At 31.1% G+C, this 144179-nt stretch overlaps 7 protein-coding genes and 1 pseudogene across 14 annotated transcripts; 6 read left to right on the top strand and 2 right to left on the bottom strand.

Annotated features, from left to right (window-relative positions):
• The first annotated feature begins 30049 nt into the window (after positions 1 to 30049).
• Positions 30050 to 31613, top strand: LOC130946429 (transcription factor MYB74). The gene is made up of 3 exons (XM_057875182.1): positions 30050 to 30250; positions 30390 to 30519; positions 30794 to 31613. The coding sequence occupies exons 1-3, from the start codon at positions 30109 to 30111 to the stop codon at positions 31611 to 31613; spliced, it is 1092 nt and encodes a 363-aa protein (XP_057731165.1). The 5' UTR covers positions 30050 to 30108.
• A 1971-nt stretch (positions 31614 to 33584) lies between these two features.
• Positions 33585 to 40109, bottom strand: LOC130944793 (ubiquitin carboxyl-terminal hydrolase 14). Its single transcript, XM_057873329.1, has 20 exons — positions 39827 to 40109; positions 39357 to 39528; positions 39088 to 39200; positions 38668 to 39004; positions 38310 to 38404; positions 37902 to 38035; positions 37762 to 37818; positions 37579 to 37656; positions 37219 to 37273; positions 37098 to 37139; positions 36726 to 36806; positions 36148 to 36346; positions 36005 to 36062; positions 35805 to 35927; positions 35462 to 35550; positions 35282 to 35371; positions 34836 to 35003; positions 34600 to 34718; positions 34375 to 34504; positions 33585 to 34209 (listed from the first exon to the last, which is right to left on the bottom strand). Exons 1-20 carry the CDS (start codon positions 39938 to 39940, stop codon positions 34031 to 34033), a joined length of 2433 nt encoding a protein of 810 aa, XP_057729312.1. The 5' UTR covers positions 39941 to 40109; the 3' UTR covers positions 33585 to 34030.
• Positions 40110 to 77114: 37005 nt separating this feature from the next.
• LOC130944913 (tRNA (guanine(37)-N1)-methyltransferase 1-like) lies at positions 77115 to 84619 on the top strand. 7 transcript variants are annotated; one of them, XM_057873505.1, is made up of 13 exons: positions 77115 to 77384; positions 78623 to 78687; positions 78793 to 78848; positions 79383 to 80311; positions 81136 to 81234; positions 81594 to 81713; positions 81812 to 81978; positions 82120 to 82190; positions 83019 to 83161; positions 83311 to 83391; positions 83527 to 83638; positions 83823 to 83935; positions 84146 to 84619. In XM_057873505.1, the coding sequence occupies exons 4-13, from the start codon at positions 79487 to 79489 to the stop codon at positions 84287 to 84289; spliced, it is 1875 nt and encodes a 624-aa protein (XP_057729488.1). In that variant the 5' UTR covers positions 77115 to 77384; positions 78623 to 78687; positions 78793 to 78848; positions 79383 to 79486; the 3' UTR covers positions 84290 to 84619. The 7 variants fall into 7 exon arrangements, 5 of the variants coding, with proteins under 5 accessions (XP_057729488.1, XP_057729490.1, XP_057729487.1 ...); XM_057873507.1 differs by lacking the exon at positions 78793 to 78848 and having other exon boundaries at positions 83314 to 83391; XM_057873504.1 differs by lacking the exon at positions 78793 to 78848.
• Positions 84620 to 91078: 6459 nt separating this feature from the next.
• LOC130945970 (uncharacterized) lies at positions 91079 to 92566 on the top strand. The gene is made up of 4 exons (XM_057874654.1): positions 91079 to 91331; positions 91479 to 91825; positions 92029 to 92199; positions 92300 to 92566. The coding sequence occupies exons 1-4, from the start codon at positions 91079 to 91081 to the stop codon at positions 92564 to 92566; spliced, it is 1038 nt and encodes a 345-aa protein (XP_057730637.1).
• A 4326-nt stretch (positions 92567 to 96892) lies between these two features.
• Positions 96893 to 99970, top strand: LOC130943877 (universal stress protein PHOS32-like). Its single transcript, XM_057871950.1, has 3 exons — positions 96893 to 97763; positions 99298 to 99341; positions 99659 to 99970. The coding sequence occupies exons 1-2, from the start codon at positions 97013 to 97015 to the stop codon at positions 99303 to 99305; spliced, it is 759 nt and encodes a 252-aa protein (XP_057727933.1). The 5' UTR covers positions 96893 to 97012; the 3' UTR covers positions 99306 to 99341; positions 99659 to 99970.
• A 6277-nt stretch (positions 99971 to 106247) lies between these two features.
• LOC130945967 (purple acid phosphatase 3-like) lies at positions 106248 to 125785 on the top strand (annotated as a pseudogene).
• Positions 106780 to 110011, top strand: LOC130943876 (universal stress protein PHOS34-like). 2 transcript variants are annotated; one of them, XM_057871949.1, is made up of 3 exons: positions 106780 to 107587; positions 109334 to 109377; positions 109700 to 110011. In XM_057871949.1, exons 1-2 carry the CDS (start codon positions 106846 to 106848, stop codon positions 109339 to 109341), a joined length of 750 nt encoding a protein of 249 aa, XP_057727932.1. In that variant the 5' UTR covers positions 106780 to 106845; the 3' UTR covers positions 109342 to 109377; positions 109700 to 110011. The 2 variants fall into 2 exon arrangements, with proteins under 2 accessions (XP_057727932.1, XP_057727931.1); XM_057871948.1 differs by having other exon boundaries at positions 109320 to 109377.
• A 3647-nt stretch (positions 125786 to 129432) lies between the features above and the next one.
• LOC130944101 (NAD-dependent protein deacetylase HST1-like) lies at positions 129433 to 130854 on the bottom strand. The gene is made up of 2 exons (XM_057872254.1): positions 130279 to 130854; positions 129433 to 130168 (listed from the first exon to the last, which is right to left on the bottom strand). Exons 1-2 carry the CDS (start codon positions 130810 to 130812, stop codon positions 130034 to 130036), a joined length of 669 nt encoding a protein of 222 aa, XP_057728237.1. The 5' UTR covers positions 130813 to 130854; the 3' UTR covers positions 129433 to 130033.
• Between the last annotated feature and the right edge of the window lie 13325 nt (positions 130855 to 144179).

Raw genomic sequence — 144179 nt, 5'->3', positions numbered from 1 at the left:
TGCGACAGTTTTCAAATCGCCGAAAATAGTCATGAATTTGAAAAAATGGTCCAAAATTGTGGTGGTTTGTAACTGCCGATAAACTTGCGCGAAACCCTGACACTTGCATCTTGCGGCGGCGTTGAACTGCTGCTTAATTTGATGCCGCAAAATGCTGATTTAGTAACAGTTATACCAGTGGTTACTGAAAATCGCTGCGAAATCAACTCTCCACACGCCAATAACGAGGACGGTCTGTTCAACCGCCAGTATTTAATTTTGCGGTGGTACTAACCGCCGCTAATAAGCAAAAAAACTGCCGCAATATTTCATACTCTCTTATAGTGTTAATGTACAAATAATATTTTTAAAAATAATTTTTTATATATATATATATATATATATATATATATCCCATTATTTGTTGAAACAGTAGAATTCAATTAAATTTAGTATGTAAAATACGATTGCATAGTCCTCTAAAAGAGCCTACATATTGTCTTTGGTGTGATGGGAATCACATAACTAGTTGAATAATATTAAAAAATTGATATTAATTCTTATTCAAATATTTGTAAAAGTTGACACTAGGCATCAGTAATCAAAAAATAAAATGTCACCATTTACAAAACCACCAATATATTAACTTTTTTATTATACTATCTCAACAATAAATTTATTAAGAAGATATATCAAGAAGAACGTACATAAAAATTATAATTTTATATAATTATTAGTCCATTTCTTTTAGTTAGATTATAATGAGAATAATTACTTATATATATATAAAATAATAATTTTATATAATTATTAGTCAATTTTTTTTAGTTAGATTATAATAAGAATAATTTTTTATATATATAGGCCAATTTTATGATGCTTATAAATTTTTGTCTAAATTTATCTAACTTATTTTTTATAATAAATTTTAATTTTTTAAAAATTATTTATTTTTATATTTTTTAAATTAAATAATCACTTTAATCCTTTTTAATAAATAAGTATCATTTTTAAGCACCATAACATTCAGCTATATATATATATATAGGTGCTGTTGCCTGTTTGTGATAGTTAGATGTAATCAGTGGCTACTGTGACTATAAGTGTTTGACCTGTAATAATGTAACACGTAACAGGTTGACTACTAAGTTAAATCACATGATTCCAAATTTGAAGGACAATAACTTTTTTTCATTGATAAACCGACCGTAACTCTTCTAATCAAGATGGTAATTATAAGTGTGTGCACTTAATTTTTTTGTTGTTTTTTATTTTTGTTTTGGACTATGCATTTGAACCCTACCCAAAACCCACTAAAACCTGCCCGCCCCGAACCCATTCCTACCAGATACTACGCTGCTACTAGGTCCCCCTGACCAGCGAAGAACTGTTAACAAACTCCATGGCTGTCACAAAGACATCCACACCATTCCAAAACATTTCCAATGTTCTGCTTTCTTCACTTTGAACCTACTGCATCGATGGAGGTTAAGTCCGGACGTCGCCCATCGCCGACCGGCACAAAACCCACCCAATCTCCCCCCAAACTGATTGCACCAATTGACATTCATATCCCTAACATATCATGTATTTCCAACATTTCCAACACAACTGCTGCAGTAAACGAAAAATAATTTACCACGTTTAATGTGTTAGTCACACTTTAATGCTATAAATGCACAATCCACGTGTCATAATACCATTGTAGGATCAGCGCATAGCCATTTGTAGCCACCAGAGATGTATTTCTTAACTGAGAAAACAGTAAGAAAAAAATGATGTATATTTCTTTTGAATAATTTAAATAACTGAGTATAAGAAATATAAACTATAAATTAATGGGATGAATGACATGTGAGAGTCGAAGATGGTACCATGATAAAAATATATCTTTTATTTTTTAATTATTTTATAAAATATAATCTTTTATCATTTAATATTTTTTTTCATATATTTTCTCTTAGAATCATTTAAAAAGTGTATAATAAAAAATTACACTTTACAAAATAAGTAAAAAAAATGAAGAGAATCATTTCTTACCAGAACAATATTTATTTTTATTAGCTTTAATTGTTGAAAAAAATACAAAAAATATTAAACTAAAACTTTTTTTCGTGGAAATAGATATTTTCTTTTAAATAAATTCTAATTGTCTTATTGATAAAACATTGTTTACAATGACATGAAAACCCAAAATGGAAGGGCAGCATGGCCTAATAGCATGGTCTCCAAAACAGCAGTTGACTACCCATGTTAATCATGGTAGCATGAGACAAAGTTCTGCTTGTATCAGTCTTCGAATAGCATCAACTGAAGCTGCTATAAAGTTTCTCCCACCACGCGTTACATAAGGAAACGTAACACCTAAGATCTATAGGTGTGGATGTTTTTTATAATTCACAATTTCACACCATAGACGTTCCTAAGAAAGAAAGCTTTGTTAGACATATCAGTAGAAGAACATACATTAGTTCGTCACTATTTTTGACTAATTTCACTTGAGATCCAAAACGATAAAAGAAAACTAGAAATAAGAAATTCAATATTGGTAAACAATTGTTTAAATAAAATGAAACAACAACCATACTTGATAGCTACACCAAAAGTAAGAGAGAGATATATATTTTAAATTTTATGCAGGGTTCTAAGTCTAACTCACATTTCTCTTACTTTTATATAATTGTCAAAATCAGTGAAGTGGCATCTTTGCAAATGAAAAGATAATGGCTAATTGCATTATTGGATATTGAGCATAGAGAAGTCTTTTTCTCGTATATGGGAGTAGAAATGGCAAAATTTTTAGAAGTACGAAAATTTTTGTGGAGATCGTTTTAAATGAGAATTTGAAGATCGAAATTTTTTTCTGTAAAAATAGAAATGAAAGACAAAATTTCTCCAAAATAAGTGTGGAAACTTGAATGGGATCTCCGATCATTTTCAATAATTCTCAAATTATTAAATTTATTTAAATATCTTTAATAATTTATTTTAATATAGACTTTTTCAGTCATTTTAAATAAAAAAAATAGATAGATCTCTGATTTTTTAAATTTTTGACAAATACATCCCTGACAAAATTTAAATACCAAAAAGTCCTTAACTCTAACAAACAGAGGACAATTTAATCCTTCCGTCTATTTGCCTCTCATACACCAAACGGAACTGGCTGACGTGGATGAAACGGTGTCCAAGTGTCCGTTACGGTGCCATGCTGGAAGGAGAATAAAGTTCGAAAGACAAATAAGTCCTTGACGTCATTTTGCAAATAAAGTTCAAATGACAAATAGGTCCTTGAGAATTTAGTTCATTATACTTCTATTATGAGAATTTAGTTTATAAAATTATGCTTGTATTTTGAAATTTAGTTAACTTATTGTATTCTGCAATTTAGATTATTTGTATTAAAATTGCAGAAATTGGACTTGTTCTGTTTCTACTTTTTTTCTTAAATTGCATTAGTTCAGTTTTCTCACATTAGTTAGCATTAGTTAGAATTAGTGCATTTGTGTATTATATTAGAATTTGTTAAATTACATTATTAGTTCAGTTTTCATCATACCAGTGGTATTAGTTAGCATCAATTCATTTATGCATCAAGTTAGCATTAGTTTACTTGTGCATCATTCATGTATTAAGTTAGCATTAGTACATTTGTGTATTATATTAGAACTAGTATTTTTATCCGTAATAACATTACGGAAATAAATTTTTTTTTAAAATTATAGTTCACTTTGTTCTGATAGTATAAAATATACATGGTACAAAAGATTTATAAAATCAAACTTCTTTTACAAAAGAGTCGTAAATTGACAAAAGTCTCTAATTAAGAAGACCAAGATATCTGTAGATAAAAAATTAAATAACAAAATTTTTAGTTATTATTTTTATATAAAAAAGTATAATTTTTTATTAATAATTAATTTTAACATTCGTTATTCAAAATTTAAAATAATTTAACCATTATACTTTTATATTTAAAATATTTTAATTGTAAAAAAATATCGAATGACATATTTTGATTTGTCAAATTACTAATATAAAATATAAATTATATATAGAGTAAAAATAGTAGAGAGAAATAGAAAAATGGAGAGATAGATGAGAAAATTTAGGAAGAGAGTTTATTAATTTTGAAAAAAAATATTTTCTCTCAATTTTAATAAGAGTGTCATGTGACACATTTGATTATTAAATTAGATAGTAATATATGATACATAATATAGATATATTTCAATTAGATAGTAATATATGATACAAATAGAAGCATAATGAACTAAATTCTCAAGGACCTATTTGTCTTTCGAACTTTATTTACAAAATGACATCAAGCATTTATTTGTTCTTCGAACTTTGTTCTCCTTCCAGCGTGGCACCATAACGGACACCTGAACACTGTTTCATCCACGTCAGCCAATTTCGTTTGGTGTATGAGAGACAAATAGACGGAAGGATTAAATTGTCCTCCGTTTGTTAAAGTTAGAGACTTCTATGTATTTAAATTTTGTCAGGGATGTATTTGTTAAAAATTTTAAAAGTCAGAAATTTATCTGTCTTTTTCCTTTTAAATAATATATATTAAAAAATCTAATCCTAATTTAAAGTTTTTTTTTTCTCCACAACACTAATATTGTATTGTTCTACTTTTCAATCCCTTCCTTTCATAACTATGGTGTGTTATCTTATAGTCAATTTTTTTTAGTTATGGCTAATTGCATTATTGGATATAGAACATACTGAAGTCTTTCTCGGCTATGTGGGATAGAGATGACAAAATTTTTTGAAGTACAAAATTTTTTGCAAAAATCGTTTTAAATGAAAATTTGAAGATGGAGAATTTTTTTTTGTAGAAATAGAGATGAGGGATAAAATTCTCCAAAACAAGTACAAAAACTCAAATAGAATCTTCGTCCGTCTTCGCTAATTCTTAAATTATTAAATTTATTTAAATTTTTTTAATAATTTATTTTTAAAATATAGATTTTTTTAGTCATTTCACACGCACAAATATATATATTGAAAAATCTAATCCTAATTTAAAGTGTCTTTTTTTATTATTATTTTTTCTGCAACACTAACATTATGCCGTTCTACTTTTTAGTCCCTTCTTTCTATGATTATGATATGTTATTTTATAATTCTAAACTTGTAATCTTAAACAATATTCTATTTATATGTTATAATAATATTTGTAATGGTAGTTTGTAGTTTTTTTATTTTTTTAAATTTTTTTTAGAATTTTTATATAAATTATCAATATATATAGATAAAAAGAAAATAAGATCCCCACAAAAAATGAAGTCTTACAAAAAATAAAAATGGAGAACAATATTCTTCTACAATAAAAATTAGGGCGAAAATTGAGTGCAGGGATAAGGAGCAAAGAGGTATTCCTGCCCCGTTGCCATCCCTATGTGGGAGACGGGCATTTGAGAAAACTTCAATTGGAAAGTCCAAATAACTAACAAAACATTTTTTTAGTTTGGATTATTATTTTATATAAATAAAATAAATATTTATAAATATTTTATTTACAAATATATATAATTTTAAAAATATTTATATATTAAGATTTGACTGTGTTTCTGTTTCTACTTTTTATTTTTTGCATCGCCGCAACTTACTTTTACTTTTGTTCATGTTGCCATTAAGATCTGTTCACTCGATCAATAATAATGTTGTTATTGTCTTAAGTGTCACTGCATCAGTGCACCTGTTCGGCTCACTAAATTCTGACTTTGTTGTTGTTGTATATTTGTTTTTTTTTTTTTTGTTAGCTGATTAGTAATTTATGCTACTAATATTAAATTAGGATTTTTTTTAATAGAAATTAGGGTTTAAACTAGGTTTTTATTTTTAAATTTTGGTCATTTTCAATTTATATCATTTTATGGGAATAAAATCAAATTGGAAAAGGGAGACAAACAAATCCAAAGTTTTGATTCAATCCAATTTGGTTCGGATCGACTTCCAAGATTAAAAGTGCCAATACCGCATCGGATGCAAAATTTTGAATGCACAACTTGCCAAAATCTAATCCAATCTTATTCGAATACACCCGTTAAACCAATTTATATATATATATATAATTTAACAAAATGAGATTTATTATTTTTTATTCAATAAAGTTTATATATATATTTATTAAATTTTTTAAATTATTAATATCTTTTTTAATAATCTTATAACAAAAAATAATTTAAATTAAATTATAAAATATTTATTTCTTAATATTATGATTATTATCATAATAATAAATTCTTAATTTAATCAAAAAATTTTATTATATTAATATTTTAATATAATAATAATAATAATAATTAAATTATTTGGCACAACATTAATTGAATTATGGTCTTGTTACTTATTCTCAACATTGACATGCATTATATTGTGACACTTATTATGCTTCAAAGTGCGTGCTGTCTCGATCCTTTCCTGAGGGTTTCTAAAACAGGTAGGTGCCACTTCGACACATACAGCATATATATATATATATATAAATTTAAATTAGTTAGATGGTCAATTTATTTATTTATTTAAATAAATATTAAAAATTTAAATATGTAACAAAATGACAGAATTATAAATAACATTTAGATTTATAATAAATTAATCGCATACTAAAATATATTATAAAAAAATACGCAATAAAAAAATCTTATGCCGGTTGATTTAAAAAGAAAATATTAACTCCATCAACACTACAGCTCTAATTAATTTAAACAGAAAATTTGCAAAGCTATTGGATAATTGTGTGATGCAGGGATATTAAATTTTTTCAGGAGGTGGGATCTCTGCGTGGACCGCCTCAAATGAGAATCCGATGATAAATTTTTTGTTTACGAAAAAAAAGAAGGAACAAAATTCTTCCGAGATAGGTACAAGAGCTCGAGCAGAAATCTCTGTTCTTATCTCCACATTTTTCGAATATATTAAATTACTTAAACATTTTTAGTAATTTATTTCTCACTTTTATTTTTTAGTCATTTCACCAACTAAATACATAGAAAAAGTGAGAACCCTAATCACTTTTTTCTCTCACCACTCACCTAGTAACCCTCACCCCGCACTTAGCGACACCCCGTTCTGTGTTCTCTCCATCTTTTTTGCGCCCAGCCAGCCATCTCTGAACACTTTCCTCGTCACTATCCGTCTCACCTCGCTATCCCACTCACCACGCCATCACCTGACACCGTAGCGTTCTCTTTTTCGACGATTTTCTCTATCCCGTACAGCGCCATCACCGCACCGCACCGTTCCCCTTCGTCGTGGCATCCCTGCAACTTGTGAAAAGAAGCCACTAAAGTGTCCCCAATTCGTGGAAAGAACTCATCGTCATGTCCCCCAACTTCTCCAACGAAGTCGCCGTCGCATTCCCCCACCGCAATCGCCAGTTATCCGTCCTTCTTCTCCTCCTCCACTTTCACCTGATTTCAGGTTTGATGTTCTTTTTTTCTATGTTTTTGTTTTTTCTCCTTTTTTGACACATAGAGTTTATAATTAATTAATTATGAAACAGTTATGATTTGATACTCCTCTTTTGTATAATTTTTGTTATGTGTTCTCTGAATAATCTGCTCTATTATGTATTTTTTTTGTTGATTTATTGCAGTTTATAATTTATCCATTTCTGTATTTTGTTGCCGTTTTTGCTAATTTATTGCAGTTTATAGTTTATCCTTTTATGTTTTTTGCTATTTTTTCTGATTTATTATGTATTCTTTTGTATTTGATTTAATTTTTTTTATTTTCTGAATTTTTTTTGTATCTGAAATTGAGCTAGAATCTAATTTAGTGTTTCTGTATTAAATATTTAATTTAGTGTATCTGTATTAAATCTTGCTGTTTATGTACATGACGGAAGGTTTTAGCTCGACCCCTAAGAAAAATAATAATGAGGCCAGAACTAACATAAAGTGATGATGGTCAAGCAATTGAAACAAATCTCTAAGAAACATAAGAGGGGTGACAAGAAGAAACACAAGAGGAAGGATAAGAAATTAGCCAAAGCGTGAGTCTTAACAAAAAAAGATTAACTTCCGAAGCTTGAAAGCATTTTAGAAGGGAGCAAATTTAACACTTTTTAGGTGAAAGTACTAATAACTCAAGTTTTATTTGGTATTAAAATTCAATTTCATATCAAATTTAACTCTCGTGAATTGTTAATTAATATAATATAGGTAAATCAGGATCGAAAATTCTAATTCTTTGGGACTATAAGATGGATATGGGGGATTTAAGATTTTAGGTAATTATTTTTTACTGTGTCAAATTTTTATTTAATACATGGTATTCTTGTTTATGATGTACGTTAACATATTTATGTTTGTGTTGTTTTAAAGAGAACATGAAATTATTTGTTGAAAAATATATTCTGATAATGAAAAAATATTTGATGTTGAAGACTTTATTTTATGATTTTTCTTAGAATAAAAGTTGTATTTAAAATTTTGTTTTATGAACTATAATTTGTTATTTTGTATTTTTGGATTTATAAGTTATAATTTTAGATAAAAATATGTTTGTGTGTTGTAATAATATTTTGTGATTTTTTTTATTTTTTGCTATAATTTCTATATAAATGTTCAATATAAAGGGATAAGGAATTGAGTTCCGAAAAACACGTAAAATGCGAGAAACAAAATGGAGGCAATTATTCTTTCATGACAAGAATTTGGACGGAGACAAAAATAAAATCTATCTACTTAATATATTAAAACTAGGTTTTCCCCTAACTAATGGAAGCGAGGTGTCAATTTTTCATGAATCCATTTTTCCGTCAAAATGAATGCATTATTTTCTCTTCTAAATTTATTTTATAAAAATATCTTTGTTATAATTATACTATAATTAGCATTTAAGTAATAATGCATAATTATACTAATTTAAGAAAATATCTTTATTATAGTTATATAAAATCAATATTTAATGCACTATTAAACTACTTATCAACTATCAATAATAATAATAATAATAATAAAATAATAATAATAATAATAATAATAATAATAATAATAATAATAATAATATATGATATGATAATTATATGATAATGGCACCAGTTATTAATAACCAATTTATATTTTTTTAATTAAATTTATTTTAGAAAAATATTTTTATTATAATTATATTACTATATTACAATTAGTATTTAATGAATAATGCATAATTATACTAATTTAAAAAAAATATCTTTATTATAATTATATAAAATTAATATTTAATACATTATTAAACTAATTACCACTCGAAAATATTTTTAATCATTTTAGTTATATTGATTTTAATTATATTGATACAATTCTAATTCTTATTCATTATCTAATAATTTTATTAATGGCAAGTTATTACCTTAATAGAGATCCATTTATAATAATAATAATAATAATAATAATAATAATAATAATAATAATATAGTATGATAATGATATGAAGTTAACCCCGATTACTCTAATCATGATAAAAAAAATAATGATTCTAATCATGATATTATATGATAAAATCATATAATTTTAACAAAACAAATATATGATGTATAACTAACGTAAATAATAAAAAATTATCTTAATAATAACTAATTTACATATTTATTTTTTTGTTAATAAAGTCTATATATAGAGTTTTTTTTGTGGTACATTAGCCTAGATCTGAAAGTCAACTCATTTTCTTTAAATTTATTATTCTTCTTTTACTACTTCATAAAATGTATTCTTCGTTTTTCATCAAAGTTGATTCTTTTAAAGTAAAATTTATAATTTTGTACAGTATTTTTTATATATTCATTTTATTATATTATTCTTTTGATAATTTAATGATTGTTGTTACTTCAACTTATTTTTTTCGTCTAATGTAAGGTCCCACATCGGTTGGGGAGGGGAACGAAGCATGCCTTATAAGGGTGTGGATACCTCTCCCTAGTATGATGCATTTTGACGAGTGAGTGTGGGGCTTCGGCCATCATCCCTATCGTCAAAGACAAAATCGTGAGGCCTTTTGTGCTAAAGCGGACAATATCGTGTTAGCGGGTGGTCTGGGCTGTTACAGTCAGAGCCAGAACCCGGATCGATGTACCAGCAAGGGCATTGGACTCCCTTAGGGGGTGGATTGTAAGGTCTCACATCGGTTGGGGAGAGAAACGAAGCATGCCTTGGTCTGGGCTGTTACATCTAATGTTCCAATGCGATTGTCTCTTGCTGCAATCGTTTACAATGCATCACATCCATGAAATCTCTCATCGAGTTGTATTCACTGATTCAGGTTCTAACTACATGGATGTAAGCGTCTAAAGAAGAGGCAGTAAACTCTATTTTACCAAATAATGGTTGGATCTACTCACATATTATGATCAACCTAATGGAATGTGGATAAAATTAGTTTTCTTAGGAGGAGCTCGATTTTTTATGGAGGAATTGTTTCCACGGAGTTTTGTAGGCCAAGTTCAAGTTCTATTCCCTCCATGCTTTCTACGTCTGCCCAAGATCTTCGAAGGGGAGCACATAATGAGATTGAATTCCCTCAATTTAAGTTCAGTTTTGCTGAATTCGTGTCAAACTTGGATATGTAATTTCAACGATTGGTAATATATTTAAATTTTTTGTTATTAAAATAATTTTATAGCATATTGTGATTTTTTTCAGAAATTACCGGCCTTCTTTTACATTAATGCAATGCAATGCCATTGAGGGGAATAAGAGTCAGTTTAGTTTCTCAATATGGCAATTCTATATCTTGCCGTATTGCACGGATAGTAGATGATGAAGCTTATTTAACAAGAGGATGATCTAAATTTGTACGAATTATAAATGTCCAAACTTGTGATGTTTCAGTTGGTTGTCGTTACTAGAATGACTTTAATCTATACATGTCTAAAGACTAGAATAGATTAAATATTATTTAAGTAATTTAGTTTTAATATTGGTATTTGATTAAATTCATTTTACATTAATTTAAATTTAAATTGTTGCCTTAATTTATATATTACGACTATTATTTTTATTGGATATGTTATTTTTAAATATTTTAATATAAATTTTTTTCTCATATTTAAGTTTTTTTTTCTCTTGGGTATATGTATCACGTTTTTTTCTTTTTTTGTATTTTAGATTAGTAATGCAATTCTTAATAAAAGTGTACTTAAAACAAAAAAAAATTAAAATTTCAATATTTAAAGAAAAAAATATACGTCAAAGAAAATAAAACGTAAAATTAAAATTGCTCTATTAAAAAAAATTATATATAATTTACGGATGAATGGAGTTGGAATTGGAGGCTATATATGGATATTAAACATAAAAGCTTATTGCACATATTGTGGAATAATAAATATATTTAAAAGAAAATAATTATAACAAAAAAATATTTAATATATATGATTTAAATATTTTTATGTATAATTAATATATATGTATGCATAAATAAAGAAATATTTAGAATTATTTAACAAAATTAATATATACATATACATAAATATAAAAAACTACTGTAATTTATAAAGATTACACATAATTTTTTTTCTTTCAAATAAATTTATTCTAATTATATTACAATTAGCTCATGAATAATGTATACTTATATTATTTTAAAGAAATATCTTTATTATAATTATATCAAATCAATATTCAATGCATTATTAAACTAATTATCAATCATCAATATTTTTATTCATTCTAATTATATTAATTGATATAGTTCTAATTCTCATTCATGTGCAATAATTTTATTAGTAGATAGTTGTATCTACAATAATTAATTCTATCCACAATTTTATTAGTAGATTGTATTCACAATAATTCATGCTATAATTCTCACCCATCCTAATAATGGTTCGTTAATTATATGGTTCTTTATCTTCTACTTTATTGTATGGACACAATTATTTAGTTAACAAATTAAATTTTAAATATTATGTTTTATTTTCTATTCATATTTTTATTCATTAGTTATTTTATTTTTTATATTTACAGTAAATATTGAATGTAAAAAAAATATTAACTATATTGTTATCTATTTTATTTATTTAGATTTATAATCAAATTTGATATAATTGTAGCAAGTATTTATAATTAATAGTAACATGATATTATAACTTTAAGTTGTATAATATAATAGAAAAGAATGTAGTAATTTATATTTGCTTCCTATATAGCAATAATATTATATATATTTATACTCTTCTTTTAGCTTTTTCTTAAAAATATTGACTCATAATTAATGTAGATAAATAACATATATACTGAGCAATTATCTCCATTGAATTAATCATAAAGATTAATAAAAGGTAATAACATAATTTTTACTTAATTGTAACTAGCAAGTATCTCTATTAAAAATTAGAATTGTTCTATTAAAAAAAATTGTATACAGTTTGTGTATGAATGGGGATGTGATTGGAGATTATATATCGATATCAAACATAAAAGTTTATTGCACGCATTGTGGAATAAAATATATATATGTGTGTGTAAAAGAAAATAATTATAACAAAAAATATTTAATATAGGATTTTTTACTTAAATAAAATAAACCTATACCAAAATTACTGGATTCTCCTAAATCAAATTTTGAAATATAAATATCCACTTTTTACTATTATATAAATCGTTCTGGGGCATGGGAATTATATAATAAGTTAACCATGCCACCCAAAAATGATTTATACATAAATTTAAGTTAACAAATTAAATTTTAATTATTATGTTTTATTTTTTACTCATATTTTTATTTATTAGTTATTTTATTTTTTATATTTACAGTAAATATTGAATATAAAAAAATAATATTGATTGTTATCTAGTTTATTTATTTAGAGTCATAATTAAATTTGATATAATTGTAGCAAGTATCTATAATTAATAATAACATGATACGATAACTTTAAGTTGTATAATATAATAAAAAAAAACGTAACAATTTATATCTGCTTTAATTCCTATAGAGCAACAATATTTTATATTATATATATATATATTATAATATATATATATATATATATATATATATCTTCTTTTAGTTCTTTCCTAAAAATATTAGCACATAGTAATGTATGTAGATAAAATATATATATATATATATATATATATATATATATATATATATATATATATATATATATATATCTTCTTTTAGTTCTTTCCTAAAAATATTAGCACATAGTTAATGTATGTAGATAAAATATATATTGAGTAAGTATCTCTATTGAATTAATCATAAAGTTTAATAAAAGATAATGTCATAATTTTTATTTAATTGTAGCAAGTATCTCCATTAAAAATATTGGCTAATTATTACCGTGTACAATAAATGTGTGTGTATATATATATATGTATATATGTATATAAGGAGTAATAGTGAATTGTAACAATTATTTATCATCTAGAAAATTTGTACCTCAGATATAGTTTTTTTTCTATTTATTATTTTTCATACCTAATGGCCTATGATTCTATCAACAGTATTACTTATGGTAGATTATGTAATAAAAAAATTTGAAAAATAAAGGCAAGAGTAACGAATAAAGATGGTCTACAAATGCTGTTGCAAGATCACAGACACTTGAAAGATAACTGCACGGTGAATAATGTGGTATATAGAAAAGTTTTTGAGAACTTATAATGAAAAGATAATAACAAATCTCTTAATTAAATTTATTAATTTCTTAAAATTTATTACTATCAATTTAAAAAATTGACAAATTCTAGGTGCTAATGGGTAATGCATTTTTATTGTACATTTATAATTTGAGAATATCAGAATTATCATAAAAATTTGTATTATTGTATTCTCCCGATGAACAATTTTATAATTACGTTAATCATATAATTTTGTATACTAATATTGATATAGTATTATTTCAGGTATATATTTTGCAGGCATCAAAGAATAATGTTGAGTTGTTATTTAGTGGGTTTAAATTATTTATTATTTATTGAAAAACTTTCTGCATTAGAATTTTTTAATAATTTGTTATTTATTTTCAGTTAATTTTAATATATTTTTACACATATAATAATTTATTAGTAAATATAAATATTACTAAATTATTTATGATCACATTTAGTATATATGTCTGATTTATTAAAAAAATAAATTACTAAAACTGATTAATAATTATTTTAAAATTAATATAATTAATATTAAATTAAAAAAACAAATAATACATAATTTATTATTTTTTATTAATTAAATTATTATAATTTAAATTAATTTTAATAAAATAATTTAAAATTATAATTTTAATTTTATCATGTACATAACGCGAATAATTATATTTGTTTGGAGACGAAAACGAAGAATAGGGAGGCATTTTTCGAAAATGAATTCATCCCCGATCCCCCATTGACATATCTAGTGTGATGACGACTAATAAATACGACACAGTAAATACACTTAATTAATTATTTTATTTTATGATATTTTATTTTCTTATTAAAAATATGACATAATTGGTGAAATATATTGAGTACGATACCCTCGAATTGCTTCTTGGCCACAACATCTTGAATAAGCATGCAATTATTTCGCAAGTACACGTTAAGCTACCTGTTTGTATTTGCACCATTCATTGCCAGACAAAATTGTTGTTTCTAAAATATTTAGAAACATAATTATTATTTATGTTATTTTTTTATTGGTTTAATTTAAAAAAATAATATTATAATATATTATTAGAATTTTATATTTAAAAATTTTATTTTTAGTAAATTTTAAAAGAAAAAGATAACATAAAATAAATAAAAGAAAAAACTATATAAAATTTAAATAAATTTAAAAAAATTATTATTTGAGGAGAAATATAAAAATATAATTAGTTTAAATTTTTGAAAAAAAAATAGTATTATGATAAAATATTTTTTTTTCAAATTATTCAACAATTATTTGGATTTTTAATGATAAGTATTGACATGACCATGCATGATCCAAATATTTGACAAATTGAATTACTTTACCAGCACACAATGCAATATCTGGAGATAATTAATGTATATGTGGCTCTTCCCCTAAACACACACTGACACTTACGTGTTTGATTTTCTACTTAACCCACGCTTTAATTTAATTTATGCTATCATATCACTTGAAAAGGATCAGTTGCTTGTTACATTCCAGGTTCTATATATACATTTATTTGCATGTTCAAGATTTTTAATAACCTAATGTTGTACATACATGTTTGCAACAGTTTTTATGTATATCTCATACACTTTCTTTTATGATATAAAAGATAAATTATTTATTTTTTCACATTTTTTATCAATTTTTTAATACAAAAATAAAAAATTAATAAAAAGATGTATATAAAGATTATATATATTTATCTCGTAAAATAAGGCTTGTATAGTTTGTATTGATGCTGAAGCTGGAAGGCCTATATCAATTATCATAGCGATGGTATCATCGTCAATGGTTACGTAGCATACATATGAAGGTTCTGGAATCGTAGTCAACAGCTGTCCTACTTTTATTTTGTTTGTGTATTTGAATATTGAAACAAAGATTATGTGATGTAATGATGCTTTTTCATGGATATGCTAATTAATTCTTGGCTAAAGTATGTATTTGTTTAAAGTTTTGAAATTTTTTTAAATTAAAATTAATATTTAATTTAATTCTCAATTTAAAATGAATTTTAATTTTATCTAGTTTTTTTTTTGTTAATTCTTAGTCAATTTTTTTTACCGTTAAATATAAATAACCATTATCCTTAATTCTAATCTTAATATTTTCTCCAATATGAACCTGGACTTTTTTTTGAACAGAGGACAAAGAAAATTCAACATATTAAAGTGGGGTGACTTAAAAAAAAAAAAAACATATACAACAAAAATAATACAAATACAAATACGATTAATCTATTATCATATTCGGTATTATTATCAACAACTAAATAGTTTAGGAAAAGTCTAGGGGGCCAGCAGTTTTATTGAATTTTGGCCAGCATGTAACCAGCAGAGGAAGGTGAACCATTGGATGAAATTTCACACCAATCTCACACCATCAAATCATCATTGATGGCTAGTTGATGGCTAACAATCACAAAAATTGCTAGCCCCCTAGCATTGCTCAATAGTTTAATATTATACCACTCTTTATAATTTAACAACGATATCATTTTAATGTCTTTAATGCTATTCTCTTTATTCTTAAATATTTTCGTATTTCGTGTCAATTAGATATTTTAAATTACTACAAAGAATCTAATGAACCTTTTTTTCTGCTCATATTTTTTGTTAGACACTCTTGTCTGACTCTCAAACAATTTTTTTATCGTACTTGAAATAGTCCAAACTCTATTAAAGTATGTCAACCATGTACACTACATCTGCTAAGTAAACTCATAGCAAAGAGACAAATTAAATGATGAACAAATTCTACATCTTTTTTATACATAACATATATATTATCATTTTGATGAATGACTCCTAATCTACTTAATCATTTTTTAGTATTCACCATTCCCACTAAAATAAATCATGCAAAAAGTTCAATTTTTGGCAGGACCAAGCTTCTCCAAATTGAACTAGTGAAGTTATAACTTGTGACTTCCTCCGAAATAGTCTCTGTCTGCAATACGTGCACAAAAGAGTTAGCAAAAAAAAATACTTTTTTTTATCAAATTTTCATATCACTCTACCCTCCCTATCAGGTGATAATTTAACTGACTTTAACTTTTTATGGAGTTGGTTGACAAGTGCCAATTTCCGTTGGAATAACTCTTTCCTTCAATGGAAATTTCATATCCATTCTAACCCATTTTAAAACCCACAGTCTCCTATAATAGATCCTTATTGGTTTAAAATAGAGAAAATTTTCAAAAAAATCCCTTTCAAGGACCCACCTTGTAACCAATTATCTTCCCAAAATCAAGTTCTTCTCCCATCCTCTATTTTCATAGAAAACCTACTAATCATCTTGTCTTTTTCCTATTGTTCCTTGAAATTTAACTTACAGATATCTTTTCACAGATCACCTCTTGAAGTTTGATAATATTATATTGGGATATAAATATTACAAGAACATACAATGCAATCTTCTTTCACAATAGACTTACAATCCTACTTTAAAAAATGCCAACACTACTTAAACAGAAGCGTTGTATTCCTAATCACCGCATCTTCCACTCCAATTCACCTAACTTTTTCGGTGCCTCCACTACTTTCCATTTTACAAGAGACATATCATTGTTTTCATTCTCTTTAATCCATAAAAAATTTTTTTACAATGCAATAAACTTCTCTACAACTTCTTTTGCCATCTTATATAAGTTAAGATAGTAGACTGACAAGCTATTAAACACATACTTGATAAGAACTAACTTCTCAGTTTTGTTGAGTACCTTCATTTTTTTCTCAGAGACTGAACTTCTCTTCCACCTTATCTATAATCGATTTTCAGGTCTTCACCATCCGAGGATTTGCTCCTAAGAAAACTTCAAGGTATCTCACAGGTAGAACAACTTTTGTACATTCTAGTAATCCACACATATTTGACACCCACTCTAACTCACAATTAACCAAGATCAAATTTGACTTGTCAAAGTTATTACTCATCAAGCCAGACATGAATTCAAAACATTGTAGGAGCCTCTTATAGTTCAAAATTGTCTCTGTCTTTGGTGGGCAAAACAAAATAGTGTCATCCGTAAACTGAAAATGTGACAGTTCTATATTATCTCTCCCAACCAATAGTGGGATATGCACTCATTCTTGAATACCTCTCTCACCATCCTATGCAATACATCATCAACAAGAACAAACAGGAATAGAGATAGCAAATCTCCTTATCTTAGACCTCTTTCCATCTTGAACGGCTTGGACTGTGACCCATTAATTAGAACTGACATAGAGGCTGTACTTAAATATTCCATTACCTGTGCCCTCCATCTATAACCAAAGCCCGTATTTTGTAGCACAATATTTACAAACCTTTTGAACATCTAACTTTATAATTGCCACATTCTTCTTGTGCATTCTCAACCAGTGAACCATTTCACATGCAATGAGAATACCGTCGTGTATTTTTCGTCCCTTCACAAATGAACTCTCTGTCTCTCCTACTAATCTTGGGATCATTAAACCCATCCTTCTCACCAATACCTTTACATCACCATGTACACATATCCAATTATACTAATTGGCCGAATGTCTTTGATCTCCTTGGCACCCACAAATTTTACAGCTAACGCCACCCAAGTTACATTCACGTTCGTTGATAATTTGCCGCTTTGAAAAAAATCCTAATACAGCTGCAGTGAATTAATGACCAATCTCATTCCAACACTTTTTGATAAAGTTCATGTTATACGTGTCATTACCTGAAACTTTAGTCGACTCACAATCCCAAACAGCCTCTTTAATTTTCACAACAGAGGACATTACTTCCAATGCTGTAGCCTCTTCTCCATCAATCTTCTTCGCTATCTCTTCCCGAAAATCAATCATTAGAACATATTTCTGCCAATACAAATCTTTATAGAACCCTCTAATCACAACATTTATTCTAAACTGATTCCGTACTAACCTTCCATGAAGTAACAATGGATCAATTCTATTGTTCCACCTTCTAGCGAGGCTACTTAAAGAAAGCACCTAGTATTCTTATTCATATTCCTTGCATGCCAAGACCGAGACATCTGTTTTCAATGAATTTCCTTTCGAATATATCATTTCTCACAACATCTCACCAGGGCCTTGCGTCTAGCTTCCACTATACCGTCATATGCGCCATTACTTACCATATCATCAATTTCCTTCGATGCATTTAAGTCAGTTACCTTTTTTTCTTGAACAATTTTAATTGCTCCTGATTCCAATTATTCAAAATTATTTCATGAATTACTATTCTACCCTTCTATTCACTGTGATTCCTTGACTTTGCCACCACCAATTCAGTTGTCAGATCAAATAATGCTGCCAACCTTTTCATTCCTTTGTCACCTAAATCATGGTTTGCCTTCATCCTTCGTGAATTTTCACCTACTAGAATACTCTTCGCTCCATATATCTCACATCCCACCTCCTTTACAAAAACATCAAACCCACTAGTACCGACCATTATGTGAATCCATTCACTAATAACATCAAACATACATGTATCGATTTGAACTCTTCTAGAGCTGAATGATAAGCCTGATTCCGTCACTTCATCACACCATACTACTTCCCCCAATAACTACCTATCATTTTGAATGTTTCTGTGGACCATACATGCAACGACACTCCAACATATTCTAACCAAACTCTTCTAGTCTCACTTTGTTCTGATTCTTCCCATCTTTAAACACTATGAAAAAATTGTAGAAGACTATTTATTTTGAAGGTAAAAGACTCCGCTGCATGCTTCACGGAGTCAAAAGTTAATAGTGCCTTATATGCTCCTAGCTTTTGGACTTGAACAACTTGAGGCAAATTCTTACTAACTACCGTCTTTAATGCGTTGAAATCTATGGCCGTAGTCGTCCCCTCGACTAAAGTCCTTGCTAGCCAACCCATATTCTCTTGTGCAACTGTCACTTCAACCTTCTTTGTCTATCTATTTCCGTTTGGGTTCTTAACCGTCGTATTCTTCATCGCCACTTTTTCACCTGCATGAGTAATCATATTGTCTCCACGTTGAGTCTGCATATTCCCAGCAACATTCTTTACTCTTTATTTGCACTCTTTTTTCCTTCTCCCCATTTTCCTTTTATACTTAGCATCTTTTACTGAGATTGTTTTACCTCGTAATCTCATGCGTCCATATCTGCTATAGCCTTCAGGGTCCCTTTCGTCGTGTACCGTTGATGCAGGCTAAATATCGATTTAGAATTTTTCACAAGTTATGAAACTCAATTTCATCAATAATATAGTTTAAATCGGTAAACAATCCGAATCAGAGTTTAAAAAAAAGATTATCACAAATCAAAATAAATAATCGAATGTTAATTTTTGGTCATTTTTTTTGGACTTGCAATTATATGTATTAAAGTTGGTTGTGAAATCGGGAGTTTTCAAACACAATTACGGATATTTAAGAGATTCAAAAATTAATGGAGCAAATAACAAATAAATTGCAAGAGAATAAAAATCAATAAGCAAATGAACAATTAACTAAGCAATCATGAAACTAAGATAGCCACAATTATAAGACAACTATATATTAGAAAATAATTAAATTGAACTAGGAGTAATCAAAGGAATGAGCTAAAGAAAGAGATATCAATCAAATGATTAAAGGATTTTGGCTAGGATTGAGATGCTAGATTTTTCATCATTGTTATCAACCCCAAATATGATAATTGTGAAAAGTTAATCCTACTTTATTGACCTCTAATTAATGTAAAAAATCAAGTAAGTATAATTAATCTCAATTCATAAATCCTAATTAACTTATCAATTAAATTTGATAAAAGATTAGCATTAGTGAAAACTAAATCAACTAACAATTCTAAATTACCAATTAATATTGGACACTGATAGCTCAAGAGTACCTAATTACTCAATCTCAAACTAAGAATTGAAAGTTCTACTCCATACTCAAATAAAATATTTCATTAAATACTTAGTGTGCAATGAAATAAAACGTTATGAAATTGCTAAAATTAACCAAAACTATATCTAATCACTATAAGATATCACTAATAACAATCAATTAAACATATATAAAATATAAAACATCAATTCATTAATAGAAATTTAAGATTCACAAGGTTCATGAACTAAGAAAATAGCAAAGTAACTCAAAGGTAATTTAATGAAAATTCTAAGAAAAATTAAAATAAGAGAACAACAAAATTAAAGCAAAACTATAACTAAACAAGATTAAAATTTAAAATTGAATGCAAAATTGAAAAGAATCCTAAAAAAACCTAGAGAGTTTCTCTTATTAGAAAACTATGAGCAAAACTATAAAAACTATGTAGAATGATTATTCCCTCGGTGTGTATCTCCCATTGAATCTAGGCTCCAATACTTCAGAAAGAAGCTGAATTCGGCTTAAAATTAGTATTAAAATTGCGGTCACGTGCCTTTTTAAGTTAGGCGGGCACTATTCATTTTGTGTATACACGCATCGTGCGTACACACGAATTGGTGATGATATGTACGCATGATATCCAGATTTTTAAATATTTATTTCTTCAAAACTTTTTCATTTTTGCATGCTTTCACTCCATTTTTCCAAGTCAATTTTATCTTTTAAACTTGAGATTACTCAACAAACACATCAAGACATCGAACACTACCACAAAAACGGTGTTTAGCCAACAAATTTTAACTACGAACACTAAATCGTGATAAAAATAAATGAGTGTGTCTTCTATTTATCACGAAACATTACGACAGTGGTTAAAATTTAATCTTTTGCTACAAACAATATTTTTCGTAGCTGTATTTCTTGCTTACATTAACGTATCATGGCTATTCTGTCTTGAATAAATTAATTTTTTAAATAAATTTATTAATGTATAGTATCATTTTTTTAATATTATAACATTAACACATATTTATGAAATTAAATCTAAAAATATAAAAAAATGAATTTAGATAAAATAAAAAATTATAAAAATAAAGATAATATTCTAATATTTGAGTTAATTATAAAGATAAAATTTATTTAACTAAAATAATATAATTTGAATAGATAATAAAAAGTTCAATAATTTGTAAGTATAAAAAATTTTTTGGTTTTTATTAAAAATAAATTATTTATCATTTTTTGAATTAAAAAAATGAGAATAAGTTAAAAAAAATTAGTCTTTATTTATATGGTTTAGTACATACTATATATTTTTGTGAGTACTGTATTCTTATTATATGTATAATTATCTTTTTAAAAATTATTTTGTGAAATTATGAATTAAATTTTTTATTTTTACTATTATTTAATTGGTATATTCCATTAATTAATTATTTTACAATTATTTTCAGTTATAAAAAAATTAATACTAATTAATTTATGAGTCACTTGTATAAAAGTTTGAAATTGTATTAAGTAACAAAGAAATTAATTTATAAAATTTCTTATAACAATTTTATCTGATAATCTAATGTAATAAAATGTTAGTAACTAATTTAGTAATTAAAATTTATTAAACATTAAAATTTTTAGGTAAAAGTATTTAAAAAATTTACTTAATGTATAACTCTTGTTATATTGTTTCATGTATAATAGGTAAATAATTAAATAATAGTATATTGTTTAAATCATCAACTATCAACTGTATGAAATGAGAGATTGTGAGGGTCATATATTTATTAAAGTAGTCTTTTGGTTATTTATTGTTATTGTAATAAAAATTAAAGATAAAAATATTACAAAATCAAAATTTAAATTTAAATTTTTTATTATATTTGACCATAAAAAAAATAACTATTGTATTAAAAATAAAATAATTTAAGGTATATTTAGTAGATAATAAACAGTAGGATGAAATAAATATTCTTAAGATTAAAGAAAGTTAAAAGACAATTTAAACAACATTGGTCAAGCTGAATTTTTAAAATTTAAAATTTTAATGTGCGCTTAACTTCTGAAGTAGTTTTTGGCGGAAAGTTAAAATAATCACGGACAAATTTTAATATAACTTCCCATCATTCACGTTGTCTTTTAACTCCTACTTTTCTGCAGCACCTTAAAAGTACTCTCTTTAACCACACTATAGGGTATCCTCCAAATTCAAAATACCAATTTTTTCTTTGTTATTTGTTAGTTTTTTTAGTTGATTTTTTCGTGAAACAAAAACATAATAATTCAGAAGAGACCCTTTTAGCAGAATTACGATAACACAGAATATCAACAACAATGAAGAATTTGCAGAAGATTTGGATGAAATAAGTCTCAACCAGTACCTACCAGAAAAGATTATAATGACCCTTTAGTTATGAATGTCAAAGGTATATGAAATTTCAATTTTTTTTACGTGATTTTTTGAATTCTAATATTTAATTTATTTTTTTTATTCAATTTTATATTCATTGCAGACACTTCTATGGGAGAAATTACAATTGGCAAAAGGACGACAATTCAAGTTTGGCATTTGAAAATGGATGAAAAAGACATTATGGAACTTGATGGGCATGGACAAAGTCGAGATAATGACGTAAATTTATTGATACGATTTCTGGGTGTAATGGCTTGTAGAGCAATGCTGTAAATTGGAAAGGTCTTTGGTGTTGAAAATGTATGATGTGTGATAAATTTAGAGAAACTGGATGAAACTTTAGAGAAAAAGCTATGAATATGGCAGCTCTGTACAAATTTTTGTTATCAAAATACAGTGATAAAGTGCCTAGTTTATCCAGTGATATGTTAGACATTTAATTGATATATTTAATAAGTAATAGTTGAAATTTTAAATATATTTAATCTAGAAGGGATTAGAATTTATTTTATTTATGTTAAATTTTTTTTATTTCTTATTATATATAAGTTTAGACTTGTATTATTATTATTATTATTATTATTATTATTATTATTATTATTATTATTATTATTATTATACTGAATTCTTATTAGTATTTTTTTATGGAAAAATGTTAGATATTATATATTTAAAAAGTTTGATTTTTGTTATTAATGTAATATATATAAATATAATTTTAATTTAATAAAATTGTTCAATTAGAGCAAATTAGCACAAATTAGTCCTGAATTGTATGTGAAAAATATAGTGAGTTAGCCACAAAAATAGTGTGATTAAATAATCCAACATTAGCCACAAAAAAAATGTAGCTGAAAAACCCGGCCTGCACAAATTAACTACGGATGAAGTGTAGTAGAATTATACTTTTTTATTTAATTATTCTTATTTAGCCACGGCATTATGCGTGGACAATGATATACAAATCGTGGCTCTTTGAAGGTCTCCACGATGTTTAAAATTGTGGCTAATAACGCTAAAATCGTGGCAAATTGAAAATGCAACCCCCCGATTAGCCACAAATATTCTTTCGTGGCCAATGTATAGTTGCTACAGTTATCTTAGAGTTTAGCCACAATTTTTTTCGTGACTAAACCCCTTATTTCTTGTAGTGGAATGAAATAGAAATGAATTAAATATTTGATAATTCAATGGTTCCAAAAAACAATTTTAACACTAAAGCACAATTAGAAGAATTTCTTGAAAGTATGCATCTTTGATAGATAAGTGCAAGATAAGTTGATAAAATCTACTATTTTTAACCCTAAATTTATTACAAAATATGAGTTTATCAACCGTATAAAAGCAAAAAGATATAGCATACCATTTTTCCGTTTTTAAAAAAGATATGTCATTAATTCTTTCTGTCCAATTAAATAATTGAAATAACTTCCTATTCGAAATATCTTCAAGTAAATTATCGAAAAAAATGAAAAAAAAAATTCATTTTCCAAGCAATGATACCTTTTTTGATTCCAAACCTTAAAATCCTTACTGCTGATGTGATTTTCTAGTCCTACCCCACTGAGTTTTTCCCCTCTCTCTCATCTCTCTATCTAAACCTGAACTTTATCGTCCCACCCAACACCTATCCCCCGCCACTCTTTAATTTGTTGCGCCTCCCTTCCATGGTTCGTGCCTCTATCTCGATGTCCTCTCTTGCCACCGTACCCCTACCTCCACCATTTACTCTCGCTATATCCATGCCTTCCTCTTTTTCACTCTGTCATTTGGCTTAAAAAATTAACTAAGAGTTTAATAATGTATAAGAATAAAATTAAAATTATTTTAAATATTAAAAATAAAATAAAATAAAACATAACGTTAAAAATAATTTTTAAAAAATTAAAAATATTAAAGATAAAAAGAATCAAACAAAAGAGTAAACTAGTGATGTTCACATATTAAGGCATTTCAATTTAAAAATAAATCTTGTTTTTAACTTTTCTTTTTAATAAATACACTATTTTTTCGTTTAAAAGAAAAATAACACAACTAACAAATAATATATATTTTATTTTTAAATCGGATAGAATCTCCGGATCACATCGAATAATATCCTTAGCCTAGTCGATTGGATATTATCTATAAAAATCGGATCGGATCTTCAAGTTATATCAGCTCTCATTTTATTCACCTTTAGAGTCAACTATTTTTTAGCCAATATCAACTAAGTTTTTTAAATTATCCTTTTATCCATCTTTATTCACATTTTTTCTTCCTCCTCACATTACTTTACCTTTTATTATTGATCATCACTACCAACCACCTTAAACCTTAAGTGTATGTTTGGGTGTCATTATTTTATTAAAAAAAATTTTTTTTAATGAAAAAAGATCTTTTTTATTTTTTAACGTGTTTGACAAATTTTTAGTAGTAAAAGTAAAAGCACTAGTAAAATAAAAAAAAAAGATCTTTTTTGAGAAGCTGTAATTTACATTTTTTTTAAAAGATCTTTTTTCTTTAAAAAAATATTTTTTCATGTAATAAATAAACAAAAAAGTACTTTTATATTATTATGCCCAAACATAATTGATAGATAAAAAGACCTTTTTACATAAGATATCCAAACATAAAATTACTTTTACTTCTCTATAAGATCTTTTAAAAAAAGATAACTTAAAAAAAAATCTTTTTTAAAAGCTCACCCAAACAAACCCTTTCCGTCTTAAATCTTAAATTCTAAATCGGTCAAAAAATAAAAGTTAAAAAAAGTAACTTTAATTTACATTAAAAAAAGAAATTGGTTAATATTATTAACTAATAAAAATTAATTTTTCACTGTAACAAAATAGAATTTTTGCAACGATGTTTTTTTAACTACTTAACAATAATCATAAAATTATATTGTCGTCCATTTGCGCATTGTCATCGCTAGTACATTGCGAAGATTTAGACAGCAGTTGATAAAGCTGTAGCTAGTTTACAACATTTAATGTGGTCTTTTTTCTGCTACAAGGAGCAATAATTTTAAATCAATAAAAATTATAAAAGTAAAGTAATTGAGATTTTTCTCTAATTAAAGTAGTAAAATTGTAAACCAACATAATTTTTTTTAATTTATATATATATAAAAATTTAATTTTAATGCATTAATAATATATATAAAATATTATATATATTTATGTAATCACAATCGATTTTTAAAATAATTATTTTTATTAATATAATATTATATAATTTGATACATTTATAAATGTATATATATCTTTTTTATTATATCATGAATGTTGAATAAATGACCAAATGTATCTATGAAAGATGAAAACGCTGACAATTGTATTTATAGTAGACCAAAACTAACTTTGTACCTATTGAAGATGCGGTCCGTGTGATAGAAATATCCTGTCTTGGTTTGAGACCAATTTCGTGCTTATACGAGCCTACGTGGCACTCCAAACCCCCCAAATTCGTAAGCACAAAGCTGGTGTCAAACCAACGCAGAATATTTCTATCACACAGACCGCATCTTCAATGGATATAAAGTTAGTTTCGATATATTATGAATATAATTGTCAGCATTTTCATTTTTAATGGGTATTTGGTCATTTATTCCATGAATGTTAAGTTTGTTAGGAAAACTATATGATGTATGTGAAAGCCCATCAATGATATTCAAGCTTTGAAATTATCAGTTGACTACGTAGTACTCATTAATAAATTGCAACTCTTACTTTGTCGTTTTCAATTATTCCAAGTAATAATGCCTTCATGATTGGTCCACGTAAAATTTATGTTTTATGAGTTTCATGATGTTTTCCAATTGTAACTTTTATTTTAATATATCTAATGCATGCAACTAAGACATTTTTCACGTATATATTTTCAACCCTTTCCTCGAACTTTAGTTCCTAATTGGGTTATCAAAAGCTGTGAAATTTGAAATTAAGGTCTCAAATTAAATAGTTTATCGCAGCATTTTCCGTTTCATTTTCAACCATTACAGGCAAGTCTAGTATGCTATTAATTCAACGAAATGGACTATATATATATGGAGATGGCTTTTCAAAAATAGAGTTAGTTCTTCGGTCAAAGAGAGATTATGTTACGCTAATTCGGGTTAAGTACTTCAATCCTGCTAGGGGTGATTATTAAAACATAAATAATCTGCCAAAATATATGATTAAAAGGGTTGCGACTTGTACAAAATTAAATATTATTCTTCAAATATGTAATTATCTAAGTTTAAAGGCTAATCCTTAAACATTCTTTGTCAAATAAAGAGTGTTGTATTATTTGTTAATTAAATAATTTTTAATCTTTAATTTATTATATTTTATATCAATAATTGAAATTTAAAATTTAGAAGATAGAATTTATAGTTAAGACTTTTAGAATTTAAAGAGCAATGCACTTTTTTAATTTTTCAGAGAATATTAATATTCGCCAAATTTAAAGTCATCATTAGTTTATTTGAAAAGATTATTAAATAACAACTATTTTTCAACTCAAGACTTTGATAGCAATAATTTCTGAAATAAGAAAAAAGAGGTAACATATGTATATGTTTTAAAAAGAAAAAAAGAGAGGACTTTAAAGTCATTGATCATCATGAGATCATTTCCGTTGATACTAAAAGAAATCATGCTTAAAATTGAACATTGTTTAATAAAAATCAAAACCCTTTTTCAACAACTTTCATGTGTTCTTCATGGGTTGAAGTGAAAGTTAATTTTCAATTGTGGTCTCTTAATTAGCCCAGAGTACCATCACAAACACCACTCATTTTCTTGTTCTCTGAAATTCAATGAGGCAGCATGAACAAGTTTTCCACACGAAAGAACATGTATGGCAAAACAGGTAAATTTACTATAAATAATTAGGGTTTAGGATATACTAGTATAACTATGAAGAAGAAGGTCAAATAACAGCGATGGAAAAGAATCAAATTTTGTCTTTCTTGTAATTTTCACCTATCACTTAGACCCTTGTTATATGGTTTGTCATAACCAAAATTCAAAATTATGTGTAAAAAAATTGATATGAAAGCTACTTAATTATACACATCATTTCCCATATTTTCCATATTAATCATCATTAGTCTACATTTGATGGAAATATATTCATATTATATATTAGTTATTATTAGTAGCTTTTGAATTGTGTGTATAAATAATTATTATAGACCTTTATCTAACACCAATAATATTTTTAAATAAGAATCATGTACTTGTTAAAACAAAAACATATTATTGAATCCTTGCGTGAAACTAACGGAACATGTAATAGTAATATTAAAGTCTATACAGATATATGATAAGATAATTTTACCGTATAATGTTGAAGTGAGACCAATGGTCTATTTGGTCACATGTGAGAATAAAAAATATTGAAGTCAAAACATTTATAATTGGAAGCAATTTTCACTGTTTTAGTTCGTTTAGAAATAGTATCTCTCAACATTTGTTTTGCCGTGTGACACTGTTGGCTATTGATGAACATAGTAAGAACCTTCCATAACAGCTAAGGCCAGTTATTTTACATACTATATATGCTACATACTTTGTAAACAAATTAAATGAAAAAATGAAGATATATATATATGTTGACTTTTGACCAGAACAGATCAGAGGCGATCACTGTAGCGCCGTCTGTATCTGCGTCAGTTGTGGAATAACGTCGCAATATGTCTTGCATGTCTATGGTGCCACATGTCATGTGTTTATTTATCAAACTTTATTTTCATTATTGGTAGAATTATTGGATATGTATGTGTTTCTTTTAATTTTAATCCATTATTCATGTAGAAAAATTTTATACTAATTGATACATAACCTATACCTCGATTACTCGAAAAACTCGGAACGGAACAATAAATCTGGACCCGACTATTTAAAAAGAGAGACATAATCAACAAAATCTGATCATTTAAATCAGAATACGATAGCTGACTCAGAATTACGGATCTATCTGTAACTGACGAACAAAACATCATTTATAAAGTTAAATACACAACCTCGACTAAAGATCATATTCTATTCTTAATTTTATATTCGCTTAATATATTCACTAAAACTCCTTATTGACTTAATGAGTATTGGAATATCTTTTGTAAGTATTTCTGTCGCGGTGTTCAATCCTGACCAATATATAGCTCTCCCTCCCTTTTTTGACGATACCCTAATCGAAATTGCTATAGCTTGACCACCCCAATACGAACGAATCACTAATATTTTTAATTTAGTATAATTTATGAAAATATAAAACTTATTAATAATGTGTAAAATTTATAACAAATACAATATATATATATTGTATGATAAAAATTTACATAAGTTATCTTCATATAAAATTAATACTTAACAACTATGAATATTATCTAATGATTTTTAATTTCCAGCTTCACATGAAGACAATGTACACAAGTCTTCAGCATATTGTATACGTTGAACTCTTTTCAAAGTTTTTTGTGTACTAAACTGTTGATGTGGATAACTGTAGTGTTTGTGATATGGAAGCACATGCATGCTTTCAAGAGTTGAGACAAAAGCCAGCAAATAATTTTTAAATCATTGGTCCAAATTAGTCATTTTGATGTTAATCACTTAAGAAAATCAAATTACTTACCGGAATTACAGGTTTGCCCTTTGAACATTTTATTTTTATTATTATTACTATTACTTACTAATAGAGAATCATGAAAATGATTAAATATATAATATTGAGGGGGTTAACAACGAGTTAACATAATTGACATTCAAAAAGTTTTATTGAAAAACATGGAATAATGTACACATATATAGTTTTATTATTTTTTATATATATAATAAATATGACGATAATATTATTTATTTACGTATACGTAGCAATAATATTATTGAGCTAGCATGGTAGCTAGCTAGCTAGGGTTACATTAATTTTGTGGTGAGATGGTGTTAGAGAAAAGAGTTACATGACAGGGTGACACATACATATATATATATACAGTGAATATAAGGCTATAAGATGCTTTAATTTAATTTCTCATAAAATGTATTTTTTATTCTTTACAGTAAGACACGTCTCCTAAGTAATGAACAAAGGACGGTACCGAATCCCATTGACTTAGATTATGTTCCTTACATTGCTTTCTCATCCTTCTTCTTCTCCCTTTCTCTAACTATTTATATATATATTCTATGCTTTCTTATTTATTTCCTACTCCTTATTATTGCTTGTAAGTAGTAGATCCTTTATCTCCTTACAACAAGTGTTCATAATATTTGTTTTTTAACTTAATTAAGTAATTAATCATCATGGCCAAGTCTTGTTCTAGTGAAAAGAACAATAATAGTGGATTGAAGAAGGGTCCATGGACTCCGGAGGAAGATCAAAAACTCATTGATTACATTCAGAAACATGGACATGGCAAGTGGCGAACCCTTCCTAAGAATGCAGGTACTTTAATTTAATTAATAATCATCTTAGTTATATAAGTGTAGGTGTGTTAGATAATAAGGTATTATACATTTATGTATATACTTAACATGAATATATTTGTAATGATTTAACAATGTTGAACATGTTTAATATATAGGATTAAAGAGATGTGGAAAGAGTTGCCGGCTAAGGTGGGCTAATTACTTGAGGCCTGATATAAAAAGAGGAAGATTCTCATTTGAAGAAGAAGAAATTATCATCCAGTTACACACTGTTTTGGGAAACAAGTAAGATTATTAAATCAAACCTAGCATCACCTAAATAATGTTATCCTTCATTTTTAATAAGTCTATGTATAAATTATATTAAAGAAGAACCTTTTTGAATTTGCACATGTAATGTACAGAATTATTGCCAACTAATTCATAGACTTTTCAATTGTGTAAAGAATTAAAATTCATTTCATATACAGTACTCTTCAAAGTCAATTATACATGCTTAACTTAATTTGAACAGCATTATTTATAATTAAACTAAACTTTTTTGTGTAATGCTTATTAGGTGGTCTACAATTGCTGCTAATTTACCTGGAAGAACAGATAATGAGATTAAGAATTATTGGAACACTCACATCAAGAAGAAATTGTTGAAGATGGGGATTGATCCAATTACTCATACACCACGCCTTGATGTTCTTCAACTCTCTTCAATTCTAAGCTCAACCTTATACAATAACAATAATAATTCACCCCAAATTAATAATAATTATTACCCTATTAGCCTCTTTGGTATTGGATCATCAAGTGTTGCAAATAATCCAAGCCAAGTCCTAAGTTTGCTTGCATCTCTTCTATCGTATCAAAGCAGAAACAATGACAACATTTTAAATCAACAAAACCAACTTGGTACTATTAGCCCTCTATTATTGCAAAATCAAATGCACCTTAACCCTAGCCAAGCCTTCCAACCAAACCAACCTTGTGCTAATAATTTTCATGTGGAAACCCAAAACATGAAATCAAAATTAGAGCCTCAAATCCCTTCAATTTCTACCCCTTTTAGCCATCAAAATACATTACCAAATTTGTGGCACTATAATGGTGGCGGTTACATGGCTAATCAACAAGGTTTTCCTTCCTTGCTGGAAAATAATCAGATTTTGTGTAGTGAAGGGATTATGGCTAATTTCAATTTGATGAACTCAATGTTATCCTCTTCTACAGCTTCATCTTCTAGCCCCAGTAATTTGAATTCATCATCTTCAACAACATTTGTCAATGGGACAACAACCACCGAAGATGAAAGGGACAGTTATGGAAGCAACATGTTGATGTATAAATATAATATATCAAACGGATTGAATAACTCTGGACTTTTGTGATTGCATTGAACTCAGTTTTATCATTGCAAGTTGTGCTGTAATATGCTGATTATTATTATTATTATTAGTTTTGTCAATACTTTACATTTGTTTAGTTCAGTTTTAAGACTTTTTGAAGGTTCTTTTTTATAACACTCATGAATTTATTATTTACTAGATGATTTATTATTATTATTATCTTGCAAGATTCGTAACTAACTATATAAAATATAATATCACATTTACTTAATTTTAATAACCCAAAAAATTTAAACCCAAAATGGCACGCTGTGTCACAGGGGAGTGGATCCTCTCCAGTGAGAAAAAAACTGGATGGTATCCAGTGTTCAATCTAACCATTCATTGCGCTCTCTCTCTTATTTATTTCTGGTCCCACTCATAGAATCAAAGGTGATAGATCACACTGGATTCTATCAATTGTTAAAAAAACTAGAGAGGATCTTTTTCCGTGTCACAGAACTCATGTTAGATTATTACTCCTTTGGTATCTAATTAAAGAAATATATATATATATATATATATATATATATATATATATATATATATATAATTACATCTACCAAGTGTTTTGTTACATGAAACAAGCTCTATATTATCTTTTGTGTCCACCAATCACAATGTTTTCTAGTCAGATACATAATATAGATACACATGCATAATTGAACATAGGTAAAAAATTATACTTTATTAAAATAAAAAATGTAAGGCAACTATAGAAATAAATAAACATACATTTCAATTGGCAACTGGCAGAACATAATTGATGGGACAGAAGATTTTCATCCTTTGAGGATTTGAGATTTCGTCCACACAACAAAGCATATATATATGGATAGCTTGATTAATTAGTTTATAATTCAAATTGTTCAAAAGTTAGGCAAGTCCTAGTGAGCATGTACCATGCATTAATTAACTAATCAAACAATGTGTGAACATTGCTCCATCCCTTAGAGATAGCTAATCAAGAGAATCATAACTTTATTTAGATTATTTTTTTTAAAAAAAAATACTAGGTGAATAAATTATTTTTGTATCTACATTTAATCAAGTATATTTTTTTGTTTTTCTTATGTTTCTTCTATTTTGTTCTTCTTCAATTAAAATTTTTTATTATCAATTCTTAAATTATTTAACCAACTTAATTAAACTTGGTTACTAAAATCAATGATTTGGTCATATAGTATTACCGATTTTTAAAAGTATATGACATTATTGGCCTATTGTGGATAATAAGTCATCGATGAACACGGTTAATTAATTAAGCTTACCATAGTGTGGTCACATCCAACTCTAGGTTTCTTGCATGTTGCAAATATGTAATGAACAATAATCTCGTAAATAGTTTAGATTTATGAATTCGTGTATAGATTTTTGCGAGTCTTGTATGGAAAGAAATTGGGGTATAAATAATTGGTGAAGAAGGAACTCTAAAGACTAGTTATTCTGGATGCATTTCCATATTTGGGAGGGACCACATAATTGGAATTTGAAAGTGAAGAGAAAAAGCGAATTGTGGAACATAGAAACACATACACTCATAAATCATCATCACAACAGTCTACAACTTCTTCCGTCTACGCATCTACTAAACTGTTTCAAAGCTTTGACTCCCCCTCCTTTTTTCTCTGTTAAAGTTCCCAATAAAATCCACTTCATGTTTCACGTGTCTTAAATTAAAACATAACATGAATAAGAAATAAAGTATATCATTTATCTCTCAAATGTTTTATTTTAATTTTATTCTAATGTTTCAATTATACTTTGAAAGTTAACACACTTGACAGAGATATTGACGTTGCAACTATATGCTACCATATCACTAACATATAACAACTCTCAGCTGACACATCAACGTAAAATTGCCACATCACTCGTATTCACCTGAAAGCCGAGTCCTACGATATGTTCCTCGTAACACTATATTTAAAGTTCTCTGAAATTTAAAAATAGTGTCGTCCCATCTTTAAATATATTAGATGCAGTGTGGTCTATCTTTATCCTAAAAGCATTCTCTTAAACTTCCATTCAACTTCTACACTAAGAAGTACTTGCCGGGATATAATGTGAAACACAATCTAGCCGTTAAGAGAAACATTCTCATGCATAAACTCATCAAATAACACTTTGCTATTCAATTTCTAAACAGTCCATTTCCATAATCTGAGAAAGGTATGAACGTTCGGTCTAGTTCTCACAGAATGGAAGCACAACTGGCAGACCCAAAAAATAATGGTACAGCCAAAGATGAGTGTTTACCATGCCACCAAGAAAGGTACAGCCAAAGATGAGTGTTTACCATGCCACCAAGAAAGGTATGTAGTGTAGGTAGCTGGTTTGTGCCATTCTATCATCCTCTTTACAGATGAAATGTTCATCATCACAAGTTCAAACATGTGATCAAAAAAACAGTATCTAATTCAACCATCAATCCTCTCGAAAAAATATAGATAGCCCATGTCCTTGGGAGGATTGACCGAAACCGCAACCTTGGCGTCATTGAAAATAACCCATCTACCTTCTTTCAAAATGTGAGCTACATAGTGACCACAATGTGTCGAGGTTCCCATGTGGCTGACAATTCCTATAAGTCGATATTCTGTGAAAAGCCAAAGGTACCCAAAAATTGATTAAAACCAACATGAACACTTAAATGAAAAATAATGGAATATGAGCAGAGAAGTAGGATGAAGTATCACACCATAGGGCAATGACAATTACAGCATATACCAAAACAAAGTAATTGAAAAAGGTAATAACTTACTTCCTCCTCCATCTGACAAGCCAACATCATTTGAAGCAGAGGTTGTGTTTGATGCACTAGCATCCATACTAGAAACTGATGCATCGGGATTGCTGAATATCCACTCTGTTGCCTTCTCAATGTCTTCACCCTACAAGGCAGGTGTTACCAGTTCAAAGACTGTCTGGACGAACTCACCCAACAAAATCCAACAACGGGGAGAGGAAAACATCATAGAATAATTACCGATGCCTTCAATGCTTTTCGAGCAACATGATCTTCAAATCCAAAAGAAATGAGTATGTCCACTTTTGATTGATCAACGTTGTCAGAGCTGTTCCCTTTTGAAATAGGGCTGTCAATATCTAATTAATAGAAAAAAATTACCATTATCCCCTGAATATTAGGTTTACAACGAAAAGCAACCACAAGATCAGCTAAAAGTAATTGATTCGCATGACAAAGGAAAGCAAAATAGAAACCTGGATCATCCATGTGAGATAGTAACCAATTCATTGCCTCCTCTACTCCAGCATTTAAGGTGTTAATAGCTGCCTTCTGACAATGAAGCTGGTTAAAACCCATAGAAACCAGCTGTGCCACAATGTCTTCATTGGCGGAAGGTTGGTTTGAATCCTCGTCAATGGGTTCTGTGCAACATGATGCAGATGTGGTTAGTTAACTTAAATACCATCTTCGAATACCAAGTAACCAACACGGAATTCTAATAGAGAACATATTACACAATACAAGCAACTCATTCAAAAATGAAAACTTGACATGGTAAACAACCCATTGATGCGACAGAATGGATAAATAACCATATATAGAATACATATCCAGACTGATTAATCCCAACATAGTTTAGTTGACACAAGCATGTTTCTCTGAAATCAAATATCTATTATCTACTTAAAAAGTCACATACCCGCATCTGGTAACAGTTCTTCCCCTGGGTGATGACCTTTGCTACGCATATGATTAATATCTATGATATCAGGAACATCTATGTACACATCTGAAAGAAAACAAGTTATTAGTAATATGAAATTCTTTGAAAAATAATACTAAGCAAAGTGCATTAATGACATCTTGATAGAAGAATTACCAAGCTTTTTGGGCACCCATCCCTCCTCCATGACAAATTTCCTCATATGTAACACAAGGTAATCAGGGAATGATGTGAAACCAGCTGTCCTGCAGATCAAGAGTTTCAGAAGCAAAATTACTTCCAATGTACTATTAATAATAACACCACCACTACTTAGGACAGCAACAAAATATACCAACCAATGCATATTTTTAGCTACCCAGCACAAATGAGGATAACAGATTAAATTTCTCATGAAGCCAAGGAGCCATGAAATACCATATGTAACTTCTATGTTCTATCCTATATGAACCAACATGCATGTCATTGTAATATAAGCTAAATTTTATTGAATGCTCACTTCAATGCTGTTGTCTTTGCTTTTAAGGCAGTGCTGTAAAAATCATGTATCTCCTCTGGAGCTGAGAAGTTTCTAAGGCAAGCTTCTAAAGGAACTCTTGGACGTACAATCTCTTCGGCCGACCTATTGGAAAAAATATCATTAGAAAAACCTATATAAGCAAATAGGAAATAGCAAGATTCCTGAGAATCTGGACTTACACATCCTTCCCTTCAGAAAGCTTCTCTGCTTTCAATTTGCGAAATAATTCCATTTCTTCTGCAATTCTCGAAGAAACAAAAGCACTAGATATTAGATCTAAATAATTCCCCTTTAAGTCCAGGCTTATGATTTGAAAAACCACCTTTATTAGTTGCTTCGTGCAATGGGATATTAAGAGATAGAATGTAGTCTTGTCTTTTATTATATGCAACTTTTCCAGATGAACACAAGATTCGATCTTCAATACCAAACTTGAAACACTTTGCAGGATCTAGTTCAGCTTTCCCAGCATTAGATCTTTCAACTTGATCGAGAAAATGAAGGAAAAATTCTAAAGCATCCTAACAATATGTTGGAAACAAACTGTAAGAAGATAGCATAATAAATGTCCCTAGATGGAAAAAATTTAGTATATCGAAAATAGAAGGAACAAATTATTTTCAAACAGAAGTCCTTAAGTTGTCAGTTTTAGCGCTAGTAATAGGCCAAAATTAATTATAAGACGCAAAATTCATCATAACAATTGCAAGTAAAACATATCTACTTCCCATCTTCTAGTGCCTTGTGATGAGAGGAAGATACATTCTAAGGTTCATATATATATAGCATAAAATACTAAAATTAGATTTCAATGCAAGTTCATAAATAACTATGGACATCTCCAACAACATAATAACACACTTTTTATACTATTGATTCATGTTAAGGGAATAAAAATACCTGTTGCCGCATAGATGAAAATTCAGGATGACTGGCAGCAATCACAGACTTGAACATTCGTGGAGGTATCCCTTCCTGTTTCTAATGTTTTAGTATATTGCAGAGGGGAAACCAGAGACAACAGGAAAGAAAAAACTAATCAAAATTAAAAACAATAAGATGAAACAAATAAAAAATTCTGATTAATGCGCATTAAAAAAGAAAGACACAGGGGGGGGGGGAGGATGGATCCCATTGACAAAAACTAGTAGTGAAAATAATCCTAGAAAAATACACTGCCCGCAGAGGAAACTGATCAATTAAAAATTTTAAGTATTCATGATGACGAAAGCTGACTAGAAATCGTAGTCATCAAAGAGATAGAGAAATTACTGGAGTCTTAGTTGTGGCATCAATGCTTGAATTGTCATCATTCTGGAGGAAAGAAGGTGATATTAAGAACAAGAACATATCTGAACATATCTTCAACAGAAATGTATTGATGGTTACGCACCTCATAGACTGGCATAGAATATTTGCCAGATAGTAGACCATGGGCCAGTTTTGTCCTGGAGTAAGACAAGAACCATTATTATACTTTTCTTTTGAAGATTTTTGTATGGGAAGATAACTCTGTTTTGAAGAAGCTATTCATTATTTATAACCTTTTGCTTTATTAAGAAGAGAGAATGACATGTGTAATTAATACCCAAATCCATGTTTACCATCCGAGAAGTATAATAGTATATTATAAACAAAAGATCCCCAGATGCAGTGCCAAAGTTGTTCCAAGAATTAAGACACAAAGCACATACTGATTTAGAAAAGAGATTGCAACAGATTTCTAATAAATTACAACAATCTAGTTACTTACAGTTGCATATTCAAGTCGACGGTTGGATCAGCAGGAGCCGTCTCAAATGCCTTTTTCAGACTTTGGTTTATATAGTACCTGCCACACAATCATACCAGATATAAGATATTGAAGCAACTGCGAAATTGCAAATACGGTTCAAACAATTTGAAGGCGGCAAAAATATACAAGACACGAACCGACCTTGAACAGAATGATCTTGTTGTGAACACAACTTGCATAGTTGCTGCCAAGTAACAACTGAAAGAAATAAAAATGAGTAAAGTAGAAAGCAGATAAAGTAGTACACTGTAGCAACCAAGAGTCAAACAGGCCTACTCTACCTGTTGCCAAGATTGACCAATCCCGTGTATCCAGGTCCAAAAATTGGTTCCTTTTCCTCTCCGCTTTCTTGGATCCGATTCCAATCGAAATTGGTATTGTGATCAAGTTCTCTTTCGGCGGTCGTCATTTCAGTCTGAATATAATAAATTGGCAATTAGATAACATGTAACATTCAAACTCTTATGTGACATCATGTCCAATGCATAAACATCCAACAATACTCACATTAACCTAATGCTTAGAAGGGGAAGAAGCTTGACAAGCAATCGGCATATATTTGCACAATGAAACATTTTCTTTTAAAAGATGGTCAAAGGGCACAGTCATAAGTTCGGGTGAAAAAATGCCACGGAATTCAAGTACCATCAGGAATATATCAAGTTATCAACACAAGAGAAAGAATTAACCTTTTGTAGTGATGAGAAGTCAATGCCAAAAAAGGCCAGATGCTGTGCTAGATGTGGGTCTAAGACGCTGTTGTCCTCTGGATATGAGTAAACGTCTGAGCTGCCAAAATACATTATCCATAATTAGCACCGAATGTGAAAACAAAAAAAATAAAGAAAAAAAAAAACAACTAGCCTCTCCTTCACATTACTTATTTAAAACCAACATTACAGCAAAACAATGAAGTTTGTCAACATAATGATCATGTGGGCAATGGTAACCCTTCATGATTGCAAAGTGAATCAGGCAATACAAGTAAATCATTGAAACTACTAGGACTATAAGAATGTCAAAGCACAATATGCTGTAGGGCATCACCTGCTGCTTCCAAATCAGCAGTGATAGTCCCGAGCTTTACAGCAAGAGGGTAGCCTGTCTCATTGTAATGCTCAACAGCATGGTTGTTTCCACCACTTCCATCCCAATTTCGCCTCCCACAAAGAATCATCCCATCAGTCAGATTTAGCCAAAGATTATCCGTCTTGTCACACTTGGCACATTTCCAACCAGACGGAGGGATGACAACACCATTGTCAAGTTGCTGTAAATTCATTGCATAAGTACTAACTGTTTTCTTATCAGCAGTCCAAGCTGCAACCTGCTCCTTCCGTTCAGCACCCTCAGCTAGTACTATAGCATCTGCAGCCAACCTTACCTGGAGTATTTTTAACGAAATAAGAAAAATACAAAAGAAATACACCACCATAACAAAAGACAGAAAGAACCATAAACAAGTACCTTCTCTGGCAATTCAACAGATGGGAATGGAAGAGATATATAGTTTGGTAAAATGACTATACTATGAGTTTCTTCATATTCGGGTTCATTGTTGTCGAATCCCCCTTCAACCCCTACAAATTAACAAGATATATAAAAGATGATACATCCACAAAAAGAACAGCAAATTTGTCAAACTGGTAGAAAGCCCCCTTATTCATCACAGAAAACAGCAGAAGAAACGGCAGAACACTGAATATCAGAGCAAGCTTAATTTTCATTTCACGAACCTATCGCCAAGCGGGTTGGTTTCTTGGTAGGCCTGTCTTCTGGAACCAGTTTCTTAGTCTTCTTTACATGCAAATAAACAGGGTTACCAGTCTTCTCGAAATTCCAACCCACACAGTCCTTCCCAAAGGCAAGGAAAGTGAACATGTCGATGTACAACCCACCCTCTGACTTCTGAAAAATAGAATTCAAAAAGAAAATAATAATTCAGCACCAATCAACATGCATCAAATTCAACTCACAGTGCTGCCCAACATTCAACAACAACAACAATATCTATATATAACCTATCATTTGAATAAACAAAATCCATCAAAGAACTAATTTTGATTCCATTTCCAGCTAAAATGAGCCAAGACAGTAGGAATCCAAAGAAGAAGAAAATTTGCTCAGTGAAGCTCTGGTATTCAGGGGTGGGGGGGGGAAAGAAAAGAAAAACCCTAATAGTAATTTGATTTGGAATTTAGCTTACGGGGGTATCGAAGGAGAGGCAGCATTCATGCTTGAAGATGCGATTGGTGGGTTCGGGGATGCGAACGCGGGAAAGATTTGATCGAAGCAAATCCATAGGCTCCACTTCCATCATCGATTATTCTTTACCAAACACACCACTCGCCACACTGTACCCTAGAAAGAAATCTTTTCTGGTCTCCGAGAGAGAGATAGAGAGAGTTAAAGAGTTTTTTGAGTAGCAGAAGAAATGAAGAAGAGGGGTTTGGTCTGGGGTTAAGAAAAAGGAAGAGAATCCGTATTTGCCCTAAAACACTATGCCAAGTTAAGTATATCCTTTGTGCCTACCTGCTTCTGCAAAACCCAATTGGGCTTCTCTGTCTTTTTCTTTTTTTTTTTTAAGTCTGTTGTGCCCAATTTTTGGCACAAACGGTTAACATTGGAAAGAATTCAACAGTTAAAGTCAAAGATCATATATGTATAAAATACATCATAGTTATAGTTAGAAAAAATATAAATGGGTTAAGTTTAGTGGTCAAGTTACTTTATTTGTAAGATTATTTGTAGTTCAAATTTGCTTGAGATTCAAGACTACTTGAAATTCAAGACTATTTGAAGTCCAAATCTATTTGAAGTTTAAGACTATTTGAAGTATAAGTTTACTTGAAATCCAAAGTTATACCAATTAGTTGAGAATTTTTTCTCTATAAATACGATTAGTTTCAATAAATTAGGGAAACTTCTATTCATTCATACACTCACTCACTCTAAGAATTCCTAGTCACACTAACCTACGGAAATAAGAGTCACGAGTCCATGTAAATATTGGGAGACTCCATTTTGCTTTTCAAATATTCTCCACATACAACTCATTTACACATACAAGTTCATACAAGTCTCTTTAACCTAATTCACCTCACGCGCCACTAGCTAACCAATTTTTCAATCAACGCGCGAGTATATAACTGCCTTTTTCGAAAGCATTTTGTTTTCTTTTTCGAATTTTTCAGCGTTTTCGATTTACGTTCTCTTTCGTTATCGTCGTCACCAACACCACATCCTCCTCCTCTTCCTCCTTCTTTTCTCATTGAAATTTCTTTTCCTCCTTCTATTTTCTCCTTCTCCTCCATCATCTTCATCATCATAATCATTATCGTTATAGTCATCATCGTCTTCTTTCTATACTATCGTCATTATTATTATCGTTATCGTAGGATTTTTGTTATATTGATGACGTTGCCTAATCCAAAATTGATTTAGATGTGTTTTTGTTGATAATTCAGTCATTTTTGTGTGTTGTTTTCAAACTGAGTTTGTGTGTCGCTATCATTAAGTAATTTTGGTGCATTTCTGAGTTAATTGAGGTTTGTAGCAAAATTTTGGTGTAAAAACTAAGAAATTTATGTGTTATTGTTAAGAAATTTCAGTATATTTTTATTCTGATAAGTTCTGCATAATTCAAAACTCTTTCTCTTTCTCTTCTTCCTCCTCATCTTTTGCTGCTTCTTCTTCTTTTTCATCATCATCATAATATTCTTCTTCTTTTTTTCTGATTCATTTTTTTTCTTATTTTACCTTCTTAAATTTCTTATTGTTTTACTCTCTTAACAAGAATAAAAAGCAAACAAACAAAGAAGAAGAAGAAACACATAATGCTGCAAAATTACTAAGAAGATGATGAACCTACATTCATTCAATTAAAAAGAAAGAAAGAAATAAGAAAAAGAAGAAGAAGAAAAATTGCAACATTAAAGAAAATATTTTTATGTATTTGTAGCAAAATTTCGATGTAAAAACTAAGACATTTATTTATATGTTATTATTAAAACATTCGGTGTATTTGTATTCTAATAAGTTCTGTATAATTCAAAACTCTTCCTCCTCCTCCTCATCCTCCTCATCTTTTGCTGCTTCTTCCTATTTTTCATCATCATCATCATCATTATCTTTTTTTTATTCATCTTTTTCTTCTTATGTTACTTTTTCAAATTTTTTCTTATTTTACTCTTTTAACAAGAATAAAAAAATCAAACAAAGAAGATGAAAAAATATATAATACTACAAAATTACTTGGAAGATAATGGACATACATTCATTCAACGAAAAGAAAGAAAGAAATAAGAAAAAAAGAAGAAAAAATTTTATACATGTTTCATTGAGTTGCATGTCTTTTTGAACTCACATTGTATGATGCAATCAAAAAATAATAGCGGTATATTTTAGTGTGTGTTTCAGTGTACTTTGTTGATGTTATCCTCTTTATGCTATAACTAGACAATAAAATATTGTTATTGTGCTTCTGATATTATTTTGTACATATTTGAGTGATTTGCAACTGATTTTGTTCATTTATCAAGAATTTTGTTCATCAATTTATTGTAACAAATCATAAAATTTTGTTTTAGTGCTTCTGGTATTATTTTATGCATGTTTTATTGAGTTGCATGTCGTTTTGAACTTACATTGTATGATGTAATAAAAAAATAGCCACGTATTTTGGTTTGTGTTTTAGTGTATTTTATTTGTCTTTCGGTGTATTTTGTGTGAATTGAGGTGTACTTGCATTGTTACTGTTGTCCTCTTTAAACTGTAACTAGACAATAAAATATTGTTATTGTGCTTCGTTCTGATGTTATTTTGTACATATTTGAGTGATTTGGAATTGTTTTTGTCCATTTATCAAAAATTTTATTCATTGATTTGTTGTAACAAACCATCAAATTTTGTTCTAGTGCTTCTGGTATTATTTTATGCATGTTTTATTGAGTTGCATGTCATTTTGAACTCGCATTATATGATGTAATCAAAAAATAATAGCCGTATATTTTGGTTTGTTTTTTTTGTGAGTTTGAGCAGAAAATCAAATTATTGATAACAAATGAGTTTTGTATATCATTCAATTCTGCTCATAAATCAAGCATTCAACATTTCAAAATTAATATGTTGAATAACATTGTTACTTCAAGCTTGATTTCAAAATTGTTACAAGTTAGTGCTTCTCTTGGTAAAATAAGCATACATTAAGGGGGAGCCATGTGACATTTAGAAAGGGAGAGAAATTCAAATTCAAAGGGAGTATTCTTTACTCAATCTCTAAATTTCTTTCCATTTCAATTTTAATAATGTTTGTCATCAAGGGGGAGATTGATGAGTTTGGAAAACTCTAATTTAATTTTGATGATGAACAAACATTATTAAAATAATTAATTACAAAATTATTAATTTGATTTTCATTTAACATATGTTAATTAATAATTTTGTGATGCAGGTTTTTAATTTGGGCCGAAAATTAAATAGGATGCAAGCCCAAGTGTGAATTTATTCAGCATTAATATAAAAATTAAGTTGATCCTATGGCTGAATATTTGTTTCGGTATTTGGGTCAATTTTTATAAAACAAGCCCAACTTAAATACTTGTTACTAGACCATTGAAGATTGGTCTGAAATCAAGAGAAAATTGGGCCAAATTAAATGATTGTTGTAACTAAGCCCAATTTTATATGTGATACTAGTTCCTCATGCATGATCCGAAAACAAAGAAGAGGAAAGCAAGATTGCTTTCAACGGATCCAAAAGTTTAAACATGTGTTGGATTTCAAATTACACTAAACTATCATTTATTGCATGGGAACTATGAGAGAGAAATTGACAAATTGATTTGATTGCAAGCACCAAAGCTACACGCTTGTCAGCAAAGAGAAAGGGAAATTAATTCACTTTTATTCTTTATCTTTTGGTTCATTAACCACTATTCATAATTTCTCTTTCCTCTCTCTCATCCATCTCTTTCTCTTCTTCGGTCATTAACCAGAAAAACCATGAAAGCAAAATGGAGCTACCGAGGTGGAGGAAGAACACTCTACAGGACCATCACAATGATGGCACAAAAAAGAAAAATAAAAGTATGTAGTAGCTGAGATTTTCACCAAATATGGTTAGATTTGGTGAGGTAATCTTGAGCTCCTCTTACTCAAAAAGAAGAAGAAGATTCGGCCAGCAAGGGGGATTCTTGAAGCATGGCTTGTCTTTGATTCTGCTCAACCACCACAGGAAGTAGCTAGAGTGGCGAAGTGATGGTTGAGGCAGAGATTGAAGCAGATGAAGTCATCATCATCATGAAGCATCAAGGGCCAGAAATCCATCTTGGAGGGAAGCCAAGGATGGAGCGCTCGGATTGATGAAGAGTGATGATCAAGAAAGAACCAGAGGTAATTGCATGTTGGATTTTGCAAGGTTATCTCTTCTCTCTCTATGTGGCCGAACCGGTTCTGTTTCTTGAAGGAGGAAGAAGTTGGTTTGGGTGTTGGCTTCAAGTGTGGAGGCTTCCCTCTTCTTTAAAAAGAGAGAACAGCCACTGTTTGGAGCAAGGAGTAAGATTTGAGAGTGCAAGGCACAGAAGTCTCAGAGCTACCTAAGCTAGCAGTTTTTCTTCTCTTTCAATGTATTCTGTTTTGTAATTTTTCTGTTTAATTTTGTCATGTCTTGAGTCTCATGGAAAAAGGCAAACAGTGAAGTTTGTATGAAAAAGCCATAGAGCGGAAAAAGGCAGAGAGTGCAAAATTAAAAGAAAAAGCCATAGATGTCTTAGAGTTCTTTTGTTCATCTATGTTGTGTTTCATGATTATGTGGGAATCCCCTTGTAAGTTGGGTTAGCACTTTACAGTTTGTAATCAAGTTGATTATAGTGAAATTCCATCATTGTTGTGATGGAGACTGGATGTAGGCTGCATTGCACTTAGCAGCTGAACCAGGATATATCTGGGTGTAATCTTCTTTCTCTCCTACTTCATTTCTGTTTCTACTGTTCAGGAGCAAAATCCAAAAATGTCTCGTGCCAAGTGACGAGACAAAATGAAAATGTCTCGTGGATAGGAACGAGATAAAAACAGAAAAGTCTCATCTAAGTCCAGCAAGTGTATTCAAGCAAAAAGGGGCTAAGATTCAACCCCCCTTCTCTTAGCCACTGAAACCATCAATTGGTATCAGAGCTTGGTCTCAAAGAGATCAAGCTTTGCAGCTTGGAGAAAAGATCCTCATGGCAGAAAGCAGTGGCTCAAATCTAGTATCATACAATCTCACAGAAGGGCAATCAAGCAACAGGTCGCCTCTTTTCAATGGGGAAAACTATACCTATTGGAAGGAGAGAATGAAGATCTTTGTGCAAGCAGTAGACTACAGGCTTTGGAAGATCATCCTAGAAGGACCACAATTTTCTACTAACACAAGTGCTGAAGGAGTAGTCACTCTTAAACCAGAAGCAAGCTGGACCGAAGAAGATAGGAAGAAAGTGGAGCTAAATGCCAAGGCCATAAATCTACTCAACTGTACTATCAACTTCGAGGAGTACCGACGGGTATCACGATGCACAACGACAAAGAAAATCTGGGATAAATTACAAATCACTCATAAAGGAACCACCATTGTAAAGAAGACTCGGATAGACATGTTAAACAGGGAATATTAAATGTTTACAATAAAGGAAGGAGAATCCATTGATGAACTGTTTGAACGGTTCAACACCATCACTGTTGGCTTGGATGCTATGGGAGTAACACATTCTGATTCTGTGCTTGTGAGAAGAGTGCTGAGATGTCTCACTAAAGAGTGGGAAACAAAAGCTTTAATTATTTCTGAGAGCAGTAATCTTGATTCCATGACACTTGATGATTTGAGAGGAAACCTTCTTGCTTTTGAAAACACTTATTTGAAAAAAGAGTCAAAAAAGAAAGGAATTGCATTTTCTCCTGTAACTAACCCTCTGGATGATGAATCCAGTGATAACTCCTCTGAAAATGAATTTGTGTTGTTTGCCAAAAAATTCAGGAAAATGATGAAGTTCAAAGGCAAAGGCAGCAGCTCAAGGAAAATGAAGAAAGACCTTAGCAAAGTGACTTGTTTCAATTGCAAGGAAATGGGGCATTACAAATCTGATTGTCCCAAGTTAAAAAGGGAGGAGAAGAAAAAAAGAGGAAAGAAGAAGGGTCTGATGGCATCATGGGAAGACTTAGAAAATGACTCGGACAGCGATGAAGAATCTGAAACTAAGTCACAGCCTTGTCTCATGGCAAATCATGTAGATCAGGTATTTTTTCAAAACCCTGACACTGAAGACCTTCATCTCATGATAGATCACCTTTCTGAAAAAATAAGATGTTTTCTGACTGAAAATCAAGATCTTGAACAACAAATTTTCATTCTTAAAGCTGAAAATGATTTTCTCAAAGAAAAGCTAAGGGAGGCCGAAACTGCTTGTGATCTTGTGGAAGAAAATAAGCAGTTAAAAGCCCAACTTAGAAGCTGTGAAAGTGATCACTCGGTAGTTGCATATGTAAATTGTTTTAAGAAAAATGAAGAGTTGCTGGAAAAGGTTAAAAATCTTGAAAATGACTTAGCCAAATTTACTCTCAGTTCTGAAAATCTAAATCAAATCTTGGCTAGTCAAAAACCACTTTTTGATAAAGCTGGATTGGGATTTTATAAATCTGATGAGAAACCTTCTTTTAAAGATAAACCTTCTTCATCCAATGACACAAGGTTTCAAGATCCCAACTATTTTAACAAAACAACAACTCCAAGGTTTTGTAGGTTGTGTAACCGAAGTGGTCATTTTCCAGTTCAATGTTTCTTTGGTGAAAGAATGATTGGTGATAAAGTTTACAAGGTTGTTTTTTATTACAATGATTTGGGACATAGGAGATGGTTTAACGTGAAAGGATCCAAAAAAATTTGGATACCTAAGGTCACTTGAGCTTATTTTGTAGGTATGCCTAGCATCCAAGAAGAAAGAAAATATGTGGTACATGGATAGCGGATGCTCTAGGCATATGACCGGAAAGACAACCTTCTTCATAAAGCTTGATGAATATGATGGAGGAGTTGTCACTTTCGGTGATGATGCAAAAGGAAAAATAGTGGCTGTTGGAAAAGTGGGTAAAAATTTATCATCTTGTATAAATGATGTCCTTCTTGTACATGGCTTGAAACATAATTTACTTAGTGTTAGTCAATTATGTGATTTGGGTTTTGAAGTTATTTTTAAGAATTTTGTTTGCTTAGTTGTTTGTGAGAAAACTGGGGATGTTCTATTTGAAGCTAAAAGATACAACAATGTGTATGGATTAACTCTTGAGGATTTAAAGAAACAAAATGTAACATGCTTTACCTCTCTTGAATCTAAAAAATGGCTTTGGCATAGAAAGTTGGGTCATGCTAGCATGTACCAAATTTCTAAGCTAGTCAAAAAGAATTTGATTAGAGGAATTCCAAACATCAAGTTTGATAAGGATCTTACTTGTGATGCTTGCCAATTGGGCAAACAAGTAAAATCCTCTTTTAAATCAAAAGATGGAATCTCAACCAAGAGGCCATTGGAGATGTGACATATTGATCTTTTTGGTCCTACTATAACTCAAAGTTTAGGAGGTAAACACTATGGTCTTGTGGTGGTAGATGATTATTCTATATTTGGTTGGGTACTTTTTCTTGCTCATAAGAATGATGCATTTTATGCCTTCTCCACCCTTTGCAAGAAAATTCAAAATGAAAAGGATTTGAAAATTGCCCATTTGAGAAGTGATCACGGAAGAGAATTTGAAAATCAAGACTTTGAAAAATTCTGTGATGACTTAGGGATTTCTCATAATTTTTCATGCCCTAGAACCCCCCAACAAAATGGGGTGGTTGAAAGAAGGAATCGAAGCCTTCAAGAAATGACTAGGGCTATGCTATGTGAAAATGAGATTCCTAAATTTTTATGGGCTGAAGCTGTGAACACAACATGTTATGTTTTGAATAGAACAATCATTAGAAAAGGGTTAAAGAAAACCCCTTATGAGCTATGGAAAGGAACCCCTCCAAATCTTAAGTACTTTCATGTTTTTGGATGCAAATGCTTTGTTCTTAACAATAAGGAAAACCTTGGAAAATTTGATCCAAAATTCTATGAAGGAATGTTTGTTGGATATTCCACCACAAGCAAGGCATATAGAGTTTATCTCAAAGAATATAGAACCATAGAGAAATCCATACATGTTACTTTTTGTGATTCTAACTTAATTCCCAGTACTGTAAAGGATAATGATTCAGATTGTGAAGAAGATGGAACAAGTAAAGAAAATCCCAAATCTGTGCAAAATGAAGAATCTGTCAACCCAGTTTTGTCTCGTCAGATTGGAGGAGACATTTCCATTTTGTCTCCTGAGCATGCACGAGCAACTGAAATAGTGAGACCACCAGAAGTTCATCAAAGCTCTACACCTGTCCGAAAGCCTAGAGAATGGAAGTCTATGAGGGGTTATCCTCATGACTTCATCATTGGTGATCCCTCTCAAGGTATAACAACAAGATCATCCACCAAAAGGCAAATTGAACCTAGCAACTTTGCTCTCTTGTCACAAATGGAGCCCAACAATGTCAAACAAGCTCTTGAAGATCCATCATGGGTCAAGGCCATGCAAGAGGAGCTTGCTTAATTTGACAAGAATGAGGTTTGGACATTAGTACCTCATCCGGATGGTAAGAAAGTAACGGGTACTAAGTGGGTATTCAAAAATAAACTTGGTGAGGATGGACAAGTTGTTCGTAACAAGGCTAGATTAGTGGCCCAAGGTTACGATCAAGAAGAGGGAATAGATTTTGATGAGTCTTTTGCTCCGGTAGCTAGAATGGAAGTAATTAGGTTGCTTCTTACCTATGCTGCCCATAAAGGTTTCAAATGGATGTCAAATGTGCTTTCCTTAATGACTTTATTGATAGAGAAATGTATGTGACTCAACCCCCCGGTTTTGAACATAAAGATTTTTCAAATCATGTTTTTAAACTCTCAAAGGCCCTTTATGGCCTTAGGCAAGCTCCAAAAGCTTGGTATGAAAGGCTTAGTGCCTTTCTATTAGAAAATCAATTTCAAAGGGGTACCACGGACACTACTTTATTTATTAAAGCATCTAATGATGATATTCTTCTTGTTCAAGTTTATGTGGATGATATTGTGTTTGGATCGGCCAATGAGTCCTTGTGTGAAGAGTTTGGAAAACTCATGACTAGTGAGTTTGAAATGAGTTTAATGGGAGAGCTAACTTTCTTTCTTGGCCTCCAAATTAAACAAACTCCTAGTGGTACTTTTATTCACCAAGGAAAGTATGCAAAAGAACTTATCAAAAAGTTTGGCCTAGAAAATTCTAAACCAATGGGAACACCAATGCATCCAAACAATAAATTTGAAAAAGATGATGATGGCAAAGATGTGGATGAAACACGGTATAGGGGAATGATTGGTTCATTAATGTATCTTACCTCATCTAAACCGGATATTGTTCAAAGTGTGGGTGTATGTTGAAGATTTCAATCTCACCCAAAAGAATCCCATCTATCGGCTGTTAAACGCATCATTAGATATATTAAGGGAACATGTGATTATGGCTTGTGGTATCCAAAATCTGATGATTTTTGTGCAGTAGGGTTTTGTGATGCAGATTATGCGGGTGATAGAGTGGATAGAAGAAGCACCTCCGGCATGTGTTGTTTCCTTGGAAGCTCACTCAACATGTGGTCAAGCAAGAAACAAGTCATAGTTGCTTTATCCACAGCTGAAGCTGAATACATATCCGTATCTGCTTGTTGTTCACAATTAGTATGGTTAAAAACGCAGTTGGAAGATTACAAATTAAAGATCAATAGTATACCACTATTTTGTGATAACATGAATGCAATAAATATTTCAAAAAATCCTGTTTTGCACTCAAGAACAAAGCACATTGAAATCAAATATCATTTTATTAGAGAACATGTGCAAAAGGGTACTAGACCAACTTGCTGACATTTTTACAAAACCCTTCTGTGAAGACAGATTTTGTTCACTAAGAAAAAGCTTGGAAATGTTTGATTTAAGTTTTGTTGATAATTTGTGAATCCTTTTGATTCTGTTTGGTTTTGTCTCGTAGGAAAGTAAGAGACAAATTTCAGGATGTGTTGAACGGGCCATCATATAGGGGGAGACTGAACTGAAGTTAATTATTTTGGGCCCCACCAAATCTCTTTGACCTCAATCTGACCCGTTCCTCATTTTTTTTAAATTATACTTTTGGGAAGTTGTCAAATCAAATCATTATTCTTCCCTTATTCCTTGATTCTAGGAACCATTTTCACTTGTCCTGAATTAGTATGGACTGCATTACTTTTTCTTCATTTTTTGCAGGGTCCCTCCTTGATTAAAAAAAATGGCTGAATTGAAACTGTTATGTTTCATTGATTATTGCACTATTTTGCATACCTGCTTTGCTCTGTTTTATGCTTTGATCTGGTTCTGTTTTGAGCACTTTGTGTTAGTAGATTAATTTCGAGTTCAGCTTTGATTGTCATGTGCTCAAATGCATGTGTGCTGATTAGACCATTATGTTTTGGTGAAAAACAAATATTCTGCCTTTTGTATGTGTTTTCATTTATTTTGCAGTGCCCCTTGATGCCAAAAGGGGGAGAAATGGTGCTAAAAATTGAAATTGAGAAAGAAAGTGCTGAAAAGTGAAATTAACAAAATAGGGATGAAATCCTTGTTTGGAAGGATTTATGATCTCCCTCGTTTTAAGTTTCAATATTTTGTTATAATTATGTGTTTGATGTTAATAATGCATCTGATTGATGCTTGCTATTTTGGATTGATGCTTGCTGTTTGGAGTTGATACTTGATGCTTTAATTTTATCTTGGTAAAATGTTTACTGTGTTGATGATATAATTTACTTACCTTGATAAAATGATTGCTGAATTTTCTTTGGCAGTTCCTTTAAACTGTGATTTGGAAATTGTTATGGTTTGAAAGGATCAAGCTTGATTAGAAATATTTTCCTTACCATAATTACTTTGCTCTGATTTGTTGATTGGAAAATGTTTTTAAAACAGATTGAACAGCAATTTATTTTTCAAAAATATTTTGGTTGATTGTTTTTTTTGTGAGTTTGAACAGAAAATCAAATTATTGATAACAAATGAGTTTTGTATATCATTCAATTCTGCTCATAAATCAAGCATTCAACATTTCAAAATTAATATGTTGAATAACATTGTTACTTCAAGCTTGATTTCAAAATTGTTACAAGTTAGTGCTTCCCTTGGTAAAATAAGCATACATTAAGGGGGAGCCATGTGACATTTAGAAAGGGGGAGAAATTCAAATTCAAAGGAAGTATTCTTTACTCAATCTCTAAATTTCTTTCCATTTCAATTTTAATAATGTTTGTCATCAAGGGGGAGATTGATGAGTTTGGAAAACTCTAATTTAATTTTGATGATGAACAAACATTATTAAAATAATTAATTACAAAATTATTAATTTGATTTTCATTTAACATATGTTAATTAATAATTTTGTGATGCAGGTTTTTAATTTGGGCCGAAAATTAAATAGGATGCAAGCCCAAGTGTGAATTTATTCAGCATTAATATAAAAATTAAGTTGATCCTATGGCTGAATATTTGTTTCGGTATTTGGGTTAATTTTTATAAAACAAGCCCAACTTAAATACTTGTTACTAGACCATTGAAGATTGGTCTGAAATCAAGAGAAAATTGGGCCAAATTAAATGATTGTTGTAACTAAGCCCAATTTTATATGTGATACTAGTTCCTCATGCATGATCCGAAAACAAAGAAGAGGAAAGCAAGATTGCTTTCAACGGATCCAAAAGTTTAAACATGTGTTGGATTTCAAATTACACTAAACTATCATTTATTGCATAGGAACTATGAGAGAGAAATTGACAAATTGATTTGATTGCAAGCACCAAAGCTACACGCTTGTCAGCAAAGAGAAAGGGAAATTAATTCACTTTTATTCTTTATCTTTTGGTTCATTAACCACTATTCATAATTTCTCTTTCCTCTCTCTCATCCATCTCTTTCTCTTCTTCGGTCATTAACCAGAAAAACCATGAAAGCAAAATGGAGCTACCGAGGTGGAGGAAGAACACTCTACAGGACCATCACAATGATGGCACAAAAAAGAAAAATAAAAGTATATAGTAGCTGAGATTTTCACCAAATATGGTTAGATTTTGTGAGGTAATCTTGAGCTCCTCTTACTCAAAAAGAAGAAGAAGATTCGGCCAGCAAGGGGGATTCTTGAAGCATGGCTTGTCTTTGATTCTGCTCAACCACCACAGGAAGTAGCTAGAGTGGCGAAGTGATGGTTGAGGCAGAGATTGAAGCAGATGAAGTCATCATCATCATGAAGCATCAAGGGCCAGAAATCCATCTTGGAGGGAAGCCAAGGATGGAGCGCTCGGATTGATGAAGAGTGATGATCAAGAAAGAACCAGAGGTAATTGCATGTTGGATTTTGCAAGGTTATCTCTTCTCTCTCTATGTGGCCGAACCGGTTCTGTTTCTTGAAGGAGGAAGAAGTTGGTTTGGGTGTTGGCTTCAAGTGTGGAGGCTTCCCTCTTCTTTAAAAAGAGAGAACAGCCACTGTTTGGAGCAAGGAGTAAGATTTGAGAGTGCAAGGCACAGAAGTCTCAGAGCTACCTAAGCTAGTAGTTTTTCTTCTCTTTCAATGTATTCTGTTTTGTAATTTTTCTGTTTAATTTTGTCATGTCTTGAGTCTCATGGAAAAAGGCAAACAGTGAAGTTCGTATGAAAAAGCCATAGAGCGGAAAAAGGCAGAGAGTGCAAAATTAAAAGAAAAAGCCATAGATGTCTTAGAGTTCTTTTGTTCATCTATGTTGTGTTTCATGATTATGTGGAAATCCCCTTGTAAGTTGGGTTAGCACTTTACAGTTTGTAATCAAGTTGATTATAGTGAAATTTCATCATTGTTGTGATGGAGACTGGATGTAGGCTGCATTGCACTTAGCAGCTGAACCAGGATATATCTGGGTGTAATCTTCTTTCTCTCCTACTTCATTTCTGTTTCTACTGTTCAGGAGCAAAATCCAAAAATGTCTCGTGCCAAGTGACGAGACAAAATGAAAATGTCTCGTGGATAGGAACGAGATAAAAACAGAAAAGTCTCATCTAAGTCCAGCAAGTGTATTCAAGCAAAAAGGGGCTAAGATTCAACCCCCCTTCTCTTAGCCACTGAAACCATCAATGTTGTAACTAGACAACAGAATATTGTTATTATGCTTCTGATGTTATTTTGTACATATTTGAGTGATTTACAACTGTTTTTATCAATTTTTCAGGAATTTTGTTCATCGATTTTTTGTAACAAACCATAAAATTTTGTTCTAGTGCTTATGGTATCATTTTATGCATGTCTTTTTGAGCTCACATTGTTTTACTCTTTTAACAATAATAAAAACAAAAAATCTAATAAAAAAGAAGAAAATATACATAATGCTGCAAAATTACTTGGAAGATGATGAACCTACATTCATTCAACTAAAAGAAATAAGAAAAAGAAGAAGAAAAAATGTATTAAAGAAAATATTTTTGTGCATTTGTAGCAAAATTTCGGTGTAAAAAACTAAGAAATTTATGTGTTATTATTGAGAAATTTCGGTATATTTTTATTCTGATAAGTTTCGCATAATTCAAAACTCTTTTTCTTCCTCCTCCTCATCTTCTTATTCTTCTTCTTCTTCTTCTTTATTTTCTTATTTCATTTTCTCATAATTCTTTTTGGGAGAAAAATCAAACAAAAAAATACATAATGTTACAAAATTAATAGAAAGGGAATGAGAGAAAAAATGCAGTAACAACATCAACAATAAAAAGAACGACGAAGACGCGAAGAAGAAGAAAAATGAACGTAAGAAAAAATAGGAGAAACACAAAGAAAAAGGAGAAGAAAAAGGAGGAGGAGGAATGCGGGATACAAACATTGGAGGAGAAACACGAAGAAGAAGAAGAAGAAGAAGAAGAAGAAGAAATAAAAAGAATGACGAAGACACAAAGAAGAAGAAGAATGAACGTAAGAAAAAGGAGGAGGAATACAAAGAAGAATGGGAAAAAAAGGAGGAGGAGGAGGAACGCGGGATACAAATATTAGAGGAGAAACGCGAAGAAGAATAAAAGGAAGAAGAAACACAAAAAAGAACGGCGTGATTTCACGAACACAAAAAAGAACGGCGTGATTTCACGAGTGTGTTATGTAAGTGGGTTTTGTTGGATTAGGATTAACTTGTTTGGACTTGTTTGCCAAAAAAGTTTGTATGTGTAATAGGATTGAATAAATTAATAGACATATTAATACTTATTATTCACTCGTCTAATATAAAATCAATTTTCTTACCAAAAAGTTAACGAGTTATAAGCCTCAAAGGGATTCATGAAGTTATACTCGAGTCTTAAAATGGTCCTCCAAATTAATAGTTATCTAATTTTGTCCTCGAAGTTGTACTCCGAGACTCATAATAGTCCTTAAGACATTTTCTGTCCATCGTTGCCATCAAAAAGTTGAGCTGGACTAATTCTTCCCATGTTGACATACACTGTAATGACTAGCTGATATAGCGAAAGAAACCCTATTTTTGCAATTTGGTTCTCTTAGACACCAACACCAACACTTCACACTTCTATTTCATTGCATTATATGAAAATCTCAACTTTTAGAGACCCACAATTCCTCTTAACATTCCTCCATTCCACACTCCTTCAAATGAACTACCACGACTGCTAACCCACCGCCAGAAAATGTCGCCACATCAACGCCGCCTAAGAAGAAGAAGATTGTGACGCAAATAACAACAAGAAGGAGAAGAATAGGAATAACAATAAGACGAAGAAATTTAATGGCGGTATCTTTACTTCGTTCGTAGTCCTCGACGTGCAAGAACATCACAACTCCACCGCAATACTCTGCCACCATTCCAACCACGACAACTTCTACTCCCGCAACGAAGAAGAATCCCATGAAGTAAGGAAAAAAAAAGTCACATGCCACGCCGTAGCTCTATCGCGGCGGCTGTGGGTGAAGAACCATTCGGGAGCCTAATAGGACGAATGCAAGAAGCCTGAATTTTCCAAAGAAGAGTTTAGAAAAGCATTCAGAATGGGAAAAACAACATTTAATTCAATTTGCGACGACCTCAATTCGGTGATCGCGAAGGAAGACACCACCTTGAGGAATGCGATTTCAATACGGCAGCGTGTGGCCTACGTGGAATTAAACTTGTTAATAAAAGGGGAATTAAAGTTGTTTTATGATTATATGAAAAGAGTAGAACAATTCGGAGATTAGGTTTTAATTAGGAGGAAAGGGACCAAATTGCAAAAAAAAAAAAAATCTTTTGCCATATCAACTAGTCATTAAAGTGTTAGCGGGTAAAGAATCAGTACAGCTCAATTTTTCAATGGCAAGCAATGAACAGAAAATATTTTATGGACAACTATGAGTCCTGAAGTATAGCTTTAAAGACAAAATTAAGTAACTATTAACTTAAAATATCATTTTGAGACTTAAATATAACTTCAGAAATTATTTTGTGACTTAATTTAAAGTTAACAAGTTATTTTTTGATTTTGTTAAGTCAGAAAATGAGTTATAAATTTGTGCATATACAATAAGAAAATCCTGTGGCGTAGGTTATGGTTAATTTATTTTGTTTAAAAATAAGTCTAATAAATAACAAAATATTAAAAAATATATTTAATTTTAATGTATTATTAATATAAAATAATTTTACACATATATTCAATTATGTAATATTATATCAATAAAAATACTTATATTTTACATTAATTGTGTAAATGATCATAAAAAACAAATATACTGTATATATAATAAAACGTTTTAAACGGACTATTTATCAAAATTAAACTCTTACAAAATTATTATTATTTAATTATTATAACAAAAAGTTGATGTTAACTGCTCTGTAAACAGCAACTCGCTGGGTAGACGATAAATAGAATAAAATAGAACATCCACCCTGAACTAATCAAATAATCATTATTATATTTACATTCCAACTAATAACTCGTGGTCACTTCCACAACAATTATCCTGGCTTTCTCATTTTTAAACCACAACATGATGTGGCGTTAAAATAAGCGTTAGTTGTTAACGGATTTGATATGATAATAATAGAGTAATTTTTAATTTGTTAATGTTACACTTTATTTCATTCAATTTGACTCTTAATTTTATTTCTTCAGTTACATGACTTACATCTCGTAATTTATTTAAAGACATTAAACCTACGTCTTATCCATAATAACTACTTAATATTACTTTAATTAAAAGATTTTATTAGATGCCAAGCACTTCTTCGTTGTAGCGACATCAAATCAAATAACTGTAATAACTAACAGAACCCATGGAATCTCAAACGCCACCACGCTTCTCTATTTTTCTCCTTTAATAGTTGTTTAATTAACCGCTTTCTCCAACAGTATATATATAATTATCTATAACAATAACAAATTAACAACGTTCTTATTTTTCTTTTTCTTCATAGGCAATTCAGCATCAACAACATAAGAATTATTCTACTTCTCTTCATATTTTCATCTTCCATTTCCTTCAAAGTAATTAGGCCTATTTCTTAATTCGTTTTGTGAGATATATTGATGGACTCCATGGAATTCATAAATAATCATGGCATGCAAAGGAGCAATAGCAATAGCAGCAGCAACAGCAGCAATAGCAGCGACATGAGCAGTACGAGCAGAAGGAGCAGGTTGCTAACGTGTTTCAAGCCCACTGCCACCCTCGATGACGACGACATGCTGCTGTCTCCCGGAGGAGAGACTCGCCGGAGAAAGAGCAAGTGGCAGGCCCTCAGAAAGGCCATTAAAGAAACATCATTGGTTTGTTTTTGTTTTTGTTTTTTTTTTCTCTACGCATCCTAATATATATTAATTTCTCTACGCATCATTATTAATTTTAATGTATAAACAATATTTTTGTATATTTATTTCAGAATATGCAAATATGATAGACGTATAATTAATCTAATTCTGTAACTAAAGATTTTTTTATTTTACTGATTAATGGTTTTTTTTAATTTCATTTAAGAATTTAATTCACTCACTAAATATAAAAAAGTTATTAAAAAAATTTTATTTTTTTATATTTTTTTTCAAACTATATTATTAGAAAAATGTAACATTTTGTCCCCAATAATGATGGTTTTAACAGGTAAGAACACTTTCTAACAAAAGAAAAGAAAGGAAGGAAAGAAAATTAAGATCAAATAGCAGCAGCAGCAGCATGAGCAGCATGAGCAGCCTGAGCAACATGAGCAGCAACGATAACAGCAGCAGCAGCAGCAGCATTAGCACTAGCAGCAGCTCCAGCCCCAGCCTGAACTCCTTTAGCCCCATCCAAGATAACAATAACAGTAAAGTCTTAACCCCAACACTCACAATAAAAAACATGCGTTTGCATAATCTCCGAACCACCTCATTACCATCAAATCCTTCCAACAATTCCTCCCCTCTATTAACCACCTCGGCTTCTATAAGCTCAACAAGTTCATTTTCCTCTCGTCTTGGTTCAATATTTTCCCCTCATCATCATACAACCTCACCCAAATCACCCTTCTCGCCACAAAGTGTTTCAAATAGGACCCCCTTTTCGCCACAAAGTATTAATGGACCTAGAACACCCTTCTCACAAAATCATCCTAGGACCCCAAAACAGGGCCAAATTTATATCAATTATAAGAGGGAAGGTTGCTCCTATGATGCTTACACAGCTACATACATGCTTTTGGTCAGTCTTTTGTTCTTGGTCATGTGGGGTAAAACTTTGGCTATATTTTACACTTCAATTTGGTTCTATGTGGTGCGTCCTGCAAGAAGAAGGCCAGAAATTAATAATTGTCAATATGGGCGTAATAAGAGTGGAGATTACAACCAGTTAATTGGGTTAATGCAATATAGGAGGAAGATGCTTAAGCAGGGGTCCCTTGTTCAAAGGAGTGATACTAATTTGTTGTCTATGTCATCTTCTTGTTCTATGCCTACCCATTTGTCTTCAACTTTTAACTCCATGCGAAGAAATTCTTTCAGTGGAAGAATCAGTAGTTGTTGACGGATTGGAGGAGGACAGCCTTTTATTCTAAATTTTGTAGTTTTCTTATGTTTCTTTTAATTTACTTGCTAATTATTAATTAGGATTTTTCTCATGATTCTCATTATGCCAAAGTGTTATATATGCAGGACGAAAAATATAATGATATAGGATAAGATTATGTTGTTGCATTTGGAAAAATCTTATTGGTCAATATTTTAGTTAGAGAAATGAAAAGTTGACTAATATTGACTCATATGAAAATGCAAATATAAAAAAATATTAGTCAATATTATTTCTCTTAAATATTTAGAGTCAATTTAAATTGGTTTTTAAAATAAAAATATTAATTTTTTTATTTAAAAAAATTATTTTGCATTTAGAAAATTTTTTTTTTTAATTTAAAGATTGAAAATTTCTTTTGTTTCTACTTTATTAAAAAATAAACTATTTTTGGTTTAAAAAAATTGTTTTTTTAATAAAAATATTTTTAAAAAAATGTATTTGAACATATTTAAAATTTAATAATTTTTTTTAAAAGTATTTTCTTCGTTCAAAGAATCTAATCCAAACAAACACTTAGTGCTACAGTTGATCTTCGATATTTATTTACTTTTGCTATATATACATGCGCTTATTATTTATTTTAGATTGAAGTAATATTTTAATCATGAAGCAATTAAAGGTTTTTAATTTGTACGTTGGAAACCAAATCTGTCAATAGTTAGTGGGTGTGAAGAGACTGCAATAACGACATTTTCAATCCAAGTGTTCCGTGATCTTTCAAAAAGGTAATGATTCTTAGGGCTTGTTTGGGTGAGCTTCTAGAAAAGATCTTTTTTCGAGTTATCTTTTTTTAAAAGATCTTATAGAGAAGTAAAAGTAATTTTATGTTTGGATATCTCATGTAAAAAGGTCTTTTTATCTATCAATTATGTTTGGGTGTAACAATATAAAAGTACTTTTTTTGTTTATTTATTACATAAAAAATATCTTTTTTTAAGGAAAAAAGATCTTTTAAAAAAAGATGTAAATTACAGCTTCTCAAAAAAGATATTTTTTTGATTTTACTAGTGCTTTTATTTTTACTACTAGAAATTTGCCAAACACGTTAAAAAATAAAAAAAGATCTTTTTTTATTGAAAAAAGATCTTTTTTTAACAAAATAATGGCGTCCAAACATGCACTTAGTCGAAATACTGCTAAAAAATTAGATTGAGTCTACTCTTTTCATGTAACTATTATATCTTCCTTTTTATTGAATGATTGGTTGCCCACTTCTGTTCATTTAGTTAAGGTAATTAAACCGTGACACTAATATTTTTATTGTTGATCAATCTTCTTATTTTAGGTGTATTATTCAAGATGCTAGTGGAAATTAGACGAAGGTGAAGACTCGACGATCACATGCATGTGACTAAATAATTATTAGATGATTTGAGAAATTTGACTAAATAATCATCTAATAACTTTTAACTGTTAATTTTATACGAAGACAAGCATGTGAGTTTCTACGTCAGACGAAATGTTGTACATGGATTCTTGCATATGCTTTTGTTTTGCATCACGAGCATCACGAGTTTTTTTCGCATTGGAAAAGGCTTATTTTAGTTTAGAAGTGTGGTTTTGGACAAGTGACTTGTAAAACAAATAATAATCTAAATGTTTGTGTTGCAGTCCAAGAAGTAAAGCCCTGCTCGCACTAGTGTAGACAATGATATATATATAGTGAATAGAATTCATGAGATTATTATGCATTGGAATTAGGTTGTTAAAGTGAAGCTAGTGCAAAACAACATGTTGAATGGTTAGAACCATGAATAATCTTTGTACCATCCTTCTTAGGGACTTCCAGCCTCCCTTCTTTAAGGTTGTTTCTCCCTGTTTTGTTTCTTTTTCCTTTCTTTTGTCACAAAAGTATTTTAATTATTTTAATACATACTTCCTACGGGCTATTACAAGGAGCGTGAAAAGATCATAAAGATAGAGGTTCAAAGTTCATAAAAACTAGTTTCCAAAAAAAAATCATAAAAACTAACATTTTATATTGCTAAAAAAAAGAAAAAAACTAAAAACGTCTCTTTTATCGAGTAGTATACGAGCATAACCATTGTGTTCGACAAATTAATTGGCCTATATGTTATTTTATTCTAAAGTATATAATAATATTGAGTAAAAAATAGTCTTCGTACATGGTACTAATTATTACACTTGTAAAAATAAAAAAAGTTAACTACAAGAATGCTCTCGAATTATAAATTTATTAACAGAAATATCTAAAAAAAATTTAATTATAAAATATTCTTAAAATGCCTTTAAATGTTACAAAAATAATAAAAAAATTACTTTTTTTTATAAATAACAAATAATTTTTGTATTTGATTATCTAGTTGCTTGTGCATTTGATATGAAATTTTATAAAGATATTCCGATAACTATTTGAAAAATATACACATAAAAAAAATCGATCTCTATATTTATTTTTTAAAAATATTTTTGGTCATTTCACTTAACAAAAAATATCAAATTTTAATAATAAAAATAAATTTAAGGTGACCAATATTTTTTTATTTTTTTCTAACTTTTAAATCAACATTAGCAAAAACTCTCTTATTTTTAACACTAAAATATATATGCTCGAGAAACTGCATATAATCTCTTTAAAACCCTTTTTTTATAGTATATATTTAATAATTTGATATTTGAGTAATTACCCAACTCAGTCGCAAAAAATTTTAGAATTGAACATTCTAGTCCCTAAGAAAAATTAATACACAGATCAATCTCCAAGGTTTTACTCCGGTAGACAAATCAGTCTCCAGTTCATTTTCAGGCAGAGTAATTACTCATATCAGTCTCTAAAAATTTTAAAAACGGACATTTTAGTCTCCAAAAAAACTAATGTACAAATCAATCTCCAACGTTTCTCTCTGTTAGACATAATAGTCCTCCGTCTAAAAATAAAATAAAATAATATTATTATTATTATTAATTACACAATAATATTGTGGGCAAAACACTAAAATAAGCCAAGGGGAAGAAATTTTTACGTAAATCCGCCAAACCAAAATTTAGTTCATGAATCAACCAATGCATGTTTATATGTAGTTCGAATCAATTAGATTCGAACTCAATCTACACATAATTCGAATCATATTGCTTCGAATTATACACAAAACTCACACACACACACTAATTCGAATCAACTTGATTCGAATTACACACATACAATAATTCGAATCAAGTTGATTCGAATTACACCCTGATTTATTAAAAAAATTAATAATTTATTAAAAAATTTATTAAAAAATAATAATTTAAAATTAAAAAAATATATTTTATTTCATGTATTAAAAAATCTAACAAAATATTTAATTACGAGACTTTTTTAAATATTAATGAGCTATCAATTCAAATTCCATACAATACTCTTTTGTCCATTTTTAATAGCTCATGAATATTTTTTAATAAATTTTTTTAAATTATATGGTGAGATATTACATGATTCGAATTACGCATGGAAAGTTTAATCACTCTGATTCGAATTATATGGTGAGCAATTCGAATTCTATACAACACTCTTCTGTCCATTCTTGATAGCTCATGAATACTTTTTAATAAATTTATTTTAATTATACCACAAAAAATATTTTATTCTATGCAAAATAATTTAAAAATGGCTTAAAAGATGTTAGGAGTACTATAAAAATTTGCAATGACTTAGGACATTAATAATTTAGAAATTAAAGAAAATATATTTTTATCATGTATTTACCTAAATCACTAGAATATTACAAACTTTTATAGTACTCGTAACATTTTTAAGCCATTTTTTAAAATTATTTTGTATAGAATAAAATATATTTTTTAATTATTTTGGATGGAATAAAATATTTTCTTTAATTTTTAAATTATTATTGACTATCTAGAGTATTTTATTTAAAATTTGTGTACATGCATGTATTTACCTAAATCATTAGAACATTACAAATTTTTATAGTATTCCTAATATTTTTTAAGTCATTTTTTAAATTATTTTGCATTATTTTTTTGTGGTTTATATAATTAAAATAAATTTATTAAAAAATATTCATGAGCTATCAAGAATGGGCAGAAGAATATTGTATAGAATTCGAATTGCTCACCGTATAATTCGAATCAGAGTGATTGAACTTCTCATGCGTAATTCGAATCATATAATATCTCACCATATAATTTAAAAAAATTTATTAAAAAATATTCATGAGCTATTAAAAATGGACAAAAGAGTATTTTATGAAATTTGAATTGATAGCTCATTAATATTTAAAAAAAGTCTCGTAATTAAATATTTTGTTAGATTTTTTTTAATGCATGAAATAAAATATATATTTTTTAATTTTAAATTATTATTTTTTAATAAATTTTTTAATAAATTATTAATTTTTTTAATAAATCAGGGTGTAATTCGAATCAACTTGATTCGAATTATTTTATGTGTGTAATTCGAATCAAGTTGATTCGAATTAGTGTGTGTGAGTTTTGTGTATAATTCGAATCAATATGATTCGAATTATGTGTAGATTGAGTTCGAATCTAATTGATTCGAACTACATATAAACATGCATTGGTTGATTCATGAACTAAATTTTGGTTTGGCGGATTTACGTAAAAATTTCTTCCCATTGGCTTATTTTAGTGTTTTGCCCTAATATTGTACTATATTTTTTGTATTCTTTGGATAAAAATAATGATAAATTTATTCATTAAATTCTTATATATATATATATATATATATATATATATATATATATATATATATATATAGTCACTTATTAATAATAATATTAATAATAATAATAATAATAATAATAATAATAATAATAAATTATTAGAAATTATTTTACAAGAAATTCAAGGTTAAAACTATTTGATATTTTTATATTTAATATAATTAAAAGATGTTCTATATAAAAAAATATATGTTTGTATTAAAAAATATGTATTAAAAGAAAATATTTTAATTTGGATTTATATTAAATACATATTTTTTTAATACAAACATGTTTTTTAAAATAGTATATCTACTTTTGATTATATTAAATACAAAATATCAAATGGTTTTAACTTTGAATTTTTTGTAAAATAATCTCTAATAATTTTATTAATTATTATTATTATTATTATTATTATTATTATTATTATTATTATTATTATTAATTACATAATAATATTGTACCATAATTTTTTGTATTTTTTAGATAAAAATAATGATAAATTTATTTATTAGATTCTTATATATGTATTTATATATACAGTCACTCAATAATAATAATAATAATAATAATAATAATAATAATAATAATTAGAGATTATTTTACAAGAAATTCAAGGTTAAAACTATTTGATATTTTTGTATTTAAGATAATCAAAAAATGTACTATTTTAAAAAATATGTTTGTATTAAAAAAATATGTATTGAATTTTTCGTAGAATAATCTCTAATAATTTTATTATTATTATTATTATTATTATTATTATTATTATTATTATTATTATTATTATTGAGTGACTATATATATATATAAAAGAATCTAATAAATAAATTTATCATTATTTTTGTCCAAAAAATACAAAAAAATATAATACATTATTATTGTACAAATAATAATAATAATAATAATTATTTTATTTTTGGATGCAGGACTGTTATGTCTAAGAAAAAGAAACGTTGAAAATTAATTTGTGCATTAATTTTTTTTGGGACTAAAATATCTATTTTTAAAATCTTTGAGAACTGATATGAGTAATTATTTTGTCGAAAAATAAATTAAAGACTAATTTGTCTATCAAAATAAAACCTTAAAAATTGATTTGTATATATATATTTTTTTTGAAAACTAAAATATCCAAATTTAAAATTCTTAAAAATTGATTTGGGTAATTATTTTTGATATTTTTGTTGCGTATACTTTGTTATTATGAATTGACCCAACGCACCGGTCCTTAGCCTCCCCACAACTTGACCCCACACACGCACAAGTGATCTCGGAGCATTTGGATCATGGTCCTCACAGCAATGTCGACGAGACTCCCAAGGGGGAACATATTTGATCTTCTTTAAAGAGAAGCTCCCTTTCCCATCAACTTATGTGTTTACTAGTCACTACATAAGAGGGAGCCCCACAATTCTGTTAGCGATAAATTTTAAATTTATGGTTTATGTAGTGTTGAATTTAAGAAATTTTAACAATTTATCTTACATTTATTTAATGAAATAGTATCTTTTTGTAATTTTTTTTAATTTGTGCTTAAGAGTAAAAATATGTTTTTTAGGCCTTTAAATTACTAAATTTAATTTATTTTAATTCCATTCGATGCCTTGATATATTTGTTGAGTGATTTCAGGTTTATAAGACAATGATTGGATGGAAGAAGTGAAGAAAAAAAGCATGCAAAGTGAAGAATTCATAAAGAAATGAGCATTTGGAGGATTCAAGGCCACGCGTACGCGTGAGTAGGCAATTTGCTAGGTGATGCGCACGCGTCAGCCACGCGCACGCGTGACGTTGGTTACGTGACATCATTAAAGGCAACATGCTGGAGGCGATTTCTGAGCCTTCCAGATCCAAATCCAACTCATTTTTTGAAGCTATTTGATGCAGAATAAAAGAGGAAACAAGGGAGGAGCAATTAGGTAGTGTAGGAATCATGCTTTAGGTAGTTTCTAGAGAAAGAATCTCCCTCTTCTCTCTAGAATTAGGGTAGAACTAGGTCAAATTCTCTTAAATTTAGATTTTAATTCTTGTTTTCATCTAGTTTTCTTTGCAATTTCTTGTTCCTACATCCTTATTTTCTTAATTCTTTTTGTTAATTTCTCTTTTATGTCATTTTTATGTTATAAACACTCTTGTCAATTTCAATTTTTTTTAATGCAATTTAAGATATTTCATGTTTAATGTTGCTTTCTTTAGTTGTTATTGTTGATTCCTTGCATTGGATAGTTGTAGATTTTATTATTATTGCAATTTTATGATGCTTCCCTTTTATGCCTTCCAAGTATTTGACAAAATATTTGGTTGGACTTTAGAGTAGCTTTTTGATCATTCTTGACTTGAAAAGAGAAATTAGGCAATCTTGAGTCATTAATACCTAACTTATGTTGGTGATCTAGAGTTGTTAGTTAATATTATTTCTATTGATTCTAATTTCTTTCTAATTCAATTAGTAAGTTGATTAGGACTTATGGATTGAGATTAACTAGTCTTATTTGACTTTCTCTTAATGTGAAGATAACATTGTACCTTCTTCTGATGTTAGGGATGACGAAATAGGATTGGCTCTTGTTAATTGTTGTATTATGATTAATGAGTAGGATAGAAAGCCTTGATTCTCAATCCTTACCATGAATGTCTCTCTTTAGAATTTGTTATCTTTAGTGTTTGATTTACTTTATTGTCATTTAAATTCTTGCCTTTTTAATTTCTTGCACTTTTATCAACCCAACCCGTGAAACTCATAACCAATAATTGAGCACTCGATTGTAATTCTTAGGGAGAATGACCCGAGACTAATACTCTCAGTTATTTTTATTGGGTTGAACTTGTGACAACCAAAACTAAACTTTGATTTGAGGATTGTTTGTTGGTTTGGACTATACTTCGACGAGATTATTTGTGTGAAATTCCTAACCAACGAAAATCCTTCCATCAGTTAGATATGATATCTTAACCATAAATCTAATATATATTTGATTTTTTTGACTTAGCAAAGTGTCCTTGTAGGTATCACTCCCTCTTTTTTACGTCGAAGAGCCTGCTAATTATTCGTGTCGAATATTCGGTTCTACCACTCTTTAATCACCCACTCAGATACCTTTAGTACAAGTGTTTTGTAACGACTCAACTTTTAACACGTCATGGCCAATATCAATTGTTTAGGTGTTACTTGTCGTACGAGTCTACTTAACTCTAGACTCGGAATTTCTTTATCAAACATTCTAGAAGACTTTGTCGGATTAGCATGATTAAATAAAACTGTTTCTGTTTTGGTGTGGTAAAAACACAACCACATAATAATAATCGCAGTAATATTACAGGATATATATATACAACATGAGTCGAAAAGTACATGCTAAATACAGAGTAACTACATCAAATATATACATATTCAAAATATGAAAAACCAGTCTCAACCCTCACACGGGTCTCCTAAACTATAATTGACCTACTGGAAGATGATATCCCTCTAAAATACTACAAAAGCATAGATGCAGGTAAGACTTGTATGGCATGTCTGGATCAAAATACGGACTATGTACAGAGAATCTAAAATCACGATTGCGCAAAACATAGATGCAGGTTCTTGGCGTGCCCTACATGAAGACTCCACCCCGCTCTAGGTTTTCATAGCTCAAGACAAAAGGAACCTCAAAGAAGATCACTGTTGATCCTATCTGCGGACGTGGAAAGAAAGAGGGTGAGAACCTAAGGTTCCTAGTAGGGTAATTGGGAAAAATGGATCCTAGGGTCTAGGTTTCTAAGTTCTTGCTAAACAGAAAATCGCAACAGAGTACAATTATATAGCAGATAAATAGAAATAATCACAGACAAGTAGAAAGCTACAACAAACAATCAAAAGTAATTCACATGTGTAGACAATATGGTGCATGCCTTTCTTAGTGCAGGCCATGAGATCACGTGTCGGTTGGTTATCTGCACCCGACAACATTCCTGAAATAGGCGTTACGTATCGCCGTCCCTATCTCAGAAAACATTTCTTCTATGAGTGTTATGTATCGTTGTTCTCATGGGAATCATTCTTCCGGTCTCAAGTGAGTATTACGTATCGCGGTCCTCACTAGGTCATACTCATAGTCTCAAGTGAGCGTTACATATCGCCGTTCCCACTGAACTATATATAGTAGGCGTCCCTACGGCTGCGTTTGTTTACAGAGACATGACACTAAGACAGGGACATAGAGACACAAAATCGTATTTAACAAATGAGACATGGACATAGACAATGTGTCCAAAGACACTGAATTAGTGTATTTTGTGTCTATCCTACAGAAAAGACATGAAAATACTAACAAGAGACATAACTTATTTTTTATTTTTTCTTTTATTATTCTTGTTATTTTTTATAATTATATTTTTTATTATTATATTTTTTGTCTCAAATTTTTTGAATGAATTGAATTTTCATAATTTTCTCTAGTTTATCACCAAACAGAATACAAGAACACAAAATTTTGTGTCTCTATCCTTTATGTCTTGTTCTCAGTATCTTATCTTGTCTTGTTCTCAGAAACAAACGTAGCCAGTAACAGATTCCCATGGCATCTTGGGCTTTAATTTAATCATCACTCAATACTTTTAACTCTTTCTTTTAGCAGATTAACGTCTTCTTAGCGACTGTTTTTCTATTTAATAATTAATATAACAAATAGACTCGGAATCACGTAAATTTTATATTCACACGTTCATAACGAATTCAAGTTTCTAATGATATAAATCATATATTTTTATGGGTTTTGGAACTAATCTGATAATAAGAAAACCATGACTGCTTTATAACCCAGTACATTCTTTTCTTAAGAGTGGATATACGTCGCTAAAGGTTGGTGTATGAGACTTTTTCTTTATTGAAGATGCTACAAAGATCCTATACCTATCAGTGTATATAATTCGAAATGGTTGATATTAATGGGTATATTGAGTTGAGACTGTGCACCGTCATCTAAATTGGCCATTAGAAACCAATGACATCTCTCGTCATTTGGGGGATACCCAGCTCGAACAATGATACTCATGTGCTTATTCTTGTTTGCCTAAAAATTTTGCTTGATGAACAATGGCGTTGAGAGTCGGTGGCACCATATCTTGCTCAAAGTTCTGCACTTGCCAACTGTTTTGGGGTCTGGCTTGACAAAAAAAAATTAGAGAATGTCATCATTGAGGTGTGGGAGAGGAATTCTTTTGGGAGATATGTCACTCATTTTTTACAGGCAACACACAACAGCTTCCCTTAAGTGTTTGAGAAATGAAGGATTGTGTTTTGGGTTTAATGCTTGCATAGTATACTTTGATAAAATTTTTTACATGTTTTGACAATGGTCTCTACCTTTATAAAATTAGTTTGTCGATAACTTGCACAATACCAAATAATATAATTATTATTTATTATACAGTAAAAGAACTATGATGTGTATTTGACTATTGAATAATTAAAAATATTTGTATTGTCTATCACAACTAACTATTGAATTAGCTGTAAGTTAAAGGCCTATTTTGCCATTGGTTACCGTGCATGTTTATTTTGGTTGTTCCTATCTTGATCGTCATGCATATTTTTAAAATTGTAGTATGATATTGGTAATACTCTGCCATTTTATGATAAATGTATGCTCTTATATTAGTGAAATATTGCTACTTTTTCTGACATGACACAAAACTTATTGAAGCAATAGTTTTAGGACACTGATATCTCTCATTGGCATTTCTATCTTACATGTCAATTTTATTAGAGTTGTAGTAGGCTTATTATATTTCTATATATGCATCCCTTTTAAAACCATTAGTGGTAAAGTCTCTACTATAGTATTTTTCTCTGTAATCAAAAGATTAGCTTTGTTCTTGCACAACTATCCACATTTTATATTATGATATATATGATTCTTTTGTTTTAATCATCAATAGGAAAAACTACCAAAAATACCCATGAAGTTAAGTACCCATAAACTAAGGAAATTAATGATGTACCCATGGAAGATGAGTTCCGTATGACAAAAGTATCCAAATCCTAATTTTTTGTTTATTTTTTTAATAAAATTTCCAAACTATCCCCACCCTCAATCTCAACTCACTTTTTTAATCTTCCATAACTCAACATGCACCTTTAAAACTTGCCATGGAGTCCAAAACTACTCCTACAACAGATGAAATGAACCTTTTATGGTAGAAAATTTGGATAATAACGCAATAGATGATTACAGCGCCGAGATTAACAAAAAAAATCAATCAATACCGATGAAGAATCAGATAAAGAATCATAAAGCTAAGAAGTTTAATAGAACAGTTTTTAATCGTTTCATTTGTTTTTCCTTTTTTTTTTCTTAATTTGAGGGCTTTCTTTGTGTGAAGGGATTGGCGAAAAAAATGGAAAAGAGCTCACCATACTAAATTTATCTGCTAGGAATCGGTCGAAGTCCTCTACCACTACCACCACCATTGATTTTGGCCTGATCTATTATAGGAGTAGTTTTAGACTCCATGACAAAGGTTTTAAAGGTACAAATTGGGTTATGGAAGGTTGAAAAAGTGAGTTGAGGTTGAGAGTGAGGGTAGTTTGGGAATTTTATTAAAAAATTAACAAAAAAATTAAGGTTTAGATACTTTTGTCATACAAAACCTATCTTCCATGGAAACATCATTAATTTCCTTAGTTTATAGGTACTTTTGTCAGCGTTTGTAAACTTCATAGGTACTTTTGGTAGTTTTTCCCTCTTTCCTCATCAATATAAAGTTCTGTCAATATAATACCATTCATACTTTTGCAGAGTTTCACGCTTGATGGACAATATATTAAAAAATCGTGTATATCTCCCATTAATATATATGATATAAATATCACTTGAAAAAATAATGTTTTGATCGTGTGGAATTCTTTTGTCTTATTAATTCTGATATATTTCAAATAAGAAATACACTTAACTTACTAATCAAATGTTTGTTTAAACTAACCATGTTCTAAAGAATACAAACTATTGTATAACATGAAGTTAATAGATTTAAATAGGTTCTTAAATGATGGACAATTATAAAATTGTTAACATTACGTTTTTTATATGGTAAAACTTATCTTGGAGAAGTATACCTAAGTATATATTGAATATCTTTGAAAAACCTATCATTTTGTTAGATGCTGAATTTCAGTCACTCAGCGTAACTATTCTATTCAAAGTTTTATTTACGAATGGTAAGATATACTTAGATAGTCACTTAAAATATAACATTTGGTATGGTGGAATTGTCTTAATTAATTTTTTATTTTTGCCAATATTCGATATATGTAAATCTTATCTATGTCATAATATGGACTTAATTCTATTTCTTTGAGATATATAAAATTTTCTACATATATATCGGCTATATATAACATTTTTAAAGGAATTTAAAATGACAATGGTCATTATAACCAATTTATAGTTGTACTACACTAACTTCTATTTTTGTATTCTTATCGTCTTATTAAGTTTCAGCTACTAAACTCCCATAATGCGATCCTTCCTATTTCTTAGAAGTATCCTGCCCAACTTTATTATCAGCCTTTTTATTTATCACTTGTATCTAAAATTTATTCAATCTTTATTCAACTTAATCCTTGAGTTTATTAACATATTTAATTGGACACAAATTCATACTTATAACCATTAAAATAATTCCAATAATTCTAATGAAAAACACTAACTTTTTCTTTTTGTTCGTCAGTTACCATTGTAAGCTAATATCCTATAGGCCTATACAATAACTCCAAATATGTATCTATAATCATGTAAACTCTTGTGCCTGTCCTCAAACCATTATGATATAACAAATTCGACAGGATCTTCCTAACTCATCTTGTCTTCAGTTGCGATATCTTTTCTATTATAGTTCAACTTTGAATTAAACAAAACTTATAGAGTAACCATAATATAATAGTACTTAAGTTCACCTTTTGATGGCAAAAAAGTTTTTTAATATTTTTTAATTATTTGACATAAAATTCAATTGAAATAAAATTTTAAGTATTTTTAAATTATTTTGATGGTATGAAGAATTATACAGTAACTATAAAATGAAAGTAGTTAAGTATATCTTTAGTTAATTATAGATATTTTCAATAATTTTTTCATAGTTATTTAAATTTTTTAAGCATTTGCCTGTACACTCACAAATATATTGACATCATATAATGTCAATGTTTCATATTCAAACTTCTAATTTTATATATCACCTAATTTTCAAAAACATATTTATTTGGTTTGATTTTAGACTTTTCCATTTCTTATCTATTAAGTTTTTAAATTAGTTTAAAAAAATATTGATTTTAATATAGTCTTTTATTGCTGGTCATCAAACAATCTACATACTTCTATTAGGACACACATTATACGTCTTTATGTAATTATACAGTTTCTATTATTATAGGCCATCGAAAAAAATTTATGTACAATAACCCAAAATGTACACCTTCACTCATATAAACTTTGTTCAAAATTTGTCAATTTTTCTCTTACGATAATATAACGTGTTTTCACAATGGCATTGTCAAGTTCAATCTTTTCCATTCAGAGTTGTCCAGTTTATAATATAAGCTTTTTTTACCCTTCTATTGACTTTAGGGTTTATATCTCCTATAATTTAAATTAAAAAAATTCAAAATCATATTTAGAGGATCAACTTGCTAATAATATTTTGACCAAATCTATTTGAATCGTTTTTTAGTTTCTCAACACGTTCGGTGTTTTTTTCTAATGTCCAGACGTTCATTCTTCCTTTGTTTTTAATTTGCCAATAATGGCAAAAGTACCCCTATAGTCTAGTCCAGTCTATGTTATCACATTTGACTCTATATTAATAACTAAAGATGACCATGATCTTTTTTAAAAGACAGACAATCCATCCTTTTGCACATTAGGCACAACAAAATTACTTTTTTAACTGGTCATTTGACAGTTTCTATTGCACTCTGATTAAGTATTTTCATATAAAATAACTCCAAATATACACCTTTAATCATCTATACTTGCTACTTTTATTTTGCAAGTAATCTCTGCTCCAATACAATACTATTATAGTATAACAAATTCTATAGCCTCCTTAAGACTCATCTTTATTTCAACCTTTATCTTTCTGAGGTTGAATACTTCTTATTTATACTAAATAAAAAAATTGTCTTGCATCTATAATGACATTGTCAACTTTAACATTTTTGAACTAAAAAATGTCTAGATTTTAAAATAAGCTTTCTCTCTTGTACCTTCTATTGCACTCAGCGATTATCTCTCCTATGATTCAAAATATTATATAATTCAAATGCATCTATAGAGATTCGATCATGATCCATATTTTTTCAATAACTAAATTATTTCTTACCTCTCCGCATTTTGTCTTGCACATTCTTGTTTGCTTTTTTTTTATCACTTTTTCTTATCTGCACAGACATCTATGTGAGAGTAGACTCTCATTCTTTTTTTTTTTTTTTACAAAAGAAACTCCATATTTAGACCCTAATTCTTCCATTGTTTTTCAATTTGTCAATAATGACAAAAGTATCCCTTTAATCTAACTCAATCTATGTTATCACATTTGGCTCGATATTAATAACCAAACGTGGTAATGATATTTTTTAAAGATAGACAATCTATCTTTTCACATTAGACAACACAATAAGTTTTTTAATTGGTCATTTGATAGTTTTCACTGCAATCTAGTTAAATATTTTTCATATAAACAACCCCAAATGTACACATTTAATCATCTATAATATCTACTCGTATTTTGGAAGTAATTATTGTTCCAATAATATTATTGTATAACCAATCTTATAGCCTTCTTAGGACTCATCCTTGCTTAAGGCTTTATCTTTCCCAAATTGAATACTTCTTGCTTATACTAAATAAAAAAATTTGTCCTGTGTACATAATGACATTGTCAACTTCAACCTTTTCAAACTCTGAAATTTTAAGATTTTAAAATAAACTTTCTCTGTTGCACTTAGCGATTATATCTCCTATAATTCAAATTATTATACAATTCCAATGCATTTTTAAGGGCTAGATAATGATCCAAATTTTTTCAATAACTCTCTTAAATATATATATTTCTTTCCTCTTCTGCACTATGTGTTGCAAACTCTTGTTTGCTTTTTTTTATCACTTTTGTTTATCGATACAAACATCTATTAAAAAGAAACTTTTTTTATTGTTAGCAAATAAAATCCATATTTAGACCTATAATCATATTTATTCTGTTCTCACCATTTGCAAGTAATGCCCACTCCCACACTATTATGATACACTGAATTCTCTAGTCTCTTCACGACTCATTTTGGCTATTGAAATTTTTCCTCCAACGTGACATTCCTTCATCACCAAATACAGTCACTCTCGTATCCTAGATGTCAAATTTTCTATTACATATCTCTCTTATACACTCTATTGTTTTGAGGTCTCATAAAATTTTTCCAAGACAATATTTGATTTTTTTAACTCTCTGACATATCCAATATAATTTGTCAATGCATATCATCAGAATAGTTAGGATTGACTTAAAAAAAGTTAGAGCTCCATAACGACTCAAGACATACTTTCTTCCACTCATATTTTAATTTTTTTATATAAATGCACATTAATTTTAATTTTTAGCTGATCCCATACAACTGTATATCACTCTGAGTCCATACCATAGAAAGAAGTGTACAAAATATATTTTAATATAATACAAATTGAATTCATTCCTTTCAAAATTGTTTTACCTCTTCTATGTTCGTGAATAATACCAGTTCATTACTAAATTTTTTGTCAAATTCATATTCAGACCTGTGTATATACAATATGGTATATATATGCTATTTGATTCTATATCTTGAGATTATTATTAATATCCATCTAATATATTGATATTATTATTAATGTCTTTCTAATATTATTAATATATATGCTAGTTGATTCCTTCTCTTTTTTGGGAGTATCCACTTTTTTCAGACAATTTCTACATGACTTGTAATATCAATTTTTTTTTACCAACGTTAATAGTAACAATGGTTCCAGCAATTCAAGCGGGTCCTTCCTACAAAAGATTAGTTTATGCAAAAAAAAAAAAAACTATCTTTTTTAAATCTTGAAAATAGCATCACATAGTGAAAGTATTTACCTTTTCACAGTTAAGCACTTGTTCAATAGTTTTCACTGCTATATCACCTTATGTTAGTTCATCAACAACAGACCATCCACTTTGTGATGAAATCTGGCTAATCCTGACTGAAAAAATTGCTGGTGCATCACTAAATAACCTAGAACAAATTTAAAAAATTAGTTTCCTTAATTTAATTATTTTATTATAAAAAATTGAATATTCAAGTAACTAATTATTATATGAATATGCGTATAATTTTTTATATAGATGGAACCTTTTTAATTCATTTTATCTATCTATCAATCGGTCCACATGTGTATATATAAACCCTTTTGGTACAACTCATGCTTATGAACTTGCAGATAATTTCTTTTTTTTATGAGCCTCAAGCATCACAACAAAATGCCAAGCATTAAAAATACATAATAGAATTATGGCTCTACGAACTTGCTTCTAAAAGTTTCAATTTCTTTCAGCTGTGAGTTAATGTGAATCTTTGACATCTCAAAGTGGCTCTGTAGAAAATTTTTTTCTGTATTTTGACATTATGATATATTGGTAATAAACATACTTGAACAAATATTTTTCTAACACAGATTAGTGTAAAACAATCATGCATGATATACCATTCCTGTAACACCCTAATTTTTAGTATCTCATGATCGCACTAAAAGTTTAATTTAGACCTTACTTACCTCTAAACCTTTTTATTCAATACTATCTTTATTTAATATTGAGCCTTCGTGAATACGAACTGATATTTTAATTAAGAAATTGAAAGGAGACTTTATTTTAAATCACTTAACAATAAAAGTATATATTCACATAGTTTTATATACATAGACTTATTTATATTTATATTTTCAAAATTGTGGATCGTTATAATTCCACCGTATAGCCTTGATGAATTGTAGCAGAACAATCACAGGTTCCCCTGTTCCATCCTCAAGGTGTGAAAGTATTTGATTAACCATATTTCTGAACAAAATGCAGTCAATCTTGTTGTGCCTATAAAAAACTTACCAAATCAGGTGAGAGATGTGTCCCAAGTGTTTTGCAGATGAAAAAAATCACCAAAAAAATTGTAATCAGAATATAGCAAAGTTAATGTATGTAATATATACTCAAGTCTTCCAAAATAACTACCAAACGTTTAGTCTCTTTTCCCTTAGTGGTAACCAAGTCCCTGGGATCCTCTTTACAAATCACCTCCGTAATTACATCTTCAAAAAAAAAAAAAAACAAAAGGAAAGAAACATTAAAGTGTACCCTAAACATCCCAACTGTATAAATAGAAAGATTATTTATATCGATTAGGAGTGAAACATACCAAACAAATTGTTCTGTTGATTCTTATCAGCATTGAGAATCTCAACTATGGTTCTGAATCTAAAGGCTTCAAGCTAAAAGTTTGGTTCTTGAATATGATTTACTGTTTTCCTATATGAAAATGTCAGTATCCACTGATTTAAGATTGTCTGTGCTATTCTATGTTCTTCACAACAATAAAATTGTTCATGGCATACATTTGGAAGTGAACAATCAAACCACTTCATTTTTAGACCAGCGCCTCCTATTCCCCTGGCATTTTACAAAAATACAAAAATAGTATGAATAGACACTCTAGGTAAATAAATTTTATTTTTTTAAACGCTCTACATATGTAAAATACTCACCTTACTATTTTACAAGATTATCTCAATACTTTACACTTCTTTCTCATTAAACTTGTTTGGAAGTTTTCATATGCTGATGACATAAACTTTGAAACTCCATCAAAACTTCTTTATATTAATATCACCTAGATAATCATAAAATTCCGTCATCTTAATGAGATTTATGTTTTTAGATCACCAAATGATATACTCTCTCTTACTCCGACAGAGGATCTAATTTTTTGTGAACAAATTAAAATGAATGTATGCGTGTATATATATATAAGAGCACATTTGAAAGAAAATGTTGTTGACAACTAGTAGTTTTTTACCCATAAGATTTTGTGTTAGTTGTCCTCATTTGAGATAAAAAAAAAATATTTCATACATGTGTCAACCATTGAAGTATGACACTTGTTGATTATTGGGACTACAACTGTTCTCCTTTTATATATAAAGGATATTTTTTTGTCTACTTATATCATTTTAATAGATGTGATACTAATAAATACAAAAATTGTTAAAATAAAAAATATTTTAACCTTTTAACCGCGTGCTCTTCTATCCAAAAAAATTAGATACTTTTTAAAAATGAATTTTCTTATTTAATAAAAAACCCATTTCTACTAAGAAAAATTTTAATTAAATGTAAAAAATTGTCAATAAAAATTTTCAATAATACATTTTTGATAAATTTAATTAAAATTTATTATTTAATATCATAAAATTTTGACTACTTTCTGAAAAAGCAAAAATAAAAAAAATAAATACTACATCTGTCCCAAAGAATCAAGATTAAGTATTTTAGTTCTAATAAATTTTTATTATTTTAAAAGTATTATTAATTAATCTCTTTACAAGAAAGATAAATTTATTTTATAATAAATTTTTTTAAGATTTAATTATTAAAAATTATTTATTTAATACAAATATTAAGAGTTATGAAAAATTACTCTGTATAGAAAGTTTAAAAACCGCACTACCGTAACCAAGATTTTGAAAATCAGTTCGAATCGGTTGGTCAAACCGCAAACTAATGGAAAAAACGCCTCAAACAAATGTTAAAATCGGGAATTTGAAAAACCGATATTAGATTGTCGAATTGGTCGGCGAACTAAATCGAAACCCGACCGATTTTTTGAATTTTTGGAAAAACGGCGCCGCTTGGATTGAGGAACCCTAACATTACCTAACCCTCACTCCAAAACGGCAAAACGCGCGGCACTCCCCCATCACCCTCGACCTTGAGCTGCTCCTTCCTCTCATCGTCATCAAGCTCCTCCCTCACTCCCTGACTTTCGTCTAAGCACTGGCCTGCTACCGCTGCCGTCGCAACTTCGAGCTTCGAAGTCACCGCCACAACTTCCTTTCCCTCCATCGTGCAACCATCGTTTGAGCTTCAAAACCACCGTCACTGGTCTCGCTTCCTGCCTCCGTCTCGTAGCTACTGTTCTGCCGACGCCAGCTCTGTTCCACCGGTCAGCCCTTCGGATTATATACTCTTCCTGTGTGAGACTTATTTAAAATTTTATACACAAATCTCATCTACGAAACATTCTCCCCCATCTTGATTCTCTTAACATCATTGTTTTGAAAATCGAACCGGACTGATCGGTTCAACCGAAAACTGGTGAAAAAGTCGGTTCAGTTGACCATATAAGCCTGTCTGCAAAAAACCGGTAAGAGAATTAGTCGAACCGACGGTTAACCGGTGAACCGATCGGATTTTTAAGAAATTTCCGGTTTGGCAACAACGTCAAAACGGCGCCGTTTTACATTAAAAAAAAGAACCCTAAATCGGCTACCCATTCAACGCACCGCAGCCCCCATTTGGCCATTCACACTCCCACCCCTCTCCTCTCTGAAATAGAAAGAAATCAACAACTCAAGCCCTAGCCACCCGCCGCCCGCAGCCACCGCAGCACCGCAGCCACGTCAACTGCCGCAGCCACCTCAGCCCCGCAGCCCCGTCGCGTGTGGAAGCTCGGCACCGTCGCAGGAGCTTGACGTCGTCTCCTCTGTTCGAGCGCGCTCTCTGTGTTCACCGTGCCTCCGTCACCGTCCCCTCTGTTAGTGCTTCTCTCACCGCCGTCAGGTAGGTCTTCTCCTTTTCTCCATTTTGTAGTATTTATTTATTTGTGTATTTTAGACTGAGTTTTGCGCTGTTCATTCTTGTGATTACAGGTTCTGAGATTTCTGATTTCATATTTTAGTTACTTTTGGTGTCTTCGTTACAATGTTCATCACACTTGTGATGTTATTTAATATCTTATCTTCTGTGACTAGGAATCATTTAGTTTGGTTAATTACTTAATTTTGTTCATGATTTTTGTTAGCTTGATTTTGAATTTTGTTTGCTGTGACTTGGAATCATTTTGTTTGCTTAATCTCTCTCTGTCTTCGCCGGCAGTTCCGTCTCACTCTGTCATCGCCGTTCATCTCTCGCCATTTCTCGCCATCATTTTGAATTTTTTTTTACTGTGACTTGAAACCATTTTGTTTGCTGTGATATTGAACATTTTCCTTTGTTAGATACTTTGGTAGTTGACAATTATGACATGCTAGAATTATCAGAGGGAGATAATGATCAACATTCCAATTTGAGGTAAAGGTTCAATATTTTGTATCTATGCCAAATTTGGTGACCTTGCCCTTTGGTTTCAAGGATCTATGAAGCCATTACAGTATTTGTTGGTTTCAAGATGAATCAATCTTGTAGTGCTTCTTGAGTGACTACCAACTATGGGTTCACTTTAATTTTTGTTGCTGATGTGTATTTTGATTCAGAAATCAGAATTATGGGAATTGTTGCTAGGAATTGTTGCTGATTTTCTGATTATGGTATTGAAATGATGTTGTTGCTGATTATGGGAATTGTTGCTGATTTTCTTAGTTTTGATGATTAGTACTTTTGTTAAGTTGAAAATGGTTGATTTTTTTTGTTGGTAGAACATTATGGGTGTTATTTAGGTGTGTCTTGATCTATTTTAGTTATAAATTTTGATGTTTGAAATTATTTATGAATTTTTATTGATAAATTATGTATAATTTATTATGTGAAATTGAGAAATTTTTAATTTTATTAGTTTATAAATGATTTAATTTAAATATTTAAAATTATATATTGAATTTTTAATAATTTTATTTAATATTTAATTAAACCGGTTGAACTCTGGTTGAACTCCGGTCGAACCATTGAACCAGTGAACCAGTCACCTTACCGGTTCATTGACCGGTTCGGTTCTCGCAGCCTTGGTTAACATACTCACCCTAAGTTTTATGCATGAATGCAAATTATAGCGACATAACATGTATAACTTTCGTTATAATCAGGTGAGTGCCACAGGAAGGAAGTCACATCCAGTACGTCCTGGCATGTTTCTTGAGACCGTCTCCAGGTTAATGTCAAAGTTATGCTTGTTACATTTTATTCTTTGGTATAAAGCAAATTGGACTAAGATGATATCTTTTATGCACTCTTTTATTGTTTTTGTTGTGTACAGTGAATTTGAAGTGTCGCAGGTTTTACCCATGTGATCATCTTATTAAATTAGAGCTTGTGAGTTTATGCTAATTTTGTAAAAGAGCTTATTTGGTTTATGTTTCTTTTGTTAAAAATATGTTTCTGAAGAATTTAACTTATGTATTCTTAGAACTGAGTGAACTTATATCAAGACAAATTGAAATGTTTGCTTGATTTAATGCAAGGTATGTGTTTTTTTTTTAATAATGTGTTGAATGTGTGGGTTTGAAGAGGCCTTTTAGTGCGAAAATTCCAGTTTGTATTAGCATTGTCCTATCCTTCCGTTATTCTGTGCATATGTTTTGAAATGAGGTTTTCTTGTTTGTACAATAAACCAAGTTATATAATCTGTAAGAGAATGCAAACAATGAATTTAGCTATCACTAACATTTTGTTGATATATATATATATATAAAGTAAATTATAATTATGTTTTAATGTGTTTATTTATATTTTATTTATTATCTTATTATAAAATAATTATTTTGATTGAACCACGATTGAACCGATTGAATCAATAAACCAATAAATCAGTAACTAAAGTGATTCGATGATCAATTCGATTTTCAGAACTTGACTGCAACATCATCCTCACTTGGGCTGAAACTACAACCATATTCATAGGCTCATAGAATCGGGAGTAGTAACAGAAACACAGACACAGTTGATTCTGAATGAAGACAGCAGGGAGCATATTCCTAAGGACTCACTTCCCCACTCCAACTAAGCTCCTCTTCCTTCCTCTTACAAATCCCAAACACTCCCTCTCCCTAATTCCCATTTCCATATCCTTCACCTGCTTCTCATCCACCAATCCCAAACCAATCTTATACGGACCTTCCCTCCACAAAGGAACCGCTCCTACACTTCAACGCCCCCAAAACGACACCCTTCTCACCCTCCATGAAGATGCCTTCACTCGCGTCTTCCACCTCTCCGCCCTCCGCGTCCCCTCTGCCCACTGCTCCGCCTTAGAGAGACGCCTCCGCGGCCACCTCCTCAACTGGCCTCGTGTTCGCAACATCGCTCGCGTCCCCGGTGATGACCTCGATCCTGACCTCGCTTCGCTAGTTACCTCCGGAGAATCAGGAGGAGGAGAAGGACACGTGTCGTTGCAGCGACGGATTTACGGCCAAGCCGAGGGAGACGGCGACGTTTTGAGCCCGGTTCTGTACAGAGAGAAGCTCGCAAGGACGTTCAATACGCGCGGCTTCGTGAAGTTCAGGAACCTGGCGAAGATATCGAGGCCGCCGAAGAGGAAGAAGAAGAAGAAGGAGGAGGAGGAGGAGGAGGAGAAGGTGAAAGTCGAGAGGTGCACGGGGAAGAAAGGTTTTGCTACGGTGGAGGTTGTTGAAGAGGACGATAATGGAGGGGGTATTTTGGGGAATTTGGTTGAGGAGGAGTTTGGGAGGGAGAAGTGGAGGGGCTCCACGAGGTTGCTGTTGCTGGATGAACGGTATGCCGGTCGCGGCGTCCAAGACTTGCCTGAGGCTATCAAGGTGGTGTGTGTGGGTCTTTTGTTTCTGTGAGTTCTGTGACAAACAAGCATTTTGCAACTGCTTTCTATATCTGATTTTGTTCATATTATTATTAGTATCTGCAATCTAACTAATTCGGTTTGAGCATTGCAGAAACAAAGCTCTGGCACTAGTTCTTACCCGTTTCAGAAGACTTGAATATGATTGTTGATACATTAGTTCTTACCAAGTGATGTTGGTCTTTGTAGTAGTTTATTGATGCTATGCTTTGGTATGCATTGGTTCTTAAATTGATACCAGCCGAATAGGTTAGACGAGTAACTTAATCCTATCACATATATCACACCTCGCACCAAACAAGATATAATAAAAATGAGTTATGTAGTATATACTTATACAACATAACAAACAGGGCTTTAGGCATAGCATTGTGATGCTATGGTACTAGGCATCTGAAAGCATGTATGTTAATCTCATATGATGTTTTGTGTTTGGTATGCTTTGTAAGATTGTACAAGCCATATAGTCCTTCGTGCAATTTTAGCTTCATGCTGATGTGGGGAATTTATACTGTTAATCCTTGAGGACCTTAGTGTCGATGTTATTTACGCTAGTTCAGTTTAATTGTGCTAGCATGAAAGTGAATACAAAACAGTTGAAAAATTACATTAATGTTTGAATATTTGTTACCTGATATTGGTCAAACTTTTCCATCTTGCTATTCGTAGTTTTAAATGGGATAATCATATGTAGATTCATATCTGTCTTTTGTGTATTATTATTACATTTTGTTTCTGACATTTTACCCATTCACTTTTGACATGGTTTATGTTTCCTGTCTTCAGGCTGTATTAAAGGAGTATGCCGAAAAGAGTGCAAATTTGACTTTTGAGCTAGTTAGGTGCAAGTTGACTCTGTTTTATGATTATTGGCAGATGAATGAGGTAATTAGACCAAGGATATCCAGTTATCCACTGTTGTAAATATAAATCTCTTTTAGCCTGTGCTGTGTGTATGTGTTCAGTTTTTCATATGTAAAGATTTTTCTCTTTCTCTTGTCGTGGGAGATGAAATTCTCTTTTCACCCTCATGGTTTACATAAATGATATCTGTGCTTCAAAAATAAAATAATATGTTTTGCCCTGTGTTCCATACGATGTTTACTTTTTAATTTCAAATTTGTATTATGATCTCTAGAAGATATGTTCTTTTAAAAAAGAAATTTTTGAATTTCTTTATCCAACTTCAAATTGTGAGTGAAAAAAGAAATTCTCAGTCAGTCAGTCCTTTATTATTGTTGCAGATCCTGGAGGTCTTGCTACCTGATGGTGTGGTTGTTCCTTCAGCTTTTGAGACCGTTGGTCACATTGCACACCTGAATTTGAGAGAGGAACATTTACCATACAAAACACTCATAGCAAAGGTTCTTTGTATAGAAATATCTTTGCCAATCAAGTTAAACGTGTAACCTAGAACATCATAAAATTTCTTAATCATGTTAACATATACTATCATATTCAGGTTGTTCTGGATAAAAATAAGCCAAAGATACAAACAGTTGTGAACAAGATTGATTCCATTCATAATGAATACAGGACCATGCAGCTTGAGGTTCTAGCAGGAAACCACTCTCTAGTTACCACAGTTGTTGAGAACGGAATACGCTTTCAGGTTGACTTAGCAACAGTGTATGCTCTATTTCCATCACTGACCAGTACAGAATATTTTGGAAGACTTGCTTTAATAATTGTTCAATTCATGTCAATGTAATAGCTCTCTATCTCCTAACATAGTAAACACCTGGAATTTGCTTCTTTTTGACTATGCAGATACTGGAGTTCTAGGCTTGCAACTGAAAGACAAAGGCTTCTGAGTGGTTTTACACGGAAAGATGTTGTCTGTATGTATCTATTTCTTTAGATTATATACCAGGCTACTTATGTTATATTTCAGTTTCTGTGTCATTTGATCCTATGTTTTGAACAAATTTGGCTGTTCAGCGTAATCTGATGTCAGCTACCAATGATGAAATTTGATTGTTTGTAACAAATGTTTGAATATCAAAAGTGCTTAACAGTGACACAATTAGATAGTGCTACTTGGGTCTTGGTGCAAATTTGCTAAACAGTATGGCTGTGAGAATGAGATTAGTGAGAAATGCTTGGAATTGAATTTTGTCTGAGATTTAACCTTTTCACAACTTATGGGCTCAGGTTATTTTAGTGCTACATGCTGGTTTACATAGATTTAAGCACGTGAAGAACTGATTTATTTGTTGAGTGGGTGTAGAAGTCTTGGATGGCTAGACAGCCCGTTGTTGGTAGCTGGATAGTGTGTAGTCTAGCAGCTTCTAATATTTAAGAGATCAATTAATTTTTTAAAAATGATTTATTGTTTAAATGACATTTGCTTGAATTTATGATTTCCTGGAAAATGGGAACAGTAAAATTACTTTGAAGTCCTTATGACATTGAAAGTCTCAAGGAAAATAAAAACTAAGCAACAATTAGTGGACCTGCATAAAACAGACAGCACAAAAGTGTTGCTGTTGCTTCAAAGACTTTCCTTTTCCTTTTCCTTTTCCATGCAATAACTTCTCTTTTTATCTTTAGTTGGTGACTTGTTAGAGCATTCTCTGTATGTTGACTTAATGATAGGTTTTTTTTTTGGATAAATTTCATGACTACTTAATAATAATAATAATAATGTTATAAAATCATATTGACAGGTGATGTTTTTTCTGGAGTTGGTCCCTTGGCCATATCTGCAGCAAAGATAGTTAAGCATGTTTTTGCTAATGATTTAAACCCATTTGCAGTGGAGTATCTGGAAAGAAATAGTGTTCTAAACAAACTTGAAAGGAAGATTGAGGTATGCTTGCTTGTTAAGTGGTTATCTTCTCGAATATGTTTCATGAACTTTTACACACCAAATGATAAAAAGGAAGCAGCTCCATGGAATATATAGATGCCATTTCTTGGTTAATGTAGAAGTGCTGAAAATATTTATATATGGATTAGCAGGTAAGAAGTGCGGGCATAAGCAGGAATTTTCAAAGTGTCTCTTTAGGATTTGAAGTATTATTTGTGTGCTACACAATGGTGTGACTGAGTGGTGATTAAAAACTGCACTATACCCATTATTAGTGTACTTTCACATGTTGATTAATAAACAAGGCAGAAGTTACACTTGAATCAGCGTACAGTAACAATATTTTTCTTAATCTGTTGTTCTAGGTCTTTAACATGGATGGGAGAAGGTTCATTAAGGCTATGTATGCCAGTGATAAAGCTCAATCAATCACGCAAGTGGTTATGAACTTGCCAAATGAAGCTGCAGAATTTTTAGGTTGCCTTTCATGACTGGATCACTGTGACATTTTTTTTTAAATATCTCATGTTCCTTTAATCTATCCAAATATATGTCACTCATCTAATTTGATTGACCCTACTTTGTATGTAAGTGTTATAACTTAAATCTGGTTAACTGTTTACACCTTGATAAACTTCTAGATGCTTTTCTTCTACTGCAGATGCATTTAGGGGAATATATAAAGACAGACCCAAGGACACGGAATGCAACTTGCCAACGATCCATGTTTATGGATTCTCCAAAGCGCAAGATCCGGAATTTGATTTTCACGAGGTAAGTTGCTGGTATTTTATCTGTATATATTTCTGTGCAGTCATTGGATCAGACTCAACACCAAATGACTGGGAATTTTACCATTGTGTCACTCTTGAATGCGTGTGACCTGTTTCTTCTTTTCCCTATGCTTCCTTTTGTTTATTTAGTCATACATATACCTTGCAACAAACATAAAAGCATGTTAACGAAGAAGCTCTTGTGGTGCAGAGACTAAGAATTGCCCTGCTAGAGGTCGCAGTCGACGTAGAAATGCGACGTGTACGACTTGTGGCGCCCGGAAAATGGATGTTGTGTGCATCATTCGTTCTCCCTAGAAGTGTAGCATTTGCTAATACTGCAATTGATACTTAAATATTTTTTACTGTCATTTAGCCACATTGCATGGAGAAAGTTTTGTTGCATTACATTGGTTGCCCCATGCCCAGAGCGAATAATGTACATATGTTGTAACATGTATTTTTCAAAATCCATACCAGAGCATAGCTTTGTTTATTTATTTATTTTCTTAGGATGTTTGAAATAAAAGTCCAATAACATGCATTTATTGAATTGTAAGAGCTGCCGGTGGGTTCTTTTCGAGTTGAAGTTGATTTATCTTATTCAAGAGTGGTTCCATGATCGACCCAAATGCTGATACTGCCAGTTCCTCATAAATAACATCATTTTTCCTCAGCAAAAAAAAAAATCATTTTTTTTGGTATACATCTTTTTATATGTTTTTAATGAAAATAAAATTAATAAAAGATGGGCAAAAGTACTTGTTCCTTTATTAATAATTATCCTCTTCCTTTATCTAAGCTGAATCACAAACAATCCCAATAATCAAGAGTATTTTTCAAATATTCTATTCAAATATAAAATACTGTTCCAACAAAATTGGTCATTTATTTTTTAATTCTTTTTTCTTTTGGGATCTGTTATCCAAACATACCTGTGATTTATGATTTACAGTTATAGCCTTACACATCAGACAGAAAAACAAGATCTCAAGGACCCAGTCAGGGGGCCAAAATAACATAACTACAAGAGAGTAAAATGTCTTTGCAACAAATCCAACAATGTTGATCTTTGAAGGTTCATACTTCATAGTATGAGCGAAAGATGGTTTGAACTTTGATGTCACATGTAGAAGCCCTTGAATTCTAGTACCACTGACTCCTAACTTCTTGTTGGGTTGTCTTCGACTCTTCGTGCATATCCCCACGGGGTCCACTTCATCTCTTGTATGGGCTGTGACACGTTTCAGTTTGGTATGCTTCCTCTTAATAACCAAACTGAACTTGCCTCCCAGCTCAATTTTTTCTTAGTACTATCTGGATTTCGAAATGTTCTCACAACATTAATGTGTCAATATATGTATCCACTAACATATTTATGACATTTAAATTAATGAAAGAAATTAATTTTACCTTTATTAATAAATTTGACAAATGTATTATTATTTAATTGGAGAGACATAAAAAGGGACACTACAAATATGACAAGTAATTAATCTGCTTTTGTATTTTGAATATGACTTATAAGTTCCTTGTCTGCTTGGTGTTTCTCAAATAACAAAATATATATATCCACACCATACATTCACAAAAAGGTAATAAAGATACTCTCTAAGTAATTGTGCATTATACTTACTCAATTCTAATATGAGTAATATCAATATATGATATGAGTATTCATTTATCTTTGCGTGTGTTTTTAACCATGCTTTTAGAAATCGGACCAAATTAGTTGGTTGAATTGAATTAACTGAAAATCGATCACAAGATTAAATGAGTTTAATTTTAAGTTATGAGCGAATCAGTAAATTGATTAAATGAGTTTAATTTTTAGCAATCAATTAACTTAAAATAATAAAACACAAAAAAATTATTTTTTAAAAATATATATTTTATACATAAATATATTATTTTACGAGAGATATTACATAATCAAATCTTTTTTATAATTAAATTTAATCAAGTTTGTTCAATAGTTTATTGGCACAACAAAAATTCTAAATAAATATGTATATTAACGTCCTAAATAAGATGAAAGTTAAAATATATTGAAATGTTCATTAAAAGTATAATAAGACTTGGTTGTGTACTTGATTATAAAATACTTGTTCGATGAGTAACTGAAGTGCATAATTGTAATGAGAAGATAGAATTATAGGAATAATATTATGATGATGATTTGTGAAAAATGCGATAGATAGGTGAGAGAGTTGGAGGAGAGCTGAGAGAGGTGTGTGTTTACTAAGGTGGGAGTGTGGGACATGTACGAGAAACATGTTTGCTTTTATGTCTGTTCATTTTGTTTTCTAATTGTTTTCCTTTTGGCAGGACCAACACAACTACCAGGTGATGGTGACCCTTAAACATGCCCTTTTTCTTCTCTCTCTGCAATTTAATCAATGCTCTCTATATGTATCAACAACACACCCATCCTTGAATCCCTCCCTCCACGCTCCATATAACACTCACTACCCTAAGGACTAAGCTATATATATGTTGCTTTCATCAATATCTTCTTTGATCCATGTACTTCATCTATCCTTATGGCATAAGATGGGAGAGGGGCAAAAGGGTCATTTTAGGATGGTAGGTAAGGGCAGAAGGGTAAAAGTGGAGTAGCAGAGGAAATCTCAGTTGAGATTGAGATCTAAATAATGATCTGGGGAGGTGAGTGTGGTCCTTCTTTGATTTTATTGTCTTATTGGTATGTATGTGTGAGAGAGGTATCTTTGGCTGTTTTGTATAGAAATAGTTATGCTCCTTCACTAGTTGCATAAAGTTACAACCAACAGTTACTCTAACAACACTATTCTTTTATGGCAATTCTCTCAACAAACAAAACAATTTTCTATTACTTTTTTTTTTTATGATCAGGTTCATCAGGACATGTGCTACGATGTTTTTGGTTGTGTATAATTTTTATGTTTTATTATGAATGGTCCTCCTAAAATAATGTATTAGTTGATTTAGGTCCTAACTCCTCTTCCCCACAACTTAATTGCATTGTCACACTCATTAAACCACCCCTTTTTGCTGCTACAAAACAAGAAGTGAAACCTTCGTCTTGGGCGGTGGATTCCTCCATATTTATGAAACATGAAGTGTGTTATATTTGTATGACATGCATTCATATAAAACAGCTGTTTGTGGGGTCCTGCTTTTCCTCTTCATTCACTCTTATTATTATTATTATTATTATTATTATTATTATTAATCGAACTACTAAAATTAAAAATTCAAAGATTCAATTAAAAATTAATTAAAGTTGAATTACATATAATAAATAACATTTATATATAAAATATACTTTAAAAATTAAACATATTTTTATATTTTATTATTTTAAATTCGTTAACCATTAAAAAAGAAGTGGATTCAAGTTTAGACAAATTCACTAACAACAACAGTTTCAGTTCGAATCTCATTATTATTATTCACTTGTTTATATTGTTAATTGTATAACCATTAACTGATTGTAGATTTTAATTGGTTAATGGTTATACACGAAAAATAATTTGAAACTAGCATGTGAAGATGTATAATTAGGAATGATCGAAATAGAAATATTGGGAATGTTTTGGTGTTGTTTTAATTTGTTATTTTGGCCTCCCCCTATGATCTAAGTAATAATGATGAAGTAGGTATTTGCAGAAGAAGAAAGCATGATTGCATTTTCGAAGGTTAATAATAGGTGTGTCAAGGTGGTCCCCTTCAAAGACAAATAATAATATTATTGTTACATAATAAAGTGTGGTAAAAGTGAAACATAATAACACTCAGGGTAGGTTCACTTTAAGGAGAAAATAGGGTAAAACTTTTTTAATTCAATTTCTTAAGTAGGAATACAAACAAAATTCATCCATAAAATTTTTTCCCCATCTTAAACTCCCAATCCAATCTACTCTAAAAGTAAATCAATTATGAACTATAAGAATACATTGAAAATGAATATAAAAAAGAATAAAACAAGGAAATTAATGAAAGCAGAAAAGCAAATGCATGGATGGGGATCAATTTGTGATCTTCAAGGTTGTTGGGACCAACCTAGCTATTCTTCAAGAAGCGGCGCTAGTATAATCCTGTGCTTGATGTTGTGATTGTGATTGTGGGATGGTGATTGTTACTTATACATGCCCTTTGATTTCATGATATTTGGTCCTGCTTCAACTCTTAGCTTCACCATTATTATCCTTTTACAAAATAAATGAAAATTCTTTGCAACCCTCACACACACGCTTTGCATTTTGGGGTCCCCAATTCACTAAGGTTTGCAAAAGTAGGGCATCATATATATGACTACTTGCATTCATGTTATCACAACTTACGAGTCTTCATTAATTTCACAACGTATGAATGCTAGGCGTGATTACGAGTATTGGGTATTTGATTATTCGTTTAAATTCGAACCGAATTAATTAAATTGGTTCTGAAATCAACAGGTAATTAGGTCCAATTCAAATCAAATTAATAACTCTTTTAGTAATTTGTCTGTGTAACGATTCTAGGGGTACAAAATCCGAATCAATTTGTGAATCAAACCATGTGTTAATTAAATAAAAAAAATAAAAATTTAAAATATATATACTTTTTAATATGTTTAAATTTTAATGTGTTTATTAATGTGTTTGGTGTTTAACATTTTTTAATTATTTCTATTGATTTTACATGTTTATAGTATTTGCATAATTTTTAAGATAAAAAATTTATTTTTTTATTTTTTGTATGAATTTCTGTTTCATCGAGTAGTCGGGTATCCAATTATCCGAACTGAACCAATCCGTTCTTAATCGGTTTGGTTTGGTTTGGTTTGGATACATACACAAAAAATATAAATTCGAACTAAATCGAATTAATTATAATTTAATTGGTTCAATTCTAATTTCACCTCAAATCTGAACAAATTATACCCGTAATCACCCCTAATGAATGCAACAGAAGCTAGCTTTTTTTCGGTATTCTTCAACATGATAGGCCAATGACTAATCTATCATGAATTAGAGCTAAATTTAAAAATTTATTGTTGGCTAATAAATTTTTACATGTACAAAGCGAGATTCGAATCTTTAACACTTACTTAAATAAACCAATAAACGAACTAATAGATCAACCCAAATTAGTTACAATAATAATGAGCTAATGTATGTTCGCTTGCATGTTCAAATTAACTTGTACTATATTCAGGGACGGATCCACTTTTATAGGTGTGGGGGCAAGTGCCCCCACTACAATTTGGAATTTTATTGAATAGTATATAATAATAATATTTATTTTTTTTCACTAAATTATTAAATTTGACCTTACAATAATTTTTTATTCAATTTTTGATACATGATAATTAATTTGAGAATTTCATATTAGATGTCCATTATAATGATCAATTTTTAAATTTAAATAAGATTGGTATTCTTTCTTAGAAATCGACTAAAAAAAATATTATCTATCCATTTGTATTTCTTCTTTTGAAATTAGTTTTAGTTTTTTTTCATAATAACTACACTAATTGAATGAATTTTTTCAACTATGAATTTTATGAAAGAGCTAATTGTATGAAAGTTGAGTTTTAAATGATTATTTAACGACATATAAAAAAAGACATTTTGATTATATTGTCAAGGTTTCAAAATACGAAATATAAAAAATTAAATTTTAAATTATTTGTTATTATTTAAATTACTATTTTAGTATTTTAATTTGTAATTAGATATTTTAAAACTTAATTATATTTTACAATAACAAAATATAATTATAACAATAATTATGCTACGTATATATAAAATAATCACTTGTACAGAATAAATCTTAAAATACAAATTTTGAAATATAAAATACACATTAACGTATTATGCGCACACAAAAAAAATTAACTATCTACCAATTATTTGTATAGAATATATATTTAAATATAATATATATTAAAATATGTAAAATAATATATGTATTTTTATATATAAATATATAACGATTGATTTTATAACTGATTTTTTTATGTACATAAATGTAGCAGGATAATTATTTTTCTTAAAGTATTATTTATTTTATTTTATAATGAGAAATATAAATACAATAAAGTATATAATTGGTGTATAAAATTTTGAGATTATATATGACGTTGAAGCTAAGTTGTTAAGGTCCATGGAATGATGAGAGAACCATATATGCTTCTTTACATGTGCGTGGTTCAACTTTTTCTTGTTACTCAAATATGAAAGCCATCATTGCAAGTCTATTTCTATAGGCAGAGATTCTCATAATTCATGATCAATTATATCTTCTTCCTTATGATTGCCAAAAGCCTCCATCTTTTAAATGATTTACCACTTAGAACCGACCAACATTACGTGCGTATCTTTCAATTCCATATAACTATATCATCATATATATGCCCATTGCAAAACACCATCACATGAAAAAAAATTAAAAAATTAATTTTATAATGACAAATTAACACATTAAAAATTAGTGTCACATATTGAATTTATTCTTATATTTAACACACCAAATGCAAAATAATAATGTAACTTTCTTCTGAAAAACGAACAATATGATAATGTAAAGCCTAATGATATGTTGCCATATAAATTTGTTATAAAACTGACAGAGTGAGAATGCCACAAATACAACTAAACACATATTTGGCCCACATTCCTCAAAGTTTGACACGTGTCACACGATTATCACCTCATCACAACTACTAAAAAACCCCACTCTAATGTAGAGGACCTTGCCTTTCACCACCAATCAAACTTATGCAACTAACACATGTGACGTAATCATAGGGTTATGAAAGGATCACATAATATTAATGCATTGATCTACACCAAAATACCATAATATTAATGACAAAAACTATGGAAATTTAATTTTAGGGTTTACTTATATATTATACTTATTACTAATAAAAGTTTTGTTGTTTAATAAATATCTAAGATATATTTGATAATTTCATAATTTTAAATGAAGGAGAAGAAGACGAAGGAACACACGTATGGCCATGTCATTTCACCATTTAAACACAGTCGAATTCTTTCTACTGAGTATATATATGCAAAAGATCATTTAGACCCATTTCAATTCTCTCTGAAAAGATTCCAACTTTCTGTTTCATTCCTTTTTCTCTTCAACAACCACCATTAAACCTTCACCCATGGCTACTACTACTTCATTTCTGCATCTTATGGTTACTGATAACAACAACAACAACAACCATGAAGATCAACAACCCATGATGGATAATAATCCTGTTCTCAGTGAGGAAACAACAAGAACAAGGAGTTCTAATGAACATGGAGGAAGAATCATCAGATCAGGAAGGAATAAAGGTGCTCGTGTCAAACCAAAGAAACCGCCACAAAGAGGCTTAGGTGTTGAACAGCTTGAAAGGTTAAGAATGCAAGAGTGTTGGAAGAAGATGATGATGATGAACGACTCTTCATCTTCATCTTCTTCTTCACCCTCATCTTCATCTTCTTCTGGGGTTGTTCTTCCAACAACAACTTCCACAACTGCTGACTATTATCATCATCATCACTACCCTAATATGCTAGCTACTTTTGGTGGTAACAATGGTGGTGTTACTATGAAGTATGGTGCTGCTGCAGCACCATCAGCACCAAGAAGCCATGTCCATGCTGGTGGGTTTCAATTCATCCCTCAACAAGTTTTTCATGGAAGTGCTGTTGGTCATTTCATGGGGAATAATAGGAGTGGCTTTAGTGGCGGTTCTTCTTCTTCTTCTTCTTCTTGTTCCTCGTTTGGATCTGTGGCAATGGCGCCAGTTTTTAACCCTTTGCTTGGAACCCCTTTGGTTGAGACCTCGAGATCAGAGCTCACTTCAATACCAAATCTTCACCACCATTCTCACCTTCATCAACCTCTTGATTTTTGCCTTAAGGTACTCTAATTGTTAATAACTCTTCTAACTAACTAATTAATTAATTAATCTCCATTTCAATGTGATTCTCGTTTCATGAATTATTGAATTGAACATCATTGGTATCATATGGCTTATTTAATTGTTCATTGTTTTGTGTTGATTAAATAATCTACTGCCCTAGCTTTTTGTTTATATTTACTTATTGCCATGATTTATCTCAGAAAACAAGGTTCAATAATGAGGAGAATGTGAATGGATCAAATGCAAGGAAGGAGAACCCTTTGATTATATGGAACAATGGTCCTAATTTTGTTGGATATGAAGCCCCAAACCTTGATGATAGGGAAGAAGTCACTGAGATTATTAAGAATGATGAAGCAGCTACTGATGAGGTGGATTAATTAATTAATAATTAAATTTTATGTATAGATGATAGTAGGAATTTGGTTAATAAATGATTGAATAAAGGGGCATGTTTGTGTTTTATTGTAGGGTGTGGAAGTTGTTGCTGTTCACAGGAAGGGAAACTCAGTGTGTGGCAGAGTTTTCATGGAATATGAGTTTTTCCCAGGAAAAGATGGCAGAGGCACTTCTTCCAAGGAGCTGGAATTTCCCACAATTGCTGCTGCTGAAGCTGAAGCTTCCCCTATCACTGTTCCTCCTCCTCCTACTTCTACACCCTATAGAAAACTTCCTCCTCCTTCTTCCAATTCCAACACCAACAACAACATTGATTTGTCTCTCAAGCTTTCTCGCTAGAAAAGAAACCTTCATCATAAAGGGGGTCACTACTTTTTCTTTCTTTTCTTTTTGTCTTTCTTGTTCTTTCTGCTGCATTGTTCTTTGCATTCTCCAACTACAATACTAGTCTTCTTTAATTTTTGAACTTTTATTTGGTAGCCTAATACCTAGCAAAACAGTTCTATATGTATGACCTTGTTAGGAAAATCATCATCATCACTATCTCTATCTCCATATATCCTTCACAAGATTATGTCATTTAATATAGTCTCAGGTATTTTAATTTGTCTCCTCTTTACTTGATTCATGTTATATATTTTTAATTAATTAATGTTGGTTAATTATTGATACTGCATTATAAAGTATCTCATTAATTATAACACAGATAGATTACAAATTTTCATATTTATGTGCATGATAATTACAAGTCTATATTGTTTAAGAGACTAAAACAACATATAGGCACAAAAGAATAACTCTTTATATGGACTCTGAACAAATGAACAGCTTCTATTACATGTATGTATAGATTTTGACTAAATTTTTTTTTATGTGATTCAAAACCCTAGCAACTGCTCCTTATTGTTTAGTCTTTGAACTTTAAAACACTTTGCACAATGTACAGCCACTTGCTTCTCTCTCTATTTTGTTTTACTTTATTATTATTATTATTATTATTATTATTATTATTATTATTAAAGGGTTTCTGTTATAGAGCTAAGTTTGCATCTTTTATGTGCTGAAACACATGGCTGTACATTCTGCTTTGCCCTTTAGGGAGATTGAAGTGTATATATAATGCCTTTTGATAAGACTACTGCTGCTTCTAAACACATGAAAAGGATTCATCACAATACAGGCAAAACAATACTGAACTCCTTAATGTCAAATATTAGTATTTACTTTTTCTATAAACAATTCTTTTTATAATAAAAAAAATAAATGTAAACTCAATATTGTTCCAACATTCTTTTCCATAATTTTTTTATAATATTAAAAGCAAATTTTTTATATTCTCTTACTTCTCATTAATTACTTTTAATACAAAGAATAAAGAATGTACATGAAAATTGTTCAACTATTGCTTCTCCTTAATATATAATTTCATTTAATTTGACTCTAAACACAAAATCTAAAAAAATTAATTCAAATATATAAAAGAGGAGGAATAATAGAAAATATATTTTTTAGCTAATATTAATTAATTTTTTAAAAATTATTTTATTTATTTTAAATTCTAAATCATAAATTACAAATGTTTGATTTTAAATCCTAAACTATAAACATTGTTGTTATACTTTGTGATAAAACAAATTAAAGGGAGCATCCAACAATACTATATACTAAAGAATGAGCATGTTATTATTGGGGGTTAACATTTGAAGAGGGTAGTTTCCTTTTGCCAAAGTAGTAGTAGAATGTAGTACTACATACACTACTACTACACTGTGTGCAGCAGCAGCAGGCTAATTAGGACTGATAACTCTGTGATGAGTATAAATATGTTCAGGCAATAAGGCAGGTGACACTGTCAGTAACAAATGTGTGTGTACATATATATATATAAGCTTGTGGAAATTAAACCTTTTTCTTTTTTGGACTCTGTTAGTTTGTGTGTGTGTTTTATGATATGTGCCTTTATCATCATCATCAGCATCAACATCTTGTCTTTAACCTATGCCCAGCTTTTTCTTTTCCCTTCCATCTAAACGCATATAAATATTAGAAGTTTTTGTAGGGTAGTACTTAATTATTAATTACTATAAAAAAAAGACTGCTTTTTTTTTTTTCATATTGTGATAAAACTATATAATTTAGTTATTAATATTTATTCTATCAATTGATGAGAGGATGTAGCTATTGAGCTATATAAGTGTATATCTGAATACTGAATACTCGTTATTATAACAATGTTGTATAGCATTTACAAAACCTGAGCTAGCTAGCGTTTTATTGAGAATTAATTGGAACTATTTCAAAAATGACTAACTAATGCATGGGCATATATAACATGATATCAGCAAAATATGATGAAATGGAATCAAATGTGAATTTTACTACTTGCAATATTGCATATGCAGCATTTAGATGAGAGAAAATAAAGAAAGGAGAATATAAGCATGGCATGATGTGAGTGTCTCAAAATGCTAGGTAAGGGTATCTATGACCATGAGTTCTCCAAAAGTATACATATATAGCGAAAAAACAAAAAATCAGCCACTAAAAGTTTCATTTTATATTTGTATATAAGTGTTATTTAATTTATTTTTAATATATATTTTTAATAATTAATTTTTATATATATGCAGTAAGGTTATATATATATATATTTCATTTAATAGAGAACCAAAAGTATCTATTTATTAGAAATATACTCATAACTCAAATTTAGAATTACTACTAGTTAAGAAAAAAGAACATGTATCATTCCAACTAACTATATATTGGTGGGAGAATTAATATACTTAGTAGGCATTGAATTCGAGTACATAACATTTGGACTATTAAATGGTCTAATAATAAAACATATTTTTTTAAATTTTTTAATAATTATTAAATAGTTGTTATTTAATTTAAATAGCCGTTGGTTTGCAATGGTCAATAACAAAACATTTTTTTAAAATTTTTAATAATCATTAAATAGTTGTTATTTAATTTAAATAGTCGTTGATTCGCATTGCTAAAATATTTATGAAGATCATGATTAATTAAAGATCTATTTTATTATTGTTTTTGACTTTTTATTTCTAATTATTAATAAACATAAATGAATAATGAAATAATAATTTATAAAATAAAAAATAAATTTAATAATTAAATAATATATAAAATTAAATTATAATTAAAATTAAATAAAAATTATTTAATAATTATTAAAAAATTAAAAAATATATATTTTATTATTGAACCATTTAATGATCCAAATATTCTCACACCATCAAAAATTTGGATTTTCTAAATTTTATCCTATCCCGAATGTAACTCTTATTGCTAGCAACATATTTTTATTTTTATTTGTGGGGCTTTATTTATGTGAAACGGCAATTTTATCTATACACCTATAACTATAATAAGTTCTAACCGGAAATTTTATCCTTATAGATAATATAAAGGGGAAATCATTAGAAACAGTAAAAATTGGACCAATGGTTGAATCAATATATTTTAGCAAAGTATAAAAATAATGATGTTGAAAAATTCACAATAAGAAAACTGAGTTATACTCCGATCATTATCATATATGATCGGCACATAGTTTCCATCAGACAGTTAATGGTTACGAATAAAAAAAATGGAGACTTTAATTTATAGATCACTATAATATTGCTATACTATTTATATTTGACTCTCCTTCGGCTGAGATATATGTTAAATCACCAGAAGATTATAAAGAAGAAATAAAGTGGAATATAGTGATCCAAAAATGCTACATGTACAAAATAAAAGTTACTAAATCAATTATCATGTATTATTTAAATTATTTTTAATATATATTTTATAAAAGTAACCGATTTATTAATAATTAATTTTTAGTGTAAATAAAGCGTGGTGGATAATAATGACGGGTGCAATGTGAATAAAAAATAATAAGCATCGTGTAATATATTCTTAGTAATGGGTATGGAGTATGGACCATCCTTTTTCATGTTCCAAAATTTGGCAAGTACTTTCCCCCTTGCACCCAACCACAACAAACGATTCAGACCCAGAAAACCATCAAATACTTTCTGACTACCTCTCCAATTTGGTCCCCAGTTAATTCTGAACTACCCTAGAAATAGAATCGACCACTTTTTGTTTCATAACTAGACACTTTTCAAATATTTGAATTGTACGAATATACTCAGTTTTTATTATAAAACAGGCACTATAAAAAAAAAGCATTTCTCCAAAAACTTTTACATGATCTCTCGCCCACTGTTTCGAGCCGAAAAGACAATGGGTCAGAGTGAGACAAGTAACATAAAATTGGGCCACCTAATACCTCCACTTTAAACCTTATCCACCGAATTTGTGGGCCTTGCACAAGTGTAGGTCCATTGAACCCGAGCCCACCACACCAACTTTGATAAATCTGCTCTTTGGGGGTTCGAATCCCACCTTGTGCATGCAGCAACTCATTGGCCAGCGACAAACCCTTAAATGGACCGTGGGCAACAACAAAAAAAAACTTATTACATTGTTTTTATTTTTATTCTTGTAATTTTATAAAATTAAAAATATAAAATATTAAAAAATATTTTTAATTTTTAAAAAATATTATAGCAATATTGATAAAAAAAAGAAAAATCTATTATTTTAAATATATTCACATGAAAAAAGCACAAGAATGTGGCAGCAGCATCATCAACTCAAGAATGAAAAGCAAAGCATATTCACTATTTCAGTCTTAAACTCTCACGCATAAGCTAAACTAAGCAAAACTACTCCAGATTCTTTCAGAAGATTAAAGAAACAAAGAAAATGCAGCACAACCAAAATGTCGATATTGACCATCAGCTCCCCGAAATCAAAATCCACCACCCCTCCGCCGCATCCGCCGCATCCACCCCGACGCCCACTGCCGGCGCCCGCCGCAAGATCGGTGTAGCCGTCGACCTCTCCGATGAGAGCGCCTACGCCGTCCGCTGGGCGGTCCACCACTACATCCGCCCTGGAGACGCCGTCGTGCTCCTCCACGTCAGCCCTACCAACGTCCTATTCGGCGCCGATTGGGGCTCCATCGACCTCTCCATCAACACTGATCCTGTCTCCGAGGAGGAGGCCGTCGCTGCCGCTAACCAAGGAAGCGGAGACAATCGCCGGAAGCTTGAGGACGACTTCGACGCGTTCACGGCGTCGAAGGCAGCGGATCTGGCTCGGCCGCTTAGGGAGGCTCAGATTCCTTACAAGATCCACATTGTGAAGGATCATGACATGAAGGAGAGGCTGTGTCTCGAGGTTGAGCGGTTAGGGCTCAGCGCCGTCATCATGGGAAGCAGGGGATTTGGCGCCGTCAGGCGCGGCAGCGATGGCAAGCTTGGCAGCGTCAGTGATTACTGTGTTCATCACTGCGTCTGTCCTGTCGTCGTTGTGCGGTATCCTGACGATAAAGACGCTGAGGTTGCTGGTAACGCTGCTGCTGGAAGCGGTGCTCCTGCTGCGGTTGTGGCGGTTAAGGAAGGCGAGGATGGCGAGGCGGTGATCAAGCCGGTTCCGCATGAACATAAAAAAGGTTTTGAATTTGTTCGTTTGTTTCTTATTTTTTCGAGTTGTTGATTTTGATTTTGCTTTTGCCAATTTTGCAATTGACTGATTTTTCTGATTGAACCTTTTATTTAGTTTATGCTAATGATTTGAAGTGCGCATATTGAGTTTCAGCATGATCTTCAAAGTCATGGTTCGATCATAAGCTCATAACTATGAAGTTGCTTTCAGCTTAGAGCATGTTATTCAGTTATCGTTTATTTGTTTGCAAACTTAAACTATGAACCAAACTAACCCTAAGTTGTGGGTGTTTTTGTTCTTAGATTTGGTTATGGAATTTGTTGCAGTTATAGTAAGGGGCAACTTTTGTTGTTGATTTTGTGAATTGAAGAAATAATTTCCCGTGCTTGAGTATTTAAGTGTTCCCCTTTTCTGTATGTAACATATTGTTCTTCACTGATGTTACGGATTGGGATTGGGATATGGATACATAGTTGGCTTGATAGCTGTGAATCATGAGAGTAATGCTGTGTTATATTTAGGTTTTGGTTTTGGTTTCGATCCTGGTAATTTAGTAGTGGAATGCTCTGAAGCAGGGTTGCCATTGTTGTACCGATTAATATTGTTGATTTTGTGATTAGTTATAAGTTTTCTAATGAGTCCTCTAAGAATTGTTTGTTAAGGTTTCAAAATTGGTAAGTTTAATATATATCGACGGTGTGTCAAAACCAAGGTGTTGATTGTTAGCTCTCTGAGTTATTGATTTTGAATCTGCCTACTACTATCTGTGCAATCTTTCTCTAAAGCATGTGAAGAAAGTAAGAAACTAGTCTTTGTACTTGATCTCCAAAACATACCTACTATGCTTACCCCTGCAAATTTCAAATTATGTGGTGTGGTGCTGCATTGTGCATTCCCGAGGACTTTGGTTAATCCCGAATTAGAGAAAACATGGTTTTATGTAAATATTAATATAGATGTTAGGGGATTTGGACCTAGGGAAAAGGTGCATTTGCATTGCATATTTGCATTCCACATGGTTTGTGATAATTGTAAACATTATGGCCAGGCATCAGCTATTATTGATGAGGACCGTTATGGTGTATAATGCTGTGCTCATTGATGTTTATGTAGCTTCATGGGCTACATTTACATATACATTGTTGGCTAGTTAGATTTGTTGCTGCAATGTTGTACTTGTTGTTCACACATTAGGTGCCACGTGGAGAGTATTTCCGAAGGATTTTCTTAATGAATGTAAATAGTGAACACCCCCCCCCCCCCCTCTCTTAAAAACCGAAAAAAAGGAGAAAAGTTTACTGCATGGATCAATATGCTCTTGTTTCTATTAATTCAACTACTGATCATTGGTGAACACTAGCCATTGTTATATGTAACTGATGCATTACTTCGATGAGTGTTGAGTCATTGAACCGTGTAATGTAAAACATCTGTTATTAGTGAATGTGCTATATATATATATATATATTCCTCTGTTTGTATACATACACTGATTGCGAAATTGAAATTTGTCCTCCTAACTGTTGGTTGCTTTGGAGCAGAGGATTAGCTGGTGCCAAGACATTGCTTGATCCTGTCTCTTGAGGTGTGCACTTAAACTTTTTAAGTTCTTTCTTTTGTTGTTCCTGCTGCGTAATAAAAGAAACGTAGTTTTTTAAGTTATTCACTTATCAGCTTCTGCTCTTCACAGTTCTGTTTGCGCCAGTAATGTGCATGTTCAAAGTATTCCTCTTGCTCATTCAAGCACTTATTATATGTGTTAGACATAAGTCACATAACCATTTTCATTACCCTCCTTACTTCATGTTTCAGCCTCTTCTATTAAATTTCTTTTGAGTCTCATATATCTTGGCCTTTTAAGTCCTGACTATGTTCCCTGTTTTCGCATTTGTTTCATTGCAGAATGTATCACCTGATTCTAGAAGGTTCACAAAACATTTGTGGAGTGCTCTCTTACTTTTCCTGCCACCTTGTGCTTAGAGCATTTCCTGAGAAAAGATTAAGGATTGTTGTGCTTGTTGTGATCTTGGTTCGTTTAGGCTCTTAGAGGTTTTGTTTTCTCTTCCGAAACGGTATATACTTTCTGATGTTGTAGATGTAAAATGTCTCTGCCTTTGGACAGTTTATGGGGTAATTGTTCTCATTCTGTATGTGGGATATCATATTATATCATATAATGAGCACTCCCTATTTAGCTAGATTATATCAACGAATTGCAATGATGGTAAAAATTGCATATGCTTAACTAGTAATAAAATGTGAGATGAAATGTGATATACTGTAAATTTAATGAATTTGTATAAGCATGAGGTAAAAATGTTGATCAAGGAAAATGTATAATTCTGTAAATGTAGTGGTCAGGTTTTTTTCTTTTTAATTTTTTTCCCTGCCAATTATTAATCAGGTTTGTGTGCAATAGTATGCGAATTTCATTTAAAGAAATGGCATGGATACAATCTAATTATTGGAACGCCAAACAGAACAGACTCATGCATGCTAATACAGCGGCACAGATACTCATTATGAATTACAAAGGTCTAGTTTGGAAGAAATTTTATATTGAATTTATGAGTCATTTTCACCCTATAAAACTGGAAATGGAAATTTTAAAAGTTGATCATATGTCCTGCATATCAGGTGATGTAAAATTTTATTATGAAGTTTTGATTTTGAGGAGGAACTACTGAGGGACATTGGCATATGATTTCTCTTTATTGAAAAACATAATTATATATTCACAAATTTATTAATATTAAATTATTATAAAAAAATTGTACGATTAAAATTTAAGACATACAAATATTTATAAAAAAATTTACATTTAAGCAATTCGTGAACAATAGGCAAAAATAATAAATTTTAAAATATTAAGAATTTTAAATTTATAAAAAAAAAGATTGGTTCGAGGAGTAATCAGCCGCCTTATAAAATTCAGCGACTGATTTGAGTTATTTATAATGATGACATACAAGTGACATGCTTACAGCACGTGGCACTAGCATGGCATGTAGATAAATTGTGTTGTTTTAGACGGTGTTTGGTTAGTGTCTTTTAAGACATATAAATACATACACAAAGATACATAGACATAAAGATACACAAATTTTATAATGTATTTAATAATAATGTATCAGATACACATATATAAATTAAATGTCAATTTTATTTTCATTAAAAGGAAGGGAGGAGAGAAAATAAAAAGTGAAAAGAAGATATGAAGATAAAATTAGTAATTTCAAAAATAATTAGGAATAAAAATATCAAATTTTGTGTCTCATGTATTATATTTCCATGTCTCAATTTTAAAAAAGAATATTAGATACATGTATTTTGTGTGTATCTCTATACTACTATATCCATCTAAATATGTGTTTCAGCAAATTTACAATGAACGTTACTGTGTCTAACAATTAGTGTGCATACTTTAACAAACAAACATAGTTATATAGCATTATCTTTTGCATTGACATGTTATGTATCACATGTCATTATCCTATTACATATGATCGAATAATTATCTTGACATGTGACATTAATAGTTAATGTTAATGCGCAAATTTAGAGACCGAATTAAATAAATTAAAATTTTAGAAAGTAATTTGAGAAGGTGATGCAATTTTAGAAGCCATTTCAAAAATTATATGGAAAGACGTAATTGGAGAGAAATTAGATGGGTTAATACTCAAAATCGTCACTGAAAGATCACGTATTTTTTATTTTTATCTTCGAATTATTTTTTTAATCAAATTAGTCCCTGAATGAATATTTTTAAATTACGTTCGTCCTTCCGTTAACCTCGTGATGCTGCTGTTAAAAATCTGCTGACTTGGAACGTGAGCTGGCAGCCCATCCTACCAAACAACGTCATTTTGCACTTTAAGAGTATCCAAGTTGTGAAACACCACCGTTTTGAGAGTAGAGAGTGTAACGTTTTGCACTTTGTCTCCTGAACAAGTCCTCATTTGTTCTTCTTCACTCTCACCGTGACTCTCTGTTTCTTTGACCCATAAACTACCATCACGAAGATGAAGAAGACCACGTCGTCGTCCGCAACCATTAGAGTAGTTGTGGAGCATTGTTTGTGCGTCAGTTCTGGAGCTTGGTGGAAATCTTGAAGGCAACGACACAGCGTTGTTTCTGCGTTCTACATGAGAGGTAAAAATTTTGTATCTTGAAAAAAAAAATTAATAACACTATGTATACCCTTAGTTTTTCCATATGATTGAGTCATGGTGAAGAATCTGTTAGTGCATAGGATTTAGGGTTTCATTCCAAGGGTTTAGTTTATGATCGGTTATATGGGTAACAATGGCAAGATTCTGTTTTTGTGGCTTCGAAAAATAATACTTGTTGTTTGTGTTAATGAAGTAATAGTTATTGGTTTAGTTATTGTGTTAGTGATGAGTTAGTGTTATGCATGTTCTGTGTTAATTTTTGATAGGGTTTGGAGGTATTGATAGTCTTAGATGGCTTGCTACATTAACTTTTTTTTCTTAATATTGTTGTTTGCTATTATGTAGATGGACGGTCCTCTGATTACATTCATATTTCATCATGGTGAAAATTTTAAAAATTATGAGAAAGAAAGTAAAATCTACGAACCAGATAATACAGAAGTCTTGTTGGGGGTTGATGGGATACTCTTGATGTGTTTTTTGTTAAAGGATACTATAAATAACTGGAATATGCTGGGGGAACATGTATTTGTGGAAAGTTCTTTGGCTGTCGCTTGAGGGTGGGCTGATAAAATTAGAAACTGATAAAGATCTACTTAAAATGTGTAAGACTTGTAGAAGAAAATCACAACGTCATGAACATATTCTTTGAACATGGAGTTTCAGAGCCACACGTGGTGGAATGCATGAGTGAGGATGATGAAGTGATTATGCCAAAGAATGCCTCTTTGTTGAAGCTGCCTAGCACACAACCTGTAATGCAAGCTACTAAAAATACATCCCAGCCTACAAAAAGCCACTCACAACCATCGAAGACTAACCCCCTTCATTCCCCTTCCAAAAATATCGCCAAAGCCAGTCCTACCTTTGCTGGACCCAATCCTCATCCCAAGAAAATAGACTATGTACAGCCTAATACAAGGTCCTCCCAGCCCACAAAGAAGCCCATTGACAAGCCCAATTCTCAGCCCACCAAAAAGTGCAGTTCTCAGCCCATACAAAAGCCCAAATCTCAGCTCAAGTTCCAACAAAAAGTTTTTCCCAACCTACCAAACCTTGCATTGATCCTTTGAAACCTGCTATTAAACCAAGAAGTGGCCATCAACCTCCAAAGAAGTCACATGCTCAAAATAAGAACAAAGAACCTCTGCAATTCACAAGGCCTGGTCGAGCTGTTAAGCCACCCCCAATTCAAAATAATAGTGACTCTCATGACTCATATGAGAGTACTGAGGACCACTAAAATCTTAGAAGATCTCAGTGACACTGACATTGGCAGTGATGACTTCAATAGTAGAGGACCAAGAAAAACTGATTTCAGAGAGAAGCATAGACCAGCTTCTTCTAGAGGGGCTAAAAAGGTTATTGACACCGATGACTCTAGTTATGAAGATATTGAAGAGGATGAGCCATCTGATTCTGGTAAGTCATGATTGGTCTTTCTTATGTTACTCGTTATTTTATATCACACATGTTGATTGGAATACTAAACTTTATTGTACTTGGATTGACAGACTCGGAAGAGAAAACTGAAATTGAAGGTGAATCTGACTATGACTCCTAGCACTCGGCAGATATGGATAAGGTGTTAGACTCTGATGAAGAAGAAGCTACTTTGTATCCACCATACAATAAAAAGGTAAAGTTCGAAAACTTCAAACTTAAGGTAAGCATGATTTTTAAGTCGAAGCACCACTTTATGAATGCAACTAGGGATTACACCATACAATGGGGGGTATAAATATCATTTTTACTAAAAATGAAAACATCAGAGTCAGGGCTGTATGCAAAATAAAGGAATGTTCTTGGGTTGTGTATTGTGCATGTAATAAGCAAAATGGGATTTGGCAGATTAAGACATTAGTTGAACACACATGTGCTAGGAAAAGAAAGAACAGGGCTGCAACACAGGAGTAGACCTTAGGTAAGTTGGTTCCTAAGCTTAGGAAGCACGCAACTACGAAGCATAGAGAGGTTTATGACTAGTTTGTGAGAAAGTGCAACATTAAGCTAAACAGTACCTGTATTACTAGGGCCTTAAAGTCAGCAAAGAAAGTAGTGGGAGGAGATGAAGTTGCACAATATGCACTTATCTGGGATTATGCTAACCAACTGTGGACCACCAACCCAGGTTCAACAGTCCAAGTTGGTGTCATTCCCATGTCTGAAAGTCCTCCACAGTTTCAAAGGTTTTATGTATGTCTCGATACGTGTAAGAAAGGATTCAAGGCCGGGTGTCGATCGTTGATTGGCTTGGACGGAGTCTTTCTGAAGACCTTGCATGGAGGACAGTTGCTGACTGCTTGTGGCCAAGATGCCAACAATCACGTGTTCGTGATTGCTTATGTAATTGTGGATGTCAAAAACAGAGACAACTGGCAATGATTTCTTGAACTGCTACACAACAACTTTGGTGACTACAAGAAAAATGGATGGGCCTTTATCTCAGATATGTAAAAGGTAAAGACCAATTTGATCCATGAAAAGATTTTAAAGGACCAATTTGATATACTGAAATATCTTGCAAGGACATATTTGATTTAATGAAATATCTTTTGAGGACTATTTTAATGCAACATCTTTTCGCTGCAATTTGTTTTTCCAGGGATTAGTCCAGCCATACAGGAAGTAATGCTAAGAGTTCACCATCAATTTTACGTGTGGCATCTCTAGAGGAATTTCTCAAAGCAATGGGGGAGTATACAACTGAAGGAGTTTGGTGTGAAAATGTGCTAGATTAAAGACTGTAAGTGACTTTGATAGGAACATAAAGAGAGTCAATGTGATAAACGAAAGGACATGGGCTTATTTGGATAAGTGGTCAAAGGAAGCATGGACTAAAGCTCACTTTCGTGAGGGGCCAAAAATGGATACTATTTGTAACAATGCTTATGAGTCGTTTAATGCAAGGACAAAGCATGATAGGGCGAAGCCTATCCTCACATTGGCAGAGGAAGTTAGGAGGATGATAATGAAGACCATGATCGAGAATAGGCAGAAACTGACAAACTACCAGGAAATTCTGCCTCTAGTGCAACAAAGCAAACTTGAGGCAATGACAAAATTTTCTCAGCATTGGTCCCCACAATGGAGTGGTGATCAAAATGAGGACTTATACGAAGTTCAAGGTTGACTAAGTACAATGGTTGTTGATTTAGAAAAGCGTACTTGCACATATAGATATCATGGTGTTAAACACTATCAAGTCTTACAGTTTTTTAAGGCCTTTATTTTAGAAACTTTATTATCTTTTTATGTCTCTGATTTTCCATTTATTTTTTTACATATGATAGTGTGAGTAATGCATAAATACATTTTCTTCACATGTGTACTCAAAATCCAAGTTGCCATTTATAGGCTCTACTTTTAGTTTACAATAGTTTAGCCATGATAATTGGAAACAAAAAAATCAGAACCCTAAATCAAACTACCATATCACATTCACTGTTTTCTACTTGTACATATATGACATGCAAAGTAAAGCTCCTACTAAGATGACTATTATAAGACCAGTAAATTTGAAACACATTAACATTTTGAGTACTTTGACTTCTACTTCTAAACTACCTATTCTCCATGCTAATTTAACCTTCCAATCTTCATAATCAATCTCCAATTTTCCATCAATTTCTGGGACTCCCTTTCGACCTTCTGCAACAGCTACATGTTCATTTTTCTCGACTCATTTAAAAAAAATTGTAGTGGCTCCCTTTTTGAAAACATTGAATAAAATTGTTAATCCCACATAAAGAGTGAAAGCTAAGATGATGCTATCATTCATACAAAATTAAACTCACCCAATATTTTGGATATGTATGAAACAACCTATCTAAATTCTGTGATGTCTCAAATTTCTTAATCAAAGTTTTTAAACTGTAGAAACAGATTTTCTCATCGTTTTCCCTTCTTCTTTGCATGGACGAACTCGAAGCATAGCTACCATGTGAGTGCGACAACAACCCACCACCGGGACCTCCACTTCCACTCCCCATCATGGCGCGGAAATTGACTTCCTTCTCCCTCAACAGTTGCTGGATCTGTGACAACACTCAAGCAAGGCATTCATGTTAATGGGAATATGGGAATTAGAGTTTATTTATTTGAGACTTAAGGACTAAATTGATGCATAACCCAAAACATATCTCGTCAGCAATATATACACCATACTAGGTGTTACTCGTATTACCAACTCACGTTTCAGGTTAGCAGATTTTTAATAACAGCGTTACGAAATTAACAGAAGGACAAACATAATTTAAAAATATTTATTAAGGACTAATTTTATTAAAAAAATAATTCAAAAATGAAAATAAAGAATGCGTAGTCTTTCGGATACAATTTTGAGTATTAACCCGGAATTAGATATTTATTTTGTGATCTCAACGGGATAACTTATGCGACAATGGATTAAGTGGAGTGCATGATCCAGCCTTTCAAGAATCATTCCCCAAAATCTAACAATTAATGAACAAACTTTTCAAATTAGAATTAAATAAAAAATACGTAACTAACCATTCTTTTTCCTTGTATAGTTTTGGGAAATCATGACTATAGAGGAAATGCCAAGGCACAATTAATCCCCGTCATTAGATACACAGACAACAGATGGATATGCTTCAGATCATAATATGGGAGTGGATCCTCTCCAGTGAAAAAAAAACTAGATGGTATCCAGTGGAAGATCTCACCATTCAATACATTCTCTCTCTCATTTATTGTTGGTTCCACTCATAAAATTAAAAGTGGGAGATTACACTTTATTCTCTCCAGTGACAAAAAAAAATGGAGAGGATCTATTTCCTCCTAATATCATATATTCTCAATGCAAGAACTAAGCAAAACTACTCCAAAGTCCAAAGTCGTCTTCAAAAACAACATTACCACACTTTCAAGAAAAAAAATTAAAAAAAGAAAATGCAGCACAACCAAAATGTCGATATTGACCCTCAGCTCCCCGAAATCAAAATCCACCACCCTTCCGCCGCAGTCGCCGCATCCACCCCGACGCCCACTGCTGGCGCCCGCCGCAAGATCGGCGTAGCAGTCGACCTCTCCGATGAGAGCGCCCACGCCGTTCGCTGGGCGGTCCACCACTACATCCGCCCTGGAGACGCGGTCGTGCTCCTCCACGTCAGCCCTACCAACGTCCTATTCGGCGCCGATTGGGGCTCCATCGACCTCTCAATCAACACTGATCCCGTCTCCGAGGAGGAGGCCGTCGCTGCCGCTAACCATGGCGGCGGAGACAATCGTCGGAAGCTGGAGGACGACTTCGACGCGTTCACGGCGTCGAAGGCGGCGGATCTGGCTCGACCGCTTAGAGAGGCGCAGATTCCTTACAAGATACACATTGTGAAGGATCATGACATGAAGGAGAGGCTGTGTCTCGAGGTTGAGCGGTTAGGGCTCAGCGCCGTCATCATGGGAAGCAGGGGATTTGGCGCCGTCAGACGCGGCAGCGACGGGAAGCTCGGCAGCGTCAGTGATTATTGTGTTCATCACTGCGTCTGTCCCGTTGTGGTTGTACGGTATCCCGATGATAAGGACGCTGAGGTTGCTGGTAGCGCTGCTGCTGGAGGCGGTGCTCCTGCTGCAGTCGCGGTGGTTAAGGAAGGCGAGGCGGTGATCAAGCCGGTTCCGCATGAACATAAAAAAGGTGTTGAATTTGTTCGTTTGTTTCATTTTTTTCCCCAACGACTTGTTGATTTTTATTTTGATTTTGCTTTTGTGAATTGTGCAATTGATTGATTTTTCTGATTGAACCTGTTATTTAGTTTATGCTAATGATTTGAAGTGTGTATATTGAGTTTCAACATGATCTGCAAAGTCATGGTTTGATCATAAGCTCATAACTAAGAAGTTGCTTTCCGCTTAGAGCATGTTATTCAGTTATTGTTTATTTGTTTGCAGCCCTAAACTATGAACCAAACTAAGTTGTGGGTGCTTTTGTTCTTGGATTTGGTTACGGAATTTATTGCAGTTATAGTAAGAAGCAACTTTTGTTGTTGATTTTGTGAATTGCAGAAATAATTGCCCGTGCTTGAGGATTTAAATGTTTCCTTTTCTCTATCAAACATATTGTTCTTCGCTGATGTTATGGATTGTGATTGGGATATGGACACATAGTTGGTTCGATAGCAGTAAATCATGAGATTAATGCTGTGTTATATTTAGCTTTTGGTTTTGATCCTGGTAATTTAGTAGTGGAATGCTCTGAGGCAGGGTTGCTATTATTCTACAGATTAGTATTGTTGATTTTGTGATTAGTTATAAGTTTTCTAATGAGTGCTCTAAGGATAGTTTGATAAGGTTTCAAAATTGGTAAGTTTTTATGAAAGAAATAAACTTCTGAAACTCCGAAGGCATTCAATGCATTCAGAACCCTAAGAATTTGTCATATTGGAAAGCTTAATAAGTGTCTCTAGGGCGCTTGATAGCAAACCCCTAATTGATAGATGATGTAATAATCAGTGTTACATTGCTCTCAATCATGTTATTTATGACTAATATATATCAACGGTGAATCAAAACCAAGGTTTTGAATGTTAGATCTGTGAGTTGTTGATTTTAAATCTGCCCCTATTTGTGCATCTTTTTCTACAGCATGTGAAGAAACTAGTCATTGTATTTGATCCCCAAAGCATATCTACTATGCTTGCCGCTGCAAATTTCAAATATGTAGTGTGGTGCTGCGTTGTGCATACACAGACTTTGGCTAATCCCAAATTAGATAAGACATGGTTTTATGTAAATATTAATTTAGATGTTATGGGCTTATGACCTAGGGACAAAGTTGCCTTGATATTGCATATTTGCATTCCACATGGTTTGTGATAATTGTAAACATTAGAGCCAGCTGGCCAGGCATCAACTATTATTGATGAGGACCATTATGCTGTATAATGCTGTGGTTCTTCTTGAACCTCTATTGTACTTCACAGTTTCTGAATTCTGAAATCAGATATTAAGTTGCGAATAAGTATACATGTTTTGTTTAGCTGGTCATTGATGTTTATTTAGCTTCATAGTCTCCATTTATATATACATACTTGACTAGCTAGATTTGTTGCTGCAATGTTGATTCACATAAGGTGCCACTTAGAAAGTATTTCCAAAGGATTTTATCATTTTCTTAATGAATGTAAACAGTAAATGTACGCAATGGCTCAATATGCTCTTGTTTCTATTCATTCAACTACTGATCATTGGTGAACACTTGGCATTCTTATATTAAACTGAGGCATTGCTTGGATGAGTGTTGATTCATTGAACTATGTTATGTGAAACCTCTATTATTAGTGAATGTGCCATATATTGATTGTTGATATTTCCTTTGTTTGTATACGTACACTGGTTGTAAAATTGAAATTTGGCCTCCTAATTGTTAGTTGGTTTGGAACAGAGGATTAGCTGGAGCCAAGTCATTGCTTGATCCTGTCTCATGAGGTGTGCACTTCAACATTTTTAATTCTTTCTTTTGTTGTTCCTGCTGTGTCTCTAGATGTTAAAAGAAATATAGTGTTTTAAGTTATCAACTTATCATCGTCTGCTCTTCATGGTTCTGTTTGCACTTGCACCGGCAATGCGCTTGTACAAAGTATTCCTCTTGCTCATTCAAGTACTTATTAGATATCTGACATAACCATTGTCATTACTCTCTTTACTTCATGTTTCAGCCTCTTCTATTAAATTTCTTCGAGTCTCATATATCTTGGCCTGTTAAGTCCTGACTTATGTTCTCCTTCTACGCATTTGTTTTTCATTGCAGAATGTATCATCTGATTCTAGAAGGGATTCACAAAACGTTTGTGGAGTGCTCTCTTTCTTTTCCTGTCACCTTGTGCTTAGAACATATCCTGCATATGAACTCTGGAAAAGATTAAGGACAGCTTCGTTATGCTTGTTGTGATCTTGGTTGGTTTAGGCTTAGAGGATTTGTTTTCTCTTTCGAAACGGTATATACTCGCTGATGTTGTAGATGTAAAATGTCTCTGCCTTTGAACACTTTATGGGTAATTGTTCTCAATCTGCATGTGGGATATCATATTATATAATATAATGAGTACTCCCTATTTAGCTAGATTATATCAACGAATTGCAATGATGGTAAAAATTGCATGTGCTGAACTAATAAAATATGATATACTGTAAAATTGAATGAATTTGTATAAGCAAAATAGAGAAAAATGTCAATCAAGGAAAAATGGCAATAAGATTTGAGGCATTACCTTGGTGTTCATCAAGTATCCAATTCAACTGTTTGGGAGCTGCTATCAGTCCAAATCTTGAGTTCCATTTAGGAATGTATCATGTAAGGGTTGATTCGAACACTTGATATTGGCTTAAATAAATGAGTGAGCTAATTATTTGATTGGTTCTGTTGTATTGCAATATTTTTTTGGTTTTTCACGTATTCACTAGCTCAATAAATCGTGGATTAATCCATTTTTTGGTTGGACTAGTAAGATAACCACTAAATTAATTTAAATTGATTTGTCCCGATGCATTATTGTTGCTACAATGGGCTTGTTTAATTTAACTCGCCCAAGGCAAAACAAAAAGATTGGGGGACTCCAAAAATATTTATCAAGTATTATATAGATTACTAGTATTTTTACCTGTAATAACATTACGGAATATATTTTTTTTAAAATTATGGTTCATTTTGTTCTGACAATATAGATTATGTATGATACAAAAGATTTATAAAATCAAATTATTTTTACAAAAAAAATCATAGGCTGACAAAAGTCTCTGACTAAAAAAACCAATATATCTATAGATAAAAAATCAAATAATAAAATTTTTAGTTATTATTTTTATATGAAAAAGTCTCATTTTTTATTAATAATTAATTTTAACATTCGTTATCTAAAATTTAAAACAAGTTAACGTGTATACTTTTATATTTAATTAGGTGTTAAGTCTATTGCACAAATAGAAATCATTAATTTTTATACTTATTATTTAAATATAATATATTTTCTCTCTCTCTATATATAAATATAATTAGATATTAGTATAAAAAATTATACGGATAGTTATAAAATTAACTCAAAACTAACTTTTTTAAAACAATTGAATCTTAATTCTAACTTTTAATTATAACATTCGGTAAAGTACTAAATTGGTCCATCATATTTAGGCGTAATCCTGTTTTGGTCTTTAAGGTTTAAAGTGTCCTATTTGAATAAAAAAAAAAGTTTTATTTAGTTTCAATGTAGTCCCACCGTGAGATTAAAGTTAAATAATTAACAGAATGTCCTAATGACAGTAGTATAAGAACAAAATCGATAATCTGGAGAACAAGTACAAGTTTCAGAGGCACAAAATCAACTGTGGATGCATTAATACATTTATTTATTATTTTTATTATAATTTAAATGAAATATTTTCTATAGAACTAAGGAGAATGATAAATAAATGTATTGATGCATTCATAGTTGATTTTGTGCCTTTGGAACTTATACTTGTTTTCCAGATTATCGACCTTATTCTTGTACTGCTGTCATGTAAGACATTTCGTTAATTATTTAACTTTGACCTCACGGTGGGACTAAATTAAAGCTAAATGAAACTTTTTGGAATTCAAATAGAACACTTTAAATCTTAAGGACCAAAACAGAATGTCACCAAAACGTAAGAGACCAATTTAGTACTTTACCCTTATAATATTAGTATTCTCTCCAAATTATATGTAATAAATATTTGAAAGAAAAAAAATAAAAATATAGATTAAAAAAATAAGCAGTGAAAATTTAAAATTAAATAAAAGACTAAAAAAAATATGTATATAATAATAATATTTTTTATTTGAATTATATTATTTTGTTTTCTGTGGAACAGAAAGGTAGAAAAAATAGAGAATGAGAGAAAAGAGAGAGAAAGATAAAGATGAAAAATGAGAGTGAGAGTTTGTTAACTTTGGAAGAAAAATTTTTATTTTAGTTATAGTAAAAAAAATATCCGATGACATATTTTGATTTGTCAAATTACTAATATAAAATATAAATTATATATAGTAAAAATGGTAGAGAGAAATAGAAAAATGGAGAGAGGTAGATAAGAGAATTTAGGAAGAGAGTTTATTAATTTTGAAAAAAAATATTTTCGCTCAATTTTAATAAGAGAGTGTCACGTGACACATTTGATTATTAAATTAGATAGTAATATATGATACATACTATAGGTATATTTCAATTTTAATTTTAATATTTTAATTTTAATTTTAATGCAATTAAAGAATGTCATGTTGTATATTTTGATTGTCAAATTAGTAATTAGTCATTGATATTAATATTAATAATGATATATAAAATAGATAGAGTGGTTGAAGGAACGAGAGAGATAGAGAAAGGAAGATGGAGGAGGGGAGAATTCCTTAATTTTGGAGAGAAAGATTTGATTTCAATTGCAATTAGGGAGTGACACGTGGCAATTATAGCATAAAAACAGGGTATCAAGCGCCAAAATTGGAGACATGGGAAGGTTTGAGCGAGAATCCATCTACAAGCATTGATAACTGAAAACTCTGGAAGAAAATTTGGAATATGAATGTTCCGTCGAAAATCAGGATATTTTTGTGGAAGATAGCTCAAAACATTATTCCAGTAAACTCTAATTTATACAAAAGAAGGCTGCAGGACAACTCAATATGTTCAATTTGTCAAAAGGAGGAAGAAACGGTGGAGCATGCGATGTTGCTTTGTGAATGGACCAGGAAAACTTGGTTTGGTGCACAATGTCATTGCATACCTACCAAATACACAGTAACATTATTTGGTAATTGGTTGATAGACAACATTTTGAAAATAAAAAAGAGTGGAGGGGATGACCACGAAGACAGAATCAGCAGAATTGGATTTCTATCTTGGGAAATATGGAAAGCGAGAAATAAGGTAGTATTCTAAGAACAACAAATAAATTCTAAAAGTACTATCATAAGAGCTGAATTAATGGAGAGAATTCACAGAGAAGCAAAAAATCAGGAGAAGACAGTAACCAAAGAGTTAAAAAAAAAGAAGCACTCAACAAGTAAAATAGAGACCTCCTCCTGCAAATTGGCTTAAAGCTAATGTTGATGCTGCCTTTGACAAGAAAATTGGAGATGAGGCAATTGTTGTAGTATTCAGGAATGATAAAGGGAAATTAGAGTTGGAATTCTCCGGAAGAATTAAAGCTCACTCTAATTTAGCAGCTGAGGCAAATACAATTATAATAGTAGAAAATTTGGGAATGGGAAGAACACTTATTGAATCAGACAACTAATAATTAATTCAGGCAATAAAATCTCAAGGTTCAATAGGAGAAATTGAAGCAATTCTGCAAGATATTCAAATTCTAAGAAACTGATTGCTAGATAGTGGGTTTACCTGGATTCCTAAGAATGAAAATCGTTTGTCTTATACAATTGCTCAGCTAACAAACTTGAACAGATTGCAGGCGTCATGGTGCATATATCCTACACAAGAAATTGCGAAAATATTAAGAAAAAAATTCGGAATGTCTTGATAATTCATAAAAGATGGGGTTAGTAGAGGTAAGACAACGAGATTACAGATAGAGGATATAGGAGAAGAACCTGAAACACTGTGAGTTCAGGAAGTGACTCAACCTCTGGAGCGGAGCTTCTTGCCGAAATGATGCCAACAGAGAGACCTGATGTGGACTTCATGAATCAGATCACGCCTTGATTCCAGACTTGAGGATCAATCGAAAAATGAAATTAATCATGATCTTAGTGTGAAGGCCATGGAAGCTTATCTCTTGATCTTACAATTCAACGCCTTGAGAGGGAAAAGATCATATTGAAGTTTGGATTTAGGAGAATTTAATTATGGGTTCGGGTAGGATTTTTGAGCTTAACCCAAAACAATAAAAAAACTTGCCCAAGCCAAAAATAAATTACGTATTAAATGTATATAATGAAAGTGCCTATTAATATATTATTATCTGAAAATAATTAAAAATGATAAATATTTTATACTTAAATTAAGAAATCTTATATTTGAATTTTAAAAATATTATTGTTTTATAAATTATATAATAAAGAATATTTATAGAAGAGAAATCTGAATACCATTTCTTTTCCATCGTTTTTTTTATATAACTTACAGGGTATTGGATTCGATGGTTCCAACACGTTTGGATTACTTAATGGTCCCATAACAAAACATATTTTTTAAGTTTTTTTAATAACTGCTAAATAGTCCTTTTCTAATTTTAATTACAAATTAACCCCATATATTTTATTCAATTATAAAAACTATTTTTAATTTATAAATTATTATTTTATCATTCATCTATTATGTTTATTAACAATAAAAAACAAAAACAATAACGAATTAGATCTTCCATTGATCGTAATAAAATTTTTGTGTTTCTTTCCGAATTAATCGTTTGGATTAGCAAAACAATCGATTGAATTTCAATTTCCCATAACTCAATCGATTGGACTACAGGTTGTTATCACAAAACAATCGATTGAAAATTGCAAAGCAGCCTGGTTTTCGCAAAAATCAATCGATTGGTCATATTACCCAATCGATTGAACGATGACTAAAATGTGGGCTTTTAATAATTCAATCGATTGCTTATACACCCAATCGATTGAATGCTTGAAAACAACCTGAGGTCTCACAATTCAATCGATTGGTTGTGTTACCCAATCGATTGAATTCATCAAAACAATATGGATTTGCCAAATTCAATCGATTGGTTGTGCTACCCAATCGATTGAATAACTACGCCGTTTTAAATTTTCTTATCGTTAGAAAAATTATTATCTTATTATTTATTTATCTTATCTTTAAAATTCTATCTTTAATTTTTAAGGTTTTATTTTGATTTAGATACTCTAATCTTATCTTTTCCTTAATATTAACATTATAAATTGATGAATAATCTATCACCAATTATTCAATCCCACCATTGGAATCGTGTATCAATCTCTTTGATTATAAAAAATTTCATTGTTTTTTTTCGGATATCCATCTACTTAATTTCCAATTTTTTTTTTCATTTTTTATCCGTCTATTTAATATCCAATATTTGTTCATCATTAATTGATCTTCACAATATCAGCAAAGGTCCAATCAATTTTTTCATTATAGTGTTCAGAAAACAATTTATCATTTTGATTACAAAATCCAGGTCAGTGAATAGAATATCTAATTTTGTAATTTTTCGTTTCGATACTTTATTCGTGAAATTGATTGTGTAATGAAAAAGTATTTTTTTATCTTTTATTAATTCACACAATTGAGAAATACTAAAAAGTAAATAAATTTTAATATTTTTTAATATTAATTAACTATCAATCAGAGACGGACCCAAAGGGAGCGAGTACTGGCCCGGATCCCCAAAATTTTAAGAAACTATACTTATATATAAGATTTGTGTTTAAAAAATAAAAAAAATTAGTAATTAAAACGATGAATTGTTTTCTGAACACTACAATAAAAAAAATTGATTGGACCTTTGCTGATACCGTGAAGATCAATTAATGATAAACAAATATTGGATATTAAATAGACAGATAAAAAATGAAGAAAAATGGAAATTAAGTAGATGGATATCGGAAAGAAGAACAATGAAATTTTTTATAATCAAAGAGATTGATACACGATTCCAATGGTGGGATTGAATAATTGGTGATAGATTATTCATCAATTTATAATGTTAATATTAAGGAAAAGATAAGATTAGAGTATCTAAATCAAAATAAAGCCTTAAAAATTGAAGATAGAATTTTAAAGATGAGATAGATGAATAATGAGATAATTATTTTTTTAACGATAAAAAAATTTAAAACGGCGTAGTACACAATTCAATCGATTGGGTAACACAACCAATCGATTGAATTGTGAGACCTCAGGTTGTTTTCGAGCATTCAATCGATTGAGTGTATAAGCGATTGAATTATTAAAAGCCCACATTTTAGTCATCGTTCAATCGATTGGGTAATATGACCAATGGATTGATTTTTGCGAAAACCATGCTGCCTTGCAATTTTCAATCAATTGTTTTGTGATAACAACATGTAGTCCAATCGATTGAGTTATGAAAAACCTAAAATTCAATCAACTTTTTGCTAATCCAATCGATTGATTCAGAAAGAAACACGATTTCACAGCCTTGGACGAACGTCACGGATCAAATATAAACTTTAATCGATCGGAATGGCCAAAAATTTTATTACGATCAATGGAAGATCTAATTCGTTATTGTTTTTGTTTTTGTTTGTTAATAAACATAATAGATGAATGATAAAATAATAATTTATAAATTAAAAAATAATTTTTATAATTAAATAAAATATATGGAGTTAATTTGTAATTAAAATTAGAAAAGGACTATTTAGCAGTTGTTAAAAAAAATTTAAAAAACATGTTTTGTTATGGGACCATTAAGTGGTCCAAACATTCTGAGACCATCGAATCCCTTGCCAACTTACGGCTTAGTAGGCACCGGATTCGATGTTCTCAAAACGTTTGGACCATTAAATGGTCCCATAACAAAACATGTTTTTTTAAGTTTTTTAATAATTAGTAAATAGTCTTTATCTAATTTAATTATAAATTAATCCCATATATTTTATTTAATCATAAAAATTATTTTTTATTTTATAAATTATTATTTTATCATTAATCTATTATGTTTATTAACAATAACGAATTAGATCTTCCATTGATCGTAATAAACTTTTTGGCTATTCTGATCAATTAAAAGATTATATTTGATCCGTGACGTTCGTCCAGGACGGTAAAATCAATCGATTGGATTATCAAAACAATCGATTGAATTTCAGGTTTTCCATCACTCAATCGATTGAAAATTGCAAGGCAGCATGATTTTCACAAAAATCAATCGATTGATCATATTACCCAATCGATTGAACGATGACTAAAATGTGTTTCAGAAATCCCTACCAAATGGCAAGATCAAGCAAGTTTTCTTTTTCGATCCAGATGGTAACGGTTTGGAGGTTGCAAGCCGGGAACAAGATTCCTAATTACTAGTATGTTTCTATGTATAACTATGAATCTATGATATGACGTATTGTGTTTGTGCCTTATCGTTTAACAATACTTGTAATCATGACCAATTTATATTATGCATGCTATCTTCGAGTTTCCAATCGAAGGCATTGATCAACACCCTAATACATCCTCTGCCAATGGCTAGCTTGAGTTCTTCTATCGCTTTTGTCATAACTTTTGGATTGCACAGTAATTCAATCGATATAAATTTTAAACTCTAGTAAGAAATTTTACAAACCTTACTTAAACCTGGACAAGCGAATTAGCAAGTGAATTTTTACGAATGTGATGGTGAATTGGTGATTATCAAAATAAGTCGAATATTGAAAGAATTGGTCACTGTCTCGGGTGATTTACAAAGAATTTATGGATATAGTACAACTTTCTCGAGAATGAACATAACAAACAGGTTGCAGCAGTTACTGCTGGACTGCTGGTCACTTGGATTAGTGGCTTCTGTTGAATACTTTATACAACAACAAATGCAGGTCCTCCAATACTTGAAGAGTGGTATCATAACATCTTAATAGCTTCACTTCGCAGCACCTGGGCCGGAGAGGGGTAATGAAACTAAAAAGTTATAAGAAACTCAAGCACAATGATATGATAAAATCATCTCTGCTCGTTAAAGACATCATTGATTCATTTCTACCTTGTGCAATCCAACCATACTGGTTCTCGTACTAAATAGATTCAAAAACTAATTAGTCTCAGGATCGGATATTTATTCCCATTCCATAATTGCAAACAAGCCACAAAAACAGTATTTAGAGGAAAACAGAAAAGTCAAAATCATGGAACTGCAATCTGAAAAGAAAGTTGAGAACTTGAGTAATAAGAAAGTTGAAGAATAATAAGAAAGACAGGGTAACCATTCACGAAACAAGTAGTGTGAAATAAATAAATATAGGAATGTTTCTGTGTGGGGGTCCATAATTAATAAGAATGAAAGGGAAAAAGGTAGAGGAAAAGCGAAGAAGAATGAACTAGTGTTGGCTATTCCATTAATATCAAGTTCTAGATATGCAAATTCATATTGTTTTGATGATTTCAATCGATTGGGTAACACAATTGATTGAATTGTGGACCTCAGATTATTTTGAAGCATTCAATCAATTGGGTAGTATAAGCAATCGATTGAATTATTAAAAATCCACCTTTTAGTCATCGATTGGTAATATGACCAATCGATTGATTTTTGTGAAAATCATGCTGCCTTGCGATAAAGTTTATTATGATCAATGGAAAGATCTAATTCGTTTTTGTTTTTGTTTTTGTTTTTAATTGTTAATAAACATAATAGATTAATGATAAAATAATAATTTATAAAATAAAAAATAGTTTTTATGATTAAATAAAATATATGAGATTAATTTGTAATTAAAATTAGATAAGGACTATTTATCAGTTATTAAAAAACTTAAAAAATATGTTTTATTATAGGACCATTTAATAGTCCAAACGTTTTGGGACCATCGAATCCTTTGCCGGCTTAATAGACACTTTCAACTATTTTTCTATTATTTTTTTAAAAATAAAATCACAAAAAATTAAAGACTTTTAAAATACTAAATTAAGTACACAATAAATATATCTATCTTATTGAAAAATAAATTGTTCAAAAATTAATGGTTATAATATTATTTTGATAAAAAAATAAATATAAAACAAAATACATATTAGTTATTTACAAAAGATAAATTATATTTAAATATCATAAATACATGTTAGTTATTTTTTAAAAGTGTTAGGTTAAAATATAAATCTAAATTTAAAAATTTTTTTATTTTCCTATAAATAGTAAAAAAATAGAAAGATAAATTAGCTTATTTTTTGTTTTTTTATAATTATCTACACAGTAAATATAAATAAATAATTTTTATTATCTTAACAATATATAATTGGATATATATGTAAAATTATTTTTATATTTAGGATTCATCAATGATTAAATTTTAAAAATGATGAAAAAGATAAAATTTTGACATTTACAAATATTTTAAAAATAAAATTTTAAATTGTTTAATAAGTATTTTTAAGATACTTTTAAGTAATATTTATAGAATAATATTACTAATATCCATTTATTTTCTTTCAATGCCCTAAACTGTTTTCTTATTTTTTATTTCTTTAATTTTATTCTCTTTACTATTAGATTTGAGTAGGAATTTTAAAGAAAACACACATTTTAGTATTCACGGTTGATATTTTATGTTAGATTTTATTGTCTTTATTCTTGTTCCAAATTAAACTGATTCATTAAGTTATTGATATATTATTATATATGCAAATCTAAATAGGTATATTATATGTGGATCAAATTTTGTCACCAAAAATAATATTTTTTATACCATGTTGTTTATTTAATTTTTTTCCTTTTTATTTATTTTTGCTGACATCGTATGTAATATGAGCGTCAAATTTTATTTATATTACTATACTATTATCATTTACATTCAAGTATGTTATTATCATTTACATTTAATTAGTAAAAAAATAAATTTTATCAACTAATAACTTTAACTACTTATACATATATAAGTAATGATATCATGATATATATATAAAGGGATAGTATGAGGAGCCAATAGAATATTTGTACAATGTGTATAATGGAGGTTTAGGGAGTATTAGAGATATAACTATTAGTGTTATCTTTTTCTATCAGTTGAACTTTTGAAATGAGTGGTATTATAACATAGTATTAGAACTTTAGATTCGAAAAATTAAGAATTTGATTCTTGGTGAACCAAAAAATTACTAATTTTTGAAAAAATATTTATTATTCTTAATACTTTTTTTAGATAGTATAAGAGATGTTAATATTTTTATTGGTTGTTTAAATTTACTATATATTAAATCTCTTTTTTATGTCAAATCATGACACAGAACCATATCTATAATAAAAATAAGTAGAAACTTTCATATAATTTTTACTGGTTGGATTTTCTCAATATGCAATCCACATGGTTCCATAGAAAAAGAATACAAATCAAAACACCAATGTCATGCGAATTCTCACTACCTACTACCAAATTTAATTCAAATACACTAAAAGATTTTAAATAACAATGTCATGCGAACTCTTACTGCCTATTCCTCTTACTGTCTATTCCTTTCTTTTCAACTCTTTGAATTTAGTGTTGGAATATTATTAGGTGAGATATCTAAGGTATTTTATTAAAATAATAATCTGTATGTTATTTATATTTTTATAATGTGATCATTATAAATTTTAAAATTTTTTATTAGTATAAAAAATAATTTTTGAATTAATTGTAGAAAAAAAAACTAACAAAATATTTCAGACAATACCAAAATGAAAGTTTTTCCATTTCAAATAAAGATTCAACCCTTTATATAGCCAAAAATGTACATTTAGTCCACTTTCCAATTTATGTTAGGATGCACTCTTAACCAAGCAACAAAACTCTTCAAGTGAAGGAATTTATGTCTTCTTTTTTCTTCCAATAAGTTCTCTTAAGTAAAATACACAATTTCTAAATATTCAATCTGTGTTACCCATGTAAAAGGAATAACATTTTTTTCAAAAGAATGTAGAAACAAAGTTGAAGAAATAAAACGTGACTTTTGTATAATTTTACTGAAAATAAAAAATGTTCAATACTCAATATTATAATAAGAAAAAATAGTTATTATTATAAAAGTTTTTGTTAATAAATACTTAGAAAAATGAAGGTGGTGGTGGTCTATTAGTCACAAGACTCACAACAATAGGATATGTAAAAAGTACCTACCAAAATCTTAACAATTAACTTGCATTGTAAGTTTAGACTTACTTAATATTAACGTTGAGAAGGTGGCTCCGGATGGGCCAGTAAGATTCAACGTCTTTGTGATTTGAAAACCTCTCTGAAGGTGGAGGCCTCTAAAGCGTTGCGTCGAGTAGAAGAGGAAGAGAAGCGGACGTGATATTAATTTTGATGTTTCCGTATTGGCGCTATTAAAACTATCCGTGTCGTTGATCTCAACCTTGGGAAGAGGGCTCAGTTGTCCCTCTCTCCCATTTTTATATTTCATATGGATTTTGAACTTATGCCTAAGGGACTGACTTGTAATGAAATTGTATTTATGGAATCTTTTTTTTTTGTTTGGCTGAAAGTTTTTGTGTTATGGTTGCCGAGTTGATCAATTCGGAATACCGCATATGCTATCTTTTAAGTTTAATCGAGTTATTATACTGAATATAAGTAGGTAAACTTACGGATTTAATTACTGAAATAGGAAAACTTTAAATTTTTTGTTGGGCCTCCTTAAAACCTTTCCTTGGTCTTTGTGGGTCCAAAAGGTGAGGAAAGAGTGCCTCCCGATTGATAAGATGACCAAAGAAAATACAAAGTTACATAAAAGGTTCAGCATCTACGAGTAATATCTTTTACGAGTAAAATTTTTTAAGGTTGACAACGTTCCAAGTTCTGGGAATGATGGAACCATTGAGTCATTCCAGCTGATAAGCTCCTTTTCTATATACTTCACGAACATGGTAGGGACTTCCCAATTTGCCGCTAGCTTCCCTTCGCCAGGCTTCCGAGTCCCTATATTGTTTCGCTGTAGCATCAAATCCCCTTTTTCGAAGACTCGTTCTTGATGACTCGGTTATACCTGAGTGCTAGCCATTGTTTGAGGGTTGTCTCCCTTAAATGAGCTAACTCTCGAACTTCGTCCAACAAATCTATCTCTACTTCTCAGTCAATGGTCCCGATAAGGAATCTGGGACTGGGTTCTCTGATTTTCACGGGAATTACTGCCTTCGTGCCGTAAGTTAGGCAGAAAGGCTCCAATTGCTGATTATGGGCTGGTGTGATACGACCAAAGAACTGAGCTGAGTTCATCTGCAAAGTCGCCCTTTCTCTATTCCAACCTCTTCTTGATGCCTTTTAGGATCACTTTGTTGGTGGCTTCGACCTGGCCATTGGGATGGGGATGCTCGTCTGAGAAGAAACTTTGCTGAATCCCCAACCCTTCGAGAAAGCTGTGAAATTTTTCACTAGTAAACTGGGTCCCGTTGTCGGAGATAACGACTTCAGGGATGCCAAAGCAGTTAATTATCTGCCTCCAAAATAATTTTCTGCAGTGTGTTGCCGTTATGGTGGCCAGAAAATCGACCTTGGTCTACTTAGTGAAGTATTCAGTGGATACTATGAGGTACTTGAGCTACATAGGGGATATAGGAAAGGGGCCCATGAGGTCGACTTCCCATACTGCAAATGGTCAGGAAGTCGTGATGGGAGATAGTTCCTCCGCAGGGACTTTGTGAAAATTGTCGTTCTCTTGGCTCTTGACACACATCCTGACGAGCCGCATTGAGTCGTGGATTATTGTTGGCCAGTAGTAATCTGTTCTTTTTACTTTTTGGGTCAAACCTTTTCCTCCTGGGCTTCCCTCAATACGTAGTCTGTTTGATCAGGGCAAAGTCACATCAGAAGTGGTTGAGAGGTTCCTTTTCGATATAAAGTTCCCTGGACTATTGTGTACTTGGCTGCTTCCCTCTTTATTCATTTCTGTTCCACCAACTTATCGTGGAGTTCGCCTTCTTCTAAGTGTCATCTGATCAGGGTTGTCCAGTCGGGGGTTTCCTGAATGTCTATGACTAAAGCCACCGATGGGCATCTGATTGCCTCATGGATGAGGGAGTGGTTTTCTCCTGAGGACTTTGTGCTAGCAAACTTCGATAGTAAGTCTGGCCTACTGTTTCTTTCTTGGGAAACATGCTGGATTACCACACTGTCAAAACTTGCGCACAACTCCTTGGCCTTCTTCAGATATTTCTGGAGCAGGGGATCTTAGGTCTGATACATGCTGTTTATTTGCGATGTGACGACTTGGGAATGGCCTTGACCACCAGATCCTTTACCACCATTTCTTTGGCTAGGGTGAGTCCCGCCATGACGGCCTCGTATTCTTGGTTCCATTGTATCTCATGTCTATTGGTTTGTCAAAATGCTTTGAAAGGCGAACCCAAAGGATCTTACAGGCAAAGGGGTCATGCCCACAACTATAGGCTCATTCTATCGCGTCCTTTTTCCTGTTAGGGACCTCTCATGTTCTTGGCCTCAGTGCTTGTGCCGTTCGTTGTTAGGGGAACGTGAGCTACTATTATGAGAGTGACCCGGGTTAGTTCTACCTCGCCGTCTTCCATTTTTCTGTTTTGGTGAGTCGAAGAGACGTCTTTTTTAGGGTTATGTTCCTGAGTGTTCCTCAGCAGATAGTTGAAAACGATCTCTGGCTGTGACTTCTCTTTCCAAGTTTTGCAACCTGTGGTGTAGCTCTTGGATGGTTCAAGAATTATTGGTGCATGTCCCCCCGAAAGGGCGTGAACCAGTCTCCGGGTTTGAGTTCGAGCTATTACGTGGCTGGTGACTTGGCATCACTGGACCATGCTTGGCATTCGGGATCAGGTTGGTGTGGGATTCTCCAGGAGATTCTACTCGTCAAAGGTTTCCATTGGGTTCTAGTTGCCCACCAGCCTGAAAGCCATTGGCTTCTTTGATTAGAAGATCCCCATAGATGGCGTCAATGTTCAAAACTAACCTTGAATAATGGGATCCGTGACCTAGCAAAGTTGTCGTGCCTCGCGGTTTTTGGGACTTCATGCAAGCGGTAGGTGGTAAAAACTGCAAAGACACTCTAATGCTCAAGCCAGAGAGAATCTCCCAAGGTTAAGGCTTAGGGATTTTTTGTGTCACATCGGGAGAATCCGAGGCTCCCCTTATATGGATCATTTCGAGATTCCGATATCATCTTTATATGGAAAAATATGATTTTGTATCCAAACATGATTGATGGAATGATTTGTGGTGAACCGGAGGGTCCTGGGTGATTGGAAAGATGGGGACGAATTGGCCCAAAGATCGGATCTTCGTCAAGCCTCTAAGGTTGAGAGGCTAGGTCCGTAACAAATATATTCAATTATCATATGGGTTATTTGATAAGAATATTGTCCTTACAAAATTGTATAAATATAATCTGGCATGTATCGTTCAACTCAAAAGTGGATGCATTAAATGTGACTGAACGAATCATATTTTTCCTAAGTTTTTTTTCACACACAAAGCATATTTACTCCAGCGAACCCAGAAGTTGAAGCAGAAGCAGAAACAGAAGAAACACCAATGAACCAACAACAACCAGAAGCAAAACAACAACAACAACAACAACAATAGATAATAGAATCAAAATAATAACAACAACAACAAGAAAAAAACTAGAAGAACAATGACAATAATGAATAATGAAAATATTAAGAAGAAACATCAGAAAATCATCATCATCGTCAAGAACCCAGAAAAACAAGAACCCAGATGTAAAACTCAGAACTCAGATTTCGCACACGACCACCACCACCACTTTTTCGACGACGACAAACATGAGGGCGCGGCGCTGCGAGACGAGGGCGACAGTGAGGCGACGACGACGACAAGGGCGAGGAGGAAGAGTAGAAACAGCGAATGACGAATAGCAGGAGCGGCGGTAACGAGGAGCAGCAACGATGACCCTTCCCCTTTCCTCTTCTCTCTTCCCCCTTCCCCTCACCAAACCAAACACTCCCGTGATACCCTTTTCCCTTCCCCGTTCAACTCATTTTTTTTAGTTTGGGATATTTTCAGAATAAAAATTAAAAATTTGATAAATATGACGATTTTAAAATTAAGTTAAATCTTAGAGATCATTTTATAGGCAAAAAAAGGCCAATGACAAAAAAAAATTTCAACCCTTATCTTAGGAACCAAAATCGTACTTAACCCTAATAATTAGTTTCTTCAATTTATTGGGCACCATTTATTTCTTTTTCAAACTCCTTAACATAGACTTCAAACACCAAATTTTTTGCCTTCACTGTAATCCATATATTTCTTGCACTAGTTCCCATTGATAGCAATTAATGAGCACTCTTGCGTGCAAAAATAATATACTCCATTTCGAGACATCATCCACCATAACCATATTTTTTAAATTCTCCCAATTTTATAGAACGCATTCTCAGACCACAAGTGTATCGGTAGTGCCATCACCTCCACATACCCGAGCCCCAATGTGGTTTCAGGTCGTCAAACATTGAATTCGGAATAGGGCACTCCATTACCCTATCTCTAAACTTCTCATAGTCCAACATCTCTACATTCGATTCTCTTAGGACCATCCCACTTCTCCGTCTTTGCATCATCACAGTGAATTTGATTGGCTGAATATTAATTCTTAATATACTCATCATCAACTTTTCTTTGTAGACACAAGTCCTTTTGTTGAAAAATACTTCACCCACCCAAAGCCCCATGCATGTTTATAATTGGTGAGGTGCGTTAAGGAAGCGTTACCTTGCTAAGCTTCTAAAGGATTTGGATTTGGAAGATAGTGATTGGACATCATACAATCAAAAGTGTTAGCCATCATGGACCCACCCAAGAACTTCTTAAACATCTCCTTCCACTTCTTCAGGCAAATAATGTTGATTTGTGCATAAACGGACACGAACATTGCTTGGAACACATAAGTAGCTAATTTGTTCTAATAATATAAATGTTTGTGTTGGCAATAACAATGTTGCTGTAAATGGGAAACAATAATGCATGCATCAATATTTGACAAGTGGTGGTGGGTCCAAGGCATGGAGAGGAGATGTGAAAAGGATGATGAATCCGGAGGAGATGAAGTTTTACTACGATAGCCTAGGATTCATGTCAGTACAAATCCATTCAACTCAGATTCAAGTAGCTTTTTTCTATGATGTTTTTGGCAATGTCCTCCGCAACAGGAACAACTCCAAACTTAACTACTACTATGTCATGTCATGAATTACTTCCCACTTCACACTTTCTCTTGTTTCAAACCAACTGTTCTAAGTGTTTGGAAGATTAGCCCTGTGCAATAGAGTAAATAAATTAGTTACGTGTAGTGAAAATTTTTAATGTGACTTGTGCTTTACCATAAGGTGGAATATATTTTAGTTAAGGACATTGTCTATTGCTCTCTTGCATTGAATCTATTAATTAGAATTACTAAGTTAACAAATTGTTAACTATTTACAGTGATAAAAGGGGAATGAAATGAGGAGTCACCAGTCAATCATCACATTGAAATTAGATGAGCGTGGCGTATCTGCAAAGATTTCAACGATCAAGTCAATTCGAGGTTCAAAAGATACAAAAATTAGAGTTAGAAAATATATCTCAAAAAGTCTTGTTTTAGAATTTACAGCTTTTGGTGACTAAAAATTCAAAAAAATTTATGTCTGATTCTATCCTATTTTGCGGAATATGATCCTGATTTGGGTGTGTGACCCTTAAATAAGTCGCTTACACACATCCTAAACTAGCATGGAAATTAGGTCGTAACAAAAATAGTGTTGTTCACTGCATCATTCTTTTGGTGATTTTTTATGTGTTAAGATTTGTTTCTTGATTATTGTTTTCTCCTTTTTTTTATTGGGGTAGGTTACAAATTTTACTTTATTTACTTGAATATGAATACAATTTTGTTAGATAACCAATAAGAGGTGTCGCTAACTTCAGCTAACTTCTATTTAGATTGCACTCCAAGATTCATGAAAAAAAATCGCAAGAATTGTTAATGTTTTTTTTAGTAATTGAATGTTTCATTCTATAAAGGTTAGATCTTATTACGGCCTGGCCTAGGTAATTTGCGAGTCAACCCGACCTACTGAGGACCTGACCCGAACGGTCAGACGCGTAATACTCGCCACGCAACCCGGACACGCGTCCTTGACAGCTTTCCACTGCAGCTGTGAGGAAGCTTCGAGGAAGGTGGGCCCGTCCTTGCAGGGCCCACCTCTGACACGGTATAAATGGGGAAGGACCTGCCCTTCCCCCAAGATACGTCACATATCACCTACCCATCTTTTGCCTGCACACTAACTGACTAGGGCATCGGAGTGTTTTTGCAGGTGACACCCCCTTCTTTTCTCTCCACATCGAGACCTCGTCTTCCCGGTTGGTCACCTCCCGCACAATCACACCGATCGAGGCATTTCCACCATCTCAAATCCCCCTCCCAAACCGTTCGGTAACCGACCAACCGAACAGATCTTTTTAGGTTTAATTACTTTGTTAGACTTTATAGTTTCTAAGAGATGTAAGGTGTGAGAAAATAAATGAATACTTGGAGAGATCTGGGTCCTCTATTTATAGGTAGTGGTGAATATCTTATCTTATCTTATTTGACTAAGATAAGGAAGACGTTTGAATTCAAAAGTTTGTTAAAAGCTTTATTAGTAGGCCGGTTTTGAGTTTTTTGAAAAGGTGATGTGGTTCGGATCCGGATAACCAGGTTCGAGGGTTATTCCGGATGTAGCATTTACGGACCGATCCGTAACAGTTTGAATGAACACCAAATTTTCTTTCATGTCCTTTGAATGTACCAGTTTTGTTTTGATTGCAAATAAATTCTTAAACATTAATAACTGTGGCAATATTTTAAGGGTTTTATAATGAACATAGTGAGGCTAAGTACCTGCAGTATGGCTCTACTTAATTTAATGTATTATATATAAGTTTTAGTATTAATTTTAGTTTAAAAAAAATATTGGATTTCAAAAGATTCATCCTTGCACTGAGATTCTTTCCTATATACTTGAAACTCATTTTCATATTGCGAATTATTTTCATGTGCTGGAGCACATTAAAATCCAAAAACTATCGGTTCTAATTTTCTAAATGCTTTATCCTTTCCATCGTTGGAATTCACCTAAATCCTAAACATTCTGTTTATGAAAAAACTCAGTATTCTTAAATTTATATATATATATATATATATATATATATATATATATATGTGTGTGCGCGCGCGCGCGTGTTTTCACAAACATTTTTCTGGAAAGACAACAGGTGAAGTATGGGTAAAATATGGGTCCCTGTCTTTCTCCATTTTTTGATTTCTTGGTCTCTATTCATTGAATTGATTCATTATCCTTTTCTAATTATTATCTTTGTAATTATTGCCTCCCCCCCCCCCCCCCCCCTTTTTTTTCCCTATCAATGTATCATATCATATCATATATAAAATTGTATTTATATGGCTGTAATGTATCTTATTTTTGCAAATTTGTACCCGCTTGTACCTGTTTATTCCAAATGAATTAATCCCGAACCTATGCGTATGCCTATCCCTATCCCCACATATGTCCATTTAGAAATCAAAATTAAGCAACCAAAGGCAATTGCTAGTGGCCCATTTTGATTAAAATGTTATTTTTCTTCCTCTATTGTTATATTATTATATATATAAGTGACTTCAACAAGAGGAAAACGAAATATCTAAATTAACCTAAACCTCAATGATTAAATAAGCATGCATGTATGATTAAATAAGTTGAAAGAAGTTCAAACTTCAAACACCCCATCGTCTCCTTATAATGTCCAACATGCTTAACTTCTTCCAAAAACTTATTACTTTACCAAATAATAAAAGGGCAAAGTGCTCATATTTCGACGTCTAGATCAAACTTTATCCACTATAGCTTTTTCTTTTTGGGGATGTGATTTTTTTTTCAGTATAAAAATTGAGAAAAGTCATTTGTAAGCATTAAGAAAAATTAAAAAACAGAGTTTGTACCTGTTATGATTTTAAAACAATCATGTTTCAACTCTTTTTAAAAAAGTGAAGTCATCCAATACATTAGAATGTAACAACTACTTATTTAACCCTACATTTTATAGAAAAGTTTTCACGTGTACCGTTGGATCGGTATTACAATAATTTTTAACCGTTAATTTTAATTATATATATTATATATATTTTTTATAATTAAGATTAACGATTAAAAATCAATAAAACACCGGTATAACAGTATACTTGAAAATTTTTCTATCACTGGTCCACATTCAAACTATACTACTTAAATTTTCTATATGTAAGATTTAGAAGTATATATTTAAATTGGTCTCCACAAAATTTTACGACAGATATTTTCATCTTCAAAAGATTTTATTACGTTAAGATCTATAAACTTTATAAAAATAAGACATATAAATTATTTTATCACATTTTTAAAGACTTATTTATCTAAGTAAAAACAATGAATTTAACTAAAGTAGAAATTTATATGTCTTACTTTTATAAAATTTAAAAATCTCAATCTAATAAAGCTTTTTTAAAAATAAGGACGTTCGATATAAAATTTTTTAAGAACCTATTTAAATATATACTCTAAATTTAATATAAAGAGAATGCTATGAGAAAAAATAAAATTAAGTGAAAAAAAGATTATTTTTTATAATAAAAATAAAAAAAAAGATGAACATTAAGTGTAATATACACTCTTCTAAAAAATTTAGTTATAATATTCACTTCTTACTAAAAAATTTGCTTAAAGTTATTTTCAAGGTCATCCCATAAAAAAAAAAAAAAAAGAAAGCAGTTGAGACCACATCCACAAGTGGAGGAGACAAATTCATCCAACTTGGCAAGTTGTCATAAGGCATAACTCATAAGTCGTGTAAGTAGTAAGTAGTAAGTAGTAAGTACAGTGTATTTGTCCTTCTTCACAACCACCACTGCTATCTATCTACACCTTCCCCTTCCACTTCCAAACTTTATAGACGAACACAATTACACTATCTAGAAGATGGAAACTATTGATGACAAGATGATTTCAATTGAATTGAATGAGACGTTTCAACGAAAGTAATTAACCTTGCATAATGAAATAACTGGCCAAGAGGGAGTGCTTGTGGTTTGAAATACCTACTACCTTCCATGGACCATGCTAGTATTCACATCAACTCATCAACTACAGTCATTTTTACCAATGGATTTCACTTTAAATAAAACAAAAAATATCAAAATACATGATAAAATTTAAAATGGGAAATTAAGCCTTCACTTTCCCCTAACATGAACAAAATAATCCACCCTTGAAATTGAAGTTGAAGTGTGAAGTTTAGGTGGTGATCATCAATTGGGGTGGTTAGCGGGTGAGTTTTGATCATGGATTCATGGTGGTTGGTGAACAGCATCATAATCATTACATCTTTCATAATTGTTCTCATGAGGATGATATCTTAATTAATGTTCAAATATCTTCATCACCGTCTATGATTATGGCAATGTATATCATCCCTGTGATTGAAGATTCTACGGTGCTTGAATGGCCTCATATAATCTTCATCATCGTTATCTCCTCCTAATCTTTCAGACGAGCAACAACCTACATCGTCGTCCTGTCATGAAAAATTAATCACCAAATCAGTTATTTGTATAAAATAAATATTTATTTAATACAACCACTTTATAATAAGAATTAACAGAGCATATATTATGAAAAACTTACATCTTCATCAGAAATAGAAGAATGGTGGATGTTGTGATGATTATTATGTTGAAAGCGCTTCAAGTTGTTGAATCGAAAAGAAGAAGCAGTGTTGCTAGACATGTCTCCGTCATCGTAGCCATTAGTATTACCACCGCCGCCGGAAGCGGAAGACAAAGGCACCACCTGATTCTCCCCCTCCTCCTCCTCTGCTTCATATTCATCTTCCTCTTCCTCTTCCTCGTCTTCATCATCCTCAGATTCATCGTCTTCAGATTCATGATCATGAATGGCGGTGGTGACGGGAAGAGAAGAAGAAGAAGAGCAAGGATGGCAGAGAGAGGAGGTTACGGTGAGGGAGGGACCAGAAGCCTTCCAGGGAGTAGGAAGGTGGCAGTGGCGGCAGAGGAGCACTCTGACGTGCTTGGCGACAAGGAAGTTGGCGCCGTGAACGGTGCGATCGCAGTCCCAGCATAGCTTAGCCTGGTCTGACTCGCACAGCATCTGAGCCCTCTTTCCACACAGCGCGCACAAACACTCATTCCCTTCTTCCATTCCTTCTTTCTTTCTTTCTTTCTTTCTATTTCTTGTTACCAAATAACTAGCAACTACTATATATATGTATGTATAAATAATTAAATATAAATAGATAATTACAATTACAATCACAATCACAACTGGATAGGCAAGTAGTTTTCTTTTTTTTTTCCTTTTTTTTTTATTTGACGGGTAGGCAAGTAGTTAAATGTGTACTGTGTGTGGATTTAGAAACTGTGGGAATTCAATTCTCTAAAACTATATTTTGTTTGACTGTTCACTATGGTCCAAGGTTAAGACCCATTCTTGTTTCATTTCAACTTGCTTATCTTCTTATTCGGTAAAAAAGTTTAAAATTTTACGTGAAATTAAAAAAATAAATTAAATATATAAAACATAACATTAAAAAAAATAAATTATAAAATTATTAAATTTAGTATAAATTTTTTAATATTAAAAAATTTTAAAAATTAAATCGATATTCTAATTATTATATATATACATGAACATATATAATTATATAAAATTACTTTTTGAGTCTAATTTTATTTATTTTATGGTATTAAACATTTATTTTCTTTCTATATCTATCTACTATTTTATTGTTTTTTTTTTCTGTTCTCTCGCTTTATCAAAATTATATAAAATTCTTTTAATGGAGTGCAAAAAATAGGCTGAATAAAAAATAAATACATAATGTCTCTAAGTATATATAAATTATTTTCTTGTTTGGTTATTTATATCCTAGTGATTTCATGGTTGACACTTGACACAGTACTTAAATCATCCAACGCCACATTTTATTATAATAACATGTTGGTATTTTATTCAAACAACTATCAGGGTTAAATAAAAGTTATAAATTAAGGCTCAAGATATTTCAGTTTTTTATACAAAATATTTTTTATTAATAGAAATTTACATACAGTTATTTTTTATGTAAAATTAATAATTAAAAATTGTTAGAGATAATTTTATTTAAATTTGTTAAATTATATAACGTTTTGTAATTAATTAATTATTAACTTCAGATGAATATAATTGTACATGAGTATTTATTTTTTTATCTTGTATAAAATTAAAATATTAAAAAATGCAAAACAATTTCTCATCATCATTTATATAATAGTTTAAAAAAATTGTAACTAATTAAAATTTTCTTTTTAAGGGATATTAGTTTTCCTTTTTTTGGGTATACTTTTTCCTACGTGGTTGGTTTATATCTAGTGTCTGAGCCCACGCACGTGATAATCACCTGGGCAGAGACAATCTTTTATTTCCTAAATTAAGCCCACGTAAACATTCATATCATGTTATCATGTCTGTTCCTAATTTTATAATCTACTACTCACCACCTCATCTAATAAGATAGTAAATTTATTATTCATAAAAATTCCTAGAGTTGTGGAATTGTTGATAACAAGCGGTTTTATAAAGTTCAAAAAATCCTTTAGAATATTTTTCTCTTAAAGAAATAAAATCCATGTACAAAAGTAAAATTCTCTACACCACTTATTTTCTTTTTCCTTTATTTAAATCAATTTTGGATATTCTAAATAGGTTATTATAATAATATGGGCATATATGGTATGTAAGGAAGCCCGAAGTTTGTGGGATGGTGCTTTGGTTACCTCCAAAGGGGTGAGAATGGACAACCATATATATTGTTAATAATTTTATTTGGTTTATTTTAGACTTTAGATTCACCACACAAATAGCTAAGCATTTATGATTTGATTGGATTGCATATTTCAAAGGGAAAAGCAATCTTTTTATGGGCTCATAGCAAACCACTCAAGATCTCACATGGGTTTGCGGCAAACGTGGCATCCAAATCTTGATCATTGCTTAGGTGGAGTTTTGAATACTACTACTAAGATCATGATATTTATATAAATCAATTATAATGTTACATTGTGATTTCAATGAGTGGATAGAAAGAAGAGACGGTGATGAGTGATTACTATGGTTCAATGAATTGAGACTTTTTTTTTTTTTTTTTTTTGGGGAAGAGTTGTTGCATACTTGCATGTTACATGCTTTTGTCCCAGATCTAATTTTTAGTAAAAAGCTACATATATCTTTTTATTAGAAATACAATTTTATTCAAATATTTAAAATTTTGTAAAGAATATAATTTAATTATTTTACTATTACAATCTTTATTTATACGGATAATTCGATTATGATATTATTAATTAAGAAAAGAAAAAAATACTTATGATTCTAATTTGAGCTCCACGTATTGTTAACCCGTTGCATTTCCAAGTTCCAACCCTAGGAGCAATCCAATAATTTTGTGATCCACATTAATTTGTCCCATTCATCTAAAAACTATGGGCCAACTACCACTGTTACCAACCATGGATTGCAAAAACCAGATGATGAGTCATAGGGTCCTTAGTTCTTACTCCTTAAATCTACATTATTATATTCCACTATTCTTATCACTTGCTACAACAGCCTTAATGTAATTTGCAGTTTGTACGATGGAAAATAATCAATGATTATGTTTTGTGTATATTAAAATTGTTATTAAAATTAGTTATTAGTATAAAATATAAATATATATTAAAAATAAATTAAATTATATATGTATTTATATATAAATATGTTAATAATTAATTTTAATATATAAATAATATTTTTAAAACAAAATTAGGATATGTCATATGTGTTTAGATTTTTTAGATTATTTGGATATAAATAAATCCTCTCATGATTAGTATATTCTCATAAATTTGCACTCTTATATTTATATTTTTTATTATTAATTATTTAGTTATCTTAAAATTAAAAAAGGATAAAAGAGTAAAAATATTAATGATAAAGATATAAAACTTTGTTGCATTTATTTTGATAGTATTATTAGGGAGACAACATAAATTACTAGTAATCAACGAATAAAAAATTTTCGTACATCTATAATTTTAAAAAAGAGAAAGTAAAAGAAATTAATTTTTAATTTTAAAATTATAATTTTTTAAAGAATTTAAAATTTAAAATTTAAAATTTAAAATAAGTAAAATAAATTAAAAAAATAACTGATATTTATTAAAAGAATTAGCTCTCTAATATTATTCATTTAAAATTACATATTTAAAATTTATGTTAGTTGATTATTTTTTACGTTTTTTTATTTTTTAAATCATATTTATCCATATTTTAAAGCTAGGAGGATTTTTTAAGTAATATTTTATTCAAAATTTAGCGAAAGCCAAACTAAGTGTAATGTCTTGGTAGTTTTTTTATGATACTGTCAAAGAAGATTGCGAGAAGGATATTAAGTGGAGAAAGGATTTAATGTTCCAATAATGTTTGGATTATTAAATAGTTTTAGTAATAAAATATATTTTTTATTTTTTAATAATTATTAAATAATTTTTATTTAATTTTATTATAAACTAATTTTTATTTATTATTTAATTATAAAATTTATTATTTATTTTATTATTTATTTATTTTATTTTTAGAATTTATCTTTAATTTTTTTAATTTTATTTTAATTTAGATATCTTAATCTTATTTTTTTAATATTAAAATTAATAATTGGTTCATAATTTATTATTAATTTATTTTTTAATTATCTAATTCTATAATTGTAATTGTTTATCAAATTTTTTATTAACAATTTTTTTATTATTTTTTGTTCATCTTTTATCTATCTACTTAATTATCAATTTTTATTCATCGTTGCGCGATCTTCGTAGTTACAGAAATTGCAATTTGTAGAGATCTAATCGATTTTTTATTGTAGTAATTAATTAGTTCGTAGAAGAGTTTTTTTTTTATCTTACATCGTTCAGAAAACAATCAATTGTTTTGATTAGAAAATTGATTATCCGGAAAGAACACACATTTCGTGATTCATCCGGTCTTGTCATTCATCGAGTTTCTCTGCATCTGAATATCTCTCTGATCGGTGCTCTTTCGTTGCGATTTTCTCCTTCTTTCTCTTGTGCACAATTTTCACTATCTCTTTCTAACTCACTTTTCAGTTTTCTCTCTCTTCATTCCGATTTCTCATTTCATATATGTTTATTTTTCTTATTGTTTCGTATTTTTCTTTCTTTGCCAACCATTATGAAGAAGAAACCAGAAGAAAATAACAATGGTGCACGAAGAAAATCTCATGTCCTAAAACTATTCAAACTGTGATGTTAATGGTTTGACGAACTAGAAGAGAGAGAGAAATAGTGAAAGTTGAGAGAGGGGGAGAAAAATTGGTTTTTCTCATTTTGATAATTTTCAATGAATGAGAAAATAGAAAAATGAAAAATCTTATGTTCTCTTTATGTACTTCTACTATAATTAACAATCCTAACTTGAAAACATTAGTAAGAAAAAGACCTGGTGACAGTGATAAGAAAATCAGCAAGTTGATCTTTAGAACGAACTGGTATAAGATGAATAAGACTAGACAAATAATTTTCACAAATAATGTGGCGGTCCACTTCAATGTGTTTGGTTCTTTCATGAAAGACAGGATTATTGGCAATGTGAATGGCTGACTGGTTATCACAGAATAGAGTGATAGACTTTTGAAGCGGCAACCAATGAAATTCATTAAGAAAGATAACCAACTAGCTTCACAAGTGGCAACGACAAGAGGCCTATATTTAGCTTTTGTAGAGGACTTGGCAACTGTGGTTTGCTTCTCACTCTTCCAGCTAACGAGAGAGTTCCCGCGCATGAAGTAATAACAGAAAATAGAGTGACGAGTATCGGCACAGGTAGCCCAGTCAGTATCGGCAAATCAAGTGAGATGTAGATTAAAAGTAGAGTAGAAGAATAGACCAGTTGTAAGTCTGCCTTTTAAATATCGGAATACACGAAAAATAACTTGTAGGTGAGAAGTAGTTGCACAGTCCAAAAATTAGTTCAAACGTCCCACAACATAAGAGATATCGGGTCTAGTATTTGTGAGGTAATGGAGTCGGCCGATGAGCTGTCTATAAGTAGTGTTGTCCGCTAAAATGGTACCTGACTTCTTCAAAAGTTTCTGACTATAATCAAATGGAGTGGAGAGATGCTTTCAATCTAGATAACCAAAATCCTTGAGAATGTCCATGGCGTACTTTCACTGATAAATGTGAATTCCGAAATTGGAGCGTGTTATTTCCATTCCCAAGAAATACTTGAGATCACCAAGATCCTTTATTTTGAATTTGTCATCCAAAATTTGCTTGATGGAATTGATTTCGCCAATGTCATCCACGGTTAAAACCAAGTCATCAACATATACTAGAATGGCAGTGAAGCTTTCAGATTGTTTCTTGATGAAAAGAGAATGATCATGAAAAAAAATTGCTTATAACCAGCATCAACAAGAGTCTGAGTAAGTTTAATGTTTCATTTTTTGCTTGCTTGTTTAAGTCCATATAGAGACTTTTGTAATTTACAAACCAAACCTGGTTGTGACACAACCAAACTGGGTGGTATCCTCATATAAACTTCCTTGTCCAAATCTCTGTAAAGGAAGACAGTATTGACGTCTAGCTGTTTCAAATTCCATTTCTTTATCGATGCTAATGCTAACATTACTCGTAGAGTAGTCATTTTGACAACTGGACTAAAAGTTGTTCTTATCTTCCTATTTGTTCATCCTCTTTGTAGCTTTGTTGAGATAAGAATGAGTGACATCTACTTGTTCTTCCCATGACTTAATCATATGATAAGGTCCAAGACTCTTTCCTGAGTAAGAGGAAGAAAGAGAATATGGTGTAAGCAGCTGTTGTCTAGTCGCAATCTCGAATGGACTCTTCCTTGTGGACTCGCTTCTTTGCAAATTATGAGAACTGAGCAATGTCTAGAAGTTTTGTCTAATTTTTTTTATTAGTGCTTACAAAATGCCTCAAGTAACACTCGAGTAAGGCATTCACTCTCTCAGTTTGAGGATGAAAACTCATTGAAAAATGAAGCTCCGATTCAAGGAGTTTGAATAGCTCAGTCCATAATCTCCCTGTAAAGTATGGATCTTGATCATTAATGATGTTCTAAGGCAATTCCCAATATTTCAACACATTCTTAAAGAATAGTCAAGTTGCTTCCACTGTAGTGCAATCAGTAGAGGTATGTATAAAGGTAGCATACTTCGAAAATCGATCCACTATCATAAGGATAGATCCAAACCCCTCAAACTTTGGTAAGACAGAAATAAAATCTAGAGAGACACTTTTTCATGGTCGTTCTGGTGGAGGCAGAGGTTCCAACAACCCACTTGGTGCCTTATTTTTAATCTTATTCTGTTGGCATACAAGACAAGTTTTCACATAACTTTCCACTTCATTCCTTATTTGAGGTCAATATAATAGGAAGATTCAATGAGTGCCAAGGTTCTTCATTGACCTTGGTGACCAGCCCACTTAGTGTTGTGGCATTCTCTCACTAACTTTCTTCTTAGATTTTCCTACTTAGGGTTGTATAATCTTCTCCCTTTGGTATACAAAAGGTTATTTTCTAGCCAAAATTTTTTTGTCTTACCTTCTCAAGCTAACTTGGCTAATAGATGCAGCCCTTTTTTGATGATGCATATAATATCTCCCTCGACAGTGGAAATGGCTGCCAACTCAGTCTTCGATGGAAGGATGAATCCACCATCTAACAAATCATTGAGTTGCTTTTTCAACTCCTTAAGTTCTAGCGATGCCATCCGGTATAGCGTTGAGGTAGGTGACTTCGCTCCTAGCTATAATTCAATCTTGTGATCCACCTTTCTCTTAGGTGGTAGTTGCTTTGACAACTCGGGAGGCATCACATCTTTATTTTTTTAAAACACTTTCTTGATTTTCGGAGGAATGTTGGTGCGCGAAATTAAACTTCGCACAACTGAACTAGCAAGTGCACTGGATCATCCAAGTAATACCTGAGGTGAGTCAGGATTGATCCCACGGAGATTGTCGGCTTGGATCAAACAGTGGTTATTTTGTAAATCTTAGTCAGGCGGATAGAAAAGTTGTTTAGTTGTTTAACCGCATAAAAGTAAAATAAAGATAATGTTACTCAGTGGTTGTGAATTCAATGGCAAGAAGATGGTTAAAGCTTCAGAGATGCTTTGTTCTTCTGGATCAATCCTTTCTTACTGTATACTCCAACTGTGAATCAATACCGGTTGAGAGGCTGCCAATCTTCCTCTAGGCTAAACACCAGGTTTAGTGCGCATCCAGTTTAAATGAGGGTGAAGCTCCTGCAGTTCATTCCCTTAGTGATCCTACTCAAAACGCCACAGACAAGGTCAAATCTACTGGATCAGAGAATGCAGCGCCTTGGTTCTGGTATTTACCACAAAGACCCTAATCTCCCCATATATCGCTGAACTGATGTCTCGAGAAGTCCCTAACGAAGTCGTGGATTAGCCGTCTAAGAGATGTATAATCAAGCTAGTGGTTCAGCAATATCTGATGAAAGACACTCACTGAACCCATGTAGAATAGAGATAACTTGTGACAGTTCAACTCATTCATAAGTTTGAAGAACGAAGATACATCTTAGAATAGAATCAAATACGAATTGAGATAGAACAGTAATACTTTTATTAATCCATAAAACTTTGCAGAGCTCCTAACCTTAACCGAGGAGGTTTAGTGGCTCATACTGTACAATGTAAAACGTGAAAAGGGTGGAAGAAGATCGTGTGTGTCAAAAGTGGTGGTAGAAGATCCTAAACAAGGGTGATCTTCTCCTATATATACTAACCTAATGACTAAGGATTACAGAAATATGATAAACTAGTCTATTAGTGCAAAAATCTACTTATGGGGTCCACTTGGTGAGTGTTTGGGCTGAGAAAAAGAGTAAGCCACGTGCTAGGACTCCCTAGGGGCATTGAACGCTGGCTAGGAGCCCCTTTTTGGGCGTTGGACGCTGGTCACCTCCTTGTGGGGGTTGGACGCCAGAATAGGGTTGGTGGCTGGCGTTGAACGCCAGTTTTGGGCCTTTAATTCTGAAGCAAAGTATAAACTATTATATATTTCTGGAAAGCCCCAGATGTTAGCTTTCCAGAGCTATTGAGAGAGCACCATTTAGGCTTGTGTAGCTCCAGAAAAGCTCTTTCGAGTGCACAGAGGTCAGATCCTGATAGCATCTGCAATGCTTTCTCTGTCTCTGAAACAGACTTTTGCTCTAGCTCCTCAATTTCAACCAGAAAATACCTGAAATCACACAAAAATACACAAACTCAAAGTAGAATCCAAAATGTAAAATTTTCACTAAAACTTATGAAAAATTAATAAAACTTAAATAAAACATAACAAAAACTATATGAAAATGATGTCAAAAAGCGTATAAAATATTCGCTCATCAAAAGTCTTCTCTTTCAGGTGTTAACTCTTGTAATAGAGCTAAATATATAATTTGTCCCTTCTTGAACCCTTTCGTGAATTGCATAGTAAAGAACATTGGTGGTCCTTCAACTTTAGAGATTGTAGGGACCATGCATTGAGACCCTTTCTCCATGACACATACTATGTCGTAGTATAGCATAGGTATTATATTTGCATTCCTTTGTAAATCGAACTTGATGACTAATCATTCATGGGTGCTACTGAGAAATTCACAAGTCCCATCCAAGAACCAAGAGTCATCTCAATCCTTTTTGCTATTCCCTTAAGATGTTCACCCTTATTATTCATGGATTTGAACTAGCTATTCTTTTTAGTGATATTCAATCCAATCCTCTTTGCTTCATCATGAGTGAAGAAGTTATGTGTAGCACCAGTGTCGATCATATTCATGACAGATTTTTTATTGATAAAAGCTTTGACATACATCAAGCCTTTCTTTTCTGTAGAGCTTGCCTCTTTGCCATTTATAGTATTCATCAGTTGGACAGATCCAACACATTCAGTCACCTACGATTTAGCCTCTCGTTCTTCGGTGATGGATGCCAAAGTCCTTAACTTGGGATAGTCCTTCATTTGGTGTGATCCCTTGCACACGAAGCATTATCCTTTTGACACGAAAGCCTTCTTCTTTTCCTCGTACTCTTTCTTTGAAGAGTACTTCCCTTCTTTGTTGGTTGAGAAACTCTTTCCCTTGTCTCTCCCACTTTTAGTAGAGCAAGGCTTGGAGGAATACTTGGGTTTAGAATCTCCTCGATGATACTCATTGAGTGATTTGGCCATCACAATGGCTTCATCGACATCCTTAATATTTTTTCTTTGTAATTCTTGCTTTGGCCAAGTTTGGAGTCCATCAATGAAGAAGAACATTGCATCCTCTGATGCTAAGTTGAAAATTTGAAGCGTGAGAATAGTGAACTTCTTTACATAGTTGCTAATCATACTCTTGTGCTTCAACTCCCTCAACTTATTTCTTACTTCATAGAGCACATTTTAAGGGAAGAATTGCCTTTTCAACTCTCTTTTAAAATCTTCTCATGTGGCTATGTTACAAGTACCATTTTTTATGTCTACTTATTTTTTTCTCCACCACAAAGTAACATTATCAGGAAAGTAGAGAAGTGCAATGCGTACCTTTATTGCTTCTTCAACTAGGGGTGTTCGCGGTGCAGTTTGGTTCGATTTTTGAGAGAAAAGTCATCCAATCCAATCTTTTAAATAAACTGCGGTTCGGTTTGGTTCGGTTTTTTTTATCAAGATCATCCGAACCAAACCAAACCAATTAAAATCAATTTGGTTTGGTTTGGTTTGTTCAGTTTTTTCAATCAATTCGAAAAAATACTACCATACTATATTATATATGCAATTTTACTAATGCAACTATAATTTTCAACAAAAGGAAAGTCAATTGACAATCCATTCCAATCTTATCAAGATATTCATATTCAAAGAAAACCACAACAATTCATTTAGAGATGAAAAACGACATTGAGAATCACTTAATTAACTCCAAATATCCATACTCTTAACATAAGCGCATGTGGTGCCTAACATGGCAGTAACTGTTAACCTTGCGGCCTTGACTAACAAACATCAGTCATATACCTCATACCAAATTACTAAATACTAATAATGCTTGCAATTGTAAACCCTAAAAAATTTCAAGCACCAAATCATTGTACTATTATTGTACATATGTCTATAACCCCATCAATTTTCTAGAAAATGATACCTTATGATTTATGAGTAGTTGCTATCCATATATCTCATAGTCTTCCAAGTGACCGTGTTTTCCATCATCTAAATTATAAGAGTATAATACATTTTAGGAGGGAAAATACATTCAACAAATATATTCAACAAATTCATTCAACCAATATATTCAATAATCAATAAGCCAATAACTATTTCACAGTCATAACATTGCAGATTAAATAATAATCAAATATATTGAACAATAATCAAATAAAATAGATGGAACAATAATCAATCTGAACTGAATTTTATAGCAAAAATAGCAAAAACAGATGGAACAATAATTAACCTGAACTGAATTAAGAGGAATCAAGAAATACAACTAAACTAATTCTAAAAATTTTGCAAAAATGGTGCACCAATTCCAAACTAAATCAAGAAATAGAACCATATGAAATCAGTAATACAACCAAATTAATTCCAAATTGTGCACCAATTCTACAGATTCTTCCTCTTTTACCTTTCCCTTTCCTACATTAACGTTGAATAAACAAAAAGTTTAGAATCAACCCTAAACCAGAATTACCTTAGATCAAACAGAACAAAAAGTTCAGAATTAAGAAATAAAATCAGAATCAACAACTCAACCATAGAATCAAGAACAAGCCTTGTTCATTATAAATTAGAATCAATTAGAAGATTAAACCAGAACAAAAAAAATCAACCTGAGACTTAGGCTCCATTATAGAGAACAACGGAGGTGCAAGATGGTGAGACGACGATGGCGATGAACCAAAAACCATAAATGGAAGGACAACACTATTTCAATGACGGAAAAGAAGAGACGGCGGTTTGTCGAGGACGACGACGTCTGCTGGTTCGTGGAGGAGATGGCTGCTGGAGACGTGGTGTGTGGAGCCGTCGAGGATGAGGGAGAGAGCGAAGTGCTGCGAGCCTACGAGGAAGGGAGAGGGAGAGGAAAGGGCCGCGCCGCAGTGATGGTGTTGTTCGGCGGCGTGGATGGTGGAGATGGAGGAGGAGGTTTGGTGCTGGGATTCGGCACTAGAGAGGCTCAGAGAGGGCTTGAGGGAGTTAGGGTTCCTGGTAGGGGTGGTTGCGGCTAGTTTAGGGGAACTGTGAAGAGAGGCTGTTTTTATATTGGGTTTTTTTTTATAAAACCGGTTTGGTTCGGTTCGGTTAGGGTTTTCTCTATTGAAACCGAAAACCGAATCGAACCGCAAAGAACTGCAAAAATTCAAATTTTTGGTTTATTCGGTTTTCAGTTTATTCGGTTATCGGTTTATTCGGTTCGGTTGGTTGGTTTTGTTCGGATTGGATCGGTTTTGAACACCCCTATCTTCAACCACCCCTTGACCTTCGAAGTACCTCTCAATTTTCCATAAGTTCTCCACCTCTCGAGCGTCCCTCACGCCCTTGAACTCCTTTGACTTTGGGAGATCAATCATTGTCGTCTCCCTTATAATAGTTGGTCGGAGATCTTGCCTCCTCAAATCAAACTCGAACCTTCTCAAATAGTTTCAAAGAATTCTCAAACTTCTCTTCTATTTGGACCATGATTTCTTTAAAAGCATTTAGTTCTCCCAACACATGAATCTGGAGAGTCTCCTTGTTGTGTTCTATCTTTTGGAAGTGCTTATCCATAATGGATAGAACATTCTCCAATATAGAAACTCTCTTTTCTAAAAAGTTAAAGCCCTTACCTGAAAGCTCACTTGAAGAACGGGCCTTCTTGCTTCTCTATTGAGAAGGAATAACATCCATTCTCCTTTGAGACTCAACATGCTCCATTGTTACACTAGAAGTCATACCCATAAACCACTTGTGCTCTCTCTCAAATATTGCTCTGATGCCAAATTGTCACCGGCACTCAAACTTACTCAACTCCTTGAGTTAAGACCAAATCAGCCTAACCCTCAATACTTACAAGAAAGTTAAGAACACAAGAGAACACAAGAGAAATGAAGTTTTAGTAGAAAGAACACTTTATTACTCAAGTATTTGTTACAAATAACTCACATACACAAACTCTAACTTTCACCCCCTATTTATAGCCATCCACCTCCTCAATGGATGGTTAAAATTAAATCTAATCAACAGTCTAGATTGAACATCCAGAACTTTCACTACAAATATCTATCCTATCACATTTTTCTAAATATTTTTAGATTATCCTATACTATTATTCATATTTTTATATACATCCACACTTTTCTATAATCCTTTATGACCATCCAAAATTTTTAAAATTTTTTTAGAATATTTTGAGATTTTTTAAAATATTCTAAAATATTATAAAATTATCTAAAACATTTTCAAACATTCAAAAAATTATAAATATATTATCAATTTTAGCCTTCTAAAATTTACGGTAAAAAAACGAATCAAAATAGTCTTGAACCATTTTTGTACAGACAAATTAGTATAAAACAAATTGGTTTCCAATTTGATGATTCTTTTTTTCATGTGAAGAATCAATTTGACATATTACTCTTATAATGTATAGTAATAATATTTGTGTTATATGGAGATCTTCCAAAATGCAAAATATAGATAGATTTACTAGATTTTTATAAATAAAATAAATATCATATTTATCACGATATATATTAATAGAGATATGATATAGATAGATTTACTAGATTTTTATAAATAAAATAAATATCATATCACGATATATATTAATAGATATTTATATTTTTATAATTTTGTTTCTGGTCTTGTTTACACGGTTATCAATGGGATTGAATTCAATTAAAGAAAAATAAAATATTATTTTAGTCTCAATATTTGATATGATTATTTTAATTTTTAATAATATTTTATTTTAATCGTTTTATTTTTATTTTAAAATATATAAAATAATATTATCGGCAAACTTTTTATTAACACTTAATGAAATTAATATACTATTAATAATATTTTTATTAAAGCTCTGTTTGTTTAAATTCTATTTTTTACTTTTTTTTTTGAAATTTTTCTTAAAGAATTTAATAGTGTAAAATAAAAAAGAAGAATAAAATAGGAGAATAAGAATTAGACTTGACAAAAGGATAAAGATAAATGAAAGAAGTTGAATAAATATAACTTTAACAAAAATATTCTTAACATTACATCAATTCTGTTAATTGTTAATAAAAAATTTGATGATGGAATAACATTAATATCATTTTAAATGTTTTGGATTAAAAATAGGATGATTATAATGTTAGAAACTAAAATAGAATTTATTCCAAATGTTGGGATCAAAATAATATTTTATTCTTAAAAAAATCAAACTGATACAATATTGTATTTTTTTTAATTGTTTACGATATTTTTTAACCCGACAAA

This window comes from Arachis stenosperma, chromosome 8 (genome assembly GCF_014773155.1).
Source record: "Arachis stenosperma cultivar V10309 chromosome 8, arast.V10309.gnm1.PFL2, whole genome shotgun sequence".
In the NCBI taxonomy this organism is placed as follows: domain Eukaryota; kingdom Viridiplantae; phylum Streptophyta; class Magnoliopsida; order Fabales; family Fabaceae; genus Arachis; species Arachis stenosperma.
This window is presented reverse-complemented; position numbering and strand designations above follow the sequence as displayed.

Coding starts and splice junctions, on each gene's coding strand:
- LOC130944913 (XM_057873504.1), top strand. CDS start 79,487: ATGAAGACAGCAGGGAGCATATTCCTAAGGACTCACTTCCCCACTCCA. Junction 80,312..81,135: donor ACTTGCCTGAGGCTATCAAG/GTGGTGTGTGTG, acceptor TCCTGTCTTCAG/GCTGTATTAAAGGAGTATGC. Junction 82,191..83,018: donor TACACGGAAAGATGTTGTCT/GTATGTATCTAT, acceptor TCATATTGACAG/GTGATGTTTTTTCTGGAGTT.
- LOC130945970 (XM_057874654.1), top strand. CDS start 91,079: ATGGCTACTACTACTTCATTTCTGCATCTTATGGTTACTGATAACAAC. Junction 91,332..91,478: donor AAGGTTAAGAATGCAAGAGT/GTTGGAAGAAGA, acceptor CTAATATGCTAG/CTACTTTTGGTGGTAACAAT. Junction 92,200..92,299: donor ATGAAGCAGCTACTGATGAG/GTGGATTAATTA, acceptor GTTTTATTGTAG/GGTGTGGAAGTTGTTGCTGT.
- LOC130943876 (XM_057871948.1), top strand. CDS start 106,846: ATGCAGCACAACCAAAATGTCGATATTGACCCTCAGCTCCCCGAAATC. Junction 107,588..109,319: donor TCCGCATGAACATAAAAAAG/GTGTTGAATTTG, acceptor CCTAATTGTTAG/TTGGTTTGGAACAGAGGATT.
- LOC130943877 (XM_057871950.1), top strand. CDS start 97,013: ATGCAGCACAACCAAAATGTCGATATTGACCATCAGCTCCCCGAAATC.
- LOC130944793 (XM_057873329.1), bottom strand. CDS start 39,940: ATGATGGAAGTGGAGCCTATGGATTTGCTTCGATCAAATCTTTCCCGC. Junction 36,347..36,725: donor TTTCATCTATGCGGCAACAG/GTATTTTTATTC, acceptor ACATATTGTTAG/GATGCTTTAGAATTTTTCCT. Junction 35,004..35,281: donor AGAACTGTTACCAGATGCGG/GTATGTGACTTT, acceptor CATGTTGCACAG/AACCCATTGACGAGGATTCA.
- LOC130944101 (XM_057872254.1), bottom strand. CDS start 130,812: ATGGAAGAAGGGAATGAGTGTTTGTGCGCGCTGTGTGGAAAGAGGGCT. Junction 130,169..130,278: donor CTTCTATTTCTGATGAAGAT/GTAAGTTTTTCA, acceptor TTTTCATGACAG/GACGACGATGTAGGTTGTTG.
- LOC130946429 (XM_057875182.1), top strand. CDS start 30,109: ATGGCCAAGTCTTGTTCTAGTGAAAAGAACAATAATAGTGGATTGAAG. Junction 30,251..30,389: donor AACCCTTCCTAAGAATGCAG/GTACTTTAATTT, acceptor TTTAATATATAG/GATTAAAGAGATGTGGAAAG. Junction 30,520..30,793: donor CACACTGTTTTGGGAAACAA/GTAAGATTATTA, acceptor AATGCTTATTAG/GTGGTCTACAATTGCTGCTA.